Below are 144,179 nucleotides of genomic sequence, written 5' to 3'. Positions count from 1 at the left end.
TTAATGTAAGATCGGAGAGCGGCCTCCATGATGAGGGCGCGGAGGTGGCTATGTTAATTTGAGAGATTAGCATGTTAATGGAAGATCGCAGAGCCGCGGACGTGGCTATGTTGGTGTGGAAAAATAAATTTCAACACATTACAAAGTTAGATGTTGACAAGATTGTTATTAATCTGAGTAATAGTCCAATGTCCGATGGCCTAAAATCGGTTTTGGCTAAAGGGTTGAACTTTGCAGTCACCCCTAAACACATCCCAGTGGAAGATATCATTGCCCATGTCGATGTCGCCCTTAAGGGTTTGGGACACATCGCTGCAGACGAAGAAAAATCGGAAATCGCTGCAATCCTCAACAACGCCAAGACACCAATCAGCAACATCAGTAAGGGTAAACGTTTTGAGCAATCTCAATAAAAAAAGGGATGACATCGTCATCCTCTCAGCTGACAAGGGCAATGCAACAGTCATCATGGACAAAACCACATAAAATAACAAAATTCAGGACCTTCTCAATGATGGTAGCAACACAAACATTTAAAGAAATCCCACCAACAGCCTCGTTACAAAAACCAACAGCATCATCACTTATTCGGCTTCATTAATTGAACAAACCAAACGGTTTTCCTTAAAACCCTCTGCTGCTAGACTTCCCAGATTGTATGGCTTACCAAATATCCATAAAGAAGGTACACCCCTTCATCCCATCGTCTCCACCATTGGCTCACCCACCTGCAAACTGGCCGGCTTCTGTCTGAGACCTTGCAGCCATGCACTGGTAAGACCAGTTTTTATTTTCTCCGTGGCTTCGGCTCTCCGATTTTACATTAACATGTTTAAAAAATATATTCACACCAACATCGCTACCTCCACGCCCTCGTCATGGAGGCCGCTCTCCAATCTCACATTAACATGCCAATTTCTCACATTAACATCACTAGCCCCGCCCACTTCGTTTATGACCCTTGGGCTACACCCATTTTAAACCTTTAAAACAGTCTGCCTCAGCAGCTTTCCCCCTCTTTTTTTCTTCCTGATGACGATCGCTTGTGTTGTGATTTTTATTAATTTGAACCTATCTACGTGACTTTACCGAAAGACCCAAGGAATACGCATTGTACATGTTTACAAAAGATTTGAAATCCACATCTGAGTCATGCTATAGTTGATCAGTTCCATTTTTATACATGGCGCAAATGTGTCACTTCCAGCTGTGTGGTATGTTTATGATGAGTCAAAGCAATGCTTGACAAATAGTCCATTATTAAACCTAATTTAAAGGAAAAGGGAGCAAATGAAAAGCCCGTGGCTGTAACCTTTGGATATTTAAATTAATTTTAAGTGACATCAGAGTACGGTGTTATTCCTCTTTTAATTTGCCCATTGAGGTAAACAGCCATTCATCTTCTCTAGATATAATCTGGCAAGAACACATGATGAATGCCAACGTTCATGGTTTCAGCGCGTTCAAACTGTCGCATCGTCACGAACACAGCACTTTACTTCCTCTGTCAACTGCCATGGTGCTCCCGCAATAGCCTCAAGTTACAGCGACGGGATAAGTGCAGTAATTGCTTAAAAATATATATTTCTTGGTAAAATTAATAGTTATTAATACTTTCACCAAACGCAAATAATGTATCACAAGGTTCCTCGTTTTTCTTAGGCAACGTTGTACGCACACGCGAGGCATTTACCCCACGCGAGGGCACTTTCGCGCATTCATGCTCAGCCGCATGCTACCCCTCTAAAGCTCTGAATAAGCTGACGGTGTCGTCATTGACTGTGCTGGCTTTGGTGTTGAGACGAGAGGCAGTGCAGCGGGGTGAGTACGCTCTGCTATGAACCTGCCGAACCGAGTTCGATTCCAGCTCACAGACTATCTGAACGGGTACTTAGGCTTCCCCAACATTGACTCTGCTTGAAATGAGTAGTAGCTGGTGCGGTGCGGTGTGTGTGTGTGTAAAAATGAGCATTGTGGAGAAAAAGGCAGCCGAGTGTAGGCCTGCCCACCTGCCTCTTCGTGTGCCGTGCGGGCCTTAATAGGTGCTCGTTAACAGCACTTGCCTGGTAACAGGCTAAAGGGTGGAACTGTCTTTTGCTGGTATGATTGAGTGATAACATGACATGATGGATGACAGCCATGATGGCTGAATAGTGTACTGGCCAGTTTACAAAAATATTGTAATTTGACTAATCATTTCTAAATAAAATGTATCCATCATGGGTATATTTTTGCATTCATTTGATACCTACCACGTTATCATTAGACGTAATTATAATGTATCTATCATGCATTAATATTGCTTGTATATTGCAATTTGGGACCAATTCTGGGAAAGCATCAACAAAAAAAGCACCAAAATAATCTGTTCCAAAGACCTGAGCAAGGCTGAGCTTGGTTAGCACTCGTGCTGAATGTTCACCAGGGATTGACAGGCGCGGTAGGTGTGGCGCTGTGAGGTGGCCAGGAGATGGCAGTGCTGGGTGTTACACCCCCCCCGCCCCCGCCCCCGTATATTTGGGAGCGTTCCTTAATTGTGCTGTAGTTTCCTCCCACGTGACAAAACACTCGTCACTGGATTCTAGATTTGAAGCTTTCGTGACTGCAATGATTCATACTCTTAGTTCTTTCGGTAAAGTCACGTAGGTAAAAAATGAAATTCAAATTAATAAAAAAAAATCACGACGTTTTGGAGGCAACACAAGCTTCCGTCTTCATGTGAGACCGTCACTTGATACAGATATTTTGCTGTGACGGTCTCACCTGAAGACGGAAGCTTGTGTTCCCTCCGAAACGTCGTGATTTTATTTTTTTTATTTTTTTATTAATTTGAATTTCATTTTTTACCTACGTGACTTTACCGAAAGAACTACTCGTCACTGGAATTGATCAGGCATCCCAATGTCAAGCATGCCCCTGCTGAAACGGGGTCTTGAGTCTGGGTTGAGGCTTTCTTGGGCAAATAATCGGCATATCTGTATGGTAAAGTCACGTAGGTAAAACAATTAAAATTAAAATTAATAAAAGTAAAATAAAAATAAAATAAAAAAATCACCACGTTTTGATTTTATTATATTATTTTATTTTACTTTTATTAATTTAAATTAAACAAAATTTACCTATGTGAATTTACCGAAAAAACCTAAGAATATGAATCATTGCAGTCACGAAAGCTTCAAATCTAGAAATATCTGTATGGGTAAATAGACATAATATGCATACGTATATACACCGCAAATACAATGTTTTCTGAAATACATTTAAAGACATGTTTAATTAATTTTAAGCTTCAACATTATGATGAAATGCATGCATAAATGGCAGTCGCTATATAATTACATGAAAATAAATTCCCAATAACCAAAATACACGCAGTAATATTTACACCGTATATTGCTGACTATGATAGACATTGGCGCTTAATCCACAATACAATTGATGCATGCTGCGGGATTATGGCAGAGACATTTTTTTTTGCTCACCAGATGGTTTCATTTATCATGCAATTGCCCTTAAAGTTACATGATCCGAACTAGCACAGGCAGCATTAAGGCAGCTGGTTGTTTGCTTGTTAAGTTATGCACCTGTATCAATTAAATGTGAATAAATTAAAGGGATTAGAAATGTGTTTTGTTGTGCAGGTCACCATGAGATGGACTTGTCAATCTGCATGCTACCTTTGACCCATCGGGTCATTTCAATAACTTCCCCAACCCTAATTGCATGCATTTTAAGTCGTCGTTAACGAGATATCTTTTACGAAAGTAGCCCGCCTTCTCCCCCCACCCCCATAAATGACTGCATTTAATTCAGCATTTCCTTCAATTATCTTCGGTGTTAGTCGCGTGTTGTTTACGTGCCACATTAACCTTGACGGTGGTGGTCATTTGCATGGCAGCCGACTTCGATCCAATGTCGTTAACTGAAGGGGAACACGAAATAGCAAATAAGTAGTGAACAGGGTTTTTTTTCGAGGTAGGAAAGCACTGTTTTAAAAATGCAAAGGTAAAATGTGACAGTTGAAGTTTCATATTAAATGTGAGTGATTTATCAACTTTTTTTTAATAAACTGTTTATACAAATATGCAATAAATAATTCCAGTAAGGTTCAAGTTCAAGAATATAAATACTAGTGTAAAAATACAATTCACGTCATCACCACATACTTCAAATTCTGACCCTGATCAATTGTGAAGAATGAGAGCAGTCAAAATGTATTTTTGAAATAATTTGATAATCAATAATCATTTATCATGATTACAGTCACCCTATCTCCCAAACTTTGTCAAAAATGACTTGATGTACCCTTTGTAATGCCCTTACTGTTTTCTCCCCTGTTGATGCTTTTGGTTTCACAAATTCAGCCAACATTATCGGAGAGAAAAATTGAATTGATCTTCAGAGTGGATATGTCAAGAACTGTTTGCACAAAGATAATCAAAGTCTAACATTAGCTAGACTGCATAGCTGTTATGATAAAAAATGTGGTGACATGAACACTGGAATAGATGTTTATTTTCAGTTTAAAATATTTACAAAAAAAAACTATTCACATATCTTAAATAGAGACATTTCAAGTTGCTTCAAATATTTCTAAGTCAATTAATTTCATTAACAAAAAAACTAAGGGTTTTTGTCGAGAATATATATATTTAAATTCCCAGTCCAATTAATTTAAAGAGAATCATAATACAGCACTAATTTACAGATCTCTATCGATCCACTGCTGGATGAAGGCCTCCCCATGTCGTGTTATTTGTGGCGGTTGCTTGAACAACATACTACGCACTGGTCAGTGTGGATTGGTGAAGGCAGGAGCCACTGATGTTAGGCGTGGCCACAAATCGAACTCAGGTCAATGAGGTGCATAGTGCAGTGCACTAACCAATGTGCGACTACTTCTCCCAGTCAAATTAATATGGTTATTGCTACCTCCAAAAATATTCAAATCTACCACAAGCCTCACTGACGGCTGCAAGGAATGAGTTTAAAATCCTCCTCCTCCACGGAAACTTTAAACTTGCTTGTATTGTAAAAGTATAATCTCACGTTCTATTTATTTTAAGGATTTTCTTTCCCTGAATGTTCCATTGCATTACCTTGCTTCGACCTTCTGAGCCTCGGGCTATTCCCGTGAAAAGTAAGATGCCTTAAGATCCCCAGATTTCTCAAACCGATTTCAAAACCAACGGCACCGTGGGTGGATCAAGAATTTCACTTTTTTCGGGAACACTTTTTTTGGGAACACGACCGCACCGCCACCTTTCATCCCTAAACCCTCCTCCTCTATTCTCTCAAAAGCCAACATGCCCATCGGGGGCTCTGACTTTGAACAAGCAAGTCAATCCCCTGATGGGCATACACAGTACCTGCCAGAATTTTGCAATCGAAATGGGGGGTGGGGGGAGGAGAGGCCTGTTAAGGCGGGTGGCGGGGGTAACACCCCCTTTGAAAAAAAAATATATAAAAAGCATCTCCGCACTCAACAATGTTGCTCTGGCACCTGCACTCCAGGCTCTGGGACGGGCCCCTTTTTTCTCCGGCCCCCGCGACGAGTGGCACAGGTGTCCAGCGGTAATTGCGGGGCACGGCGTCGCCGCCTTTCAGAGAGCGCCATTGTCGACGCCTCGCTCAGCGCACGCACACACAATATATACATGGAAGGCGTCCGTCATGAGGAGCAGACGTTGCACATTCGGACGGTGACTTGCGAGCAAGCCCCCTTTACAAAAACCCCCTCTCTCCCCCCATCGGTCTGTTGCATCGCGATTCGTTGCACGGTGACTCGCGCACAACGACACCACCGGCCGTGATGAGCCCACTGACCTCGCTAAACCAACGGGGGTGTTCTTACATTTCAGCAAAAATCTGCAGCTGCAGGGGAGGGGGGGGGGGTGCAGCAGGGGGGGGGGCACATCACTATGGAGGTGGGGGGGCTCCAAACAACACACGGGGATAAATTAACCAATGGGGAGTTTCTTTACGGGGGTTATTTTTTGTGCGTGTGTTTGTGTAATTGCCGAAGCAATTAACAACAAATGATTTAACTACAGCGCCTATCGCGGCTGGTGGAAGCAGTTTTGAGGTTGGTCTGTGGGCCCAATCAGCCGGTCCCTGCTGGGAGCCTAAAAACCTTGAGATTGCCCACGCGTTCCCCAAATAACGTAAACTAATGTTGGGCTGAGGTTTTCCACCAGATTGTATTTTACTAAACGCTTCCACGTTATGCGTGCGAAATTCCCTGTGTGTGTGTGTGTGCGTGCGCGCAGTGCAGTAATTGCAATCCTAACGAAAAAGTACGCTTCCCAGGTGTAATTTGCGCTGAAAACGTACAATCAGCATTGTAAACAAACAAAAAAGGACAAAATAAGGATGGCAGACCTTCTCTGAATTGCCACAAAAATGAAGCTGGTTGGGTTCCGACGACGACGACAACAACGACGACGACTACAACGACAACGACGACGACAACGACGACGACAACAACGACGACGACGACAACGACTACGACGACGACGACGACAAAAACGACGACGACGACAAAAACGACGACGACGACAACGACGACGACGACGACGACGACAACGACGACGACAACGACTACGACGACGACGACGACAAAAACGACGACGACGACAAAAACGACGACGACGACAAAAACGACGACGACGACAACGACGACGTGTCGCTTTGGCAGCCGTCTCGGCACTCGTTCGACGCCAACGCAGGGACCTCCCCGGGGTTGGGTGGTAGCGCGCTTATCGAGCGCGCGTTTATCCGAACAAGCGCCCGTCGTCTCGCGTCGAGGTCACGTCGGCTGCTCGAGACTGCTGGAGGCTTGCGATGTCGCCACGCTTGCCATTCCCCCCGTCGTGATGAATATGAGCGAGCCCGCTTTCATGGCTGGGACCGCGTTTCGTGCGGAAAGAAGCATTGCCTGTAAGCGCGTCGGACGGAGCTCACCGGGATCTCGGTCGGAGCAAGCCCTTGATTTGATTCTCTCTCTCACCTGAAGACGGTCGCTTGTTGTTGCCATCGAAACGTCGTGATCTAGTATTTTTTTCTACCTACGTGACTTTACCGAAAGAACCAAAGAGTAGAGATAATGAATGTCACGCCTCGGGTACGCGCTCCTTAGAAGGCTGCATGCAGCCGCTAGGACGTGCACACACACACACAAAACAACGTTGCAGAGAGACGCATATGGGTGCAAGTTCGGGACATTGTCTGCAACGGCACTTGATGGTTACAGTCGAGAGTGCGGGCACACGCGCCGATTCCTATTGCTTGCGGCGGAGCGCTCGGAGGCAGCGTTGGGAGGCAGACATTGTCGGTCCTCACAGTGATCGATGGAGATCTTTGTAGGGAATGCTTGCTCATTCGCTCCCGCTGTGATGCTCTGCTGGAATGGGAACCCCCCCCCCCCTCCTTGATCGCGCTGTATAACTCCATCGCTTGTGACGAATGCGCTACCAGGAGTCATCATTGCAATAATGACACGGAGTGTTGGATCATTTGTTTTTTTCGAGCGCTCCACCCTGAGCATATAAAAGTTTAGGTTTGTTTTTATAATTATTTACCGTAGCTCTAATAACGCCCGTGCGTGGGGTCCTAACGGCTACTCCGCGTGCGTGTTTTTCATTGACTCAAAAATAATGATATGGTCATTATGATGGCTATGTTATGATGCCAAAAAATGTTTTAACCAGGCTGTAAAATGGAATTTGACTGCAGCATATAATCCGTGTGTATGGCTTACCCAGCCACGGATAAATCATTGGCGAGTTATATCGTAACTAGTCCTGGGCATCTCCCCTGGGTCACCTCAGCCGTAAATTAAGTTAATATGTTGTGCTGTGTCTATAGATCAGCACTTGGGGAAACAAAAGTGGCCGAGAGCATGCTACTGGCCACACCACGTGCCATGCCGTAAGCAGCACGTGGGCCGGCAGGCCGTTAGAGGCTAAAATTGTGTGTGTGGTGGGGGGGGGTCTTTGTCTATGGGGAAGTGGGATGGATACATTCATTAAATGTTTGCTTCTTTTTTTCACCTGTGCTGCCTCGTGTGTGTCCTTCTGGCTGAGTCTCTCAATGGTGACCGGGTCTCGATAACCCCTTTTTTGGACACCGCCCCTCACCGGCCCCCACCGCATAGACGATGTTTGACACGTCGATGTTTGACGCATCGATGTTTGACGCATCGATGACGGCAAACAAATATATTTACCTGCTTAATTATTTACTTATTCTCTCTATTAGCGTTCGCACGGGGTGGGGGCCGCCCCCCCCCCCTACCTCTACAACCGTCCATGGCCATCACGGGTGGAGCCGTGGCATCGCAACCGCTGCTGCTGCCGCCGCGGTCTGCAGAGGATGGAATGCGGCAAGGGATGTGCTCATCCGAGTGTGCGGCCGAATAAACAAACGGGGCATTGACGCAGAACATCTGCTTCGCTCGCCACCTGTCCCGTCTCCCCCCCCCCCCCCAGCCTCTACGCGGCGCATTACTGCACTGGTCAGTGGGGTTGCCCAGCAGGTCTGCCCGCATTGGCTGTCCATGCTGGGAGGGGGGGGAACTGTCTTGCGACGCTTGGAGAGCGGGTGATAAGCCATGTCACTATGCAGTGTTCACCCTTCACGAGCTCCCCGCCCGGTGTAAAGCAGTGCACTGGGATTACGCTCTGACAAGGCCAACGCGATCGCAGCCAGGGTCTTAGCTCTCATTCCAAACAGCTTAGTGCTGTCTTGTGGTGTGCCAAGGCGCTGGGGCGAACGTGGACACGCCACGTTTTCTCTCCGCTTCCAGGGCCTCGTGTTTGATTAAATCGCGTGCACCCTTTTTTTTGTCGGCGGGGGTGGGAATTTACCCTCCAGGAAAACAACGTGTGTCTCTGGCAGATTCTGGACCGCCTGCCGGCAATATTCGTGGTCAATCGGGGCCCTCGACTTAAATTTTAGTTGTTACCAACAAACAACAACAAGAAGGCGTGTTTGTTTGTGCTCCAACACCCAAGAATAAACCGACCAATTTGGCAGCAATTTAGTGAAAAGCAGATGGAAGGTATGAGTACATGTGATTGGATCTTTTATTGGGGTGGGCAGTGCGTAGTTTATATATATATATAAAGTTAGTGTGTGTGTAGGGTGCCTCCCGGTCTTGTCGCATTTTAATAATGAACCGAGTCACGGTTGGACTATTTGGACAAAAGTACAGCGGAGCAAGAAGTCTCCGGAGGGAATAGAGCACAGGTCTTAGACCTTATCCATGAAAAACAGATGGGGAAACAACTAAAATGAGACTGGATTACCAGCAATCGATGGACATTCCAAATGAAGCCTGTTGTTTTACCTCCTGCTTGCTCCCCTCGTGCCCCAGCCTTCTGGCCTTGACCCGGTTAGCAAAACAGGGGCTTGCTCGGGAAAACAAAGAGAGTGACAGGGAGGTCTGTAGTCTACAAAGCCATATCTCCCTTCTGTATACTTACCGTGAGCCAACAGTGTGAGGTCAGTTCATGTACCAGCATACAGCTTCTGAAGGGGCCCAGATATTGTAGAAGCTTAGCCATTGCATGCCCCTGACCAGAATAATTAAGTGCACATATCAGCTTACCTCTATTTTAAAGGAGAAACCGGCAATTTAAAATGTATTTATGCATCTCATGTGGCTTCTAATTTTTCAAATTATATTTATTATTGTATACTTAGAGTAGACCAGGAAGAAAAATGGATAGTAATTTGTGAGCCTAATTACCTTACAAAGTATTCATGTTCTCTGGCCTCGAAGAAAATTAGCGCTATCTGACCACGAGCGTGCACATTTTAAAATGCAGGATTAATTACCGAAGATCACAGTTATAAGTTTGTTTAAATTATGGTATACATAGCGAGGAAACTTGCTTTTAAATTAAACCTTTTAGGATAATGGCACCAGTGCTCGCAAAGCCACGCAGGGTAGGACGCTGTGGGTGTCTATTTGTCGCCTTGGCTCGGTGCATTGGAAGAGTCGTGTGTGGTTTGGGCACCTGTCACCTCGCTGGCTCCGATTGTTGTTCGACAAAGGTATGGGGTGCAGAAACGTACCAGGGCTTCACGTCTTGCTAGCTTCACCAAGAATATTCCGCCCCCCCCCCTTCACTGGCTATACATACAAACGTGGAATCTACAGATATCAGAGCTCCAATGAACAGAATGTGACAAAGATGTAATGAATAAATACAGAAATATAAATTCGTCATGATCATTTATTGCCCATTCTCTGTCCACTTCTGAATGAATGCCCCATCCCCCCCCCATGCCTTCAGCCGTGGGGGTTATTTGATTGGTAGTGACCGGCTCAGATAGTACCGTTTAAGATATTACTCACCACGTCGTTTTTTTTTTTACCGTGGATGGAAATCACACTCAGGGTTACCTGGTTTACAGAGACTGTTTGACCCAACTTGAGACCCAGAATATTTTCTAGTTCTATATTGATATTTACAGATAAATGACATTCAATATGTTTTGTTTTATGTAAAGTCCTATTTATTAATGTGGGGTTCTATTAGTTAATTTAGGGCCCTGTTGTATTAATGTAGGGATCTATTTAAAAAAGCTTTACATTTTGGGATCGTTCCACCTCCTCATTGAGAAGTTTCGTCACTTTTCTCTTTCGGCCGTTTTCAACTCTCACCACATTTCACGTGTCGTCCACCTGCCTTTCCTCTTTCGTCCGATTTCATCCCCAAACCTTCCACGACGTTCGCGCCACACGCCGTCTTTTTGGTTCAGTCTTTGATTTAGATGTCGTTCAGTGAGCATCTCTTATATCTGTGTTTATTCATATATTATTAATACTTGTCTTATTTCTGTGATTATACTGTAAACACTTCATAGTTATTTTTGTGATAACAGTATAATACTACAGTGTTTCTAGTTATTTTCGTGATTATAAAACACGTGTACAGTATTCATACTGCGCTTATTTTTTGTGATTACTGTAAAATACATGAGGTTCTCAATTTTGCAAGAAAAGCTTGGCATAGTCAAACTTAATGAGCAAGACTAAATAAAGGCTCTGCTGTGACATTCGTCCATGCTCTGGATCCTAACCAGAGACGAAAGTGCGAGGTTTTCCTATGTTCATGTATGTTAAACGTCTCTCGCACCGTACGTAGCCAACCGTGATGATTGGAGGTGTAGGGTAAGGACAAAACACTAAACGCAAAAAGTCGATTAAATAGTGCATAGCTTCAGTGGCTTGATGATGAAGTGGTGATGATGGTGAGGTGGTGATGGTTATGATAATGATATTCGCGATGATGATCAAGTGGTTATTATCATCATCATTATCATTACTTTAGAAGCTGTCAAATCATCACGTGATGATTTTGTGGCCATTTCTTAGGCCGGTAGATAAACAGTTTTAGGGTTATTCGGGGTTACGCAGTCCGGCCAGCATCTCACAACTTTTGAATATGTGCGCGTGCGAATGCGTACCCTCAATCGAGTAAATAGACCGCAATTTGTTCCCCCGCTGCTTTGAGAGATGTCCCGATGAGGTGTAACGTGTCTCTATTGGCGGAGGTGCACGCGCGCGGCCATGCGTCTTGTCGTGCGAGCCCATCTTTGTTCTCGGCGCTGGCAAATCGACGCCGCCGCCGCCGTGATACACGGCTGTAATGCATCCGACAGATAGGGTCTCGGACACTCTTAGCAAAAAAAAAAATCCCTTTTTCTGCTCGTAATTAAGCACATCGGAAAGCTCTCCCCGACTAATGGATGTTTATGAGAGGAAGGGAGAAGAGCCTTTCCACGGGTGATGTTAATGCTCTCATAGCTAACCTTGGATGTGGGATCACTGGTGTGCATGAAAATGAGGACATTTCAGCTGCTTGGTAACAAAGGTCTTCTGTAACATCACCGATTGCTGCTCTCCGTAATCGAGTGGCGTTGCTCTTGGTCCATTGATCGCGTTCAGCATTATCCCGCGGTTGTAAAATATATATTTGATGTAAAATATATTTAGCTTTTTTGTGCAATCGTCACATGTATTGTGTGTCATTTAGGAAGAACTGCAACGAATATTGACTTTTGAAATGAAACGGTAATCCTGGATTTTATTCCATTCCATTTCTCAGTGGCATTCATATATATATTTAATATTTAAAATACATCTTTCAAAGTTAATATTTTCAATTAATTGTCCATCATTTAATCCCTTTAATAAAAAAAAATGGGGATAAAATGGCAGTGAACAATTATGCAAGAGGTTTTAAAAAACCTTTGTCACTCAAACAGAGAGGGCATTCAGCAGCATAGCTGGGGCCGCCTTGCATCTCAACTCCAAACTACAATTGTACATTAGGCGACTAAAAAAATTGCCATTTTCCACAACAGCGCCTCTGCTTTAAATTTGCATAATGGGGGGGGGGGGGGGGTAGGGGACACGTGAATATATTTCCACCGAGCTCAGGGGCTGTCATTTCGAGCTGCCCGCATTGCTCCGGCTCTGATCAGCGGTGTTAATTGAGGGTCAGCGTGAGGACAATGCCGTCCCGTCAATCTCCTCGCCTCTGCCCATCAAGGCCGGGCGACGCCTGGCCACCACGGCTGACAGCCGCGATGGGCAGGCGCTGTCGAGTGGCCATTAAACCCCGACGCCCCGAAAATTGAATATCGCACTGAACTAAATGGAAAGGTAATGATAGCATGCTGCACGTAATTAGATGCAACGTGGGAGAGAATGGGTGGGGGTGGGGTGTGGGGGGAGACTGCCTTTATTTAAAACAATGCAGAATCCTCAAAGATGCCGGAGAAATGGTGGAAATGATTTGCGCGCGCGTGCAAATCATTTCGTGTGACTCTATTGTTTTTAAATTCTCCGGCATCAAAGGAAGGATGTATTTCATAATGCCGAAACTCCCTGCTTACTTTATAATGGAAATTCATTGGTATTCTATTTATTGTGTGAAATCAGTATGCAGTTACATGGGGCATAATAACTATCCATGTGGGGGACTCTCTGATGTCATTTAGGTTTTTTGCTTGTACATGGTATACGTTGTTATAAATTGGGCTTCTCAGCAATTTAAAATATATATACATTTCGAACACGTAAAAACTACATCCCAAAAAGTTCATTTTTTTATGAAGCGCACTGCTGTGAGGGTTATTTACAGATGTGTCTCTCCATTAGACAAATGCGCGCTTACTCCCAAATGCTCTGCTTGGTCATGTGTATTTATATGCAAAAAAAATGCATTTCGAAAGTTACAGGTGGTTTACACCCTCAAGCGGTTCTCCGTGATGAAAACTCAACGATCTTGTCTGCTGCGAAACCACCCCGCGAAATCCGAGCATGAAATATTCAACAGCCACCTTTTACGGCTAGCACGTCTGCTGGGAGAGAGCAGGTACAGGAGGGTGGGGGGGTGGTGGTGTACGTGAGAGAACGAGTTCTCTACGGCTGTGAGCGAAGACGGCAGTGCGGATTTTTTTTGTATCTCTTTTCTCTCTCTCTCTCTCTCCTCCTGCAGTCAGGCCTCATTAGTTACGACAGTGACGGCGCGTCACAACGGCAAACAGCTGCTTATGTCATTTCATGTCACGGCCAAAATGTGGTCGCCTGTGGAGTGTTGCTCAACGGAACGGCGCTTTCTCATTACCACGGTCGGCATGCGGTCAGTAGCCCAAGGCGCGGGTGAGCTGCAGAACAGCCAACATCTGCACTTTGCTAATCAGCAACGCTTTGCATTCTGGACAAAGCTAAAACTGCAACAACAACAACAAAAAGTATAAACGCGTTCGATACACACGGCAACGACTTGTTGTGCTCTTGAAATGTAATCGATGAGACTCATTTCGCCTGCTTTTCTCCGTCGTCGTGTTAGGCTTTCGAAAGGAGACATCTCATTAAAACAAAAACAAAAAGAGGCTTTGTTCGCTGTCTTTTTGCCGACGAGTTGAAATATTTTGTACGCAGTGCGTTAACGTTGAAACAATTAACATTTTCAAATATATATAAGAAAGTTATTGTGAAGATTGCCACCCATTGCAAAGTGGATCCGTTTTTTTTTTATAAACACAGTTTGGTAGGCGTTCAACGCTTGTTTGGCGCATGGTATTAACATTTAAATCATTGGCAAATATCCGGTTACACATTGCAGGGAACATGAGAATTGTACCAACAAAGTATTTGATATAAATATCTTCTGCAATTCAATCCAACACGGCAATTCGTTTTCTTTGCCTATTAAGCCCTGACGGCAATTAAGCAGTGATGGGCGGTAATCCGATTTCTGGCAATGCTGCCGGATCTCATTTTGTCCTTGGATGCATCACGGGCAAACTGCATTTGCTAAAGCCTCACGGTGGAACACCTTGAACATTTGCTGACAGATATGGCTAATTGGGAAAACATTAGTCTCATAGCGGAGTTCTTATATCATATTTATCCATCCCACAGTAATTATACAAAGGATCCTTGCTGATGTGGACGGATCGACGATTACATATGTTGCCTTTGTAAAACTATCTATCCAGTTTAATACCTAGGCATCATTGTTGGCAGCCATGAACTTCGCACTGCTGGATGAAGACCTCCCCAAGCTGACACTTGTCACGGCCTTGCAAGGCTACGATCCGCCTAGCTCCCGCACACGAGATGATCTCAACACTTCATCTCTGCAGTAGAAGTCCTCTTCCGTGTGTGTTCCTTCCTTTAGCCGCAATCCTGTCAACCCCCCCTCGGCCACCGTGTCACTGAGTGGCGTGTTCTGCCCAAGCTCACGTTTCCCAGCAGTCTTTAACGTGCGTGCGTTCTCTAATCCATGCGCTCCTCTCCCTGTCTTTCAATTTAATTCCAAGGGCGCGCCTCTCAACGCTTCTTTGCGCACTTTTTAGCTTTTTTTGTTTGTTCGACGTCGCACGTCATGGTGCAGGTGTCTGATCCACGTGGCATAGCAGGTAATGCACACCGCTACGATTGTTCTTCTGTGGACACAGTGGTGTGTTTTTCTTCATTATTAAGTCTCATTTTCGCCAAAAGGATTCCAAACTGCTTCCATCCAACCAGTTTATTTAATAAATTTCCACCTTCAGTAACTGCCCTTGGTATATATATAGACCCTGGCGTGCCTTCCAGCTGTGCCCCCCCATCATCCCCGACAGACATCTTCGACTGTTCATCAACTTACATCAACAGACCCGTTTGCCACGTTTAAGAAGTTGCCCGGAAAAATGCACGCATGGAGTCTAATACACATGCCTCGACTGGCAACCACAAGGTGTCTCTCTTTCGACAGCTTTCATAATCACTTCACTTTGACAAATATAGCTTCACAGGAATAAATTGGAGTTTAGATAAATATAAATGGGATTAAGTGCCAAAACAAATCTGCTTGCTAGTTGTTTTGTGCAACTATCAAGCAACCTCTTCATATTGAAACACTGATGCTTGTTTATAGAGCAGCGGTGCACATACACAGCTAATGGATAAAAGTAAAATAAAATAAAAATCACGACGTTTCGGAGGCAACACAAGCTTCCGTCTTCAGGTGGAACCGTCACAGCCACGACAGCTGTATCAAGTAAATGAGTGGTAGCTCTTGTAATCTCTCATTTACTTGATACAGCTGTCGTGGCTGTGACGGTTCCACCTGAAGATGGAAGCTTGTGTTGCCTCCGAAACGTCGTGATTTTTATTTTATTTTACTTTTATTAATTTTAATATTTTACCTACGTGACTTTGCCGAAAAAAAAAACCTAAGAATATGAATCCTTGCAGGCACGAAAGCTTCAAATCTAGAATTCAAATCTAAAACAGCTAATGGATTCGTCAATAAAACCGTAGCCTCAAATAGAAAAAAAATATATAGACGCCGTTTTGAACAATGGTCCTTCTTCACAGCACATGACGATTGTAGCGCTTCATATTATACGCACGATCCCACAATCTCTGCAGTAATTGCCAAGTTGGGTCAGTGGGCAGACTTGAGGTGGACATATACCTTGAGCACGACTGATATCACATTTGTTTAAAAAATCTGCTCAGTAAAAGTGAAGTAATATGTGGTAACCTTTGCAATGGTCATCCAAATATCATCGTCAGTTTGTTTTTTAGACATTGGAAGAAGAACAAAAACACACGCACACAAATACATCTAATCTTTGTCACCTAGACAACATCAAAAAGTGAAATGTCCTGTCTGAGCCCATGGACGTGCCAGCCTTGTTGCTTCAGCATCGGGTTGCTGATACTTTCAAATGCCTCTGCTGAATTACTGGGACCGAGAGGGCAAATTCAGAGATTGCCAAATATTGCATGACTTTTCAAACGGACTTCATTAGTGACTCCTGGCACTGTCTTCAATGCTCGTGATATAAATAAATTGTAGCGGCACCATCAGCAGCATACCGTATCAGTTAAGTTCGCTTGTTTGAAAATACATTTCCACTGACAATTTTACCAGAAATACTCATGAATGCATTATTAGACGCGTAAAAGTTGGTTATGTAACTCGCACAGAAACAATGTAATGTTTATAAAACCTTTAATTAACGTATTCTTGTTGCTTCCCATTATAGTGCAATGTAAATTGTGCATATGTGTAGAAAAATCGCTTCTGTTTACAATAAAGAAAGCAAAATATACATTTAGCATATCTTTTGATGTCATTTAATTGTGGTAAACAATACAGTTTTTTTTGTACATGTGTATGACAGGACACAAAATCATCAGCCTTGATCGGCCTTCCCAATTCTCCACTCCACCTGTCTGGCACCTGTTCATACGTGAGCTGATTTGTATCGCTCCACCTCCTTCAGGGGGAGAGGGTGGAGGGGGCAACGTTTATTTGAACGCATTCCGTTCCTTGGCTGCCGCTCCATTGATTATAATTCGCGTGCCGACGGCAAAATAATCGCCTCTAAATCGACCTGTCCTGCCGAAGCTCACTTATATTTAAAATTCCTGTCTGAACGAGATCACAAACACCTGCAGATGTTCTCGAATGAGTGTTCCTCTTTCTCTCTCTCTCAATGCGAAGTCCATGTAAGGGGCCATCCATTGAGTAGGTAAGCAAAAATATGTCAAAACTTCTAGATTTGAAGCTTTCGTGACTGCAATACAGTAAATTTAGCTGGGACGGTCCCACCTGATGACGGAGACTTGTGTTGCCTCCGAAACGTCGTGATTTATAATTTTATTTCTATTATTATTTCTATGATTTTTATTTGTATTATTTATTTTTACCTACGTGACTTTACCGAAAAAACCTAAGAGTATGTCAAAACTTGACCCCTCCCTGTACGCACGCATACTTTTTACCCCCCCACCCCACCTGCGTACATACGCTTGACGCACCCCCCCCCCCCGAATCCCATAAAACGGCCGATATTTAATCCCCGCAGAAACGATCAAGGATTAATAATATTAATTCAGACTCTGTCTACTTGACAGACCTGTTCTGCACCTGAAGACGGCTGCTTGCGTTGTGGCCGAAACGTCGTGAAAATTATTTTATTATGTTTTATTTTTATTATTTTATTATTTTCCTTCTACGTGACTTTACCGAAAAAAACAAGAAGATGAATATTAACGTGTTTTAGCAAACAGATCGTCCATCGCCGGCTGCATTAAAGAATTAAGTTGCGTACATTGGCCACTTATTTTGCTGAGCTGCGTGATAGCTACAGTCAGGGGCACGGTGGTGGCACACGAGTGACGCCTCTCCCACAGTCCCACTTCTCCCGGCAGGACTTGTTGTCTGACAGCTGGAGAAACTGAACTGTGGCTCATTTGAAGGCCAATGTAGACAAATTATTATCCAGGCTTCACCCTCCCCCCCGTTTCCTATGCGTACATTGTCAGTAGACCCCCCAAATGCAAGCGTACGCATTTGGGTTAACCCCCCTCCCTCCCCCCTCCATGCGTACGTACTCAACGGATGGCCCCGAAGTTGAACGACTTTTACTGTTTCGATGCGAGGAGTGCCTCCTCCTCTGCATTGCCTCAGTAGCCAATCAGCGCTGCAGCTTCCAGCGCGCTGGGGGCGTGGTCTTGGTCAGGGATTGGCTGCTCGACGCTTTGGACAGCGATCTTGTTTTGAAGCTTTCGTGACTGCAGGAATCCATACTCTTTGGTTCTTTCGGTAAAGTTAAGTAAATAGAAAATTAATCGATCACGATATTTCGATCGCAACACAAGCAATTGTCATCAGGTACTGTACACATATTTTTTTTATCTACGTGACTTTACCGAAAGAACCAAAGAGTTTGGACAGCGATTTTGACGGACGGATATTGGGTCGGGCTGAACGATTAATCGATTTCAAATCGAAATCGCAATTTGTAACAATGCGACTAGCAAATCGCAAAGGCTGCAATTTTTTTGCGATTTGAAAAGTCCGATTACCTTCTCATTGGAATTGTTTTATTATTATAACTTTATTTATTTAACTTGACAATTGTTCTATGTTTGATTGTTCTATTTCAGTTAAACATTTTGCTAAATAAATGTTGGAAGCAATTAATATATTTTAAGTTCTCATCCTTGCATTAAAATATATAAAGCAGTTCATATTTTGATGGTATCATGTGATAATGCTCCATCACATGTTTTAATTCTATTACACAGTGAATATTGAACTGACGCTTGACTTACATTTTTCTATCGCAAATAAAATCGCAATCGCAATATCTGTCAGAAAACTCGCAATTAGATATTTCCCCCAAATCGTTCGGCCCTAATATTATTGAGGGGGTGGGTGGTTAAAGGAGCGCTGCGTCTCAACGCTGTTTACATCCCACAAAGACAAAGACCCCCCCCCCCCCCCGTGTAGCCTTAATAGACTGTTGGGGCAAGTGCAGTTAGCGACTAGCACCTATGAAGGCCGGAACGGCACGCGAGGGGGGGGGGCAGCAACCACGCCGGCCCGCCTTTGTCTCCCCAGTGGCGATGTTTACACACCGCACCAGGTACTCATTTGAGGCTGAGTCGACCTAGGGGAGGCCCAGGCACCGGTTCAGATAATCGTCACTGGTGTTGGCCTGTGAGCGGAAATCGAACCCGGTTCGCAAGGCTCGTAGCGCAGCGCGCTGACCGCTACACCACCGCTCCCCATCACACAAAGACACTCACACACTCTCTCGCCTTGCTCCACCTTCCCGAAAACACGAACTCACCCCCCGGGCCAACCACCCACCCCACCCACTGTGGGCCCCGGCGTAGTGGCCGGCGGTGCGGGCTGACGGCTCTCTGCTGCCGTACTTCGCCGCGAACAATGCAGAGAGGTGGGGGGGGGGGGGAGCAGGAGGTGGAGGGGCTGGATCGGCCACTGAACGGCATGGAGGAAAGACTTCCTCTGTCCTAGCTTGCGAACAAGTTACGGTTCATTTTCTTGGTTCTTTCGGTAAAGTCACGTAGAAGGGAAATAATAAAAATAAAACAAGCAGCCGTCCTCAGGTGAATAATTCTTCACCTGAGGACGGCTGATTGCGTTGTAGCCAAAACGTCGTGAGAATTATTTTATTATGTTTTATTTTTATTATTTTATTATTTCCCTTCTACGTGACTTTACCGAAAGAATCAAGAAGATGAATCCCTGCAGTCACGAAAGTTTTAATCGAAATTTAAGTTACGGTTTTTTCCTTCCATGTAAGTCCGCGCTGCGGCACAGCTGTTGTGCAGCGCTGAGCCCGTCTTTGATACCAATTGAAAGCGGAGCCGTGCGATTGGCTAAGGGCAGAGGGAGTCAGCCGAGAGCAATCGGTGAGCTCTGGGGGAGAGGATTGAGAGAGCGCGGTGGTCGTGGCTAAACTCGAGTCCGCCTTGTGAACGAGTTGCCGCAGAGCGATGCGTGTTGTGTTGATGACTTCATGAAATAGGTAACTTCAGAAACGACCTCATCCGAGACTCCTTTGGCAGACGCATTTCTCAGTTATTGTGTGTTTGTAAGTGGTGTTCTCTGTTTTTAATAGCACTGAATTCACAACAACAAAAACAATCTTCTTGATGCTAGATTTGAAGCTTTCGTGACTGCAAGGAATCATATTCTTAGGTTTTTTCGGTAATGTCACGTAGGTGACTTTTTTTAATGTTTTACCTACGTGACTTTACCGAAAAAACCTAAGAATATAATCTTCTTGAAAGTACTGTCGTACTTTAAGCTTTCTAGAAACTCCTTACCCGTTCGTCCACCTCTTTGTCATTTAGATTCTGGTCCACCGTCAATGACTGCCCGAGGTACACATGTAATTCCGTCGCTGTGTTTTATAATTCGATATCTATTTACTTTGAATTACAGAAGCCAGTTGACCAATGCTCACCTCCGTTCACAGTTGTGAACATATACGGAGAGAATATGCCATCACGCTACGGTGGTGGGATCCGTTCACGGGCGCGGTGTTCGTTTTACCATCTTTGCTTGTGATGTGATGATTGGCTAAGTGGCTGTGAGTGACATTGCATCGTCTCACAGTTGAGAGAATTTCTGCTGCTCCATAAAGTTAAGAGTCCGACATATTTGAGAGTGAACGCAGGCGTGATGTATTATTATTATTATACGGCACGGACGCTTAAGTAACACGGTTATATATATATCCATGTAACCACACAAATGCTCATGATATAAAAAAAATCAAATAAAGCCCCGTAACTCTCAGATGCATATTTTGTACACAGAAACACGACGCATGCATAGATCCTTGCACACAGACGTAGCGCCCCGATCGCGCGCGTGGACGAACTGTCAGGAACGCGTTCACAGGTTGCGTATCTTAATTGAAGGGGGACGGATGATACGTGACCCAGCGCAGAGCGGATTTGTCATGGTCTGGGACTCTCAGAATGTGCCCCGCGCTCCCCCCCCCCCCCAACTCTTAAGCAGAACTATTTTTTTTATCCTTAGCATATAAAACTTGCAGGACTATTAAAAATGTACATGCTGTATCTTTTCCCTGTGGCCATGTTTTTATCAGTGTAAGGTAAGAGGGTAATGGGAATGCTAAGGAGCCATTTACCGACTGAATCACTTTATGGTTAACCTCTGCTGCCCTGTTCATTCGTATTCAACTAATCAGCCATTATGAGCCTGTTTGTTACATGCAGCTTGCCCTGCAGCATTTCCAATGAAGTCACCAACGCATGGGCTTTGCTGTGCAAATTTCAATTGTTAAGCACGCCCCAATGGCAGCTGCAGTCGTAGCGGGGACGCTGCAGCGGTGCAGTGCTGAGCAAACGCCACTTCGTTCTCCCGGCGCGGCACTTATAACGACGGGTATACTCTTCGGTTCTTTCGGTAAAGTCACGTAGGTATAAAATAAAATAAATCACGACGTTTCGGGCGCAACATGCTTTCCCACCTGATGACGGACGCTTGTGTTGCGCCCGAAACGTCGTGATTTATTTTATTTACAACCCACGTGACTTTTACCGAAAGAACCAAAGAGTATGGATTCCTGCAGTCACGAAAGCTTCAAATCTAGATATAATGGGGATACTTTCTTAATTTCCCTCCGACTTACCCCAACCAACCACCACTATTATTGTCCACCCATCGGTACACATGGGCTGCACCACGGTTGACGTTGATCAGCACGTGGTGAACTAAAGCGTGGGTGGGCACCTCCCGCACCTCTTCTTAAGACGTCTGGGCAGCGTGGAAGAGTAGGCCAAACACTGCCTCAAAGGGGCTCTCCATAGAGCGCCTGCTTTGAGAGTCGCTAGTGTTGTTCTGTGAAATTGTGTCTGTCCTCACCGGAACTGATGTTGCATTCATCAGCGTGTACGAGGCTTGTGACTGCAGTGACTTTAACTTGTATGCATTGGGTAACACGCCGTTCCATCAGCCAGCCCTCTGATGTAAATTGTAGCCTGAACCAGATGTTACAAATCTGGCAAAATCAGTTAATTAATAAACAGTTCGTGCATTTTCTTCCAAGCGGTGGATATAGCCTAGAGAGTGAGTGACAATCAGTGATGGTGTAACGATAACACGTTATACATCACTCTGAGGGTGCACACAATAGGAAGAGTATTGGGTTATGGGTGGCAAATGGTCATGACATTGGCACTTCATTAGCCGAGAGGCAGGGCACGCGTCTCAAGTTTCAGATATGTGGGTACGGCAATGCATCATTAGCCAATACCTGACGATCAATTAGTTTCCGTTGCTGTGTGGACCTCCGTAAGGGCCTTTTTCTCATCGTCCTCAATTCATTATGTTCGTGTTAAAATTAATTCCACCACAACTAATTGCCTAAGTTTGCGAATTGTGTGTGAATTTAAATGGAAGGCAACACCTTTGGTCCGTGGTGATAGATTATTTCTGGTTTAAATGACCACTTCCATGAAAATGCCACTAGTTTATAAGACAATCAACAGTGATTGGCATATTTATTATCTGTCCACTGTCATAAGAATGTGGAATTGTCACCACTGTGCTCAGGGACACCAATGCAAATTAACACTATTCACTCTGAATCTAAAGTCACTCTTACTTCTAAAACGTGTTTTTGAAACACGGATTTCCATGTAACATTAATATTTCTGTTCATAATAAAATGCGAAACGTCTCATAACTTAACTATTCATTCCTTACTATTTCGAATTGTTTCATAGCGGCCAAGGAGTCTTGAAAATGACAAAATTCACATCCTGTAAAGCATATGAATATGAAGTGTATAATACGTGACCCGCAAAAAAAAAACAAATAAGCCGGCAAATAAATAAGTGAGGCATTTCGTTAGTATCTCTGCATTAATTATCTATCCAGCAGTGCATCATATGTTCCCCGCTCCTGGCAGCCGCTCACTCCGCTGTGTTCTCTGACTCGCCCGCTGCTGGTGCATGTCCTGACTGCAGCTCAGCACGGACCCGAAATCCTAAATAATGCATCGCCTTCATCAGCCATGCTCTTTTAGCCAATGCAGGGGGAAGATGTTGTGTGGTGAGAAGTGTGCTGTTCGCCAACACTGGTGGCCTGGGACTTGATAATAGGAAATTCATCCGCATCACGGAGGGATTTGCCAAGCCTCCTGCAGGTTAATAAACTCAGTTTAGATGTTCTCAGACCATAACCACACAACACCCTTAAGAAGAGGTAATATTATCCTACGGGGCTGAGTGTGATACTGTACACATTTTATGTAATGAATGATGAAAGTAATTCCAAGCCCGCTGCTTAGAACCCCCTCCCTCTGCCCCCCGCCCCCCCCCCCCAATGCTTTTTATGCTGTGATGAAATTCTAGAGATCCGCATAATGAGGCTGGAGGATTGTAAAGAAAGGGATATAGTTTGATGCCCTGTGGGCTGGTTCAGCTGTGAGGTCTGGTTTCAGTGTGTGCCATGCATGCATCACTTAATAGGCGGTCAGGACCCATCCCGTAATCCTCCATGACAGAAATTAGGCCTTAGCAAACATTAGCTCCATTTCTGAGTCACTGAGTAGACAGCTTCCTCCCCGGATCTTGCCGTTGCAGCCAGCTTTTAAAATTGGATATGAATTATGGATAGGAAATGTCACATATCAGAAAGATCAACATTTGGGGAGCTTCAAAGGGCGGGAGTTCAAATGTGAACCTATCGATTCCTGTACGGTATTCTGTCCGAAGTATGCGGCGGTGGGTCGATCAGGTGCCAGCGTGGATCCATTCAGAGGCGCGGATGGTGGAGAGGTCTTCTTTGGGTCAGCCACAGAGGTTAGTCTAATAGCTGAGGATGTGGCAGAAAGTGGAGATGATAATGTGATGTGTGGGAGCCAGGGAGTCTCTCTGTAATGTGATAAACGTGGCATTTTGTGTCGCAGCCTTGGCCCTGTGGCCACATTGGCACGAAGCTGGTACCAAAAAAAATGTGAAATTGTCATCGCGTGTTGTGAATACTGTCACGCAACTTTGCCTGGGGGTTTTTTTTGTTTAGTTTCTAATGCAGCACTTAACTTTTGCTTAATATTTTATGCATTGACCTCTTCAATTATACTTCTTGCACCAAGTGCGTATCTGACATTTTATTGAATATTACAGGTTCACGGGGGTGGGGGGAAATGTAGATTTAACTGTTAATCTCCTGAAAAACATGCTTAGTCCATTGCAGGAAGTGTCAGGGGTCGACATTCTTGCAAAGATTTCGCAAATCTCTAAATATTTCCCGCATGCAAGCATACCAACTTCTCAGCGAGCAAATCCCCACCACCACCACCCACCCACCCACCCACTCGCCCACTCACCCCATCCCAGCACCCACCCATCCACAATCCAACCTTACCACTTCTCCCACTAAGCAAAAAAAAAAATCAGCAACGGTAGCTGGATGGGCCAGTCAGAAAGGCTGGATTAAGGTTGAGAAATTATATTGGCTCGGGCTGGTGCAGATTTGTCTGATGTGCTTCCAGCCTCTCATTAGATAGCTTTCTTCGCGGAGCGCGGGGTCAGTGCGTATTAATATGGATTGCCGTTTGCATTACTTCCGTGCGAGTGGGTGCGCTGGGCTAGCTCCCCTACGCCCCCCCCCCCCCGTTCCATTTGCCGCTGCTCGGCGCGCATTTGGCCCAGGCCGCCACTGATTCGGGCTGACAGGCCGGCAGCCCTCCCTGCCTGTGCTGGGGCCGGCCAGTCTGCCGCGCCCTGCGAACGCTTCCACCACCACCACCACCCCCTCCTCCTCCTCCTCCTCGACGCAGGAACGGGTTGGTGGCAGATGCCAAAGATTAGGCCCTTTAGACTGCCGTCTAATCAGCCATGAACTAAACATAACCCATTTGTTCATATTGTTAAAAATCAAGTCGTGTAAACATTCATTACAGTCTCGGGGTTTGTTTTTTTCGCTTGCCGCTTTAAAAAAAAATTGGTTGTACGTGTCTGCGTCTTAATTTTTGGTTTGTTACGTTACATTTTGTACAGTGATGCATTCCTCGATATGCAATTACCGCATGGGATTCGTTCATTAATTGTGAAATTACAGTGTAAATTAATTGGTTTTACAGTTTGGTTATTTAGTACAATTAGGCTCGCGGTCTAGAAGCCACGTTACACGGAGTACTTTGTTTGGGTCTCAAATCTTCTGCAATTGCATCTGCGGGGTTGGAGCTGCATGTTCCATCGAAACCCCACAGAGTGATCCAAATATATATTTTTTCTAAATATCCACATTCCAGGTGATAATACACCCATACATTTACCTTGATGTGTCACGCGCGATGCGTCGTCGGAGTTTTGCGAGTGTTTCTCACGCTTCATAAAACGAGTTCATTCGTAGCTTTTGATATTTTAAAAATATATATATACTGTATTTATATTTAGCAGTTTAAAGTCACTGTAACTTATTTCTTCGAAACGATAACTTTTACAGCAATACATATTGAGTTTCTCGGAAATAATTGTCAACTTGCATTCGAGTCTTTAAGTAAATCATAAATTAAATGTTAGACACATTTGTTTGCGTAATGTCGCTCAGAAATAATGAATGTGCAAACACCATTGGAAACTCAATGTCTAATAATTAAAATATGTTCACACGGAATTAAATAAATATTTAGACAAGTACTAGCCATGAAGTGTGTTAATGGAAACGAATGCGATTCAATTATTTCGTATTCGTATTCTTTATTTATTTACGCATTGATTACCGGATACTAATTTGATGCTACAATGTTGTAGTTCACATAATTAAGCACTGATGACTTTTAATAAACGTTCACTGAAAAATACAGCTTTTGAAGCAATAGCGTACCAATATACAAATTACAATCTACGATTATAATACGCATTTATATACAAAACACCAAAGATAAACAAAGATCTCCCATATAGCCTTAACAGACTGTAGGGGCAAGTGCTGTTAGCGAGCACCTTTGAAGGCCAGAACGGTACACGAGTAGGGTGGGTGGCCAGCACCACGCCCGACCGCCTTTGTTTCCCTAGCGGCGATGTTTACACACCGCACCAGGTACTAATTTGAAGCCGAGTCGACCTAGGGGAGGCCCAGGACCGGTTCAGATAATCGTCACTGGGTGTTTGCCGTGAGCGGGAATCGAACCCGGGTCGCCAGGTTCGTAGCGCAGCGCGCTGACCGCTACACTACCGCTCCCTATAATACGCATTTATAAAGATAAAGATCCCCCGTATAGCCTTAAGAGACTATAGGCATTTATATACACACACACACACGTGTGATTGTCGCGGTTGCTTCGACCGAAATCGTCCACGGCGCTACAACAACGAGTCCTAAGGAACATTGTCGCTTGTGTAATCCCGAGGAATGGATATTGACCATATGCCATTTGCGAATTCCTTTTTCACAAAGTTCATCCACCCGTGATTAATTTTCCTCAACACGCGGAGGGTCTCCACACTCGTATGTCGTTAAATTATTTATTTGCTTCGCTAATAATCCCATATTAAAGGAGGCATAAAGGTGGGCTTTAGACCATGTAAACAGTATGCATATACACTGTATATAATACAGTTAATGAAATGTATTGGGGATGAGGCCTTCATCCAGCAGTGGATACATCATTGCTGATTATGATGTTTATGGCAATTCATTTCGGAGGGATACGTGTTTTTACAATGGACATGATGGGAATGTCCATTCCTTTATGTGAAATAAACGTGTTCAGTTGTGTTATTTGCAGTAAAAGGTAAGCTCCTAACGACGTCTCAACGCAAAACAAACCTGTAAATATCTTCTTGGTTATTTCGGTAAAGTCACGTAGAACGGCTGCTTGCGTTGTGACCGAAACGTCGTGAGAATTATTTTATTATGTTTTATTTTTATTATTGTATTATTTCCCTTCTACGTGACTTTACCGAAAGAACCAAGAAGATGAATCCCTGTAGACACGAAAGCTTTAAATTGAAATTTAAAGCTGTCAATAATTTATTTGATTGGAAATATATTTCCTTGAGTTTGAAAATGCAAGCCCAGAAAGCCATCATTAAGCTTTCGGCATGTCAGCTGACGTGTGTAAGTTAATTTACACCGATTAACAAAGTTGTATTTACAATTGTTTAACTAGGTTGTTGTGACCAGACTTTTGCTTTGCTCACAATTTTATTGTGCCTTCCCTTTTCCGCTTTGTGTGTTTTTTTTGCACGTTCTTTATTTCCATTCGTTATTAGAACGACTTCGTCATCAGCTAATTTTGAAAAGCCTGACATTTTTGTTCCCTCTGCTTATGCGTGTCTCTTTATTTTCCCCATCCAATTTTCTGAAGATATATATGTATATGTTTTTTTTAATCACTGCGAATAATCTTGGCAATAGCGTGTCTCACTGTCTGACTCGTGTAATCTCCAAACGTTGTGCTTTTTTCATCTTCTTATTTGATCTATTTTTGTTGTGTATCCATCGATCTCCAACGAGTCTATCTGTGATAAACCATTGTGAAGTACACGGTTAATCCAGTGATAACCATGATCACGGTGACTCATTACACTATAAAATCAAAACGTATAACCTACACAGTCACGTATAACCTACACAGTTATTTTCTTTTTGCCCAAAAAGCACAATTTGAGCCTTCAAATTAGCACGATATTAAACTGGCTCAGTACGGCCGCGAACAATGACAGGATTCTTGCTTCAGCCCCAATTGAATAAATGAACCGCCGGTGCATTCTTACCGGGCTTAAGATCTGCAACTTGCATTCACGTTGAATGTGCCCTGCACTTACATACTTGCAAAAAAAAAAACTATTTGGCAAACAAAAAAGTAAATTCTGACATCTCATCACGGCTTCTTTGATTGCAAACTCTTATTTCGTGCTGACATTTCTAATTAGACCCTGCCCATGGGCCGGGATATGAGATGGGCAGCTGCCTTTAATTGCTTGTGGCAACGCGGTCCTATTTCTGCATTGGGTTATAGCACATTTAACAGATTGTCCCACTGTCTGAAACTTTGGAGACCTTGTAAAAAAAAAAAAATCTTAATTGTGGCCAGACCAATGTATGCACTACTGCTGGAAATATCCGTGACATTACAATTATCGTTACGCTTGAAATACGCACTTGCAGGTATGTCACTCGTTCCAAAAGAGATCTTGGAAAATGCACGTGAGCGTATTGTGACAGACAACAAAGGAGCCTGAATGTCACTTTTTTTCAAAGTCATTTCAAATTGCGATAAAAAAAAATGTTTAATGTCACAACCTTAATGTTACAAGTTTAAATATATCTGTTAATAATGAGATATTTTTTTTTCTAGTCACGGTCACGCAGTAAATGATCATACAACGGTCATATATAGTTATAGATTTGTTTTTTTTACGTGTCATGATTGGTTGTGAAGCAGCATTATGAAAAACGCATTGTGCCATATCAGAAAGTTAACATTTTGCGTTAATTTATCGCTCACTTTCACGGAAACGATATAAGGGGGGAAGGGGGGGGGGTGTATTGGGGGGGGGGGGGCAAGCCTCGGTGCTTTGTGACATTTATCTCACACGTCTCAGCGTAGAGCGTGTACCATGCACGAGTTGAAACAAAGGTGAACGGCATAAAAACCGCGCACTGTCTCGGAAGCAAAAGTGCATTGAAGTGTCCCGGTCACTCTTCACGTGACATCATTTTCAGAAAGCCAGGCACAGAAATGAAACGCGAGCGGCCACGGACGTGAGCAGACGGATCACCGCGTGACCCGACATCTAACTTTCTCCTTTTGTTATGCTGCATAGGGATCACTTGACAGCTAATGAAGCATTAAATAGGCAAGACGTGAGGACGCAGGGCGTCACGTGGCATGTCGGTGAGTGGTTGGAGATGACACTGATGACGAGAATGATGTCGAGGAGGTTGATGATGATGATGAGGATGACGACGATGATGATGAATTCAGGTGTATTGAAACAATACGTACATCTCGTCCGTAACTTATCACATGTAGATAAAGAATTCGCTGTGTTCATATACATGCCTTCGTCTGATAATGTCAGATATTCCAAAAGTTATTCATTCGAATTTTTCACGCAAAGATGTATCCTGTCGTGTACTAGTTTACATATTATTTTGCTTAAACGTGGTCTTTTTCTTTTCTCAAACATATTTAGAACTATTATGATTCTAAGTATTATATTATTGGTTCTTTCGGTAAACTCACATAGAAGGGAAGTAAAATAATAATAGAAATATAAATATATATATTTATATTTATATTATTTTATTATTTTCCTTCTACGTGACTTTACCGAAAGAACCAAGAATATGAATCCCTGCAGTCACGAAAGCTTTAAATCAAAATCTAAGTTGAACTTCTTTCGTACCGTACCTACCCAACCGCGCCAATCGGAGGTGCACGATCTAACCTGATAATGCACACTTAGGCACAAGTTACTGTGCAATGATATTGCAGACGTATAATGTCGGAATGCAAAAAACTAATGACAATGAAATAATAGCAATAATATCCTCAATGTGATTGACATTTTATAAATGCTACTCAATTTCGTTCGGACGATCTTTGACGACCGTGTACAATACACGAAATGCCGCATACCTGTCAAAAAGGTGTGCTCTTGCAAGCGTTAGTGCCACGTCAACTCACATCCACGGTGACACGGACCTCTTTAGTTGGAATAGACTCGATCTGACCGCGTAGTAGCATCGAATGAACAGAACTAGACGATAAACATCACCGGAGAGGCATAATATAACATTGTATATTATTCATGATCATTTTCACCCAAATTACTCGAGAAATTCAACCATTTGTTGGCGTATCAGCCGAAAACATTCGTGACGCCTTCCGTCAGCGGTCCGAGACGAAAGCTTAAAACGGAACCACAGTGAGCACGGACAAGCTGAAAACTCTGCGCTCGATGATGTCTCGCCGAGATAACCCCGTTGCGCTGCGCTATTTCCGGCGTTCTCCGCAGGTGTGCGTCCCGGCTCTTTTCAAGGTGGCAATCTCAAACAGCAAAAAATGACGCGCGTCAAAGCGTCCACACAAATAATAACCACGTTTGCGCTATTTATTCTCCGGCTGTAGCTCACGCAGAAACGCGCCTCGAAGTGTTACTCTGTGTGTGTGTGCGTGCGTGCGTGGGTGCGTGCGTGGGTGGAGAGCTTCAACAAACGTGAACGCAGAGTCAAGTGCGAAATAACCACGATCGCGATGCGAACGCTTCCCATCGGCTTTAGCGTCACACTCCACGGGAGGCGAATTACTTGGTTCACCGACGGCGACTATGATGATGACGACGACGACAGGGGGAGCGTCTTAATTGCGTGTAAAGCGTTGAGCGAGAGAACTAGGGAGTACTGTAGAATGTGTACGTGGCCGTGCCCTGTAAGTGAAACTCATGGACCTCCTGTCCATCGTGACGTTGGCGAACGTATAACACGTAGGACTCGGTTACATCTCTGCCACGTTTGAAGCAATCCTGGCACTTTCGGGACACATTTCATCAGCCGCTCGAACACGATCATCGACTCTACTACCTGTGTTGTACACGAGCTCTTATGTGAGTGGTGGAGAGAACGACTTTTTTTTTATATCATCGGCATCATTATGAACGCGCTTTGTTTAGTCCAAGGAAAGCCGCGCTGAGTCTCGTGACTCGTTACGGGAGGGTCTTGCCAAGAGTCTCAGGCCCGTGGCGCCGGAACGCAAATGGCTTACTCTCTCGCATGCCGTCACGGGATCTTTAACGTCCACCGTGAAAGCAGACGGCGCGGAGTTATTGCTCACAGTATTAACTAGGGCGGCCGCTCGATTTGAAACCGCGAATCTCTGCAACAAGCAGCGAACTCGCTCGGCAGTGTCACCCAATTGCACAATGCTACTTTGACTCATAGAGCAGCATCGACGCGACATTTCCGCGATTACTGTTGACGAAGGGATTGATGTTGCAAAGGGGACGCCATGCAAGAGTTGAGAACAAAGTTGCCCAAGTTATCAATCGTGAGCGCTGGTGTGGCCGCACTTCTGCTGGGCAACGGAAAGCGGCTGTCGCCTCGCGACTAACGGGGCCAGGCCAAAGCGTCGACGAGCAGAGTGTCTCCCCGACTGATGATGAACACCACGAGAGAGTATGAACACCACGAGTGATGATGAACACCACGGGTGATGAAGACCACAGGAGATGATGAACACCACGAGTGATGATGAACACCACGAGTGATGAACATCACGGGTGATGATGAACACCACGAGCTATGATGAACACCACGAGGGATGATGAACACCACGGGTGATGAACATCAAGGGAGATGATGAACACCACGAGTGGTGAACATCACGGGTGATGATGAACACCACGGGTGATGATGAACACCACGAGTGATGAACATCACGGGTGATGATGAACACCACAAGTGATGAACATCACGGGTGATGATGAACACCACGGGTGATGAACATCACGGGAGATGATGAACACCACGAGGGATGATGAACACCACGAGGGATGAACATCATGGGTGATGATGAACACCACGAGTGATGAACATCACGGGTGATGATGAACATCACGGGTGATGATGAACACCACGAGTGATGATGAACACCACGGGTGATGAACATCACGGGTGATGATGAACACCACGAGGGATGATGAACACCACGAGTGATGAACATCACGGGTGATGATGAACAACACGGGTGATGATGAACACCACGAGTGATGATGAACACCACGAGTGATGATGAACAACACGAGTGATGATGAACACCACGAGTGATGATGAACACCACGAGTGATGATGAACAACACGAGTTATGATGAACACCACGAGTGATGATGAACACCACGAGTGATGATGAACACCACGAGTGATGATGAGCATCACGAGTGATGATGAACACACGAGTGATGATGAACACATGAGTGATGATGAACACCACGAGTGATGATGAACACCACGAGTGATGATGAACACACGAGTGATGATGAACACCACGAGTGATGATGAACACACGAGTGATGATGAACACACGAGTGATGATGAACACCACGAGTTATGATGAACACCACGAGTGATGATGAACACACGAGTGATGATGAACACCACGAGTGATGATGAACACCACGGGTGATGATGAACAACACGGGTGATGATGAACAACACGAGTGATGATGAACAACACGGGTGATGATGAACACCACGGGTGATGATGAACAACACGAGAGATGATGAACACCACGGGTGATGATGAACAACACGAGAGATGATGAACAACACGGGTGATGATGAACAACACGAGAGATGATGAACACCACGGGTGATGATGAACAACACGGGTGATGATGAACAACACGAGAGATGATGAACACCACGAGTGATGATGAACAACACGGGTGATGATGAACAACACGAGAGATGATGAACAACACGAGAGATGATGAACAACACGAGTGATGATGAACAACACGAGAGATGATGAACAACACGGGTGATGATGAACAACACGAGAGATGATGAACACCACGAGTGATGATGAACAACACGAGTGATGATGAACAACACGAGAGATGATGAACAATACGAGTGATGATGAACATCACGAGTGATGATGAACAACACGAGTGATGATGAACAACACGAGTGATGATGAACAACACGAGAGATGATGAACAACACGAGTGATGATGAACAACACGAGTGATGATGAACAACACGAGTGATGATGAACAACACGGGTGATGATGAACAACACGAGTGATGATGAACACCACGGGTGATGATGAACAACACGGGTGATGATGAACAACACGAGAGATGATGAACACCACGAGTGATGATGAACAACACGAGTGATGATGAACAACACGGGTGATGATGAACATCACGGGTGATGATGAACAACACGTGATGATGAACAACACGAGTGATGATGAACAACACGAGTGATGATGAACAACACGAGTGATGATGAACAACACGAGTGATGATGAACAACACGAGTGATGATGAACACCACGAGGGATGATGAACACCACGTGATGATGAACAACACGAGTGATGATGAACAACACGAGTGATGATGAACAACACGAGTGATGATGAACAACACGAGTGATGATGAACAACACGAGTGATGATGAACACCACGAGGGATGATGAACACCACGTGTGATGATGAACACGAGTGATGATGAACAACACGAGTGATGATGAACAACACGAGAGATGATGAACAACACGAGTGATGATGAACAACACGAGTGATGACGAACACCACGAGTGATGATGAACAACACGAGTGATGATGAACAACACGAGTGATGATGAACAACACGAGTGATGATGAACAACACGAGTGATGATGAACAACACGAGTGATGATGAACAACACGAGTGATGATGAACAACACGAGTGATGATGAACAACACGAGTGATGATGAACAACACGAGTGATGACGAACACCACGAGAGATGATGAACAACACGTGAGATGATGAACACCACGAGGGATGATGAACACCACGAGTGATGATGAACACCACGAGGGATGATGAATACCACGGGAGATGATGAACACCACGAGGGATGATGAACACCACGAGGGATGATGAACAACACGTGAGATGATGAACACCACGAGGGATGATGAACACCACGAGAGATGATGAACAACACGTGAGATGATGAACACTACGAGGGATGATGAACACCACGAGGGATGATGAACACCACGAGGGATGATGAACACCACGAGTGATGATGAACAACACGAGTGATGACGAACAACACGAGTGATGATGAACACCACGTGAGATGATGAACAACACGTGAGATGATGAACACCACGAGTGATGATGAACAACACGAGAGATGATGAACAACACGAGAGATGATGAACAACACGTGAGATGATGAACACTACGAGGGATGATGAACAACACGAGAGATGATGAACAACACGAGAGATGATGAACAACACGTGAGATGATGAACACCACGAGTGATGATGAACAACACGAGAGATGATGAACAACACGAGAGATGATGAACACCACGAGTGATGATGAACACCACGAGTGATGATGAACAACACGAGAGATGATGAACAACACGTGAGATGATGAACACTACGAGGGATGATGAACACCACGAGTGATGATGAACACCACGAGTGATGATGAACAACACGAGTGATGATGAACAACACGAGTGATGTTGAACAACACGAGTGATGATGAACAACACGAGTGATGATGAACAACACGAGAGATGATGAACACCACGAGTGATGATGAACACCACGAGAGATGATGAACAACACGTGAGATGATGAACACTACGAGGGATGATGAACACCACGAGGGATGATGAACACCACGAGTGATGATGAACAACACGAGTGATGATGAACACCACGAGTGATGATGAACAACACGGGTGATGATGAACACCACGGGTGATGATGAACAACATAGGTGATGATGAACAACACGAGTGATGATGAACAACACGGGTGATGATGAACACCACGGGTGATGATGAACAACACGGGTGATGATGAACAACACGAGAGATGATGAACACCACGAGTGATGATGAACAACACGAGAGATGATGAACAACGCGAGAGATGATGAACAACACGAGTGATGATGAACATCACGAGTGATGATGAACACCACGGGAGATGATGAACAACACGAGAGATGATGAACAACACGAGTGATGATGAACAACACGAGTGATGATGAACAACACGAGTGATGATGAACAACACGAGAGATGATGAACAACACGAGAGATGATGAACAACGCGAGAGATGATGAACAACACGAGTGATGATGAACAACACGAGTGATGATGAACAACACGAGTGATGATGAACAACACGAGAGATGATGATCAACACGAGTAATGATGAACAACACGAGTGATGATGAACACCACGAGAGATGATGAACAACACGAGTGATGATGAACAACACGAGAGATGATGATCAACACGGGTGATGATGAACAACACGGGTGATGATGAACAACACGAGAGATGATGAACAACACGAGTGATGATGAACAACACGAGTGATGATGAACAACACGAGAGATGATGATCAACACGGGTGATGATGAACAACACGGGTGATGATGAACAACACGAGAGATGATGAACAACACGAGTGATGATGAACAACACGAGTGATGATGAACAACACGAGAGATGATGAACAACGCGAGAGATGATGAACAACACGAGTGATGATGAACATCACGAGTGATGATGAACAACACGAGTGATGATGAACACCACGAGTGATGATGAACAACACTAGAGATGATGAACACCACGAGTGATGATGAACAACACGAGTGATGATGAACAACACGAGTGATGATGAACAACACTAGAGATGATGAACACCACGAGTGATGATGAACAACACGAGTGATGATGAACAACACGAGTGATGATGAACAACACGAGTGATGATGAACAACACTAGAGATGATGAACACCACGAGTGATGATGAACAACACGAGTGATGATGAACAACACTAGAGATGATGAACAACACGAGTGATGATGAACAACACGAGTGATGATGAACAACACGAGAGATGATGAACAACACGAGTGATGATGAACAACACGAGAGATGATGAACAACACGAGTGATGATGAACAACACGAGTGATGATGAACAACACGAGTGATGATGAACAACACGAGTGATGATGAACAACACGAGTGATGACGAACAACACGAGTGATGATGAACAACACGAGAGATGATGAACAACACGAGTGATGATGAACAACACGAGTGATGATGAACAACACGAGTGATGATGAACAACACGAGTGATGATGAACAACACGAGAGATGATGAACAACACGAGTGATGATGAACAACACGAGAGATGATGAACAACACGAGTGATGATGAACAACACGAGTGATGATGAACAACACGAGTGATGATGAACAACACGAGTGATGACGAACAACACGAGTGATGACGAACAACACGAGTGATGATGAACAACACGAGTGATGATGAACACCACGAGGGATGATGAACAACACGTGAGATGATGAACACCACGTGTGATGATGAACACGAGTGATGATGAACAACACGAGTGATGATGAACAACACTAGTGATGATGAACACCACGAGGGATGATGAACAACACGTGAGATGATGAACAACACGAGTGATGATGAACACGAGTGATGATGAACACCACGAGGGATGATGAACAACACGTGAGATGATGAACACCACGAGGGATGATGAATACCACGGAAGATGATGAACACCACGAGGGATGATGAACACCATGAGGGATGATGAACACCACGAGGGATGATGAACACCACGGGTGATGATGAACATCACGGGTGATGATGAACAACACGAGTGATGATGAACAACACGAGTGATGATGAACACCACGAGTGATGATGAACACCACGAGTGATGATGAACAACACGAGTCATGATGAACACCACGAGAGATGATGAACACCACGAGGGATGATGAATCGAGTGATGATGAACACCACGAGTGATGATGAACACCACGAGGGATGATGAACACCACGAGCGTACGGCAGTAACTTTCTTCGCTGGCGAGACCCGAGCCACCCCCCACCGGTAAAACAAACACAAACACGTTTCACATCCCTGTGGTACAGGACCCTGCGAGGGGTCACTGATGCGAGGTGACCCACGCGCATGCGCACCGGGAATCGAACTCTCAGACAAACTTTTGAGTCGAACGCAACTTTTCTTTTATTCATTCAGCTGAGCGCCAACCGGTCGGGTGCCGTATGCCGAGCTTCTTTCACACCGTACGTAACCAATTGTGCTGATCGGAGGTGCGAGTTACATAGGTTTGCATGTTGAACATCTTTCGCACCGTACGTAACCAACCGTGCGAATCGGAGGTTCCAACTAAATATACACCAACATTCGCCAATAAGAATCACTAACAAAACCCCCCCAAAAATCCGACCATGTTTTTTGCCCCCCCCCACCGCACCCCCCGGATGAGAAGGGCATCTTTAAATCGCGCACACGACTCGTGTTTTACAAGTGGCGCTGCTACACGCGTGGCACTTTATTTTGTTTTTTTGTTGCACGCCGCTGCCATCGCGCATCGTCGGAGACACCTCGCGCGAGTTCGCCCCCCAGACGGTGTCACGGCGGCACGCACTTGGGGCCGGGGTTCATCTCGCGAGCCGCTTGCGCGACAGAGGCGGTTCTACTCGTCGTGTTCGTCGCGATGCCCATCTCAAAGTTGAACGCCGTCAACGTGGCGGCGGCCTGCGCGCTGCGTCGTGCGGAGGCGTGTTCCTGATTTATTTACTCTCAGCTCTCTCGCTCGCTCTCTCTCTCTCTTTCTCTGCCTTAGGTAACCCAAAGGGATCATAGGTGAGCAACATGAGCTTTCTGGCCTGAGGATAACGTGGCTACGTCTCGGGATCGTGAAGGCCACTGCTTCTGAGCTCAAATTTCGACTCGAAATGTATTCAGCGCATATATTGTGTCAAAGCCACCCGCTATGCGATATGCACGCCTGTGTGACAGGTGTGACTGTGCGCGTGTAGTCAAAGTTAAGCGTTCATGTTGTACGATGCTGTGGAGGAGCCGTGTTGAGATCATCATCGGCGTGTTTTGTCTTCTGACGTTGCGATGAAAACTGTTCTCAGGTTGGGATGAAGATGGGACGACAATAGCGTCCAGACCTTTTTTTTTGGTTTCCAAAAATATTCATTTTGGAGGTGGCCCGTGACACGTTGTCTGCGAACGATAATGAAGCAGAGCGGAGCAAAGAAAATAAAACAAAAAACCCGTAAATTACACAGAAGAGTTAAATCCTTTTTTATATGACTACATGAACTTACTCGCAGGAGATTAACATTTAATTTGTTTCGCTCTTGTATGTGCTCAAAATGTTTAATCGCGCGCATATATGTAATAGTGTAGCCGTCTTTGATATTGCCGGCTTACCTATATATAGTACAGTACTTGAAAAATATGCATTGCCTTCGTTATGATCGTGGGCACAAAACATTTGGCATCTGTTCATATCAACGGATAAACTGCCTAATTGGTTTTGCGGGAAGCGCCGTGCCCTTTCGGTTGCATGGAACTGTGGGCCAAGTGAAGTGGAAACTGAGCTTTAGTTTTTCGTGCCTAAGGCTGTCTCGAAAACTGTCGACAATGACTCCACCATCCACACCAGCCCATCCATCCCACACCTCCCCTCCCCATCCCCTCCCTCCATCTTCTCCCTCCATCTCCTCCCTCCACTCCCTCTCGGGCATTCTCTCTCTCTCTCTCTCAGTCGAATCACACACATACACACACACACACGTGTACGTGTAACATCGTGTACAAAATTTAGGATGAATTTCCACGTGTCTGTGAAAATGTAATACACAGGCGGACATGGACGCGCAAGCAGGCCTCGAAATAGTCATACGAGTTCATACATTCGTATGCATGTGTGTTTGTACCTGTGGATGCATGTATGAGTTTGCACTTACACGTACTCTGTGTATACACTGTATGCAAAACAACAATAGTGTATTGTGAAATAGGTGCATTAAAGGTTACGCAAAGCAATACATATGTCGGCTATGTAGTACTGTAAAATAACGCGTATTATATATTTAAATGTACGATTTAAAAAAAATACTATATGCGCATTTGGAGATCATTAAAGGACGTTTGTCTGCGTTCAAAACAACATTTTGCCAACATTGAATCATCTCAACCACGCCACTGGGATTGCGATAGACTTTTAGACCATTTAACATCGGATAAATTCACATTCATATTATGTTTTTTTTTCTTTTTATTTACCACCACCGCCGATGTTTGTCAAATGTTCCGCGTACAAGGGAGGCTGCCGTCTTCATGAGCTCACAGTGCAAGTTGCAAGATGCAGACAACGGCCCTCTCTCGATCGATTGTTGCGATTTTTTTAGTTCATCATGCTCGGCAATTACTTGTTGTCATTCGCATTGTACCTTGACATGAGGATTACTGCTTCGAGTACACACCATGCATAATTCATCACTGGTGCAGAGCGCCGAAAAGTGCATTGCGAAGGATATGGAGCCAGACAATCAATGTCTCTCGGTGCAGCTGATCGTTGCCCCTGTCAAACATATATGCATATATATTTACACACACACACACAATGTATACTGTTCAATATTTCCATTGTATCGTCTTCTTCACAATATGCTGCTTTAGTGATGCATATATGTATATATAGACACATACATATATGTATACAGTACGTAAATATGCAAGAGGCAGCGCATGTGTACATTACATTTTAAACGCAGAGAGGAAGTTTAATATGATGCAGTAGTAGAATCCGTTTGCGTGCGTTAGCTCAATGTGGGGAGCGGTCGTGTAGCGGCTAGCGCTACACTGCGCTACAACACCGGGGATCCGAGTTCGATTCCCGCTCACAGCGAAACACCAGTGACGATTATTTGAATTGGTCCTGGGCCTCCCCTAGGTCGACTCAGCCTCAAATGAGTTCCTGGTGCGATGCGTACACTTTGCAAACCGGGAAGACAAATGCGGCCGGGCGTGGTGTTACCCCCCCCCCCCCCCGCCGCCCTCGTGTTCTGTGCCGGCCTTCATAGGTGTTCGCTACCAGCACTTGCCCCAACAGTCTATTACGGGGGGGGGTGAAGGGGGGTCTTTGCTCAATATGAACCGGGAGCGATGCAATGCAGCAACGGCAGCACCAAGGACAGCGCTCTTGGCGAAAATCACGGAGTGTGTGGCCGTTAACGCAGTGGGGCTTGATGCGCGTCTTTAAACTCCGATGTTGTCCGCTGCAGTGCATGCGTGTGCGGCGATAGACTTTCGCTTGCTTTGCGTACGTTGAACTTGAGCTTCTTTCGCAGCCGCGCTGATCGGCAGGTGCGAGGGATGGACGACGAACTCGACGCATAAAAGCGGTTCGAAAGAAATTAGTTTTTTCAATGGAGATTTTAAAGTGCATAGCTCCGGTGGGTTCCTAATGTCGGAAGGAAGAGAGCGTTCCAGACGGCTGCAGAAGCGCATCTGAAAGCGCGCGATGCAGTGACCGTAAAAAAAAAAATCAGTGCACGAGTACTGTATTTGTTACAAAAAAATAAAACCCAAAGAGCTAATTATTACATTAAACGTAGAAATTTTTAAAGGGTCTAGCATGCAAGTGACGAAGTATATAACGCAGTTGCGAACAAACAGCAGAGTCTGTGCAAACTTGTGTACAACATGAAACAAGTGTCAATAGCGAGTGCCTGACAGTATAACAACACGTGCACATTATCAGCGCAATTTAGTTGTTTTTCACATTATCTAATCGAGTCACGTGAAGTGTGGCATCTTAATTAAATCGCTAAATAACATGGATCCAGAAATACGAATCGTATGCGTGCGCTGTAAACGCCGCACCCGTTTCTGCAGAGATTCATTATTTCCACGAACGTCTCGTTCCCTCGTCTTCGTGTTGCTACGGTGTGGTTAAGAGATTAATTTACGAACAACGCAGCGGGTGATGTGTTCGCAGAGCCCTTGAATTGTTTCGCGACAAGTTTTAAAAATAACAGGAATTTCGCGAGTGTCTGGAACGATCGTTCTCAAAATAACAACAACTACACGCTCAACAACACCTCATCGCCATAAATAATTGACCGTCTTAGGAAGCATTCAACTGATAATGAAGTATTTGTATATATGTATATGTGTGTGTGTGTGTGTATATATATGTGTGTAGGAGGAGGCTCGTGAAGGACGCTGCTACTGGGCAGTCCGAGGCAGTCGCCCTCCAGCAACAACGGAGGGCAGAGGAGCGACGCTCACAACAACGAGCGGAGCGCCGGGCGGATAAAATACAACAAGTTGGCACAGTTGGGGGGTACAGCTGGTGTGCATCTACCGGTCATCTCAGTCAGCCAACCCATGGCACCTGCTGGGTCTGTCCCGAGACCTCCTCCTGTCAGCAGCGAGCCTTCGACACTTCACGTGGCAGCCTCAAAGTGCACCTGGCCTGGCACAGGCGCCGTGGTGAAGTCACCATCACTTCATGGCGAATGGCGGCTATTGGTATTATATATATATATACATATACATGTGTGTGTGTGTGGCGGCTGGGCGTAGTGTTGGCCAGCCACCCCCTCGTGTGCCGTTCCGGTCTGCATAGGTGCTCGCTAACAGTACTTTGCTCCAACAGTGTGTTAATGTATACTGGGAGATATTTGCCTTTGTTCACCAGTAAGTCTATCTGAACGTAGGCTTACCTGTATAGCTATGCTATGTAATTGATATATACACGTGCAGTATATATGTGTCGTTAAACTCGTGCTACAGGAATAGCCGTTGAAATGTCAACACATTCGTTGGTATAACGCGGCGTAAATAATAATAATAGCGTTACACAATCCTCCACTTTCGTAAGTTATATTGGCGCATTGCGTCGCTGTGATGTGTCATCTCTGTTATATCAAAATATAGACGGTACCACAATATCTATAACGACGCATTATCATCATCATCATTATGTACATCTCAGGTAGAGAGAAATTCAATTCTGCGCGCGGGGCTATTGCAGATTCACTTCCCACGTTGCGTTTTCGAGTCGATCCCGCGTAGTTTTTCAAAAGTTGCAGAAAAGTCGGCACGCCCGCTACTCGAGTTGCTCTCCCAGAAGTTTCACGCCTTCCGAGCTCAGCGTCCCAGCGACGCCGACGTTTCGCGTTCGCGCGCAGCCTGAAAAGTTGAACGCGAGCGCTTTGCGATTTAGCTCGGAATCGGTCCGGGGGGGGGCGGCGGCGTGGGGTGGGGGGTTGCCCGCTTTCAATTGGCCTTGGTGTCACACTCGCAGCGCGACGGGCGAATTACTTGGGCTCGTTGCGACGAGGACCGTGATCGCGTGGCGCGTTACACGAGGCTCAAAGCAACAGAGAACTTCTCTGTTTAGGAGAGAGAGAGAGAAACAAAAATCTCGACAAGCTATATTCGTCGACGTTTCAGGCAATGGTCCTCCTTCACAGCACGCGAACTTGTTGCATGTTCATCCCGCCCCGAAGGGTGCAGGCAATCGTGAGTTTTCGTCGTCTAAATGTACAATGTAGCTTTATACAATGTTTAGTCACGGGCATGGGATATATTACATTTGTGCAAAACGTCAGCATTGTAAATCGTTACAGATTGCGTCGCGATCGTCTAGCAGTGGAGCAGCGGTTAGCGCACAGCGCTACGAAACCCGGGCGACCCGAGTTCGATTCCCGTTCACGGTCACCAACAACCGGTCCTGGGGCCTCCCCTAGGTCGACTCAGCCTCAAACGAATACTTGGCGAGATGTGTAAACGTCGCCACTGAGAGACAAAGACGGCCGGGCGCTCGTGTGCCGTGCCGGCTTGTGTATGTGGCTGGCTAACAGCACTTGCCCCAACAGTCTGTGAATGCATACACTGAGGGGGGGGGGGGAGCGTCTTTGTATTTGTATAATGTCTTTCTGTAATCACGTTCATAACGGAATATCGATTATTCACAGGCAACAATATCGACAGCACTTTGCCTTTTCAAAGCCACGAATAAACTCGCACAAGTCTCCTTTACGAGTGATTCATTTACATTACGAATACGTTTGGACGGATCGAAAATGTAAAAATCGTTGTTCGGCTGTTTATACTCGGAGTGTATCTTGTCCCTAAAACTTTTTTCGTTTACGACTCCGTGTATATTAATACACAAAGCACACGTGTCCATATAGATGAGCTCGCGGTATAAACCGTACACCTGTTTAACACAACCCCACGTACCGTGAACTATGGCGCGCACAACACAGCGTGGAAGCGTTCAGAAATGTCCCCACACTCACGCTCCGCGTAATGATTGTAGTACATGCGTGCACGTACAGTGTGTGTGTGAGTCGTAGTGGGGGGGGAGATAGTAGTGACGGGGCGGGTGGCGAGGGGTTTTACGAATCAAATCCACTCTCAGCACGGCAATCTTCTTCCGAAAAGCCACTACCCAAAGCGCGCCACCTACCGTTAAGTGGACGTTAAAGACTCGATTGGAGACATTCGAGAACGATCCACGTTTTGAATTCGTCTGTTTCGTGTATCCGGGCCGTGAATCGAACTCATCTTGGATGAATTCGATGAGCTCCGCAGTTCTTCTTCACGGATGCCCAGCGCAGAAAGTTACAGCCACGAACGACACGAACCATGGGAATTGTTTAACCCTGCACTGCAGCCACGCTCGGGCAAATCGACGGAGTCGTTGGTGTATCGGCGATACGTGTAGGGTGTATATAGACACCGTAGGTGTGAGCGAGAAGAGACATACACACAGAGTAACTCGTATTGAACTTTGTAGCCAAATATCGTAATCGCGATCGTAAATGCATCCCCCACAGAGCCTATTCCATACGGACTGTTGGGGCAAGTGCTCTTCAGCGAGTAGCAGCAGTGCCGATGAACGTCGGCACGGCACACGAAGGGGTTGGTGGCCAAGCACCACGCCCGACCGCCTTTGTCTCCCCAATGCTGTTGTCCACGCAAAAATGCTGGCGTAAAATGTTGCATTTACGCACACACACGAAGACAAAAGATCCCCCGTATAGCCTCAACAGACTCTTGGGGCAAGTGCTGTTAGCGAGCACCTATTGAGGCCAGAACAGGGACACAAGGGGGCGGGTGGCCAGCACCACGCGCGGCCGCCTTTGTCTCCCCAGTGGCGATGTTTACACATCGCACCATGTACTCATTTGAGGCTGAGTCGACACACACACACACACAGACAGACAAACACTCACGCAGCGATAATTGACTCGAGAGAATAAAGTACTGAACAAATTCGCACCTTTATATGTTCTAGTAAATGTCGAACTCCATATTTATCCGTATGGAGACACCAACGGTCGGACGTATTGTGCAAATACGCGTGGGTATCGTAGATACCGTGGGACTGTTACCTAAAAATACTAAATGTGTTCGAAACACTAGTAATTATAATCGGATACGTGTGCATTCGAACTAAGTGTCGTATTAACGATTCCGCACACGGAGTCTTTCCTTTGTATCTGTGTTGGATAATGTAGAGGCGCAGGCAATTAATTTGCTGAACTAACAACGGATCTTGCAATGTGGGGGACGCGGCACAATAACAGTATCGTATTCCTAAAATGCAAACACACTGCAATTAAGCATCGCCGCCACATACATATACATACAAAATACGCACTCTAATATTAAGCTTTATTAACTAAAGCACGAAAGTTTTTTTTTAAATTCTCAATAATGTCACTTTTAAAGTGTCACAGCCATCTGTGGCCCCCATCTGTGCGCTACGTGCTTGCAGTGCGAGGTATTTGTTCCAATAACAGCAACAATAATAACAACAACAATAACAAATAATAAATGTACGCGACTCGGGAACATCTGCGTGTCGGTAGTTTACGCGTGAATACATTACCTGTGTCGAGACCGTGCTGCGTTATCGCGTTAAATCGTGCTCATGTGCCACACTCCACGCACGCCCTCACATTGATTGATTCTCGGACTGGATTCCAACCGACTGCCCGAATGTTGCCCTGTTGGTGCATGTCTCCCACGTGGCCACAACGAAGACAAATATCTCCCCCCGCCCGTGTGGTCTTGAGAGCCTCGGAGGGGAGGCAAGTGCTGTTAGCGAGCACCTATTGAAGGCCGGCACGGCACGTGCACGCGTGGGTGGCCAATGCGGACTATAAACAAAGACAAAGATCCCCCATTTAGCCTTAACAGACTGTAGGGGCAAGTGCTGCTAGCGAGCACCTATGAAGGCCGGCACGGCACACGAGGGGGTGGGTGACCAACACCACGCCCGGCCGCCTTTGTCTCTCTAGTGACAGTGTTTACACATCGCACCAGGTACTCATTTGAGGCTGAATCAATACGGACTACACACACAATGCACTATACATAAATACATGAAACTGATGTTAACGTGTGTAGCATTATCAGGGAACGATTGACATCTTTAATTGTGTTTGTATGCATGCAATACATACGTGGATATCATCACATTCATTGCTTCGTATAGTATATAGGCTCATTTGCAACTAAATTCGCCTCGGACATATGTATGTATCTATTTAAATATAATATATGTGTATCTATGTAGGCACTGGAGAAGTCATTTGCTGCGTTGACAAAAATTTCGCGTGCACGAGCCCTTTACTGAATACATCTGCGTTTATATATATCTATATATATGCGAATTAAGGTTTAAATCACATTGCATATCGGACTACATTTCTCTGATGCAAGGCGCATATATGTAAATACTAAAACCGGCGATACTTATCCCGTATGTAAATGTAGATTAATTAACGTGTGAATTGCGTCAATCCATCTCGTCATGTGCATTTTGTTCAAATATTTTTTTTAATTGAAAAAAAAAACCTGACGTTTTAATATTTGTAAATATACTATTCAGTAACAAAAAAAAAGTACACAGATCACGGATAAATAAATCGCAGGTATTGTTCGCACCCAACTCACAAGCAAACGGTTAACGCATATCGCTGCAAGTTTCGTGCGATATTGGGTGCGTAACGTACACCGCCTTAACGCGTGGCTATTTCAACAACAAAGTTCGACTATTGACGTCTAACGTTTCTAACCGCAACGAGGGTGCGAACGAATTTGAATGCAACGAAAGCTCGGGATCTACTCCGGTCGTCTTTATTGAAATGCGAGTAAACTTTAAACGCTCGCACAAACCACAGGGACGTCACTTCCAATTAAGGGCGGCCCCGCGCCTGATTAAAGGCGGCGTCACGAACCCCCGTTCGATGCCTGGTCCCTCTCAATTCCCCTTCTCTGCACTCCCCCCCCCTCGCCACATCCACAACTCTTTGAACAATACAGGACATTACATTGTACACGCGATGTGCTCGTGGATTTGTTATTATTTCCATGCAAAAAAAAAACGAGGATCCGTGTGTGTGTGGGGAGCGGTGGTGCAGTGGTTAGCGCGCTGCGCTACGAGGCCGACCATCAGTGTTTGAGTCCCACTCATGGCCACCAGAGAACACCGTCGATGATATATCTAAAGCGCTCATGGCCCTCCTCCCCTAGGGCGAGTCAGCCTCAAGCGATTACCTGGTGCGGTGTGTGAACATCGCCGCTGGGGAGACAAAGGCGGCCGGGCGTGGCGCTGGCGACTCCACACCCACGTGCGCCGTACCGGCCTTCTTAGGTGCTCGCAAGCAGCACTTGCCCCAACAGTCTATTAAGGCTATACGGGGGATCTTTGCATTTGTCCTGTGGTGATATTGAAATACATTTGTATTAATATATTTAAATGTATTACAACAAAAAACATATTACGTTTTAAATGACCGGGCCTGTTCCTACAGTCCCTGTGCAACTCATTTCCCCCGTTATGTGTTTTGATTCAATAGATGCTTTCAAAACGAGAAACAATAACAATAATAATGGCTAGCAATAATAATAATAATGTCGTGATTCCGATTGCATTGCCGTGGCCACGTGTGCGTGACGGAGGTTCATGGGATGCCGCGATGTCAAAGGCCCCGGTGATGAGCGGGAGGACAGCAACCGTCGCTAAAGAAAATAAAAAAGAGGGGGCGGTTTGTAACAAACAAACAAACAGCAGCCCCCCCCCCCCAAATAAAAAAATGATGAACGGTGAAATGAGACAACGACGAAGGATGCCGCGAAATTTAATTTCGAAACGCATTGTTAATACTACAATGAGACCGTCGGTCATCAGGGCCACGAGAGCACGTGATACATTTCAACAATCGTATCTCAGTGTTGCATGCGACGCACATTTTGTCTTGGGTGTTACAGCACGTTGTACCGTTAAAATAAACGCGCATCATTATTTGCCCCTTTTATTTAATTTCATGTATTTATCCTGCCAGTAGGGTATTTCTTTTTTTTAGCATTCGGATTTTCTAACACATTTTGTCGGCGTTCCAAAATAGTGCTTGTTTTTCATAAACCACGCAATTATGACATTAACAATATGTAATAATACTACTACACGGTAGATTGATTAACCGAGCAAATAGAATATTTATGGTCGTTGTGCATGTCATCATTTAACATCCCGTATTAACATTGCGAAATCCATCCGTAGGCGCGCACACACACACATCACGTTTAACAAAGCGTCCTGACAATCACGTCAATAAAGAAACATTCCGTTACCAATGACTTATTCCTATAAATGCGATATGTATCGTTCACTCGTTTGTGCCACGGGTGTTGAAGGGAAACGGAATGGAGTCTGTTGGGATCGCAGTTGTCCACAGGACCGAATGTGTTAAAATGTACGTGTTGAACTTCTTTCGCACCGTACGTAGCCAACCGCGCTCATCGGATGTGCGGGGCAGGGACAACAAACTGGACACACGCAAAAAAATCAGCTGTCAAGAAATGAGTTGTCAATCTAGATGATGATTTAAACGTGCAGCGCTCTCCTGCGGCTTCCGAATATCGGAAGGAAGAGCGTTCCAGACGGCCGCAGCAGCACACGTGTGTATATTACGGAGCAGAGATTGATGCCTTGTATGTCGCCCTGCTGCTGCCCACGTACGCGCGACCATCGCTTGCAAGCGTATCCCTTACGCGAACCTTCCGTCGGAGATACGAGCACGTGTGCGTATACACACAATTGACAAACGCACAATCGTCCGTTTTAATCATGCAACAAAGCGCGTCACAGTAGCGCTCTTATTATTATTATTATATATAAAAAAAATCGTATAATAGTTGGAGCACCCCTTCGATACAATACATAAAACATCACCGCCCGTTGTGTACAACGGAGCGGTTCGCAGCCACACTGCGCCGTGCCTTCTATCGACCACGCTATTATACATCGCTACCGTCCCTGTCATTTGTTATAAATAAGAGTTCAACAGCCCGTGGCGGAGGTAGCTCGCGTTAATAGGCCCATTTGCGATTCACGTGTATATATATATACCATATATATCGTCCCACCCCTTACACATAGTGCGCTCTCAAAGCCTGCGCCCATAATTGACGCTCCGCTCAAATGTGCAAAGCAGCCCAAATGATGTGGAAATTAAGTCGCGCGAGGCAGCGAATTCTCTCGCGAAGCTGAAATCTCCGAGAATGCAAATGATGATGATAATAATACTAAAGGCAATAGCAAATTGAGAAACGTAGCGTACATCTCTCTCTCTTTCTCCCTATCTACATCCGTGCACAAGGCCCACGGTGGTTTGCGTGGAGATGACGACGCCTCTGCAGAATAAGTCGTCGCGGGGGGAGACAATGTAAACACGACGGGAATGATGAAGGTTTGGGGAGGAAAGGAGGTGGTTGTTGTGAAGGTTGGTTGGTTGGTGGTGGTGGCAGCGGCGGGAGATTGAGGGGGGGGGGCTGATGAGGCGTTGAGGGCAAGGGATGGGGGTGTGCATGGCGGGTTAGGAGGAGGAGTGGTGGTGGTGGTGGTGATGATGATGATGACGATGCGCTGTCTGGCTTGGCGAGGGTACATGAGTTCGCCTTAGCGAACAACTCGAGGCGACGGCTCTAGACCGCGTTGTAATCCATCGTCCAGGAGACATATATACATCCACACACATTAAACAAAGTTGTATTCTTCATTGGTTTGGTTTGTAACGATATCTTGTCGTGTCCACGGCGCTTCGCCACGCAGACTAACGCAGACACGTGTGTGTGTGTGTGTCTGTGCGTCGTGTGTGATTACCGCGATGGGCCGGCATCAGTGGCGGGTATTGGTACCGCTTCAGGGCCTTCCCCTAGGTCCACTCAGCCTTAAATTAGTACTTTGGTGCAGGGTGCAAAATCACGAGTACTGGGGAGACAAAGGCGGCCTGGCGTGATGCTCGCCACCCAACCCCCCTCGTATGCCGTGCCGGCCTTTATGAGGTGCCCGCTAACAGCACTTGCCCCAACAGTCTTGTGCAAGACTATACGGGGAATATTTGTATTTGTTTAGCACATCTAGTTTGCACTCTCACGTAAAAACAACAAATATATTCAAATCCGTGCTTGATTGTCATTGTATTCGCGATAAAACAAATGTTAGGCATCCCGCCCCCGTGATACCGTTGCATTAAAACGCACACGCATACACACACCACGCACAGCGGTACACGCGGAGTGTGTCTGCCTGTGTGTAGTATACCCATTGTACATAACACGTTCAACGAATGCATGCCGGATCGTTCGGTATGCTTACGTTGGGAGCTATTCCCGTGTTTAATATCAAGGCGATGGCGTCAAACGCCTCACCATATACATACGCGTGCACGGAACTTGCAATGCAGCCGCAGTTGGATGTCATGCGTGCCATGGGCCGTGGACAATACCGAGGCGTATTGACGCCCAAGACGCGCGCTACAGTGTCGCACACCGACAAACGCCGTTACGGATTCCTCCGCGTGGCGCAGCAAAAGCCACGTGCGCGAGACCCTTGTCCGTGACACGAGTCCGTCGGACGAATTCATCTTCGTTCGGCTTAGACACCGGGCTTGGGTTTAGTTTCGGGTTTTTTTTTTCCGCGCAGGTAAGCAGACTCTCGATATGAAACACGGAGCGTAGCAGCTGCGCGTGCTTCTCACGTTTCACGTTTCTTCTTCATCTTAAAAAAAACCCAAAAACGAGAAACGCACGCGCACACGCGCGCGCACACACAAAAGACTTACTCCTTGGCAGTGGGCGACGCGGAGGGCTTTGGGCAACCCACTCTGCGGTGCTTTTATTCCGTCCTGCGGTGTAACCGGCCATGGAGGGAATTCTACGAGGAAATACACAATTATTGTGTCTGCTCAGTGACGCCCTAAGTGTAACTGCACGAACGCGTGCAGCACGCGGGCGTGTTGGTTATGTGGGGGGAGTGGTAGTGCAGCGGTTAGCGCGTGCGCTGCGAAACCGGCGACCCGAGTTCGATTCCCGCTCGCGGCCAACAGCGGTTGACGATTAAGCTGACACTGGTCGTGGGCCTCCCCTAGCTAGACTCAACCTCAAATGAGCACCTGGTGTTGTGTGTAAACATCACCACTGGGGAGACAAAGGCGGCCGGGCGTGGTTGTTGGTTATGCATTCCCTCGTGTGCCTTGCCGGCCTTGATAGGTGCGCGCTAACAGCACTTTGCCCTAAGAGTCTGTTAAAAACTAAATGAGGAATCTTTGTCTTTGCTTTGTGTGTAGTTGGTAGGGTCAGCGGTGTGGTTAGTGCACTCGCTACGATCCTTCCGACCCGAGTGAGATTTACGGGCCCTCACCGTCAACATTCCCGGCGAATATTTAAACCGGTCCCGGGACACCCCTAGGTCGGCTCAGCCTTAAGTGAGTACCCTGGTGTCAACATCAGCAACTGGGAGAGCAGAGGCGACCGGGCGTGGCACTGGGACACTCCACCGCCCACCCAGAACTTACACGCCGTGCAGGCCTCAATAGGTGCTCGCTAGCAGCACTTGTCCCGACAACCGACATGCCTGTACGGGGGATCTTTGTCTTTGTGTGTAGTTAGCGTGCGTTGGGTGGCAATATTGTTGTCAAGGTCTCGTTCAAATACACGCTCAGACATTCCTTGCACAATATTGTTGTGTTTTTTTTGGTATATCCACTGATAATACTATATAGTATTGTATTATTATCGAACATTATATATAACGCTTCTTGCATAAAGGTGAAGCCATGGAGGAGGTTTAATATTGGGCAGTTAAATCTGTCTTTCAAGGCTTTATTTTCACTCTCTCTCTCGAGTATAAATATATAACACGACTGCCGTTATATTTACCATATTGTACCATTACATTCAAAATGTCGAGTAATTATACAACTGTCACGATTCATCGTTGCATTATAATCCCATGTATACCACCTTCATCGAGAATAACCCGGCTATTTTTTGTAGTTCCCGTTTCTCGTAAGCCTTCAAACATACGAATACGCCTTGATTTAGCTGGTATATAACCTAAAGTAGTAGATAATCTGACGTCCAATTCATTGCAGGCACATTCCCCCGCCTGGATCTCAGTGGTGTGTGTACAGCTGTGTGACTTGGCGCTCTGTAAGGAGCGAAAGTTATTTAGACCAAAGGTAAAAGGCTCTTCCCATTGCTTCCCGTCTTTATTTTTAGTGAAGAGGCGGCTTCCACTCCATTTGGGAACATTTATTTAACCATAACCACGTTGTAGCAATAGTACAGCATGAGTGCAAAAAAACAATCTCTAATGTAACGAATGCAAGCCCTGCAATTATTACACGTGCAATAACAGTATTATCTTGTATTATCAAACGTAATCGCGTGTGATAACACTCGTACATGTTTTAGCGCAATAGCACTCACAATACATTTAACGATGCAATCAAAACTCACGATTTAACTTTGTTTGCCGTAAACGTTACGAATTTTGATGATGTATAGACTGGCCGGAACGCGAGCTTTGGCGAAATCAGCTCACCGCGTGGCTTACTTAACGACCACTTCACAGCAGGTGGCGCGGTTTGATAAATACCCCCGGAAATCGCCCATCGGAGTCTCCTTGCTGCTGGTGGTGGTTGGGGAATCGAACCGTGACGACTGAGGACCGTTGAGATGCTCATCGATCTGCTGGCCTCAATTCCATCATCAACAGAGTCAAAAAATTGACTCTGCCTGTGCAGAGCGGTGGTGTAGCGGTTAGCGCGCTGCGGTACGAACCCCGGGGGGCCGAGTTATATTCCCGCTCACGGCCAACATCAGTGACGATTATCTGAACTGGTCCCGGGCCTCCCATAGGTCGACTCCGCCTCAAATGAATACCTGGTGCAGTGGTGCATAAACATCGCTACTGGGGAGACAAAGGCGGCCGACCGTGATGCTGGCCACCCACCCCCTCGTATGCCGTGGCGGCCTTCATAGGTGCTCGCTAACAGCACTTGCCCCGATAGTCTGTTAAGTCTATGGGGGGGGGATCTTTGTATTTGCCTTTGTCACCTAATACATTGTTTTCTACGATGTATAAATATCCTGTGTACATATGTAAAGGCGCGACCCTGCAATCGCTTGCTTACGCCACGTGCTGCCGGACGTGCCTCCACTGAAGCGAACTCGAGCAGCGCATTCATTCGGTCTGCTTGTCCACGTGGACCGGGCGTGTTGCAAAGGTGGGTATACCCACACTGCACGAGGGAGAGCCCCTCGAGAGGGTACGTGGCCTACGTGCGTAGGCAGCCGTGCTAATCGGAGCTGCGGGGGATAGGAAATCAAACTAAACACAAAAAGCAGTTCGACAGAAAAAAAAATTGTATCTGAAAAAAATGATTTTTCAAACTACGCTGGACCGACATTTTGGACGAGGGCGTGAGGAGTGTCCACACTTTACCCAGACCCACACACGCAATCTGCCGAGCGACAGACGATATTACTGCGTGGGCAGGGTTGGGTGGGTGGGGTGTATTACTTCTATTCATATTCTTTTTAAATGTTTTACCAGGTGAGGCCCATTGAGCGATATTGCTCTCTTTCAGAAGCGACCTGGCCACAAATGATAGCTCAACGTGGTGGCTTGTCACGTGGAAATTTACATCAGCCAAATACTCTTAAGGGCATGCTTCTAAATGTGGAGGGGGGACCCGGAGGAATATCCACGCGACTACGGGGAGAAAATACAAACTCCAAATATACAGTCGTCAAGGTCGCCATCGAACTCACGTCCTACGACATACCAGGCGATAACTGCCGGGCCAAGAGACCCAATCGAGTCGGCGCGACTCACGGATTGCATGTCCAGTGCGCTAACCATTAGACTCTGGCAGCCCCTTCATAATAAATGCCCAACTCAATTGTGATAATGAAAAAATTGTCAACGTAAAAAGTGATTCTCTGCTCAAACGAGCATCGAGGCCATGCCCGTCTTCTGTTGATCGCCCCAAAGCAGTGGTAAAACATTCCACATTTCTGTGGCAGGGGGCCCGTATATCAACAGGTCAACCGCTTCTACCGGAAAATCTGCGAAACTACTGGACATCCGTGAAAAAGTGCTTTATAGTTCATTGGATTCCTCCAGTAAAAACAAAAAATAGAGATTCTGATTCAGACGTTTGGCTTCCGCACAAAATGCCACTCATATAACTTGTTTCGTATCAACCCCGGCGGGCTGTGAAGAAACTTGGTGAACTCCCGGCCACCGTTTGAACTCGCAACCTTCCCAATTGTGAACGGCGCCCACACTGCCGCCGCAATCACCACGTTGCAACGTGCGCGCGCGTGTGGCAACACTGGACCATCAACAAGGTGGGGGAGGCAAAGCCACTTAAGTCGAATACGTGGGACGTGGCACACAACGTCCAAGAAATCACCCCCCACCCACCCACCACCACCGCCGGATAAGTGATCGAGTCGCTTCCAGCCAGCGTCTGGAGCTACCGAGCCATATCTCTGTCTCGTGTGTTGTACGGGGATGTTGGTTTATTATCACCACTGTGTTCAATTCCTTCGCCTTTAAACAACAGGTATATGCAGCGGCGTGGTGGCTCGAGGCTTGGTCGAACGCAGGGCTCGCAGTGAAGGGGGGTGGTGGGGGGGGGGGAACCCCGGCTGTCATCCGCAATGCGTGCGTAAAATACTGCGACGTGTGATTTGTTGTTGTTTGTCAATCAACAACAAGAATCATCGGCGACATCATCATCACCGCCACCGCCAGGCACGCCGATGCGAGATGCACGCCGAGTGATAAGGATGCCGGGCAGCGAGCGGACTTCGCACCGCGTGAAATCGAGTGTGCTGAGCGCCACCTGCCAGTACGTTGGGGAAACGCGGACTCTTGCTGCAAATGTTCAGAGGTGGCACACACACACACACCTGCCTGCAAGGTGCGTCAGTCTACCTTTGTTTGCGCTCTTACAGCGCAAACAACACAATCCACGGACCCTCTCTGTGCGAGTTCCAGTGGCCTGAGGAATTAATCATTGGCGTGCCTTACACGTCGTTGTTTTGTTTGTATCTCTACGCAAGTGCAGCTTTAAATAGCGTAAGTTATAGACCCCCCCCCTACTCCACCCCCCCCCCCATTCTTTCCGCCTCCCACTAACACGCATGGTGCAGCAAGCGGCACAGCGTGGCAGGCAATTAGCACGTATACTATATGAGCACACACACACACACGTGTGTGAGCATGTTTGAGCACGTGGATTTGGTGTGGTGCAGGGGAAGGGTATATAACGTGTGAATCCAACATTCCATTAATGCGCGCATATTTACCTTTCAGTGTGGAGCAGCGGGCTTCCCAATGTCATTCCATTAATAATTAAGCAATAAAACCATAATGTGTATTTCTAGGTTTAACAATGCCATTTTCTCGTAATGGATGTTTGCTTTACCTAATTGCGTTTCGCCGTCTCGACTGCAGCGAGCGGTGAACGAACGGTGTCTAAACAAACCCACGGAGCGAGATAACATCTAGGACTAACTCCGTAGCGCTCACCACGACCCCCCCCCCTCTCTTCTCCACGATCGTTTACAAAGTTATAAAAAATGATGGTGGACAATTAGATTCACTTAAAGTCTCTCTCTTCCACCCCCTGCCGCAATAAACGGCGTTGTAATAATTATTGAGCAGGTTTACATCAACGGACGGCTCTTCCATTCATGTGTCACCCATGCCGCCCTGGGTGTGGGTGACATTGCGTGCAAGCAGGACGCCAACGGTGGCAAAAGTTTGAGCACGGATTTATTCATCGCGGGGAAAACAAATAAAAAATTTAATGGGTCAGTTGGGGTGCGATGCAATACTGGAAGTAGTAGTAGTAATAATGATATTTTTTGTAATATTAAAGTCTACATCGATCCATTATTCTCCGCTTCTAATTTAGAATTGGATTGAACTTCGTCTTTGGAGGCAGTCATTGCCGTGTGCGCGATTACATGACCCTCTTTTCGCGCGTGATTTGATGGATTTAATTTCTTTCTTTTTTTAATCTACATGAGGGTCAAGGGGAAAGGACTTTGCCCACCTTATTAAATAAATTGTGCTGATGGAGACGAAAACAAAAATCAAACAATTTATCAAGTCCAAGGCGAGACGGCTTCGAGCGTGGGATGGGCGGACGCACGTCGGGATGAAACCGGGCCTTTATGATCCGTGCCTTTCAAGAGGCTGTCAATCAGAGACAGACCACGTTTATAACAAGAGATGCGAACGGGTGGAACATTAAACGCATGCAATAATATGTTCGGCACTTCAATGACCAAACGTTGTTTATTGCACTCGTCATTTATAGCTTCATTTCTTTTAAAAAATACAATCAGAAACGTGTGCATCGTGTATCAATAATAAAACAAATTCTCAATTTTAAATTTGAAAATATAAAATGCAGTTATACGGCATTTTATATTTAAACAAAGACTCGTGTATTATAAAAAAAAACATTCGGGCCGCTTATCTTGCGACGCCGAGATGCTCTGACGTGCCTATAATTGCGCCTCTGTAAATTAAATGCGTATCGCTGATAAGGCCAGAAAATAAAGTTCACAATATTACAGAAAACCTAATTTAAACCCGGCGCCACCGTATATCAACTAACATTTGCTCGCGTTTAAACGGAAACTCATTTAAGTGCCTATAGTCTGCACGACATTAGTGCCTGTCATGGCTTCGCCACAATACAGCTGCTGTCACATTGAGCAACAACACACACTACACTACATACTACACACCCACCCGAGCGATATTCATCCGCGCACGAGACTATTTATTTTTCTTGCTCTCTAGAGTACAGGTGTAACGAAGGGGAGGAGGGGGTGGCAGTGGTGGTGGAAGAAGCAGATGAAATTAAAAAAAAGGTGTTTGCGACTGTATTATTATTATTATGCATTACGTTAGCGACATGAACTGCTAAAGAATCACACCAACTTGTCTTGGGGCGTGATGCGTCACTTGATGAACAGGTCCACAGTGGGCAACCATTCGTTCTTTATTTACCACGACGGATGCCGCTGATGTGCGCTACACCTTTTGGGTGTCGTGGGAGCAGCCATAAATATTACGCGATGTATTTGATTAAAAAAAGGCTTCGAAATTTCCGACTTGTTTTTTTTTCGTTGCCCTCCCTCTCTCTCTCTCTCTCTCCTCGTTCGCTCGCTCGCCGGCTCGCTCTCTAAATACATGAATTGGCCGGTGCCATTGACGACGAAGACCTTTAACCTTGGGGTTTCGTCATAAATACCGGGGTTAAAACTGTCCTGCGCGCGTGAATGTGTGCGCGCGTGTGTTAATGATAAATCTGCGCGCACGGTATTAACGTACGCGTGCGTGTAAAGTGTACACGTTTTTTTTTTATAAATAGCCGTGCATGTGTGATGTGCACTCGCAATAAAGCTTGCAAAGGATGCCAATTCAATCAACATTTCTTAACCACTTTTTTGTTTATAAATACACACATATATGTATAAATGTAGAAACGCGTTCGTGGCACCCGTTGAAAATAACGCTGACAACGGCGTGATTGTTATCGTGTCGTTGTTGTCGTTGTTTGGTTCTTCGCGAACGTTTAACACAATGGGGACATGGGGGGTAAAAATGAATTAAAAGGGGGTACGGGAGGGAGACTTTGAATCACGATGCTGTAACGCGTTTGGCACATCCTCGCCGCTCCGGGAGTAGGACCGCGGCTCTCAGCGCGGGAGCCCCACTTTGGTGGGGGTGGTGGGAGGGAGGGAGGCTGTGCATCAGATCAGCAACATCAAACATCTGGCTTGAGATAGGGGCTAACGATTAGAATGTAGCGCGAGTTAATGAGCTGGGTTTGTCACGAGTGATCGGGGAGGGAGCGTGCCTCAGGATAATGCGCATCGCCCTGTCTCCTCTCTTGCATGCAAACGTGCTGGTAGGTGGTGCTGGTGGGTGGTGGTGGTGGTAGGTGGTGCTGGTAGTTGGTGGTTAGTGGTTGGTGGTGGTGATGACCGCTTGCCATTGCCTGCATGCATCACCAATGTAGGGGTACACGGACAAGTTTGGCAACGATGCCCAACATTGAATTGGAAATTGAATAACCTGCAGTGCCAGCGAGGGGCTTGAATGAGTGTGGGCACACAAAGACAAAGCTCCCACGTATAGACTCAACGTACTGTTGGGGCAAGTGCTGTTGGCGAGCACCTATGAAGACCGGAACGGCGCACGAGGGGGTGGGTGGCCTGCACCACGCCTTTGTCTCCCCAGTGACGATGCTTACTACACACCGCACCAAGTACTCATTGCAGGCTGAGTCGACATAGGGGAGACCCAGAACCGATTTAGATAATCGTCACTGGTGTTGGCCGTGAGCGGGAATCGAACTCGGGTCGCCGAGTTCGTAGCGCAGCGTAGCGCTAACCGCTACACTACCGCTCCCCACATATAAAGACAAGCACACACGTTGCATTCGTGTGTGCTTGTTGTAGACGTGAATGTGTCTATATGCGTGTGCGTGCGTAAGCGTATGTGGTGTATGCAATATATATGTTTTTTGTGTCGTTTAAAACAACGCGAAAGCCAATTCGTGTTGTGATTAAAGACATGTTGTGTGATTCTGTGTTGGCAGTCACGCGTAACAACAAATAAAACACATGCAAGACACCAGTCGAAATAACACTGTGGTCTTTAGATGGAATATATAACAGGCAACGTTTCGAGCAATGACCCTTCTTCATAGAACGTTGCTGGTCGATGTCCCTCTTAATAACGACGATATAATGCACGTATTTATTCATTCAGGAAAAGTCTCAACGAGTCTCGAGGCGTTGTCATCAAGAACATCCTGCTTTGAGACGTGAGGCTAATTTTCGTGTTATTTAATGGTGTTCTGAGTAAAAACAAATATATAGTGAATATGTATCCAGACACGCGCATATATTGAACTTCATCGGGCGTAACGCTGTGTCGCGATAATGTATCACTTGGTGGTCTAGATTTTTGTTTTATTATTGACTTCATGTTTATTATATTCAAACCATCCAAGGTGGCGTATAAGATATCGTCCGTCAATCACAATCGCTGAAACTTTCACGTTAAACGTGAACAATCAAAAGAATAAGACGCGATTGCGTTTGATAGCGTCCCCATTTACGATGTTCAAATGTTAATTCGATTTCACAAAATGTATGCGCGCGTGCAGCAGTGTCTCGATTATTGTACATACATTTGTAGGCAAGCGATGAGTCCAATATAGCATTTTACAAAAATAATTACTAACTTACACATTTACCAGTGATTAATGATACTGAATTATATCGGTATTGTGTTAATTGCATTGATGGAAGAACAATCTCGTACAAACGTGTCTTAATGCATTTAATGCCTTCCGGTAAATGCATTATTCGCATAATTACATTACAATTCACTAAACGTACACATTAAAAAAAAAACGTATATATATTACGTAGAGAATATCACGGGATAGATATGCACTCGTGTTACAAAATATAGGCGCGGAATATTTCGGAATGGTAATTAAGAAAACGTGCGTCTGTGTCCACCTATACTGCACATTTGTAATCATTGAAAACACGTGCTGCACTTTGACTATCGCAGCCGGATATGTTTGTTTGTGCAAATCTACGGTTCAACACAATTTCACGGTGCGATCATCACTCACACTTGTGTCATATGTTCCGCATAAAAATGCGTCTCGTATCTATAGTATATATATTTTCGTTTTCATAGCACAGTGTCAATACAAAAGCATTCGTTCGCAATCGTAACAAACAAAAATGAACCACCCATCGTACATGATTTGTATTCATATAATAGTTGTGCGTGTGCATACCCATGTCCATCTACACAACAAAGACAAAAATCCCGCGTATAGTCCGAGGAGACTGTTGGGGCAAGTGCTGTTAGCGAGCACCTATGAAGGCCGGTACAGCACACGAGAGGGTGGGTGGCCAACACCACGCCCGGCCGCATTTGTCTCCCCGTTGGCGATGTGGTTTACACATCGCACCAAGTACTCATTTGAGGCTGAGTCGACCTAGGTGAGGCCCAGAACCGGTTCAGATAATCGTCACCGGTGTTGGCCGTGAGCGGGAATCGAACTCGGGCCGCCGGGTTCGTAGCGCGGCGCGCTGACCGCTACACTACCTGCTCCCCACGTCCATCTACACACACGCGTACAACATGCGTAACACACGTACAACATACGTAACATGCGCGCATGCATCACCGTTGCATATCAGTGTAATTGTATTAACCGTACCCCGCTGTTGTGTCGCAAAACGTATTTAGTGTCAATAAATCCGTCGCGGGAAATCTGTACGCGGACCCGTCGATTGAATGCGAGCTATTATTGTTGTTGTTATTTATTTATTAGGAAACGCCAATGCGAAATTGAGAGATGTGATTAAGCGATAGGCTTGTGTTAGCTACAAGCAAATCGGGGGGTGAGGGGGTGTGAAAGGGGGGGGGGGGGGGGGGGGGGGTCAGGGGGGGGGGGGTCGGGGGGGGGGTCTGAGCGCAATTACGACGTGAACCACACGGAGCTTCGTAAGAGAGAGAGAGAGCTCGAAAGAAAACATATATACACACACACAACAACAACAACAACTATATTGCCAGCGCAAATAAATCATAAGTAAATAAAAGAAACAACTCCGCATGCGTGTTGGGTTGTTTTCTTGTTTTAGTACATACATGCCTACACATCGCGTTTACAAACACTGCAGCAGCAGCAGCAGTAGCAAGCAAGCAAGCGGCAAGCGCCGAGAATGCATTCACTTGCAGTTTTTACGCACATGCTCGTTGATACCGGGGGATGCACCACCACCACCAACCCCCCCGTGTGAAATTGCAAATCTCCCAGATGAAGCCGCCGCATTGCCGGGTTTGGACAGGAAGACAAACTGTGCCAAGAGCAGGGCATTGACAGGAGGAGGCATCCGCAAGTAAAAACTCTTCCCCCACCACCAGCACCACAAAGCCATTCACTTCCACGGTCGCCCCTTCGCTTTACCCACATCCCTGGCTCTATCCCTTACCGGGTGTGTGTGTGTGGGGTGGGTTTTTTATTATATTGAGAGAGAGAGAGGCAAGCATAGGGCAAACGTGGAAAATCCAAGAGGCACGCTTTCAAGATGACAAATCACTTTGTCATGCTACTTACGGACAGTTTTTTTCTCTCTCTCCCGTTTCCTCCTGGCCAGCGGAGGCGAGTTGTTCTTCGTACTCTCGTGGACGATGCCGCGAATCTGAAATCTTCGCCGGTGAATTTGTCCGGCACGAAATTAAAAACGAAAAGCCCGTCTTGCTTGTAAACCCTCGGTGCTTCGTCTGCAGGACAAAGTGCCGGTGCAGAGTTTGCAACTTTTTTGATCGCGTCGAGTCCCTTAGAAGATCGCTACTCCCCTCGTACAGAGAGGGGATCGCGGACAGATTGAGACATATCGGCTCCGCGAAAGAAAAGGGGGGGGGGGGGGCTCCGTTTGATCCAAACTGTTGACAAGGAGCCGGGTTCGCCGTGACTGGCATGCCTGAGCAGCTGAAGCGAGCGACGGGTTTCCCCGGCTTTTGATGAGACAAAAGCCGCTCAAGTGATGGCTGAGAAGAGCCTACAGGAGGCTGAGAGGCGCAGCGCTCTGTCCCCCCGTGAAACACAAAGAAAACACTTTCACCACGTCGTGTGCATGCAGTGCGTATGCGTGCGAGCGTGTGGTTTTTGCGGTCGTGGTAGTGTTCGGCGCGCTGGCGCTACCACCCGAGTTCGATTCCCGCTCGCGGCTCGATCGTCGGTGAGGATTTATCTGAATCGGGCCTTGGATCCCCTTCGAGGTCGAGTCAGCCCCAACTGAGTCCCTGGTGCGGTGTCTAAACATCGACACTAGGGAGACAAAGGCGTCCGAGCAGGGTTGCTTCACCACCACACCAACTCGTGTGCTGTTCGGGCTTTCGGAGGTGTTCGCTAGAAGCACTTGTCCCAACACTCGTTTAAGGCTATATGGGGGCGGTTGTCTTTGTTTTGCTCCCCTCGCCGCCACTCATAACACTCGCATTTGTATATCGTTCAATTAAATCGCCCATGTGCAGCGCACGTGAAAAATAGAGAGGCGATAAAATAAAACCCCCAACGCGGCGTGAATTGATGAATAAACGTCCCCCCACCACCACCACCACCACCCCCGCCCGCTGCACATCGAGAGTCCAGACAGCGCGTGCACGATATACGAGGGGGCGGCCGAGACGCGAAAACGATAGCACAGAAGCGCATCTCTGTTAGCTGTCAATTTGCATTCCACCCTCGGCGATGCTAATGAAGTCAATGGACCGCTGATGGTGGGTGGGGTGGGGTAGGGGGCTGGGTGTGTGGGTTATGATTTCATCCAGCGACATCGGATCAATGGCTGACCCTAAAGGTGAGCGGTCGGTGGCTCCGTAACCGCGCGCCGCGACGGTGACGCCGCGCAGGCGATCGCGTGTTCGTGGAAGGGCCTCTGGCAAGGTGGCGGTGCTGCGGGCAAGGGACGTGCAGAGTCTAGAGGCCACACAACGATGGCCTTTGGCGAACGAGCGAGAGAGCGAGAGAGCGCGTGGGAGGCTGAGAAACACAGGCGAACACGCGTAGGGTTCAACGCAGCACACACCCGCGTGTATCACTCGCGCGAATGCGTGTCTCTGTGTGTGTGTGTGTTTTGTGTCAGCGTGGTGAAGTATGGTCAAATAACTCCATCCCCCGCCCGCGCCCCAATCCCCGACATCCAACAACAACAATCCGCACGGCGCGGAAAGGACCGCGCAGCAGTAGATTGGCACAAGGGACGCTCGTGACTGTTTGTTCCGTGCCGGCCTTCAACATATGTGCTCGCTAACAGCACTTGCCCGAACAGTTCTGCTAAGGCTACAGGGGGAACCTTGGAACCTTTGTCTTTTGAGTGTGTGTGTGTGTGCGTGTGAGAAAGTAAGTGTGTGTTCAGCAATGACACGGGAGAAATTGAGAATTAGCTTGGAAGACGCCCCTGATTTGCCATGGAACGAGCCGAGGACGAAGGCGATTAATGTGCTCACCAACATTGACGGAATGCGGCGAATCCTGGTGGGAAAACAGAGGAGTCACGTAATGATCCTTTTTGTGTGTGTGTGCCATATTTCTTAATGCCATTGCTTGGGCTGTGGGACTGTACGCCTGAGGATTCCGAGACTACACACCTTGAAGATCAAGTGTTCTCTCTCTCTCTCTCTGAAACCTCCAGTTACCCAATCGATTTAAGAATGCGTTAACTATAACACCAAGGTGTCAAATATGCAGCGCGCATACGCGTATGTCCGTACCAACGTTGCTTTATTCGCGACAGTGTGTTGCGTCGGATCATCGCGTTAACGAATCAAGAGACGCGTGCGTGTGTATTCATGCATTCGTACGAATCCGGCGACTTGAGTTCAATTCCCGCTCGCGCACAACCAATAACAGTGGCGAATATCAGAACCAGTTCTGGGCATCTCCTAGGTCGACTCAGCCTTAAACGCGTACCTGGCGCTCTGTATAAACATCAGCATTGGGGAGGCAAAGGAGGTGGGGGCGCGGGTTTTGGTCACTCACCCCCCTCTTGTGCCATGCCGGCCTTCATAGGTGCTCGCTAACAACATTTGCCCCAACAGTCTGTTAAAAACTATAAGGGGGGATCTTTGTCTGTTTCATCCATTGCTCGCGAACAGCACTTGCCACAACGGTCTGCTAAAGGCGATACGGGGTTACATTTTGTGTTCGTATTTTTTGTCATACATATACATTCGCACACAAACACACACATTGCGTGCACGTATCAATTTATTGGTGAGCATATCCCGCATGGACACATATCCACGCATTCACGACAGGGGAGGATGAGCGGTAGGGAGGGGGGGGTCAAATATGGTTTTGGGATAGCTTGCCCTGTACGCACCAACAACGCAAAGTGTGTTTCAGTATACAATGCAGTCTCCTCCCATAACTGTGTATTATAATATAACACGGTCAGCCTGGAAAGATGGGAAGTGTCAAATTATACTAAAAACGTTTACGTGTACTGTGTGTGTGTCTGCGTGCGTGTGTGCACGTGTGTGTGTGTCTGCGTGTGTGCACGTGTTTGTATCTGCGTGCGTGTGTGCACGTGTGTGTGTCTGCGTGCATGTGTGCACGTGTGTGTGTGTGTCTGCGTGCGTTTGCACGTGTGTGTGTCTGCATGCATGTGTGCACGTGTGTGTGTCTGCGTGTGTGCACGTGTGTGTGTCTGCGTGTGTGCACGTGTGTGTGTCTGCGTGTGTGCACGTGTGTGTGTCTGCGTGTGTGCACGTGTGTGTGTCTGCGTGTGTGTGTGTGGGAGCAGTGGCGCAAGTGGTTAGCGCCCTGCGTTGCGAATCCAGCCGCCCAAGTTCGATTCCCGCTCGCGGCCAACACCAGTGACGATTATCTCAAGCGGTCCTGGGCCTCCCTTAGGTCGACTCAGCCTCAAAACGAGTACTGTACCTGCTGCGGTGTGTCAACGTCGCCACTAGGGAGACAAAGGCGGCCGGGCGTGGTGTTTACACACCGACCCTCGTGAAGTGGTCGCTCACAGCACTTGCCTCAAAGGTCTGTGAAGGCTATGACGGGGGGAATCTTTGTCTTTGTGCGTACGTGTGTGTGTGTGACAGAGGGGATGTTGTGTTTATATGTGCATGACAAATCAAGTTTCAACACAGTGGGGGGCGGTAGTGTAGCGGTTAAGGCGCTGCGCTTTGAACCTGGCGACCCGAGTTCGATCCCCGCTCACGGCCAACACCGGTGACGATTATCTGAACCGGTCCTGGGCCTCCCTTAGGTCGATCCACTCTCAAATGAGTAGTGCATTTTGCGGTGCGTAAAAAAACATCGCCACTGGGGAGACAAAGGCGGCTGGGCGTGGTGTTTCCTTTCCGGCCTTCATAGGTGCTGGCTCGCGAACAGCACACTTGCCCCAAGCAGCCTGTGAAGGCTACACGGGGGGATCTTTCTCTTGTGTTTATGCGTGTGACGACAAATCATGTTTCAGCACACAGAGGGGGCGGCTGCACGTGGCGGCGTGGGATGGAGTGGGGCTCGTGGCCGTGCCGACGCGGGCCGGGAGAGGCACGGGGAATCACGTGCTCGCTACTTTCCACAGCCTCGCATTCCAGCAGTCTCGAAGGGCAGCCGTGAGTTCGCACGGGCGCTTTATAAATCTGGATAAATACCGCGGGTGGCCATTAGCGCGCGCGTGTGTGTGTGTTAATGTTTATGCTCGTTTGTTTGATCCGCGTTTCTTACGGCCGGGTGTAAGGTCTGCTACCAAAGGGCGACTGTGCCTCTGCGGTAACAAGACACACTTGAGATCATTTGCAGATTTCTGGACATGGATGAAATATCTACGTCCCAAGGCATCGTAATAAAAAATATAAAAGCTCGCGACAAGATTTTAATCAATCGTGGAATCTGTTATTATTATAGAATGCGCTTAAGATGATGTGCATCTATTGTTTTATATACTTATTTCACCATTGGTATATGCATATACGTACACTTGTGAGTTGAGGAGAGGACAATAACATGCATGTTTTTTTTTGAGATTGTGCATTATAATTATTATAATGCCGAATTGTAAAGTGAATAAGTATTATAATACCGTGGACGTACGAAAATAAATGATTGGTGGGGGGGGATGTCGTAGTATAAAAACGCGGATTCATCATCGCAGATGCCAGTGTGTTAATCTATGGCTCGATCGTTTTCCTTTTGAAACCAATGAATGGTTTAAACTTTGAAGTGTGCTTGTTATACGACTCCTGCGAGGATAAAACGAAACTGAAGTCCGCTAACAATCTATGAAGTCCTAAAAATAGGTCAATTGAGCACGTACTCCCAGGCGTTTCCAGAAGCAGACGAAAAAAAATTCTTCCAAAGAATAAACAAAGCCGGATATTTTTTTTTCTTTTCCTTCTTCTTCACGAGAAGCAGTAAAATATCTTGCGTGGCTGTCGCGAAAATTTCAAGTCTTGACGCGTGCAGGGATGTGCTATGTTTAGCGACAAACCAGCCCCCTGATCGAGTCCCACAGTTTGAAGGGCACGGAGGCTGCATCTCTTCACACGCGAATGTAAACCAAAACAAAATTTGCGTATATACATGTCAGTCCGGCTAAATAAAATCGTATACGTTCACATTTGGCCGTTTAATATACATTTATGTATTTTTAAAATAGCAACATTTCTTGGTAGGATCAAGAGTGCGTTATGAATTGCGTGGCTGTGAGTTAAAAGAAAAGAAATCACACGAAACTAAATCAGAGTGCACGGGTTTAAGTGCGTGTGCTCGTGTGAATAAAGCGGCGTGTACGATGTGCGCGCGTGGGTTTACGTGGTGTACAACTTGAGTGTGTGCGTGTATATATACACGTACATATTTTATCTTTGCAACGGTCTAGCGGGAGAGGGGTTTGCGACGAGAAATGGTGACCGGTGCGATGACTGATACGTGACAAGAGCGTGTGTGTACGTTGAAGCCTCTCGTGCACCTGACTCTGATTCAACGGCGCAGCAATCTTAACAAGACCACTCCGTTGACCGCTGTAGCGTTGCTGAACATTATATATTACAGACCCATAAGAGAGACAAGAGAGAGAGATGCGTGTGTGTGGATGGGACGTTGTCAGCGGAGGGGGGGTGGGTGGGGATGAAGGGGAGGGTGGGCAGAGACACACACACACAAATGAAAAGGGTGCCAGACCGTAAGTACAGGTTTGTAATTTACGCACCGCAAGTGAAAGTTGGAACTGCCGCGGAGTGTGTTAAGCCTGCCGATTAGAGAGCAAGCCAGTCGCGAGTTTCTCCGATCGGCCTCCGATTCGGGGACGTCTGCAATGTAATTACAGGCCCTTCCCGGCCGCAGTCGGATGCCATTAGGTTCAATAGACTGCGGCCGGATAATTAAGTATCGTCGCAGTGGGGTGGTGGTGGTGCCGGGGATAGAAGCCCCCAAAATCACAACTAAACTAAAAGGTTTTTTTTTCCACGAACGCATGAATGATCGCGGGACACAAGGTGTTTTCTGTCTCTCTCTCTCGTAGCTTCACACTGTTCTACATGCCCTCAAACCAAATCAACACCAGACCATCTATTACCGCGAAAGTTGCGCACAACTTATAGTAAATTGCTTCATGCTGTTTACACAATTGGACGTAATTAGTTAATATACCTCCCAAGTGACTGTGTATTTTATTTCAGCTTCGCCGTGCCCTTTAGAAACGTTGATTGCTTCAATTCCCTGCCAACACGTTAACTAAATTGATTTACATTGAGTTAAAACCTTCAGAGAGAGAGAGAGAAAAAACACATCTCTCACTTGGGCGCGAATGTGAAAAGGACCACAAAGGTACGAGCCATTCAAAATGAAAGTGAAAATAATCGCGAATCGTGAAAATATTTACAAAACCCACCACCACCACCCCCTACCGCCACCAGCGACATTGACACACAGTCACCAGCATGCATCACCATCATCATCATCATATTCGGTGATGTGATCGTCACACGCTGATACACTTTTACTCGACTATATGCATGCACGGCGGTGCAAGCTTCGTTATCTCTTGAGCAGCGTTGGCGCTAACATCATACGGACGTGCATCACAGCAGCGCGGCATAGATCACGTACAGACGACATCATCATAACACGCAAATGCATGGTGGTGGGACCGCCAGTGTCGGGAACATCGGACAGCCCCCTAACCTACATACAGTGTTATGCCAAAGCGTGCTAACAGGAGCCACGCGCCATTCAGGAGGATTAAGTATCATTTTGTTTTGCCTGCGTGCAATCCTCAGCTTTACCGAAAGGATAAAGGCTTCGTGGAGGTTTAATTTTGCTCCGGCACCCCCCCCCCGACACACACCCCGCTCACACCACCCACCCCCCTTACACTGCCTTTCTCGTTCCCCTTTCGCCCTGTTAATGACTCACGCCCGCCGATGTTTCGTGCGGCAAAGGCTGTAAGCGTGGCAAGGCAGAGGCCAGGGCACGGGCAGAGCAAACGAGAGAGCTTGCTGATGCTGCTGCTGATGCTGGTGGTGGTCAGGCGACCACACAAACCTTGCAGGCAGACAGCAGCAGCAGCAGCCATGTTAGAGCGTCGCAGGCATTGCAAAGCGCTCCCTTTTTTGTTGTCGTTGCTCTGCACCGCCTGGGCATTGCACGCTTGATCCGCCGTTTCACAGCCTCTCCTCTCTCGCTCTCAACTTCGCAATCCGTTCCCTTTCTCCCCCCCCCTCTCTCCTCCTTCTGCTCCCCCAGCACCACCACCACCACCCGCTCTCTCTTTTCCTTCTTTGTTTCTTTTTTTTTATTCTGCCAGCCGGTAAAGCGTTCAAGCCTCGGCTCGAGTGCTCCAGTAACACTTAACAGCCAAATAGATCCTTGTAACGCGCGCATGCATGCTTGCCATGCATGGATCGACTAAAAAAAAAGTATAGAACGCACGTTGGCAGGGAAGCGGTGCTGGCTATGGGTGCGTGCTGTGTGCGTGGCACATAGGCTGCAGTGCAGTGTTACAATACATACAAGCACCCCGTACGGGTGTGAATTAAAAGAAACAACCGAACCTGAACACACACACATAGTACTGCATACACCATTTTGCACGACCACCCCCACTGACACCTTGGTGGTGCACGGCGCTCCAGCGGCGGTGTGGAGAGCAGCGTTCTGACACCACGACACGCGTCAGTGGTACACACACACACACAACAGACAAAGATCCCCCCTGTAGCCTTCACAGACTGTAGGGGCAAGTGCTGTTAGCGAGGACCTTCGAAGGCCGTGCGGCACGGCACGCGAGAGGGTGGGTGGTCAACACTACGCCCGGCCGCCTTTGTCTCCCCAGTGGCGAATGTTTACAGCAGGTACTCATTTGAGGCCGAGTCGACCTAGGGGATGCCCAGGAACGGTTCAGACAATCGTCACCGGTGTTGGTCGTGTGCGGGAATCGAACTCGGTTCGCCAGGTTCGTAATGCAGCGCGCTAAGCACGACACTACCGCTCCCCGTGGTATTTATATATATATACACACGGACACACACAAGGCGCTCTCGAATTGGACGTCGACACAGAATCGGTTCGGTGATACCGAAGAGTGTAGCGAGCAAGTCACAGACGCCGCGGGCACGCTGTTGTGTTGCGCGTGTGTAGTGTGTGTATATATACATACACAACGGCGTGTTGCTTTGCGCTGCAGAATGATTGTGTGGTGCTGCTGTTGTTGTGTTACTGGGGGTCGAAACGTGGTGGAAGCATGCGGGGGGGGGGGTCAGGAGAGACGCGCTTAATGTTTGGATGCTTTTAGCTTTGACAAGACAGCACGCGCTGATCACACGGATAGCAGGGATGCTATGGAAGTCGGACGGTTGTTATCGCCCGTGCCGTTTAGAGATCCATTTACCACCATCACCATCACCACCACGCATTATGCACGTTGTACCACTGCTCGGACACCCGTGCATATTATATGACTGAGTGCTTCCGGGGGGTTGAAGATGCATGCATAAGCTTGCTGCAAACCGTTATCAATTGCTGTTGTGATAATGTAATGCAGCTATACGGTGTCGTTTGTTCAGTATATTGTGTGCTGTATATGCAAAAATATATTTGTAAAAAAAAAAACCATAAGGCCAATGTTTTCCGAGAATGTATTTTATTTTAATTATTTAAAAAGTTAACAAGGAAAATACATTGTATACATATACGACTTATGCGTTATAATGTCTGAACATCGCAAAAAATATGCAATGTGTACACTTTTATATTAGGGAGCTGGGAGAGAAATTCAAACACACAAGAGCGATGGCTAAAGATTTTGCGTTTTGTTTTTTTAAATTATTTACTGCGATTCCAGAGACAGAGCGAAAGAGAGGAAATGAACAAAGGGATATGTACAACGCATTGTTAAGAATAAAACAAAACAAAAATGTCTTAAATATTCCGAATAATTCCGAAATGGCATAAATATGCAGTTTTTTTTTGTCAGCGGACAGATAGGTAATGTCTATCAGTCAATCTGATATCTATTTATGAAGGCAACATTAACAAAAATAAACTCAAAAAAGTCCTGCGATTGACATTAAAGCTACTATAAGAGCTCAGAGTGACAAAGGATGTGCATTCCGATCAGAAGAGTAGAGTTGGACGCGATGTCATTTTTACTGCACAGCGCTTTGGGTTTGAATTACTAGCTGATGTATTTAAATATAAACTATTAAAACGATTTTTATTGTTTATTTGTCTGCAAAATAACTCATTGTGTAAGTACTATAAGCTGCCTTGGGTCCCAGTGCAATTGTACAAAGTGAATGCTAAGTCAGGCAAGAGCCAAATTGCCCAAAGGTGCACACACTTTTTATTTTGCTTTATACCAATGGTTTATGTACATAACAAATAAAAGCACTGCTAATACAATTTACAATTGTAAACTTAACATACGTATTGAATGAGACTTGTCCATTACCAAGGTTACTGACTGGCTGAATGCTTTTCGAAAGATGCACACATATCTTTATTATTATTTTAAAAATTCAAGTGAATTCATAAGCAGTTGATGCATGCGTCATCGTCATCATGATTATCGTCAACATCATAATTTCATATTATTAATCACTGTCCGCTTTTGATTTCACATTGAGACCCTCGTATCGAGTAGTGGAACAAGAGCAGTCTTGAGAGAAAAATACAATTCATGAAATTGGTCTGCACATTAAAAAAAAACATCGTATATTCTTGTAATTAACGCTGTTTTGACATCAACCTTTGAATGATCATCATCAACTGTTTGTTTTTCTCTCTCATAATTGTTGTTATTATACTATATGCGTCAAGTCTTGTAGGTACACAATGTATCACGGTTTTATAAACCAATACTCTGGCCAACGCAACGTGCATGATTTTTTTTTCCTTCTTCTTCTCCTCTTGTTTAACTATACAAAAAACCAGAAGCATTCTACAGAGTGGGGAATAAGGAGACTTCATAAACACACCAACATGCGTGCCTTAGACACCTTTGCCTATGCAATGCAGGTCTCCCGAACGACCTACACGTAACACACGCGGGCTCCTTGCCCAGACCAGGGGTTTTGCACTGGTCACACCAACCGGCACTCGGGCCCGTTTTAACTTTCATTTAAAAGTATCAAGTACATTCCATTCACATACGACAATGGAGGTATAGAGAGAGCATACTTGTATTTATTTATATGATGCGCTTTCAGCGGGATCTTGAAGTCCAAAAAAAATCTGTCCTCATTTCAATATTTAATCGAATTTACTTATTTCATTTTTTCTCTCAACTTGTCTAAAACACACCTTACAAGATACACCTTACTGTATACGAAAATGGTTATATCAAAATTATTAGTATGGAATCACGAGAAAAAACTGGTTTGCAACCAGAAAATACAAAACAGCTATGGATACATAGACACAGGACAATTTACAATAATTTGGAAAATGTTAATTTCCTTTTTGTCGTTTTTAATCTTTACATCGACATCCTTCCATTGCTTGAAAAAAATATGTCCATTTTTTTTTACAAAAAAAATTAAACAATAATAATAACTAAGAGCTTGCCATGTTGCACTACACATAAAACTTCTAAAGAAATACGCCGGCATCATTTTGTACAAGATATTTTTTTTTTACAGTCAAACGCTCCGGCCTGCTCACTTCACAGACTTCATCCGCTTTTGCTTTTTTTTCCTTCCTTCTCCTCCTCTCTCCTCTGGGCACCAGGACGAAAAGTCTGTTTCCCCCCCCCCGTTCCCACGGTCCACGCGCAAGCGAGTGTTCTCTATTGGATAGGCATGTAGGGCCAGTTGAAACTGCTTCCAGACAGTAACATGTCCCGGATGAGAGTCTCGATCGGGGTTTTACCTACCAAACGTACGAAGAAGAGCTGTTCGATTACCGAAGAGGAAACGGTGCGAAGCGAGGGCAGACGCAGCAATAATTTCCCGAACCGGGTCGGCTGGTTCGGGTACTGACTTCTCACGTACTCTTCCAACGCACATTGCGATTTCTCTTGTAGACTTTCTATGTGAGCAGCGTCCGACAAGCCACACGCATCTTTGGAGGGGAAATGAGACAAAGAAAGCAGCAAACCCTGTAAATTAAAAAAGACGCCTCCGTGCTCATGGTTCAGCAATATGCACACCCGAAAAAAGCCACGTCTGTTATCGTTACGTTGTTTATACGTTAATGCCGCCCGTGCCATGCATTGTATCGTAACGCGTACTAATGATGATCATCATATATCGTGCACACTTTCAAAGGGGTTATTATTCTCAGAGGGTAAACATTGCGAGGGCGTGGGGGTCTACCGTGTAACTCAAACAGCACGCATGGATCGCTGGGCGTATCGAACAATGATGTTTAATCCACAGCCCTTTTGTCAATGAAGAAGGCCTTCCCCTGCGCTGTATGTCGACCCCGTGGAGGTTAGTTAACCGTACTTCACCACGCTAGTTGCATGACACGGAGGGGGCACAGGACCCGGTTCAGAGATATTACGCGCCCACTGATGCGAATCGTGGCGGGGGGATCGAACTCAGGTGGCCGCGTTCAGAGCGCAGTGCGCGCACTATATGCCCCACCGCTCCCCCAACATAACAACTCGATGTATCAAACGACGTTAGCAAGGCCTGCGGCTGGCAACCCCTTTAACACGATACCCGCATACACGACGACACACAACGCACATTTCTGTCGGTATCATTCACGAAGCATTCCACGCGAACACGTCTCGTGGCCTAAAGCACAGGGCCACTGTACGTAACAGGTACAAAGCACGTGTTCTCTTTCTCACACACTTGCATTACACAGCAGCGTTGCGCATCTGCTGCTACTGCTGCCCCAGTGTTGACGAGGGCGGTGATATACACGACACGTGTTCACGTGGACGAGAGGAAGAAAAAAAAATCCCAATTTCGTGAATTAATAATACACGGAACAGCAGCAGCAGCAGCAGCATAAAAGCGTGTGCCCATTTCATGCGGTGAAAACTGTGAAGAAAGCACGCGGTCTTCACGTGGGCCAAACGTTCTGACCCCCCCATTTAAATGCGTACACGTGCACAGCTCCATGTCCAGATTACACCACACTGTACGTGGATTTCCACTGAATATTTTATACATGCAAATTAGTTATCGGTGCTTAAGCTGTCAAGGGGTTGTGTACCTGCAAATTAAGTGCCATCGAGAGCTACGTGCCGTGTACATTGTAATGGCAACACACACACAAAACGCTCCTGTAAAATGTTTAGCGGTCGAATTTGCCTGTTTGCGCGCGCGTGTGTATGTGTGTGCATACGAACGCGTATACTTAGCACGGCCGTAGCCATATTTCGCAAATAATTGTATAATGTCGCAAATTATCGTTTCGTGGCGTCTCTTAAGCCCAAACACTTTCCTTTAATTGCATGCAGTGGTAGAATTTATCCCGATATTACGATGAATGTATATTACGTGGTGTCGAACCGCACAATTAGCAACGTGTTTAATAAGTGTTACCAAAAAAAGTATATGCGTGCACTTAAAAATGCGGTTCTCCACTTAAAAGTAATATCGTCAGCTTTTTTCCCCTACCCAAAGCTGCGAAATGTGTTCCATTAATTGCCATAACTCAAAGTTGTATGCAGGCCAAAGTCTGCACGCGTATATTACAAATGTAATGGAGCATACGCTTAAATTTGTGTTTCTTTATCAAAGTGAAACCACATATAGACTATTTAGAAAAAAATACTGCTTGCGAGTAAAAAATAATCACAATCACTACGATCAAAATCACCGCAAAACTGTAATGCAATGAAATTTAAATGTGAAATTGCTGAATGAAGATTTAACCGCAAAACACAAGGTGCCGGTGACACATGCACGCCGGCACCATCTAATAAACACACCCATAAACAAACAAACACGGACCACCGCCACACACACACACACATCTCTCTCAATCCACGCCGTGTCATCTCTCAAGAAAGACTCACCCGTGGTGAACAGCACGATCGCCTTGATGCAGCTGTACTCGGCCGAGTCAACGTGCAGCGCCTTGAGCTTCTCTACCTGCTCCTGGAAGATGCGGATGTGGTCCATGAAGGCCACCACGCGATCAGCGGACATGGGCGACGCGTGGAGACCAGCGGCGGCGAGCAGCGGGGCCACGTGGAGCGGCATGGCGCATTGAGCCGCGTTCAGCACAAACAGCTCGCTCCACACGAGCCGTAACAGCGCGACCTGGTCTGTGATCTGCAGGTCGGGGAAGAACGGGATGTTCCTCGCCCACTCCACGGCGCTGAAGAGGAGACGCGCCGCCAGCTCGCAGATGTTCTCAATGCCCATGATGTTGTTGGGCTGCATGCACTGGCTTCCGTAGCGTGACGTGGGGTAAGGCTCGGCGCGCAGCAACAGCGAGATGTACCCCGACAGGTACGAGTGGCCGTTCAGAGGGTCGCCGTTAACCAGGGCGTACTGTGCTGGATTCGGATGCTGTGAAGGAGGCAGTCTTCCCCTCTGCACGGCTGCAATGGGAGACAGAGAAGACCGTTGCATTGCAGACCCGAGACCCGCACGATCTACGGGGCAGTCACATCGACAGTGTGGGGTCAAGCACAGAGAATGGTGGAGGAGGGGGGGGGGATGAGCAGGGAGGGAGGGAAGGGGGTTACAATATTTACTGTACTGTATACGTGGCGGCAAAACTGAAAAGGGGGGCTTGCAATTGACTAAAGCAAACGCACGCGTATATATATGTGCACGAGCAAGTGGACGTACGCACAAACACACACACGTGTGCGCGGACACACACGACACACCGCGCAGACGCACGCACACGAAGACGCGCGCGAGCCCCGACGACGAGCATTCAATAGCCACGACACGCACACGCGACACGCACACACACCACACAAACACACACACACACCACGCACACACCACGCACACACCACACACACAACACACACACCACACACACACCACACACACACCACAGGCACACACCACAGGCACACACGCATGACACGCACACACACGACACGCACACACACACACGACACGCACACACGACACGCACACACACACGATACGTACACACACGACACGCACACCCACACGACATGCACACACATACGACACGTACACACATCATAGGCACACACACACCACACGCACACACACGGCACACGCACACACGACACACATTTAGAATTATCTCACGCATAGCGTTTAATTGCGGTGGGGGCGGGGGGGGCATTTCATAAACGCATTGACAATACGTGATGGCAGCTCTTCTATTTACAGTCCGAACGCATCATGCGAATGCACGATGCACACCATAACACGCACGCACACACGCACAGGCGCGCATGCACGCAGACCCGTAAATAATAGAGAGACTGTATGGTGAGCGCGTGTGTGTGCGTGCGTGTGCGAGTTTGATGTTCGCGCGTGTTCTGTACCTTCGCGTCGCATGCCGACTTTGAGACATTTCTTGAGTCGGCAGTACTGGCACTGATTGCGGTGGTGCTGGTCGATGGGACAATTCCGATTGGCGCGGCACGTGTAGGTCAGGTTCCGGCGAACGCTGCGCTTGAAGAAACTTTTACATCCCTCACACGTGAACTGTCCGTAGTGCTTGCCGCTCGATTTGTCGCCGCACACGACGCACTCCACGTTCGGCTGCTGCTGCTGCTGCTGCTTGTCACCCTGCGTGCTGCCCTGGCCCGGAGTCGTGGGGGGCCCGCCCGACTGACTCGGCGTCTGCGGCGTCTGCGGCCCCGCGGGAGCCAGCGGGGCTTGTCCCGCCTGGCCGGGCACGTTCGGGGGGCTGGTCAGGTCGCCCTGTGGGTCTCGCCACGGCCCGACTACCATTGCCATCGCTTGTGGAGAGGTAGGGGAGCGGAGAGCGTCTGCCCAAATCGGGAGGAAGGTTGTGGGTCGTCGCGGCGATGGTGATGACGACGGCGGCGGTAGTCGTGGTGGTCGTATCGTTCACGACGGCGGTAGAGGCGGAGACGAGGAGGAGGAGAAAGGAGGAAGAGTCGTCGGAGCAAGCGGAGGCGATGAGATGCGATGGGAGGGCGGGCGGGCGGGAGGGTGCAGGGCGGGAGGAGTTCAGGATACGCGGGTGTCGGAAGGCCAGGTCCAGGGCAGAGCGCAGTCAGCCATTCAGGAAAGCAATATATATTATTATTAATATAAAATACCGAACGAAAGGTTAAAGATTACAAAGCTTCGCGCATCTGTATTAAGAGTAACAACAACAAAAAAATTCCGAATAAGACTACGACAATAGACGACCCTAGCGCTCGGAGAGAGAGCGAGAGAGCAAAGTCACAGTGGCCGCAAATGAGAAATCGGATTTGTTCTGACTTCCTTTCCGCCGCACGCAAAACAATTTAAAGGCGAAACACTCTCACGGATTCGAGGCGGGCTCGCGAGGTTTCGAGACACCTCCGAGAGAGCGCAGGAGTGAGAGAGAGACGCGCAACAACAACCAAAAAAAAATAAAAAGACACAAGCCACTTGGTGTCCCGAAGTTTGCCCACCACCTTATACAATAGGCGGACCCCCCGAAAAAAAAAAACCTCCCCTAATAAAATATTCAGAGAGTGCGCGCCGTTTGAAGAAGGAGCTGGGTGCTTGGCGGAGTGCGCCTCTGAAAGAAGGCGAAGCGCGGATGTCAGTATATAGTGAACTTTGACACGAGGAGCGAAACTGACACGTTACCGTGGCGACCGCTTCCATATAAGGCTCGCCGTGTCAGAGCGTGCGGGGAGAGGGCCCTCTGGCAGCTGATAATCAAAGGCGAATGGTCAGAGACTGGGGCCCGGGGGGTGGGTGGGTGGGTGGGCGGGTGTGGAGGGGTGGGTGGGTGTGGGTGGTTGTGTCGTGGGGGAGAGAGAGAGAGAATGTGTGCGTGTTGGGGCGGTTGAGGTTGGTGGGTTGGAGGTTGGGGTGGTTGGGCGGTGGGTGGAGAGAGAGAGGGGAGAGCGAGAGCGGTGTTTGTGTGTGGGTTGTAGTATGGGTGGGTGGAGTGGGGTTGGGGAGGTTATGGGATGGATGGTGGTGGTGGTGGGGGGGGTGCTTTAAGGGGGTTGGTGGGCGGGAGGGGGAGGACGGGGTGGGTGGGGGTAAGCTCATGGGGAGAGGCAGGCAGACCGGCCCCTGTGGGGTAGAGCCGGGGCTAGTGGCAGGGTAACTCGCGTGCGGTCGCGACCGTGCTCGTCGAAGGGGCTCTTCGGAATCGCCGACCAACCATCATCACCACCCCCCCCCCGCCTTTCCGATTCGGCTTCGCCCTGCCTCCCTTTAGAGAGCTTTCGTTCACGTTTTCCTCCACGTTTCGCATTGCGTTCACGAATCACCGCGCTCTCGTTACGGCTGTTTGTCGGCGGAATAGACGGTGCCATGTGGGTGGTTGAATGTGCTTTGTGGCTCGTCCTAGCACTCGGGAAGATTTGGATTATTGCGGGTAAAAGATAATCCTCATTGCAAGCCAAACAGTACTTGCTTAATATTTGCCATATGACTGGGTCATGCTCGGATGTCGTACCGTTTCTTAGTGGTCATTTGGTGATCCAAACCGGCATTAGTCTCTTAAAACGACGCGAACATTGTAGAATTGAAAACAATGGGACAATGCAGACGAGGCCTGGTGTAGGTGCAAGAGAGCGGTCCTGTGCCGTGAATCAGCCGACGTATGGAGAATAATTATATATATTTTCAAAAATCCACACTTTTACATTGCTACTGACACGTACCAGTGGGGCGGCGAGATAGGTTACGTTACAAACACACGCACGTGATGTACTCGCAAGGTAAAACTATTTCCACGCGTACACACGCACACACACACTGACCCAATATTGTTTTTGTATTTAGTTTGTTGTCCTTCCCCCGCACCTCCCGATGAGCACGGTGGGCTACGTACGGTGCGAAAGAAGTTCAACATACATACGTACATTCACGTGTTACTTCACAAAGCTATGCTTAAGCCGTTACCCAGATTTAGTTTTGGGGGATTGCATTTAAAAGTATTTTCATCAAGATTGTTTGGGCAAGCAAAGAAAAAGCAATGTTCCAGAATCAATTAACCTCGCGGATGAAATTGCCGAGAAGCAAAGCGCTTAATTGAATCGTAGACTGGGCTGTGTGCATAGTGTCACCTTTACCTGGTGCACACGTGTGCACGACTATATCTCATCAATAATTCACATCCGAGAAAGAAGGGCGCAATTATAGCTTTTAAAAACACAACAACTTTAAAGCAGCTCAATGTCAACGTTTGACTCGCGGCGGTGCGAAGAGATCGCTACTACGTGTTACTTCGTTATAATTGCTTTAAGTAAAAAAAATAGTTCAAATAAATACAACGGGGAAAAATGGAGAGCTGTCTCCACCAGACGTGCACTTGACTATCGCGCGTGTCACAGCGAGATCTTGCAAAAGCGAAAACATTTCGCTGCGTGAATCGCACCGGTTTGTATCCGCGAACGATCTGCAGTAACGACGATTTCTGCCTTCGCTGTGTGGGTAGGAGCGGTGGTGCTTTCGCTTCTCTTCATCACTGTGGCTGTGTAGGTTTTTTTTCCCTCCCTCTCTCCTCCCCCCCCCACCCAACCTCTTGCCCGTGCTGTGAAGAAGGAGCAGTATCTTACTGCCATCTAGCGTGTAATATCGCATTTAACACGGCCGCGTTGCGCGTTTTCCCATAACGCGCACCGGGAGGAGTTGTTGAGAGCCAACTTGGAGCAAAGAGTAAGCAAAGTCTCTCTTGTGTGTTCTTTTAAAAAATTGCGGCGTTTCTCGAATGACAGTGTCGAGTTAAGCGATATTTTGCGATAGCTTGTTCAATTGTTACTCATTCATTGAGTCACGATGTCATGACGAGACGTTTGCAAGCTGATTTTAGCAGGTTGTTGTTGGTGTTATTCCGTTCAAAGACGTTACGAGAACATTAGAGTATTTTACAATACGCGTGGATGTTTGCGTAGCCAATGATGTGCAGTAGACACAACTGCCGCTTTGTTCACCGTGTCTTCTGGTATGCTTATAATTGTTCATACTTAAAATAATTGCATAGTAAAGGATTCAATAGGGGATATTCGCCTCTGTGACTATTCCCTGGCATATAGCTTTAGAGCGTTTCAAATGGGAGTTTGTATTTTGAATGTACATCACCCCAATGTCAGCCCCCCCCCTCCCATTTATTTGTACAATTACGCTTCTGCGATTCGAAAACAATTGCCGTTAAACTTAATTACATTTTTAACGTGCACGCGAATAGAAAACGATTTACACTGTTGTAAAATGTGCAATGCGCCCAATGTTTTGAGAATTGCGAAATCTCTTTAACTGACATCTCAGGTACACACACACACGCATAAATATACCTATACAATAAAATATGGGCAGATCAAACTTAAACCATCCGTGATGCCATAGTCAATCACTTAGCATACACACACAAGTCAGCACGTATGTATTCTCGCTTTGTGACGAAATGACAGCTCAATTTAACAACAAGCAAACGTGCGACCATTCTCTCCTTTTCTCTAGTTCTCTCTACAGAACTTAAGTTTGACAATTTGCCCGTCTATTTCATAGCTCAAGTCTGTGCCGTAGTGTTTTTGGACGGGGAGTCCAAAAAACAGTCTCTCTCTCTCTCTCCAAAAAAGTGAATAGATATTTTATATTCGCCTCGTCCTTGACCCGTCGGCTGTATTTTATCACTGCACGCTTCAGCCCGTAGACACAACCCGAGCGAGATAGCGCGCACAACGTGCACACGGTCTGTGCGCTGCGAACCACGCAACGCACGTCTAAGACTCCGCGCTTGAAGAATGATGGACGTAAAAGACGAAGCAAACAATACATAGGTGAACGGTGTAGGGGCCTCCCAAACAAATATTTTTTTCCGGAGGAAACATCTCAAAGCGTTTGGGAGGCCAAGGCAAAGATAAAAAGGAGCCCGTCGAAAACCTCGCTATTACGTTCGTGCGTGGCCATACAGGTTTTTTTTAGTTGTTGGTACATTTCCGCGGAGTACGATGACACGCGGAGAGCGAGCGAGAGAGACATCGGAGTCAATGTGTTGAGTTCAAGGACTCACACGGCACACGTGACAGATCCACCGCCACACGAACGTAGTAAGCACATTACGGTTAGAATCTTTCGCTCTCACTCCTCTCGTTGTATATCAGATGTCTATCAGAGCGGTGACCAAAAATATAAATACATGGGCAGCCACGCGGTTTTTGTTGTTTGTTCGTCAATAAGTATATGACTAAATCACGTCACTTCGGAGGTATTAAAAAGGTATGATACATTACAGTACTTCGCCGTGTATAATCGGAGGTCAACTGCGACGCGTGCTTGTGCTATCATTCGATCGTGGCGGCTGTCACACGGCGCTGTTTTTTGTTTGTTAGTTGTTGCAACAATAATGCCCCGCGCCTGCGGTAGACACGGACGCGCAGTCACCCAGCGCACAAAAGGTGGGCCGCGCTATTCACGAATCTCAAGATTAGTAAGCGCGTCGCAATTTTGGGTTTACATATACGCCATCGTCGGACTGTGAAGATTCGAGTTGTAGCCTCCGCAGGCGCGCGCGAACACGCGCTCACTAATCAAGAGAGGAGGCAGTTGAAGTTACGTCGAGATCACTTTGACTATACAGAGCTCGCACGCACGCACGCAAAGTCGCGTTCGCAACGCCGCGTATTAACATCACGTATCAATCACGTAAAAGGCATCGTTTGTTATCGCGTAAAGCGCGCGCGCGCGCACACACACACAGACACAACAGCAGCAAGAGCCACAGGCAGAGTGCATCACTTCCCGCGTTCCACTTACCATAAAAATGCGGTAACGAGTCTAAAGACATGCATGCGTAGAAAACAACACGCCGTGGAGTGAATGCGCGCAAGGCTAAATATGTTTTAACTCCACGCGAGTCTGCAGGCTGTGGCGATCACAACGTGGAAACCTTCCCTGCCCAGGCACTGCCCAAGCCGGTTTCTATTCGCCTCCACCCTCTTCCCTCAATTCCCCTCCCCCCGCCCCCCTGCCCCCCCCTCTCCCTCCCTCAGCCCCCCCGGTTCGCCCTCCCCTCTCTCCCTCCCTCCCTCCCCCAGTCACCCCCCTGTTCACCCCCCCCTCTCTCTCTCAGCCGGCCCCCCCCCTCTCTCCCCTCCCTCCACAATTCAGTGCCCCAGGGGCCAAAGGTCCCTAACCCCGGTCGGGCTCCGTCTCTCCGCTTGGCTGCAGCTGCAGCCTTTCCCATTTACATAACAACTTCACTTGCCGTGCGTCCGCGGGCAGGCCGCGTCTCCGAATTCGCCTCGCAATTAGTCCGCAGACTTGAATTCGGCCATGGAAATTGCCACGTTTCTTCGTACTAATAAACACTCCCCCCCACCGCCCGCCCGCCCACAAACTCATAATCCGTTACATTAACATTGGCTGAGGTTATAGAATCAATAACCTTTTAAAAAAAAAGAAATATAACAGTTATTACCGCGCTCTGTCGCTTAAATGTTTATTACCGTTCCATAACTCTCAATTCGCACCTGAAATAAATAATGAAGTGTCCAATTTGTGTCACGTTTAGCTACCTACCTCCCCCAGTAAGACAGCTTCAAGAAGTCGTCTGCCGTATGGGTGCGGCAGACGTCACCACGGCTGTATATGATTTCAGGTCTGGTGGGTGAATAACCAAAAAAATCTGACGACTAACTCGAACACCCAATCCCCGACACTCGCGATTTCATTCCCAGAATGGTGTCAACAACACGGGGGCAATGCACGTGCTTTATGTGTCGTCGTCGTCGTCATCCTCTCGGTTGTCTTCAAACAATTTGATTTTGTGTGCTTGGTCTTCCTCGGATTTAGAGGTGTACTGGGGTGAGACGTTAAAATTATTTTCATTGAATTCTTGAATTTTGACAGGCTTGAGGTTATGAATAAATACGTCCGATTTTATTTTTAAATTAAAGGTATATAATATACACATATTTCGCGTTGAATATAAGCGGCATGTTCAAGTTAGCCGACAAACAACATGCTTATAAAAGTGTGGTGCGGGGGAATTCAATCATAACACTGCATAACCGTTCCTTAGAACGTTTTAAGTTTAATTAGAACTACAGTCTATATATTAGAAAAACAAGTACGGTGGTATATTCACCGATGCTGGTATAGGCTTTCGCACTGCCCTGCTCCGCTAATAACCCAGACGGCGACATCATAGGCGTCAATTCCAACAACGCGTTGATCTTCCACTGTACCCTCGATGCGATTTAAAGTTACGGCCCAAATGTTACATTTCGCTGTGTATTTGTTTTACGTCGTACGTGTACGCATGTCGCTTTATTGCGAGTGTACACACCACACGCGTGGACTACAACTTGCCGAATGTGATTACAGGATACGGTTAACAATATATTGTAGGTATAGATTAATTAGCCTACTCTGGGGTATATAAACAAGAGTCGATAAATGTTTAATTTGTATTGATAACTTCCTTTGCGATGCGCTTTTTCGTCGTCATATATTCGCGTTCTTATCAACTACATCGAGGTTATCACGACAGCGCATCGCCGCTATCTGTTATGAATGTTTGCATTTAAATATTCGTATATTAAGCGCGACTTTGTTAGTGCCTTGATACAAATAACTAAATCGTTTAAACCCCGACCGCATTTACGTACTGTATGGGCTTTACATCTTTGTTAACGTGATCAGGTTGGAGTAGTGGCGTGGTGGTTGGCAGACTTGCGCTTTGAACCCGACTTACCTGAGTTCGATCCCTGACCACGGCTGACATCAATTTGCGCGTGATATCTGAAACGTTCCACCCCCCCCCCGTCTCCACAACATCCTCCTACTCTTTCACCTACCTGCGCTGATACCAGCGTAGTGAAGTATGGTCTAACGCCAACCCCCCACCCACGATCTGTACCTAACAACGGTAGCAAAGAGGTCTTAATTCGGAAATAGATTTAAATGACGCTGTAAATATTTAGATTTTTTTTTAAATTAAACGTAACCATATGTGTGTATACAAATTATTTCCCATATATATGCACAATTTAGCCTGTTGAAGATAATCACATAAATGCACAATTACATTAATCCTATTACGCATCAGATTTCCATCTTATACCGACATAAACAATTAAATTATGTTGCTAGATATCAACTACGGTGCACGAGAGTGATGTTAACAGCCACACATTCAGTTCCGTCCCGGAAAAATCTGATTCACTCCAATGTATAGTTCTTCATTTTGAATCTCCAACTCATTCATTTAAACAAAAACGTAGAAAAACAACGTTTGTTTCCACGCTCATTTTTTTCCCCTTGAACGGTCGATGATCTGCCGTTGACTTAGACTCTTAGGGGGACTTTGCATCTTTTGAAATAAACAACATCATGGCACGACACGACCCCTAAGTATATCGCCGCTCGTAATTAAATGCCGGGGCGGAAAACAGCATCGCCTTTCTTTTCTTCCGTTAAGCTTCTGTCATTACGAGGCACCGTGTTTTGCCCGCTGTGCCTTTTCTCTGTTTTTATTCGCCCCCCGTTCCACTACCTTCGCGCGTGTGTGTGTTTTTATGGCTACAAAGTGGAGAGAGACGGAGGTGGTGGGGGGGAGAGAGAGAATGGAGGCAATTCCTTTTGTGCAAACATTTACCAAACTCACTTTGGCCGGGGACTTGTCTTTTTCCCTCCTACTCAATCAAAAAGTCTAATTATTTTATTGCCCCCCCCGCCGCCACCACCACCTCATCCCTCCCTGCCCTCCCGCCCCCCTTATTCTCAAAAGTGCCGCGAAGGCGATTAGAGGCGACGTGGTCACGACGAGGGCGAGGTTTGGGGGTAGAGACCACGGCTTTGCACGGTCGGAACCCGCTATAAAAACGACGGGCAGGCTGGCCAGGAAAAGTTGGCGGGCGGGCCCGACAAGGGATGGTGGTGTGGTAGTTGGCGTAGCTGGCTGGCTGGCTGGAGGGGTAGGAGGCGTGCAGGTGGACGGGAGGACGGGGGTGGGGAGGTGAGGAAAAAATATCCACCTTTGGTTTGGCGCTCCGCTTGGGAAACGAAAATCTGCACGGCCGCTGCTTTGCTCAGGGCGCCTACGCAGGTTCACGATCCGTGATTGTGCGATGAACGGTCGGGGGTGGTCTTTTAGTTGTTGGTATTGTTTAAGAATGCCGAGTGATTAATGTGTCGATAAACTAAATATGTATATTCGCTGTAACGCTGGTGAGAATATTAGTAGTGTAATAAAGTAAGGGTTAGCTCTTTGTCAATCCACTGCTGGATGATGAAGGCCTCCTCGCGCTGTTTGACCCATGCTTCATCAGCACGCCTCTGGTCAATGCGGGTAGGTGGGGGAGGGAGAGGAGGTTATGTGCTGGGGGGGTTGAGGGGGGGGGGGGAGATCGGTTCAGGTTTCCATCACCACTGATGTCATCCGTGACAGGGAATCAAACTCAGGTCGCTGGGCTCGTCGCAATGTGCGCTAATTACTGCTCTACCGCTTTCCCATTTATATGAAGTATATATGCGTATGCAATACTGGATTATACGTGCATCGTATATCTACATGCACGCGTGCTCTGATATACACAGTGATGTAAACGCTAACATGTGTACATCAGTACGTCTGTACTTATATCTATATATATATACGTTAGATTATATTCGTATACATCCGCGCAAACGCGCACGCAAGGATTACATTTGCAAATGATATACGTCAAACGTTTGTAAGGTTCCGAAGCATTTGATTGAATGACCGCATACCAATTTAGTGATGCGATGTTAAACGCGTTGCTTGTCGGCGAATGTAACAAGGCGACGTTCAGATTGTGGTCGAATGCGCGAGTCAAGAAAATAGCAAGATCAGGTAAGACGCTACATCGACAATAGACGTGGGCTTGCTGCCGTCCACAACCTCGCCTGCACGTCGCAACCGCAAGCCGGCTCGTGAAATCCAGTGGGCGCATTGCACTGGTCCCTGTCATCCTGCGCATTGCCTCGAGCCCGTGCAGTCGTCGTGCACTCGACGACGAGGTTCGTCATCGTCAGTTTCTCGTCGTGCGATCTTTACAATCCGGAGAGCCACTTGCTCCAAACGCCGTCACTGGGTGTTGGAAGGCGGCGTGGAGGCGCGGCGGCGATGGGGTTTATTTATCTTGCACGCGCGGCGACTCTTCCGTCTCTAATCGCTCCGGAGAGCGATACAAAGTGGGGAGAGCGGAGGGCGGCGAGGGGGGGGGGCGCTCGTTTTTTTTTTAGTTGCGCTGTCAAGAGTCCTTGAGAGCGTCCGTCCACCAAACAGCAACCTTTCACTCACAACGTATCCGTCTTGGCGCGCGGGTCCGAGAAGGAACGGATCGTGACAAGCGCTGACCCCTCCCGTGCCCAAACTCACCACCACCCACCCCCACGACCCGCTCCGAACACAGCAGCAGCTCCCCCCCCCCCCCCCGTTGCCTCCGCCCCCCGCTGCCTCCCCCCCCGTGCCCCCGCCCCCCGCTGCCCCCGCCCCCCCTGCTGCCCCCGACCTTTAATCTTCCCCCTCCTCCACCGCGCCCTTCCCCGGACGTACCGTACCGTACCCTCTCCCCGTGCAAAGGTTAACCGTCCTGCCCGCGAAACAAAAAAAGTGGCCCCTATATAGCATGCAGGGCACTCGTTTGGCACGAAGCAGCTTTGAAACGGGTTTCGCTTTTTTTTCTCTTCGGGAGCAAGTGCCAATTAGGCCACGGGCGCGGAGGTAAATACCGCGCCGGATTCGGTCATTGCACTTTTTATATCTATCGGTAGGCAGCGCGTAGCAGGTGTATTGCTGCTTCGTATCTTTGCCCCCCCCCATTGTTAAAACAATGTTAATTTTGAGCCCTGTGTTCGTAAAACTGCTTCACATGGCCGTGTCGGTCATGAGGGTTTTGTTCTACGAACCGAGATCACTTGCCTCGGTAGTCAGTGGCTGGGAATCGAACTCAAGTTACCCCGGGGGGCTCTGTAGCCAACGCTTTTCCACTTTGCCCGCATGTGCGCATTGATAATTATGACAACGCGCATAGACTGCATGTTTTATTTCCGCTGGCCTCGCAAAAACGACTCACACTTTGCACGCAACAAGTCAGACACCTGTTAATGACATCGCATTGTCGTGTGTGATGTCTTCAACACTTGCGCGGTGCAGCGAATTCCGACTTTTATTTAGCTTTTTTTTTGCACGACTCTCCTGCGTGTGGATTAGAGTGCACACTCACTCACACACAGTCCGTCCAGGTATAGCATTGTCACATACATTGGTGTACAATTCACCCTATCATAGAAACGCTATTATGGTGCTCCTACAGCGAGTTCACTTTTATTCAGATACATCATTCTGCGAGTTTGTTCGCAAAGGGTGAAAGGGCGATAACATTCGCTCTTGCGTAGTTTGCCGCACGTGTTTACGTTGAACTTCTTTCGCACCGCACGTAGCCAACCGTGCTGGTCGGAGGTGCGGGTGGTTAGGGAAGACAACGAACTCAACACAAAAAGCAGCTCCCAAGAAATGAGTTTGCCGGCTTGATGATCGTATCGCAGAGTTATCATGGGAGATGGCGAAGGCTTAGGTGGGGGGGGGGGCTTCCTCCAGCAGTGGATTGATCATGGCTGCTCTGCTCCTGCTGCTGATAGTTCTACAGGATGCCCCCCTCCCCTCCCTTGGCACCGGTTCGCGCATTGTTATTATGAACCTGGCAACCACTGAGGTCCATTCCCGACCACGGCTAAGACCAGTGGCGCGGGATATAGGAACCTTGGCAGCGTTCGCTTCACCAACTCGCAGCGACCAGCGTGATGAAGTATAGTCAAACAACTCTAATGATACCCCCCCCCCCTTCATCCAGCAGTGGATTTTATAAAGGACTGCACATTTCCGTGATGGAATTCTACAAACATATTATCCACGCGAGGAGCTACACTTACTTCTTTTCGTCGGTTGTAACTCCAGCGCCTCTGAAACAAAGTTGGGCACGAACCCGCACATTCTTCACGTGCAATATATCAACTGGAAACAATTATCCGCAAGTTGCTCACGTGTGACCATTTTTCTGTTTTTTAAATGCGCCGACGACCAAACAATCTGCATCAACCAATTAGTAGCGACTCTTTACAAAAAAAGACAAAGATCCCCTGTATAGCCTCAACAGACTGTTGGGGCAAGTGCTGTTAGCGAGCACCTATGAAGGGCTTGACGGCACACGAGGGGGGTGGTGGCCAGCACCACGCCCGACCGCCTTTGTCTCCCTAGTGGCGATGTTTTTTTACACAACGCACCAGGTATTCATTTGCGGCTGAGTCGACCTAAGGTAGACCCAAAACCGACCGGTTCAGATAATCGTCACCGGTGTTGGTCGTGAGCGGGAATCGAACTCGGGACGCCGGGTTCGTAGCGCAGCGTAGCGCTAACCGCTACACCACCGCTCTCCGCATAGGCACACACACACACACGCGCGTGCACACATTCGCCCAGCAAAGTCCCGACTCGTTTATTCCACACAACTAGTTTCAGTGGATTTTATTTGCGTGTTCAAAGAAGACGCCTACTAATAAAGGTGCACGACTGTTCATGTTTTTGTTTATTCGGTGAACCCGGAGGTGTCGTTTGCGCCCACGTGACGGCAACGATGCTGCGTCATCGTTGCGCATCTTCTGATACCTATAAACATTTCAATCTGTAGCCTTCCTTTGGCACGCTTCGTATTGCTCACTCTATCACATTTTCCGGGGGGGGGGGAGGAGGGAATACAACAGCCTGCGTTTCATCACCGGTGCTACGACGGCGAGCTCCGTTGCGGCAGATGTTTAATGTTATGCTCATACACCGGTTATTCATATGCATACTTTGGGCTGGGCACGTATGGTGTGTGCGGTTGCTTTTCCTTTCGTGCCCTCCTGCATGGCGTTGTCCAAAAAAGAATGGAATTAAATAAAAATCAACTCTCTCCCCACACCGCCCCCCCAACTGCTTCGGAGCACACGGCCGGCACCGCGCGCGGGCGCGTGTTGGTGCGACTGCGACGGGGGGCTGGTTGGTTTGGGGGGGGGGCAGATACGGAACGCGGAAACAACCACCGCGCGAAGGAAGGGAACGGACGGAGGAGTGGGTGCCTGGCTGGGTGGGTGGAGGGGGGCAGCCAGAGAAATAAAAGTAAAAGCTTTGTACGCAGCAATATTTTCCAACCGCTCGGCCGGGTGCGAATTATCATCACTTTTTTTCTATTACGTGGCTTTACCGAAAGACCCAAAGAATAGAAGATGCAAAAAAAGACAACAAAAACAACAAACGAGTGGGGGGGGGGGTGTCTGGTGGAATTTTTTTTTGTACTAAAGACTGCCGCTGAATTATTAAGGCTGCACGTTAGTTTTGCGGGGAGGAGGAGGAGGCGGGGGGGGGCGAGTCAGGCGCTGCGCTGATAACCGCGCCGCGAGGATGCGATGAATGCTCCAAGGAGCCGCCAAAGAGGAACGCGTTAATAGCTTCACACGGCCTAATGCAGCGACATCGCGGGCATTTCATTTGTTCCTCCGCGCGCAGCCTCTGGGGCGCACGGATAACTTTAAAGAGAGGAGGGGAGCGTAGAGAGAGAGAGAGAGGCCGGGGGGGGGGGGTGTAGGGGGTGGTGAGGGGAGGGGGGTATAACCCCCGCGAGAGTTACCATCCGAGACCAGTAAATTAAAGACGCCACGGACATTCCCTTGTCCCGCTGCTCAATAAAGTGACGAGGTAGTTACGCTCTCCTGTATAGCGTGGGGGTTTGGAGGGGGGAGCTGGTGGGGGGGGGGGGGTAGAGTTGGGGGGGGAAGGGCAATTTCCAGAGCTCGCGGAAAAACAAAAAAAAAACCCGTTTCTTAATTCTTAGTAGCGGTGTAGCCGTGCTCCACGCGGAGTACACCCACACCACCTCGTCGCGCGTTCGACCGATAAGGAAAGGAGAGAGAGAGAGAGGAGTGGGGGGAGAGCGGGGCGAGGACACCGTTAAGCGTGGGCCGTGGGTGACTTTGACGGGCAGGCAGACATCGGGGATAGCAGGGGGTCGAGCAAGATGCCGGAGCGCGCCGTGAATCTTGAAGGCAACCCCCGCGTGTCCCGTTGTCCATCTCGCGGGCCGTGGCGTGAAACACCCGAGCGGGCTTTTATGAACGCGCAACACATCGAGGCCATCCGGCCAGCCAGCCATGCAAGTCAGCCGGCAGCGCATTCTCTCTCTGTCGGGCTAAAACGCAACGAGAGCACAGGACACACAGCAACGCAAGCCGCTTACGTTTCTGTAATGCACGCTCTCTCTCGCTCGCTCTCTCTCTCTCGCCGGGGGCGATAGCAGCGTTTCAAAAGAAAATGATTGGGTGGTAATTTGAATGATGGCAATTGAAATCTCAGCGTGTTGCAGCGATCCGAACCAACACAAGTCGGAATGTGACCGGGAGAATTAACACCTGTGTCATTGCCAAGTCGCTTGTCGTGAGTGCCTGCAGATGCATATTTTATTTGGCGAGAAGAATTCGTTTCAAGTTTAATTTCATAGTCACGGCATTACTGTAAGTTTTGAATACACTTGAAGGTAGTCTTTTTTTATTACAATATTTTAACTTGACCCATGGAGTAGATACATCTCGTAATAGAGGTGTGATCCAAAGATTATAGCTCTGCTCGAGTTGTGTTTTATTTCAGAAACGTTACGTTATACCGACCCATTGTTTAGTATATGCTCGTATCATGAAAATGTTACATTTTATAACGTGTGTTATTTACATTCATGTTATGGGATTCCTTGCGGATGATAATGTTGTGGGGTGAGCTAGATATTTCCGTGATTATGATATTATGAAATATATTTACGTGAAATAAAACGTGAGAGAATTGCTCACAAAGCATTGATGTTATTTTTTATTTTTCGACTTAAAGCTTTCGTGATGTTATTGTTTCGTGGCAATGACGACAATTCCATTGGTGAATATTCGGTTCACTGTGAATGTGTAAACAGGCCGGACAGTGGTTGACAATTATTAACAACTTAATCAGCGGAGCAACACATATGAACATACACGGCACATGTGCTCCCGCTAGTGTGTTAGCATGAACCGGTTACTCACTCATACTTCAGTTTTAACTAATTGTCTCCCAGATGTGTGTGTGTGCGCTTAGATGGACGGATGAATAATAAATATAGACAATTCGTGGTGACAAAAGCCGTGTCAGGCCAGTCTGCTTAATGTCGAGTGGTACACGTTTACGACAGTGCATCAACAAGCAAACACCTGGTGTTGTGGCTGGGTCTGTTTGCTTTGTTTGCAATGGCTTTCGTCGTGTTTACGTGCGCGCGCGTGTGTGTGTATGCGCGTGCGTGCGTGCGTGCGCGCGCGCGTGTGTGTGTATGCGCGTGCGTGCGTGCGTGCGCGCGCGCGTGTGTGTGTATGCGCGTGCGTGCGTGCGCGCGCGTGTGTAATCCACACACATTCCGTGGACGACATGCGCCCTTTCAGATTCCCATTTAGCACACGAGGCAAGTGCTATTTCCCAAAACGCACAAAAAATTCAGTATCTTCCAAATGACAACTTACGTAAATGTTAAGCGGTAGAATGGGTTAAGAACAAAAATGGGGGGGGGGGGGGAGGGAGGGGGCTAAGGAGCTTCAGTGCCAACGGACACCAGGTCTTTGTTTGTGACCACTGGAATCTCGCGCCAAGCTGCCCAGCCAGCCAAACAGCCACTCATTGTCCATGGCAAACAGAGCTTCTCTCACTGGAAAAAAGGCTGGAGGTCATTCCGCAGAGGCCGGGGTCAGGGGTGAGCATGTTTATTTCAGCGGCATTTGAAGCCGCTGGCAGCGGGGATTGCCACGCGGTGAGACCAGCGCAGACGCAGGAGGCGGCCACGCAGAAATGTTAAAGAGGGCCTCAAAAAAAAAGAAAGGTTCTGCAATTACAAACCTCAGGGCTGCGCGATTATTTAGCAAGCGCTCGCAGGTCTGTTTCACCTCGGCCCCAACTTGACGGTGTCAGTGCGATAGGTGAAACCGTGGCCAACTGCATTTGCAATCTACGAAGTATAGGGTGTGTCGGGTGTGTGTGTGTGTATATATTGAACAACGACGACGATACACGGACACAAATGCACAACAGAGAATTTCATTATTTTTGTTTCCGAAAATAATAATGCAGAGAAGCCTGCACAGCGTGCATTAGCAGGGTGAATGTAATCAAATAAATTATAAAGGCTAAACACACATTAACTTTTCTTTATAAAGCGAACTCTTACATTTGTGTTAAATATTAGCTATGCGGTTAATTAAAGGCAACATCCCTCCGTTTCCATGGAAAATCTTTGCCGCGACGTTTTCCTTCCCATCTCGTTTTCGTGCTGCGAACTCCGTGTGATTGGATTCACCCTCACATTTCCCAACTTGTTAATTTGTACAACCAATTTAATACTCGGGCAAAAGTCAGAATGGGTGCTGAACCTAAAGCAACAACATTTGTGTTGTTTATTTATTGCAATTTGTTTATTCATGAAATGCTTGTACACGTTGCAAAGTGTAAAACAATTACGGGCACGATGCACGGAACCAAATTAATTCTGGGTGCGCTATGGTACCGCGTACGTGAGACGTAGACTCCACGTGTGTTGGACGAGTGGTGCATGGTTATTGCTGCTCGTTAGTTAGGGAAGAACACACATTTTATCACGGCGTTATCACACGCAGCTGACAGCTGTATAAATTGCCCTGACATAGTGATGCATGTAGCGTTATTGAAAACTCATATTTTTTTGCTATATATACATTATATAGGAATAATTTACACTTTTTAACTAGTTTTGGCCATAGTTTTACATTTCACTAATTAGCATCTGAGAAAAAAATTCTATAACGATGGTTGTTAAAAAAAATGAGGATTTTTTTCGCGTTAATTACGTTTTTGCAAGTTTTTTTTTCACGAATAACCCTTTATGTATTCCTAAATAGGAGCATGCAGGTTTTCTAGATATGAATGTAGTTAATGTAATAAAATGTCATGTTTGTGTTTTTTTGGTTCAATGTTTACTTTATACTAAGTTCATCCGGTTGCTCGTATGATGAGCCAATGCATTATCGCATGACTTGCCTGCTCCAACCAACATTGCTCAGTGCACATCTTCTTGCCATACGCTGTCAAGTTAATTGTTGCATTAAGTGGCGATGCATTGCTCAAAGTACACCTCGGGTTTTCTGCCGGGCTTCAACCTGGCAAATTAACATAGGGTTGATTTAATGTTCTTTTCAAGGCTTTTCAGAGGGCACTCCAGAACAATGCTGGCAGATCACGTAATGGAAATGCATTGCTTTTAACACACTCGCTGACGCTACGTTACAATGCGGTCAAGTTAATACAGTATTACTACTGCTTGCAACTTTATAAGCAAGATTTGCACCTTTTACCTAAGTGCATTTACTTGTGTACCACAAGGCTGTATGTCTAATGTAAGTATATACGTAAATACTTAAGTAGCCACAGGGGGTGGGGGTAACACTGTGTGTTGGGTGCATTGTGTCACCAACGTGTTCCATGGGGATTGTGTATATATATCAGGCATTGCATACTTTAAAATGTGGAATGACAGGCCACGTGTAAAGACCACTGTGTTTATTTGAAGTGTCACTTTAACTATTGTACGTATGTTGAACTTATATCACGAGTGTAGTTCACGCTCCGCACACGTAAATCTAGATGCGGTGTCATGAAACATTTTATGAACACATTTACATAAACAGTTTTAAATTTCATTATTGGCTCTGATATAACTATGTATCACAAAATAGTCCACCGGGGAGACAAAGGCGGCCGGACGTGTTGCTGGCCACCCATCCCTCGTGTGCTGTGCCGGCCATCATAGGTGCTCGCTAACAGCACTTACCGCAACAGTCAGTCAAAAGGCTATACCGGAGGGACCTTTGTATTTGTACGTACGTATGTGTGCATGCAAAATAGGGTTAAGTTTGTCTTAACATTTCTAACTGACGTATGTAAAGACAGACACACGGAACAACAAAAGGCCCAGAAAAATCCCAAATGGATTTTTTAAAGTAAAAGATCAACTAAGTGTAGGTTAGGCATCAAGTCAGGAATTTAATTAACTTTGTTGGTGAGTAATTAATAGTGTGGGGAGAGAGAGAGAGAGGGGGAGGTGGTGATGGACAGCTGTATCAAGGGTGTGCCTCCCACCCCCTGATGAAGGGGGTTTCTCTATCTCGACGGAGGGTCTTCCCTTTGTTTCATGCCTAAGTCGTGGGTCGCATTGCCACTCCCTGTTGTCATCTCGACAGCGCCGCGCCATTTGTGCCTCGCGGATAAATAAAAAAAGAAGAGAGAGGGAGAGAGAGGTGCGCACCAAAACTCGTGCTGAGACGCGCCAGCGCACAAGTGGTGGTGGTGGGGGGGGGGAAATAACAATGCCAGAACTGTTTTCACTTTTAAGCCAATGATGTAATAGTATTAAAGCAACAGTCAAGGTGTCGGCATATAATTAGCGTTGTTTAATTGAGTACATTGTCTGTTTTGCATGCATTTGAAAGCAATCTCAAGTTTTAATGGTTTCTTTAAATAATTCTGAAAGTATTTGACGCGGTTATTTATTTATTTAGTGCCTCTATTCCACACTCCTCTCCCAATTAATATAATTCGCGATAAGTAGAAAAATCCAATTAGGAAAGCTTCGCTTTGCCCAAAAATTGGCGAAGTAAAATTACGGTATTATTGAAAAGTATGCTTTTCAAAAACTACCAAAATATTGCGTTCTAAATGTTGAAACACACACGCCAAATTGACTTGTTGTGTTCTTTGTTGTTTGATAAATACATATCAACACGCGGAATTGTGTAAAAACAACATTGCCTTCATGCAGTCTTGGTGGAGTTGAGGGCCCCTTTAGGACATGATCGAGTTCAATGTGTCCTTTTGAAAGGGAAGATGGCAAAAGTTTCAAGCAGCATCTCGTCTCTCGAGCACAAATTACATTGCCAAGGACACAAGGCAACTCCCGCTTCCACGTTAGCGGACATCATTTCACCGCGGAGCACCTCGTCAGACACTACAAGCTCCAGTTAGGTCCTTATAAAACACTCATGGTTAAATCCTGACGAATTGGAGAACGTTAAGAACATCCCAATAGGAGCCCATCCCCACGGAGACAAGGCCACGAAAGGCCCTTTTGTTGTCAAATGTATTGCAAACTGAAAAGCTATGGCTATGGTAGCACTGCAGTGCATATATCCAAAAACCCTCCTACAATAGGTCAGCTTACAATATAAAAAGGTGCTAATGAAAGATGCCACCGATGGTACTTATTTTCCCTCCCTCTTCATAATGCTGCCTTTTATTTAGGTGACTTTCATTAGCCGTGTTTGCTCTATGGAACAATACTCGCATGCGAGGCAGAACGTGCACTTTCAAAACAAGAATGACAATAAAAACAAACAACAAAAAGAAATATCACCACATTATTGTGTCACTGGATGCAAAAAATAGGTTAATATTTGATGAGAAAATCCATGGTGCATAGAGTGAGAGGATTGCCAAAAGGCGTCAGTGTGGGCTGCTTAGAGTATCAAGCTACTCTGCACGTGTGTGAGTCAAGTGTGAAACAATGCCAATTCAATATCCTGCTGGAGCTGGACTTTACATTGAGCTTGCGTAGTTATTGAAATTCTTCATTATAAATGAATGTGCTTTCTCAAAAAAATCAACATCGCACAATTTTAACATTAAAAATTTTGCATTTGTGTTATTATTATTCTTGTGCTTGACATGTTGACTTCGGGCATAAAAATAAATGCTGAAAGTATTGACCATCTCGGACTTACTGTTGACAGTGATTATAACAACCAATGGAAACTAGCTACGGGAAATGGTTGATGGACTTAATAAATGCAGACACTGTCTTTCCGACAGACCTGTTCTTCACCTGATGACGGCTGCTTGCGTTGTGGCCGAAACGTCGTGAGAATGATTTTATTATGTTTTATTTTTATTGTTTTATTATTTCCCTTCTACGTGACTTTACCGAAAGAACCAAGAAGATGAATCCCTGCAGTCACGAAAGAAGCTTTAAAACGAAATTTAAGGCTGCAAATTTGCGTTCAATGTAATTATGAACAAAGCAAACGTTACGCACAACACGTTCACTCTCCGTTGGAGGGACACATTTACAAAGACGCATCAAAGTATGTAACACTATCGGCGATTATTCAAGGCAGTCCAAGATCAAAATTATAAAATAAAGGGGTGAGTGACAGCAGGATATAGAAAAGCAACGCGCGCACATGTAGCTAAAGAAAGACATTTTCGATCAGTGGATGCTACCTGCCATGACAAAGGGGTCAGAAGCGTGGACTCTTGCCAAAGGACATGGAATAAATGCCGAAAAGTACAAAGGGAAGCATGGAGAAATCATATGCCGTGGATTACACCGAGGGACAGAATGAGGAACGCGTGGATTACGGAACGAACAAGTGGGAGAGAGGTCGTGTTGACTGCGGTTGTCTGGGAGAACGTCGCTCGAAGGGGACCAGAGCAGAGGAATGAGATTTGCGACGGAACAGCAGCCAGCAGAGGGGCGATGGTCGAGAGGACGACCACCGCTGAGATGGCGAGATGAGATCACCCCGGGAGGAGGGGGCGAGGAGGGTGGGGGTTTTTCGCAAGATCTTGACAGATCATATTCAAATCTAGAATTCTTGACAGATCGGTATGACGAGCAGTGAGGCCTTCGTCCAGAAGCGGATAGAAAATGGCTGCCGATGATAAACCAATATCTGACTAGGCTCAATCAGTTTGGATTTGTTCGTGCGAGATTGCATCATTTCACCACAGTCCATGTTGTAAATGCAAAAAACAACACCAAATTGACTATTTCTAACTCAACTGCTTTTCTTGTTTTAGTAGACATTACTATTTTTTTTCTTCATTTCAGATCCCTCTATACCACTTCTGTTGTGGTCAGAAAGTGTGAATCTGTCAACGTTTTCCAATATCTCATCATTTAAATTTACCTGACCGTGCAGCAACTGTCCAGTTTTCACAAAAGCAGTTTTCTTTTGTATTCCCGTGGATGTTGAAGCCTATAATATAGGTTTTTTTCCCCCCTCCACTGCAAGGACAGAATGTGCTGTTTTTATAATTGCAAAAGACTTTCATTTAAGCTCGCGCTGTCCACAAAAATCGATATTGTCAGTTGAGGCCTACTTTCCAGTCAACTCACTTTCTGCCGAGTGTGCTGCAATTTTTTTTTATTTTCCGGAGGTCGCTGCCACCTCCAAATGGGGATAAACAAAGGCAAGCCACACGTGTTGGCTGTGCATCGTTTCTCCCCCCAAAACTCACTGCCAGTTACTTCAGTGTAAACAAAGCCAATGTATACTTGGCCAGGGGGTTCAAATAAATGTTGTTTTTTGTGTGACTTGGGAATATAAAAGTTAACTAATAATAATAATATGCAAAAAATAGTAAACTTATATTTATGCTTGGTCGTGTACACAGGCAGCATTGTGGGAGAGAATGAAAAAAACAACAACAACGACGACGCGTTTGCAACATTTCACGTTATTTTATCAATGGGCTAATTGAATTCCCTTTAACAGTCATTGTTCGATACTTCACTTTGGACAGCTCTCACAATGGCCGGGCATCGACGATCTCGCTTCGCCAACGTGCAATGACGCTGCTTTGATTGCGCGCGTCGCTCCGTCACAAGCGCAAGGAATGCGGTGGCGTTGGGGGCGCGGTCTTAGCGGTGTGGCCCAGGAAAGCTGGGGGCCTGGCACTAATCCAGTGCTTCCATTTGCTTGGTAGGTTGAGCTGCCACCCCCAACTCCCCCCCCCCCGTGCGATTCCGTGTGAGGAGCTCTTCGTTATCCCGTTCCGACTTCTTCCAACTCCACCGACCTTGCCGGCCAGGGGAAGAGAGGCGGAATGGTCCCAGCTGACAACCGTGATTGATAAACTCAGACGTTCCGACGACGGGTTTCCTGTAGCACATCAAGACACTTCACTGCACGGGGCGGGCTGGCGGTTGAGTGGTTGCGTGCGACGAGAGAAGGAATCGGGAATCAAAAATCACTCATTCAAGTTCACGTGTGTCATGCACGTTCCCTCTCGATCTGTCGTGGCGTTTTTTTTTATTGTCACTGGAAACACTTTTAATTGAGAGTAGTACCACTTAGTAATGTGTTACACGGAGTTGATCCCTTTAAATTGGCTCTCTTCTTTAATCATTCTTCTTTAATCACGTTATAATTCGCTCTCGCATTGGTGTGGTATCCTGCAGAGCATCCTTTTAACGAGTTCCTCTGTGCTACTGAATGTTCCAGCAGTGTCTACATCACGGGGTGAATATTTACTGTTAGCGCCAGTGTGTAGCCAATACCATCTCTTCCTTCCATAAAAGCCAAAAAATGTTCTGTACGAGTACCGTAGATTCCCGTTATGCAGGTGCTCTACAGAGAACGTTTCAAGCTCCGTTCTGATATTGACGCCACTGCCGCGTATCACCCTCCCATTGTTATCCTTGTTATAACAATAATTTTAAAAGCACAATTTCTCACGCTTCGATGCCCATTCCAATTGCTGTATCTCAACAGAAACAACATTCCGCGGAAGAAAAAAAACCCACGTGCGTAGCCTTTGCCGCAGTCGGCTCAGTGTGAAAACTGCAGCGCCCAGTGACTTTCCTCTTTGCGAGAATTCTCTCAGCTCCGAGGGACGAGAGGTCGGAGGCGGTCTGTTTTTTCCCCTTCCACGCTGCACAGATGGCATGCAGCCTGCAGGTTTTTTTTTGGTTAGCGGTACATGACGAAGCGTCCCTTGGGGGGTGGGGGGGATGCCTTATATTTATTGCGCAGTTTAGCGCCACCACCGCCAGCCAGCGAACAACCGCCGTGCGCGTTTGTGCCTGATTGTGAATTTCTGGCCCAATAAAATGTTCACCAATCTGCATGCCACCGTACAGTACCAGCAGCCATCTGCGTCGTAAGTGGCCAAAGGTCTCTTGGAAGCTCAGTGAGGTTGAGCGTCCGTCGTCGACTGGCCGGTCGCGGTGTGCGTTGTGTTGTGTATATGCTCGAGGTTAGGCTCTGAGCCTTAAGCCACAGCAGTAGGTAGAGCAATTACAGCGTGTGCAAGGCACTGGATCCCCAGACACCATTGTACAACCACGCACAGGAAGCTAGCGCTGCTAAAAGCTGACTCGGCTGCTAAAAAGTTTCACCACCACCACCACCACCCACCCCCGCGCGCGTGAGGAAAAGGTCTCCACGGTCTCTCTGCTCAGCTTGCGTCTTTGAAGTGCTCTCGTGTTTCGGCTCGGGGGAGCCACCGTGTGGGGTGGACGGAAGGGACAGCCGAGGCGGCCCTGTTTGTGCTTTCAAGCGCTGAGATACGCGTACAGCATGGGGAAATGTTTGCAAACACGGATTACGGTGGCCCAGCCTGCATTAAAAGGCCACCCTGAGGTTTTTGTTTTGTTGGCGTGCATCCAACTGCGCGAACCTGCGTTCTTTGCCTTCCACCCGGCAATATTGGCGCTTTCGAGATGTTTACGGCTCGATTTCTAAGAGGGCATTCATTCCATAACCGTATTTTTTGGTCTCTGTTATGTGTTTCTGTTGTTGTTCTTCTTCTTCTATGTGTACTACATATGTTTGCTACGTACGTTACATTCCTTGTTTAGATTGCATGTTGGTTTGTCTTTGAAGACTGCAAATAATGTGCTCAGTAATTGCATAAGGATGTGCATGCTTAAATAAAACTCCGTGCTTGTGTTGGCTCAGCGTATAAATCTATACTGGGATTGCTGATGCAGCTTGCAGTCTGAACTCATATGAACTAAATTAAGGAATTTTCCAAGGAAGGACAAAGAAAGTATCATTTTTAAAGCTTACTTTTAGTGTCATTTTGGTGTCATTCCATACAAAAATGTAAGATAAAAAAACTAGCCAATGCCGATTTTAAATGACGAGAAATAAGTATACGCTGGTCGTCGTAAAATATTAATCCGAAAAAAATCACGTCTTAAATTACTTAAAGTAAATCATTAATTTTAATGGCAATACAAATATAGTGTATTTTTTTGGGTTCAAAGCAGCTACATCATCTTTTTTTGGAAAGAAGAAAAGAAAAGGTTACCGCAAAAAAATAAAACGTGAGAAAACATTGTTAAACCATAAACATCTTTGTTATACCACGCAGTAAATAAGATGAGCATGAAAGAAATGGGCTGGCTGAGACAGTGAGGGCATTGTCTGGGCAAGAGCGGCTCTGCCAAACACACTCTGGGGGCAGAGAGAACGCCATGCCGATGTTGTGGTTAGCAGAAATAACACAGCTGTCCAGAAAGCCAGAGAGAGCACCCTCCCAGAGGTGCCCCATGCCGGGAAAAAGGAAATATGAAAAGGGGTATAACAAAAAGAGAGAGAGGGGGGGGAGAGAGAAAAGACGGAGGAGGAAACGGAGCGCTATGTTTATTACAGCCCGCGTCTAGTGATTTATGGCCACGTTTTTTTCCGCGATTTCCTGGTCTTATCAGCCAGAACATGAACTGAATTGCAAATGTTGTCGTGACACATTTAGAATGCGCAGAGCAGACAGGTTCGCTGATACTCTTGCCATGGAAGCCTATAAATTGATCACCCTTCGATGTGAGTTGTTAGTCCATGCGTACTCCTTGGAAGCTGTGTTTTGTTCGCGGTAAAATGCTGCTTTGGGAGACAAGCTGAAAAATCACGAACAAAGCCAGGCGTGACTTCACTTAATTTAAATCTCACTCCTTTTGTTAAACTCATGAAATCCACCTTTTAAAGAAAGTGGCGGTCTATTCATTTTTGGAACGTGTGCATTGCTCTGCTTTATGACCACGTTACCAGATGTCATTTATATCACACTGAAGAATAACAGGAGCATGGTATTAAGCTATTTCATCGGTACCATTGTAAGAATTGTTATTTCTATTTTTTTTTTATCAAGCTTTTCTCCTACTTGATAGACACCGCGTAATAATCAAATATACTGCTATTTACAGTTTCAAAAAAATATGCACATGTAAAAGAGTGAAGATAAGCACATGACATGTACAAAGTTCTGGGAAAACGGTGGAATGCAAACTTTGAGTCTGACTCACTGGTGGGATGAAGCCTGTAAAAAAATATGCAGAATATATAAAGATAATACATTTATAATACAGCCTTTACGTACGCTCTGTTTTTAAACACACCCACATTTTTTGAACGATCTCGCAGTATGAAATGTGTAAATTAATAAATGTAATTGAAGATAGTGTTTAAAAATACCACACATTGGAGAAAGAAAATGATCACAGGACCTACCCAGGACAAATCACAACCCACAGTCATTTTATGTGTGTATGCACATACAGTATATGGGAAATTATGAAAAAGGTAGGAGAATATGACATCCACACTGCATCAGGTACTCATCTGCAGCTCAATCAACCTATGGAAGGCCTCGAACAAGTTTTGATATCACTTACCACTGATGTTAGTCGTGTACTGCAATCAAACTCAAGTGAATGCATGTACGCTGAACTTCTTTCGCACCGTACGTAACCGACCGTGCTAATGGGAGGTGCGAGGGAAGCACAACAAACTAACTCATGGGTTCGTAGTGCCGTCTGCTAACTATTGCACCACTGCCCCCCAACTTTTGTACACGCGAAAAACAGACAAATGTCCCCCCCTTTAGAACGTTTAACAGACTTTTGTCGCGACTGCTGTCAGCGAACACCTTACGGTGTGACCAGCAACCCACCCGGATGCCTTTGTATCCCCAATGCTGGCGTTTATACACCGCGCCAGGTACTCATTGGAGAGATCCGGGACGAGTTAGGACGCCCGTCACTGGTTGCACGGTGAGTAACGCAGTGTGCTAACTACGATATTACTGCTTCAAGGTGCATGCAAAGACAACATTCCCCTGTATCGTCTAACTGTTGGGGAAAGTGTTGTTAGCCAAAGCCAAAGAGACAAAGATCCCCCTATAACCTTAACAGACTGTTGGGGCAAGTGCTGTTAGCAAGCACCTATGAAGGCTGGCACGGCACACGAAGGGGTGGGTGGCCAGCACCACGCCCGGCCGCCTTTGTCCCCTTAGTGGCAATGTTTTTTACACATCGCACGAGGAACTCAATTAAGGCTAAGCCGGCTTAATGGAGGCCTAGGACCGGTACAGATACTCGTCACTGGTGTTGGCCTTGAACAATAATCGAACTCGGGTCGCCAGATTAGTAGCGCAGCGCGCTTACTGCTAAACTACCACTCCCCACCTATGTTAGTGTACAAAGAACAAACAAGGATCCCCCGTACATCCTGGGACTGTAGGAACAAGTGCTGTTAGCGAGTACCTATGAAGGCCAGAACGGTCCACGAGGGCTTTGTCTCCCTAGTGGCAATATTTACACACCGCACCAGGTACTCATTTGAGGCTGAGTGGACCTAGGGGAGGCCCAGGACCGGTTCAGATAATCGTCACTGGGTGTTGGCCGTGAGCGGGAATCGAACTCGTGTCGCCAGGTTCCTAGCGCAGCGCGCTAACCGCTACACTACCGCTCCCCACACACGCGTGTGTACTAGTGTACACACACGCGTGCACACACACCTGCCCACATGGCTTCATTCCATAGGGGAGGTACTCCCTCCAGGAATGCACGAGTGCACCCTCGCATGCGCAGGTGCCATCATGATTGCAGTATTACGACGATTCCGTAAGCAAACAAGCATCGCTAATTATGAGGCACACGAAGGCGATGATAGCTGTGAATGCACGTGCACATACCTCCATGTACACGTATTCTGTAATGCCCGACAGGGTCACCTTCGAAATGGAATGGTCAGTGTGCTTCTAAGCCACGATGTGGTCAGGACATTAAAACAACTTTTCATTTCTGTAAAAAAAAATGGTATTACGTTAACATTCTTGAACTTAGCATACTATGCACTACTGTAGCCAACGTGCATTTCACTTCGGTTTTGTGGATTCCACATCTGGTTTATGCACAAATCTACCATTAGTCCGCAAAGTTGAGGCCCTGTAGGTAATGCTATTGAAGTCAGGGCCAACACTGCATTCTCTTTCACTTGAAATAGGAATGTATTTTTTGAGTTTTAGTTCGTCTGCCTTGAAAATACAAATGTTCTCAGCACATATCTCCAAAGGGCATCTGTAAAAAAACTATATAAAAGCAGACATCATTTGAAATAGAGATGCATAGAATATGTGAGTTGCCTGTAAAATAATCAATCAGAACTCATGCTCAGGCATCTATTTCTCCCAGTGAAGCATATCTTGCGGGTATAATGGTATGTTTTGCCTTTTTGCTCTGAAAGAAGTTCAACTTACATGCATACATGTGTAAACGATGCTCTGAAGTTTAATAGTGTAATGCAGACACGTTTTATATAACAGCTACCCTTTACAATGTGCCGACCCATCGGAATTACCATTGTCAACATGCACTGCATAGATTTTTTTTTAATATTGATGGCAATGAGAAAATGTTAAACAATAATGTTTGAGCAATTAAGTACGGGACAAAGCACCCTACAGAAAATAAGGGCTCATCTAATTTTACTTTAAAAAAAGGTTAGCAGTCATAAACAAATGATTGTAAATGCATATTTTATTAAATGAGCACGAGTAAGGTCGATTGACGTGTACGTTTAGAATATAAATGCCCTCTCCAACATCATTGTAGCTGTGCCTGCTCTTGAATGTGTTTGTTTTTGTAATCCCGATCTCACTTGAAAGAGAAACGTGTCGTCTCCATGGGGTGAAGCAGTAGCACATTGGTTGGCACACTCCACTAATAACCCCGTGACCTGAGTTTGAAGTCCTGGCCATTGCTAACATGAGCGGCCAATGATACCTAAATATGTTCCAAACAACTTATTTCACCAACCCACACTGCTGAGTTCGTCAAGGAGCATGAACCATCACGCAAACTCCAGTCATCCTCGCAGCAGATTTTGGCTAACTATCGAACAAACGCGGCTACTGCATCGCGCGCTTTCAGATGCGCTTCTGCGGCCGTCTGGAACGCTCTTCCTTCCGATATTAGGAAGCCAACTAGAGCTATGCACTTTTAAATCAACTAGATTGAACATTCATTTATTTTAAACTGCTTTTTATGTTTAGTTTGTTGTCCTTCCCCCCGCACCTCTGACTCTGATTAGCATGGTTGGCTACGTGAGGTGCAAAATATGTTAAACATACACAGTGATGAAGTATGGCAAAAGAGACCCATGTGACCGACACAGCGTGGAGGGACCTTCAACCACGAGGCAATTGACGAAGCACTGTAAATTCTTTAAGAAAAAATATACATGATTTAGTTGCAACAGGCTTTTGCCCGGTTATAAAGAATACAATAATGAAACACGTAAACATTTTTGTTACAGTTAAAAATATTCATTTCCAAAAAACGTTATTTCTATACAAAATGCATGGATCCTGTAATTAATTTGAAGACTTTCTGTAGCTGAACACAATACTAAACGGAGAGTTTCCAAGGACACGACATTGTTGTAAATTCTGAATTTATGACGGCCCTCAAGCTTATGTGCACAGTGTTCCCAAAGGTAATTCCTATGCTGCACAGGAATTGGACAGTGACTCGATCAAGCCAGAATATGTTCAATTCACAACAACTTCTAAGGTGCTGACGTGTATTTTCATTTGTTTAAAATGCGTGCAAATAGCTTGAAGAATTCACATTAGGGATTCGTTGCAAGTTGCATCAATAATAACGGTTGATATTCCAGAAACATTTTTCCAGTACCCAAAAAAACTTGATGTTGGTTCCAGATGTTTCCATCGTGGAAATTCACCTCATAGAAATTCCTCATTGTTAATGTATAGATACTATGAATATATCTCTCTGCATTGAAGGATACATCTCTTCTTCTCCTTCACTCCCCCCCCCCCCCACATATTTTTGTTCCGCTTTAAAATGCAACAATATATTCCATTTGATGTCTAATATGCCAGGAGTTACCAAACAGAATGTACATATGTATGTTGAACCTTTTTCGCACAGTACGTTGCCAACCGTGCTAATCGGAGGTGCGGGGGAAGTCGTTCTATAACATACCAAACTGTGAACAAACTACACCAAATGATGAGAGGCTTTAGTTTTCCACCACACCAACGACATTAACTTCAGCAAAATCTAGAATGCAAGCAGTGTTCGTGACAACCCAAGAAAACACAACGCCTCTTGGTGATTAGATGTATCGAAGGTAATGTCTTACCTGATGTACTCTTTTGTTATTGCTTTTGGAGTTTATGAACTTGGGGAGCTGTTCTGAATTGAAAAAAAACCTGTGTGGCTCCAAAATGTGACCCACAAGGCATGCTGTGCCTTTGCTTTCATGGCATCCAAGTTTTGGGAAATGATTCTATTCTGAGGTTTTGTGTAATGTATATGGGATCGATATAGATTTAAATTCCTCTCGACGAAACAGTCCATCATGCAAACAAGTTTGTTATTTTGTGTTTGCACCTGAACCCAAATGCTAAATATTACATGCATCAGTGACTAAATTATATTTAGTGAACTAAGTTACATTTGGGGTGGAGTGGTGGTGAATTGCTTAGCACACTACTGCGCTTTGCACCCAGCACCACGAATTTGAATTACAGCCGTGACTAACACCACACGTCGAGTGATATCTGAAACAGGCCCGGCCCTTTCCTTTACAAAATTCGCACAGAGCTGTGTGGTGAAGTATGCTGAAGTATGGTCAAACTATCCCAAGACCTTCATCCAGCAGTTTGTACGTTATTGTTATAAATTCTTATTTTTTTTATGTATTGCCTATCGGCGATGCCTCGTTAATTTATGTTTGAAGGATTTGTATACTTTGTGTTGCTTTGTCGGCCAGGCCTTCCCTGGAATCGTGATCTATGATCTCACGAGGCTCCAAGCCTTGTATAGATAAAGGGATATACATACAACTCTTGTACATTTGTAAGGATTCCAACTGATAACTGATGCATGGCTTGTTTACACAAATACTACACCCGTAGTGAATATGCGGCCTTCTCAAAGCTGTTGCCACCTACCACAGACATGAAGACATTCATCATGGCAAGCACATTTTCTGTCTCGCTGACATCGACTGGACCAAGCACAATTAAATGCGACACTGATCACCACCCACGACTTGCAAGGCGGCAACGTCAGTACGTGCCTACTGGCGGTGACTTGTACAACAAAAATGCAGTGATTTCTGTTGTTGTTTTATTTGATATAGCGTTTTTTTTTTTACCAAAGCACTCGCATACGTCCGCAGTCTTTATTGCAGCGTGTGTCTAAAGTGCAAAGATGAGCTAACTGCACCTCGCGTAAGGCAAGGGAGTTAACAAGTTTGAGATTGACATAGTTGTACATGCCAAATACACAATGAAACTTCAATTTATTCACACTAATTATAGGGAGAGCCTTTGAAACTAATCAGAAGCCCATTATAACATTGTGAATAATCTGCATACTACTTAATAATTGGTGAAAATAGGATTTTTTTTTCTCTCTCCGCTCTAAAAATTGTGCCTCCAAGGGTCAAAGAATCATTTTTAGCAGCGCAGTAATAACACAGTCGGGCTAATTGGCACCGAAGGCTTCCCAACTTATCGACTTTTCAGAGTCGCAGAGATTATTAGCTAGCATGTAATGAAAGTCTCGGTCGCTTTGACAAAATGGGAACGTGTGTGTCACATCAAGAGTCCCTGTGTATCTCAGTGGTGTTATCACCGCATGTATTTATCATGTATACATGGGTTTTGGTGTCCTGTGAAAATTTAATGAGCCTATAGATTCATCTTCGTGGAATTTCACTTGTGTTTATAATCACTTATAAATTGCCTTACGCACCACCACGAGTTGGGGTGTTCGTACGTGCTGAGGAACGTCTTTAACAAAGCCAATTGATAATTAATTTAAACAATCATGTTTAGTTGTGCGATTGCTGCCGTGCCGTGTAATGTTCAGCAATCCAGAGGACGCCAGTTCGATTCCATTTCCGGGTGCAGCAGTTGAAACAATGGGCATGTTTTTATTATTATTTAAATCTGCTTATATTTGTTTATCGAGCAGTATAAATGGGTGCACCGCAGTTAAGTAAATCGGCAGGTGTTGCGTGTTGTGGGGTAAAGTGTGGGTAACTCCCACCTCTGCCCAGACGTCTGGCCAGCATGAAAGAGTAGGCCAAATACACCCTTTGGGGGGACTGTCTCGAGCTCCCGCAAGTGAGGCCCTTCCAGCAGAGGTGGCACGGACATCTGTGAAAAACACCTTTATAGCTCATCGGATTCCTCCAGTATAAATAATATTCTGATTCTGAAGTTATTTCAAGGCAGTGCATTCACCCTCCGCCTACCATGTTTACAAACAAAATGGTTCCCCCAGGTATTACAGAATCGGATGACTTTTTAAAGAAAGTTCTGCCAACATTAATGACCAACTGTCGTCATCGTCACCACCACCGTCGTCGTTAAAGAAAGCCACGCTGACCTCATCTTCGCTTGGCCACAAAGCAAAGGCAGAGACGGAGCCGCGAATGGCAGGCGGGTGTTTTATGGGCCACGCGAGGAACACAAACGACGCCAGGTCTCCTGTTTGGCGGACGCCAGAGTTCGCAGGATTTTCAAGGAATAGCAAAATAAACACATTGCGAGGGGTCCAAGCAACACGCAACCGGCGGTGTTTGTGTGGTGGTGCTTGAGGCGAAGCCTCCGGTGCATCAGCCAGTCATCTCGGTCATCTCGGTCAGTCGACCTGTGGCACCTGGGTCTGCCCCGTGGCCTCCTGCCAGCGGGCGTTCGACACTTCACGTGGTAGCCTCAAGGTGCACTTGGCCTGGCACAAGCGTCGTGGTGACGTCACCGCCACTTAGTGGCGAATGGCGGTTGTTATTTTTTTGTTAACACGCAAGGGCACGTCTCGGTGCGTGGTGATGTCGGTCGGATTTTGCCACGTGCCGGTGAGTGACCGGGCATCCGTGTGTTGGAAGATGGTGCGATTGATGGTGTCGTTTTTGGGATAAGTGTGGACGAGTTTCGCAGTTGCCACCGGGCGGTGGAGCATCAGGCAGTGATCAAGGAGTTTTTCTTTTGTGTCCGGCGTTAATTTATTGGGGAAAAAAAATGTCACGACCTGAGTGCAGGAAAAACATAGGCGACTGCTGCCACAACAGGCGTAGTCTTTTCATGTTTCGGAAGAACTCTGGAGAGGTCAAATGTCACGGGCCAGTAGCCCTCAAGTCAGGAAGAGGTGGTGTCTGGGCAGAGCTGGCATTTTTCACGAGTTGGAGCCAGGTAGTGATTCAATTATACGCAGGTGTTTGTTTGTTGCCTTAAGTGGTGTTTTGATGGTGTCCGCCCACACCTCGTATGATGCAATATAAACTGGTTTGGGACCAGCGTTAAACCTCAAGTTTAATGGGGGGTTTTGTGGTCACGACTAACGTGTAATAAGTAATAGTAATTCTGTGTTTTCAAAGTTGTGATGTCTATGTCTCTGATGTGTAATTCAGATTGTACCACGTGTTGTCCGGAATGATGCCTGACATTTCAATCCATGTGCTGGGAGTTTCTTCAATGCAGTTCCTGGAGAAGCTCCCAGCACTGTGGAGGCAAAACGTCGGACATTGTGCCAAACAATACACGGCACAACCTCCAAAACGCATCAGAGAGCGAAATGTTTTATTTATTTGTTCATCGGTGCTTTGAAAGAGTGGGCTATCATTCGTACACTGTCCCTGGCTACCTATAGCGAATACATGGAAGCACAGCCATCAAGGAAGAGCAACTCAGAGCACCTTGCATGATAAACTTGATACATTATTGGCTGTCATGTAAATATTCAAGAATGTGTGGCTACAAGTAAAACATCTTCCTGTTAGAGGTAGGCCAGAAGCAACGTTTGTGGCAAGTTGTCCTGGTGGCGTACAATTTTGGCTTTAGTTCTGATGGTTTTGTGACCCAGCTGCATGAGATAATTCCCAAATGTAAAACACATGATAGCAACAGAATGTCACACAATTACTGAATCAAATTCAAAGACTTACAGCTAAAAAATGCACTCTGTAGCATGGAGTATGCACTAATATCTCCAGAAGACTGAATTTGATTTTAGTTGAATTCAGTTATTTTACTGAAAGTATTTTAAGGGTTTAGAGCATTGCTACTTTTTATTTACCAAAGGCTAGTTCAATATATATCTTAAAACATGGATAGCATTGGAATCTAACGAATCGAAGCTATCTCCGATAGACACCAGATTCCCATCGCAAGCGTCATCATTAAACGTCTAGCTATGATCTGAATTGATGTTCTCTGTCCTTTCTCTTTATCTTTTTGTTGAATTACATTGCCTATTTAAATATCTCAATATAGTAAAAAGGACCAATACAATGTCACCATAATCGTTAGACCTGGACAAACTATGCAGCAATTCAAATCGGCTATAGGTAAACAAAAAAACACGTCTTCTTGGTTCTTTCGGTAAAGCTTTAAATCGAAAAAAACACGTGTACACGTATACTGCTGCAAGGTAGATTATTACATCGCACATTTGTGAGAGGTGGCGGTGGCTTTGGGAGACCTTCATCCAGCAGTGGATTGACCATGGCTAATGATGTTGATTACAAACACATTACACAGTGCATATACAATGCAATTGGATTAATACTTCACAGGACTGTGAGAAATGGTGGCATGGTAAGGCCTTCATAAAGCAGTGGATTGACTGTGGCTCCTGGTGCTGATGACAAAAAGACATGAAACATAATGAGTATCTTCTTGGTTCTTTCGGTAAAGTCACGTGACCGAAACGTCGTGAGAATTATTTTATTATGTTTTATTTTTATTATTTTATTACTTCACTTCTACGTGACTTTACCGAAAGAACCAAGAAGATGAATCCCTGCAGTCACGAAAGCTTTAAATCGAAATATAATGAGCATAATCGAATTGTTGCATCGCAGGAGAGTGAGATATGGCTATGACTTGGTGTGTCCTTCATCCAGCAGTGAATTGATCATGGCTGATGGTGGTAACAATGGTGATGATGATGATGATGGCGATGACAGGTATATATATATCTCAAGTAAGCAAGGCTGTAAAGCCGGCAGCACTTCATTTCCAGGTTGGAAGTCTTCTGATTTTGAGGCAGAGCTCATCCTCAAACGAGCAGGGGACCTGGCCTCTGATCCTTCCATTTGAGCGCTTCCTGCACCACGTGCTGGCTGTGACTTCCAAGCGTCAAAAGAGCCCCTAACAGGATGCGGGGCTGCATTGTTCAGCTGCATCCTCTTGTTCGCCTCCGACACGGGCCACGCCCGCACTGTTGTGCCTGGCAGAGGCCCTCGCTAATTGCTGCCCTGTCCTCATTTCCTGATGATGGACAAAACATGGCGGCTTTGGGAGACAGCAGAGGAAGGAGCCTTCGGTAGAAAGGAGGCGGTGGGGAAGGTTTATTATATTGTGCTTGTAAAAAAAAAATATATAAAAATTTCAAGGCATGCAATGACGATTGTTTTGACTGAAAATGAAATCTGGAGCCTGCTATGATGAATTGATACAACAATGCATGTTTTGTCCTTTGTTTAAGATCGGGTAGGGGCTTCCTTATATTATTCAAGATTTGTGTTTAAAAAATTGACCATGTAAGGCTTCGCATTGCGTGTTGACTTAGATAATTATAGAAGCATTTTTTCCCACCCACCATTGACTCATATCTGTTAACAATGCTCAACATAGTTTTTCGTTATTAATAACAAAAAAAGCCCTCTGAGCAATATATTATTTTTTAAGGTCACGTATGCATAATATACCATGGTCATTTGTAATTTTTTTCTTAGGCATAAAAGTTTTGGCAGTCAAAAATAGTCAAGGGAATTGTACAAGGCATTACTCTGGATTTTCATCCAAATACATGGTTGCACTCACAATTTTGCACATTTCCCACAACCATTGAAGTTCATGGCTAGAGAGCCAGGGAGGCATTGAATGGCTTATGAACACGAATCAGAGTTCACAGGGGCTTGACCTGCCGGCGACTTGTGGTCTTGACCTCATTAGACACACATGGTCTCCGATGGCCTCATGGTGATAATGATGATGGTGATGATGTTCGCGTTGATAAGCACAAACATAATGACAAATTTTTTAAAGATTATTTCTTTGCAAACATCGTTAAGTATAATTAGAGTCTCGACTTACTATGAGGAAAAAAAAACATCGCTTGTGTTTTTACGAGTTATCTGTCGTAATTAGTCAAGATTTTGCAGCTGCTTTGCCGCTGGAGTTTAGGTATATGTGCAGCGTGCACAGTAGACATAAATTGTGATAGATCCTGGCGCATTTATTTTGAATGTAGAGCATTGGGGCTATGGCTTGATGAATTAGCGTACTTGAGTGCGCACACATTTTAGAAAGATCACTGGTGGCATGAGAAATGCCTGTTGTTAAACAGAGGCTCAGCACAGCAGCGTGATGAATGAGGTTACAGCGTGTGTGATGGATACTCCACTCAGGACAGAGCAATGTCCTGATCTCTATGTCTACATCAGTGGCTATTGTGCATTACATCTCACTGGGCCTGATATGTGCACCTCGTGGGAAATGAGCAATCTGCACCTAAATGAATAAAAACAATTAATTTGTCTGCACTCTTATTAATATGCATAATTTATTTCCGCGGCCAGTGTTAATCAATGACATTACTGGGGCACCGTTTTTACTGCAGGTGAACATTGTTAATTTCGCGATGTGCTATACGGTAATTATTTATAATCTCCTCTGACACGGGCATAAACTACGAAAAACACATTTTCAAATATCCTTAATGTGTACCAAGAGCATTTTAAACAATAAGGAATACATATTAATTTTATATAACAGATAATTTAGATAATTGCCTTTCCATAAATAAAATGTACAAGGGGTAGCGCGAAAGTATTAACAATGGAAACTAAATTATGCACACCCTCACATTTGTAAATGTACCATTAAATGTAAAATTATATTTTTTATGTAATTGAACGTTTTTGCATCTTAATATGTCTAGTAAATAATTATTCTAATCATGGTCCCTATATAAAAAATAACATACCAAGGCCTAAACCAAAATAAAACAACACCACGGCTAACCACTGCATTTATTTTGACTTGGGAAACGGTGCAGCCGTCTAAGCAGAAATTGGCCATTTCTCTCGCGTTTACCTCATTTTAGATCGTAGAGTTTTGTTGTTGTTAACCCAACGAAGAGATAAAATGGAGACACTGTCATTGGCAATCTCGGAAACGTTCACGACAACTAGTTGTAAACGACACTCGCGCACCTGATGTCACCGTGCCGCGCACGCCATCACACCGTCTCTCACCTGCACCGTAGGCCGCTCCAACATCGTCAGGTGCACGCAGCGCCATTGTCTCAGCCGCTCCCCGACCCTGATCCCTCTTTTTACAATTCCGCCTAGAGCGGCGTGCGGATTTAAATCAGTGACGGGCAACTCTCCTTTTTATATGTCTGTCACTGGAGCAAGTTACCAATTTGTAAGTTTAGGAAGTTCTGAGACTAGGTCTTGTGGTTACGTGGAGGCTGTCCATGTACATACGGTGGACTAAATGGACATTTTGATCTGTCAGAATCTTGATTTTGACCGCAGGAGGAATCCGATGAGCTATGAAGCTCTTTTTAACACATGCCCAGTATGGGCGGGGTCATCAAGTTAGAGCACCAAACTACACAAAACAACGATGGAAGTGCATCATGGAGAAAATTGTAAGCCAGTCACTAACTATGAATAATTAATAACGCATTTATTCAATAATTCTGATTTATCAAGCTTGGGCAAGGCAGTAAAAATAACAAAAACAGTCCCGCACCACACCAAGGCAACACAGAGTCCCTCAATAAAATGGCACATTGAGATTGAGCTGTTGATGCACAGGTAAGGATCAAAGTTACACATCAAATTTGCAAATGGGATTGCATCCAGCACTTTCCACGCTGCAGCATCACGTTCACTGCCCTTTCTCCCCTACGGAAGGATCGTAAGCATAGGAATACGACGGAACCGTTCTCAAAAAGTGCCACACGTGTTTGATAGGGCATACCATCGTGTACTGCCCCATTTGGACCACTGTGTACGTCATATATTTCAGCTCTAAAGTTGGACGAGTAAGTTATTTTTTTTTTGCTGAATAGGCAAACATGTGAACAGACTAATGTAAGTCGTCGTGTCTCCTGTCCAACCTCTACGGGTCTTTCACAAAATATTCTGCGCAGGCCACCGCTTTTGGTGTTGGCATTGCCATTGTGTGGTGCTGCAGGGCATCTCAGGAGATGATCCATGGTTTGCTGACAAACACATCGGTCGGTGTTGTAGAAGCCCCCCCCACCCCACCCCCGCATGATTTCATGAGAGAGTTGCTTCTGCCGAAACCAACTTTCAGTCTGTTTAGGCTCCGCCATGTGAACCATTTGGAATTGGACCCAGATGCGAGCTCCTCACTGCGGCTGATTCCAAATTGCAATAACGAAGCAGCCATCCACGGAGTAGACAGACCGGGAACATCACGGCGCTGTACTTTAGCGTGGCTGAATGTTGGGGTGGTGACTTGGACTCACACCCAGGGTGTTGGTCACATTGCCTCAGTGTTCTCACACAAGGTGCAGCCTCAGAGCCACCCAGTCACCTCTCGTACATTTCCGCAGGCCACGCAGAGGTCAGTGGTTTGAGGAAGTGTTGCATTGTAAAACAAAAAAGCTCCACAGAATTCTATGATATTTCACAACGTACTGTATGAATGTTTGTGTACATACCTATCCCATGGACGCACGCATTCACCAGTTTGTACCTGCGCGTGGGTGCACGTGAAAGTGTGCGTGTCCAGCGGTTAGTGCGCTGCGCTACGAGCCTGGCGACCCGAGTTCGATTCCCGCTCACGGCCAACACCAGTGACGATATATGAATCGTACCTGGGCCTCCCCTTGGTCGACTCAGCCCCAAATAAGTACCTGGTGCGATGTGTGAACGTCGCGACTGGGGAGAAAGTGACGGCCAGGCGTGGTTTCTGTCCACCCACCCCCTCGTGTGCCGTGGTGGCCTTCATAGGTGCTCGCTAACAGCACTTGCCCCAACGGTCTGTTGTCTTTGTGTGGCCACATGTCGGCAAGCGTACGCTCGTGCCTATGGTACGAGCGTACGCTTGTAGGTGAGGTATGGGCAGGTGCATGCACGTGGCAGTGTGCTCAGCCAGCTGGTGCGTGGCAATGTCTGTCTCACACTTGTTGGTGTGCACGGATGAGCGCACATTTATGTCTCAATCCTCCCTCCACTCCCTAAAACCTTGTCACCACTCTTCCCAGCCCACTCTGTGCCATGAGGGATTGAGCCGGCATGCACGGACTCCATACAAGGGGGGGAAATGGCGTTTCTCATGAGGGGAGGGGGGGGGGAACCCTTGGATAACATCGGTGTCCCATGATACTCCACAAAGTTTAACCCTCCAGTGTGAGGACAACTTGACATCACCGAGTTGAGCCGAGGGAAACCCAATGAGGTCACTGGGTTAAGTGTGGGTGAGGCCAGGCTAAGGTCTTTTAGTTGCGACTGGGGTATGGTTCGGACGAAACTCGACGTTGAGACTAGTATTAGCATAGGCCTAAATCCTGAGAATAATAGCAGAGATCTTGAATGGGGTTGAGGTTGAGATAAGGGTCGGCTAAGGCCTGAGGGCTTTATTTCAGAGCTGCAGTACGCATGCTAAGTCAATGTTTCCCTGCTCAAATGAGCATTGGGGCAGCACTCAACTCCATTAGTAGCCCTGAGCCACCGGTGGACATTCCGTATCCCCATGGCAGAGCCAGTCTACCCAGAGGATGACCACTTTTTTTTACTTCCTTGCGCACGCATGCATGCATTTATCATTTGCAAATGGATATTTATGAGACAAAAACGTATGCTTACAAGTGTACAGACGCCGTTGCAGTGTAATGGCAAGCAGTGGACTTTCAATCCAAATGTCGCTCGTTCGACGGGCACATTTATTTGCCTCTGTCCACCCGGTGGTATAAATGAGTTAACACCGCAGTCGACTGGAATGTCGCATGCGGTGGGGCAAAGGGTGGGTACTCGGGCCTCTCCGAAGACGTCTGGCCGTCGTGAAAAGTGCGGGCCGAAACACCCTCGAGTGATGGTGAGAGCCTCTCAACGGCAGTAGTGGGAAGCAGGTCATTGCAGCCTCCACCTTTACCTTTGACAAGATGCTTTACTTCGTTACACGCATTTGCGTTCGCTTGCAATTTAGTTTTAACGTTTTCGCAAGTTTATTTACAAGTGCCTCAGGTTTTTTTGTTGTTTAAACATATCCCCCCCCCCCCCCGAAAAAAATAAACAGTGAGGAAAATATATTCTCTATCAACGCAATTGTCATCGAAGCAACGGGAATGTAAAAGGATACATATTTGATATGTTTTGTTTGAAAACAACACACAGAGAAACGATACGCATTTATAAAACAACAGTCGCCCCCCGCCATACGCGGCTTTAATAGAGCAACGGATCAGTGTATGTACATTGAACTTATTTCGCATCAGTTTATCACGTAGGCTTTCGCGACCAATATCATCCATAATATAGGTGTTTGGGTTAGATCGCGTAAATATATAAATGTGTCGTTAAAACCCGCCACCACCCGACACAGCCAATTAGTAAGGTTTGTAACGTAAACAGAACGTGCCAATTCGTCACTAGTACAGCACACCGGTGTGTTGGAGAGCCAAGCCACAACATTTACAATCAGAGTACGACGTTTCGCCAGTAATTACAACTGAAGTTATTTCGCATCGTACGTAGCCAACCGTGCTAGTCGAAGGTGTAACCATGATTCATTAGGGTCCTTGTCCATTTTCGAACGACACATCCAAACACCAGGTGAAGACGTATTGGCTTTTTAGTTGATACACTCAACGTGTTGTTCCAACTGGTCGGGTCCGAGCAATGTTTTCCCATTTTCTTCTTTTTTGTTCACGCTAACACTTCAGTCTGCCAACAGCTGCAAACTCTTTAAACATGTTTCAAATTTGCGAGCTGAGTTCACTGTTTCTGGCAACCGCACGTGTAGAGTAGGACAGCCCAGGCGAACACCTGGATCTTTTTTTTTTGCTGCTGCTGTTGTTGCTGCTGCTGCTATGTGTTGTCATAAGGGAGTGTGGCAATTAAAAGTAATTGTTGCCTGATGCAGGCAACACAATACGGGGCCTGTGCCGCAGAGGGATCGCCGCTCTGCACGAGCCAGCGAACGTGTCTTTGGATTCACCAAGCTAATGTGTAGTTTCTAACAATGTAATAAACAACGCTGGTCAAATCAGACGTGTTCTTTGAAAATTTTAAGACGGTTTTCCTTCTCCGCCCCCGCGTAGCGGCAGTATCCCGGCACCTACGCAATTGAGAAAGTTAAGGGGGAAATGATGGAGAGATGAAACAGAAAGTTTGGTGGTTATTCTTTTTTTTTTTCTCCAGGAAGGAGCAAAAAGACATCTTCTTCTTTTCTCGAGCTTGTTAGTAGCTCGAGAGAGCTTAAAGTTTATGCTGACTTAGTGCAATTCATCCTGAGGGTATAGGTGAAAACGTATGACGGATGCTAGCATTTCAACTTTATTGCTTAAACAAAATAAAAAGAAACCCGAAGAAGCAAAGACCAGCCGACAGCACTTGGCAATAATTGTTAGCTGATTATCAGCGTGCAATCAGGCACGAGAACTGTGAGCAACACTTGATTCGCCGCCTGTTTAGCATACGAGAGAGGGGATATTGGCTATTATAATGCCAACACATTGGACCTATCAAGGAAATGATAAGAACTGTAAAGTATTCTGTTTGGTCTCTTTTCTAAGGGAGTGTGAACTGAATACATACATCGGTACAGAATATATGGTAATGTGTGTTTCCTACCCACCATTGCAAGTCGAACATTACCAAAACCGTTCAGAATCATAATAAAATGGCTAACAGATTTTCAGTTGTATGCCTTCTGGTGTCATCTGGTCCAACACCATTGGAGACTAGGCTCTAAGGAAAGCTGTCTCGGCTGTGGACCAATCAACTTCAAGGACAGTGCATATTATTATCATCATTAGAGTTGTTTCTTTTTGTTTGCATTTTGACTACTTGTGTTGTGGTTATTGCAAACATGATGCCTTGTATAAAGGTGTCAGTTTTGTACCAGTTTAAAGGGTAAAAACCTACCACTAGATAAAAATCCTTACCGACACAAACACGTCGTTGTGTGACATAATCTACTTTGCATTTTAACTGAGACGTGGCCGCAGACAAACGATTCGCTGGAATTGTCGCGGAGTGTTTTTTTGCGAGATCTGTGTAGTTGGGCGGCCATTAGTGAAAGGTCCGTGCAGAGGAAGGAATGTCAGAGAGGATGTTCCAACGAGTCTGAATAAACACTGCGCAGAATTCCCGCTAACAAACAGCCCAGGCGGGTTATCGGATTTCTCTCCTGTGACTCTCCCATGTCCAGTAACAGATGCAAACAAAACACGAGGCCATTTGTGCTAGATTTTACGAACGAAGAATGGTCGGTCGCACACATTGTGTAGCCTTATGTTACGTTTTGTGCGTTTGTGCCGCAGGCAATTGCAGAGCGCCCAACTCCAACCGACATTTTGAACTGTCGTCTTATATTCTGATTGCTCTGCTGATTGCCAAGATGATAAGCGTTCTGCCAAAGCACAAACTGGGGTTTCGTTGCGTTTCTAAGAATCATTTGGAATATCGTGCAAATTCGGTACTAGAAAGCGCATCATTTGTCGAATTTTAGATTGACTATTTGAGAAAGGCCCTCTTTATATGTTAATGCTATGGCATAAAATACGCCAGTTCGTCGATCGGCAGGTCAGGTGTGGTGAGGTCAAGTGTCCGTGCCCCCAACTCTTCCAAGATGTCTGGCTAGGATAGAAGAGTAGGCCAAATGCCCCCTAGAGCGGCTCTCTAAAGCTCCTGCTAGTGGATGCCCTTCTGCCAGCATTGGCGTGAGCATACAATTTGCAGGGCTGCACCTTTATCCTTAGCGACAGCACATTGATATCCTGCTTCTTGACTGATGTGAGTCCGCTTGTAGTGTTCGTGTATGTGAATGTACGTGTGTGCGCGCCCGTGCGAGTGTACGTGCGGGGAGCGTGACACTGCTCGAACACACCTGGAAACCCGAGTTTGATTCCCAGCTGTAGATACCGTCAGTGTGGCACATGGTATTTGAACTTGTCCTGGGCCTCCTCTAGGTTGACTCAGGCTTAAATGAGCACTTGGTTGAGCTTCAGCACCTGCACGATGCCTGCTTTAGGAGGTGCTTGCTCACAGCGTTTGCCTCGGCACTCTATAAGGTGATACAGTTGACCTTTGCACTTGTGAGCATGGGTATGTATGTGGGGAGTGGTGGTGCAGCGGTTAGCGCGTTGTGCTACGAACCTGGCGACCCGAGTTCCATTCCCGCTCAAGGCCAACACCGGTAACGATTATCTGAACCGGTCCTGGGCCTCCCCTGGGTCGACTCAGCCTCAAATTTGAACCTGGTGCGGTGCGTAAAAACATCGCCACTGGGGAGACAAAGGCGGTCGGGCGTGGTGCTGGCCACCCCACCTCCTCATGTCGTGCCGGCCTTCATAGGTGCTCGCTAACAGCACTTGCAGCGAGAATCTATTCAGGCTACATGGGGGATCTTTGTCTTTGTGTACGTGTCTATGCACGTGCAGGACAAGAGGCCCCGCCTTACGCAGCTCGGTGATTATTGTAATGCATAAAAAATATATTTAATCACAAAAATACTTAAACTTCAGCTCTGTACAACCTCCATCCTGGATCCCAAGGCCTAAATCCAGCCCCACTAGGTCACTTTGCAAATACCAGCAGTAAGCATTTGCTCTCTCGGCACGCATTGCAATAGTTGGCGACGATTACTCGGCTAGGGTGGCTGTGGCCAGATTAGGCCCGCGGTCAGGAGATTAGTGCACTGTTCTGTACAATTTAACTTGTAAGCTGGATAAACACCCGACAGTCCATCTGCAAGGCATTAAGACTGAGTTCTGTGTACATTGAGGCAATGACATGGGGGCTGTTTGTGTTGTTTTAGTTTTGGCTGAATTTTACAATTAATTCTCTCAGCCACGGGCATTTTTGTAACAGCTCACTAATGCTGTGCGACGTTTTTTTTTACTTATGAAATTAACTTTGAAACATTTTATTTGACTACACTCGCCAGTAAGTGCACAACACATGGGAGCAAATCATTGTTGAACCGAGCTGCTTGCCAACGGAAGATTGCGAGTTTAAATCCTCGTTGGGAGTTGGTTCAGCCCACCATTCTAATTGGGGGGTCGATAAAATAGTACCACTTTGTGGAATAAGTAAACAATGGATGTCATGTGGATAGACTTTCCCTCAACATAATAATGTGGCATTTCCACCACTGGGACTGTCAGCAGGCGGTGAGCACCCGTCGGTGCTCATTTGAGGTAAAATCACTTCGACTTAAAAAAAAAATCCCACATTTTTAAGCTTAACACTGAGGAAAGACAGTCAGATATTGCATTGAAATATTGTTCGTCAAATTTACAGTACAACGCAATACAATGTCCAGTCCAATTACCTGTTGAGCACTTCTTGGAGAAAGGGGAGAAAACACATTTAAAGAACCAATTGGCTAATTAGGACAATTTCCAGAGTTTGCCGATATATCCTGGTCAAATCCCTTAAGCAAATGAGAAACAAAAACAAATTGTGATGATAAAAAATCGTGGATATTTTTTCCCATTTTGCCATAACATTACAGGTTACTATTTGTGTCTGCCAAATGATAATATGGCACCATTAAAAATAACTTAAGTCATGCATAATTCCTTGTAGCACAGTGCAGGCTAGGTAACACAGCAGCTTGGCATACAGGGGTCGGATATTGAGGCAAGGATGCTTTAAGGGAACATATGACTTCAGAGTTATTAACAGTGACATGAACCTTCTGTTAAATATTATATATTAAATACAGTATTACAGTTAAGCAGTACTTTTGGTACAATCAAATGATTGAAACATCAGGTATGAAATCTCCAACGAATGTTCATGCACCAGTTCCCCAGATTTATATGCCCTAGCTTCAGGTGACATCTCTTGGCCAGGGGCCAAACTGAGTCATGAGATCTGTAGCCAGTGTGCTGCAATGGTGGGAATACACAGCTGTTTACTATTGTTATAACCAGTTCGCCTTCCCTGTCCCCGGGGCAGCTGACACCAGCTGCTCGTCTCGTCGTGTATCGATGACATTGCGGTTCCGGTACCTTCCGTGTGACTTGTATAAAGTTCTGATGACGCAATATAATCTTCTTGGTTCTTTCGGTAAAGTCACGTAGAAGGGAAATAATAAAAATAATTAAAATAAAACATAATAAAATAATTCTCACGACGTTTCGGCCACAACGCAAGCAGTCGTCCTCGGGTGAAGAACAGGTCTGTCGGAAAGACAGCATCATTCAGAAACGTCGTGAGAATTATTTTATTATGTTTTATTTTTATTATTTTATTATTTCCCTTCTACGTGACTTTACCGAAAGAACCAAGAAGATGAATCCCTGCAGTCACGAAAGCTTTAAATAGAGACGCAATATAAATTACGAATTGCCACGAGGCTAAATGTAATGGGACGGATTTTCATAATTTAGGGCCCTTTGTCAAGCCACTGCTAGATTCCGGCTTTCATATGGGGTGGAGGAGTTCCCATACTTCACCACACTGCTCAGTGTGGGTCAGTGAAGGTCGGGGGCAGCCAAGGTGGTCAAGATATCGCTCGCTGCTACGAACCGTACCACCACTCCAGCCGGTTGCCTTGAATAATTATCAATAAATTGACGAATTTTGACTTGAAACTTTTGTGACTGCAGGAATTCATATTCTTGGTTCTTTCGGTAAAGTAATTTTTTTTCTATCTACGTGACTTTACCGAAAGAAAATTGACAAATGTAATGATGTGCGAGCGGAATTTAAAAGATATTGTAATTTGGTCGATCAACTTGACCCCTTGAACACAATTTATAAAACTAAAAATAAATATAACATGGGGGGATGATGCCCACAATTGGAATATTACAACATTAAAATTCATTGTGCAGTATCACCTTAGCGCGAGTAAAGTTTGACGTTGATTGAACATCGTCCGCGACTGCATTAACGATGGCTAAATGACGTTGATGAATGCTACTTTTCACAGAAATACTTTCACACAAGAAGGATGGTATCGGCACGAGCACTTAAAATATAAACTCATTTTAGTGTAAACGGCAACAATCATCGGCATTATAATCAACCATTTTCTATCCACTGTTTGACGAATTCCCCTCCCCCCCCCTCGACACAACACTGTCGACCATACATCACAGTACCTTGATGCCACAATGCATCTCACTCCTGCGCATCAACTGACCCTATTGCTCGATCTCCTTGGTGGTTGTCCTCTTGGGCATGTTTACTCCTTTTGGTTGCCGTTCTACAACCAGCCTTGTCAAATGGTGACCGTCGATTCGAGTGATGGGTCTAAGTCCAAGCCCACTTCTTGAAATCAATTGTCTCTGCTTTGCATTTGTCCCCTGTTCCATGCGCTCCTCTTTCTGTCTCTTTGTGTAATCCTGTAACCGTATTTATATTTTTACCCCTGTTTTTGATTTGTGCCTAAGGACTATTGTTTATCTTGTTGCAGTGTCCTAGCAGGGGATGTTGTTGGTTTTGGTCTTTTTGTTCGTTTGCACGTTCCCAACATGCAATGTTCCGTAACTGCCACCATTGCTGAAAGTCTCGGGCTCTGGTTATCCTTGTAACAGTGCTGCTGAGCTCAATAGGCATTACCAGCTGAGATCAAGTCTGAGTTTTAATTCAATTTCTCTTTGTATCTTTGGCACATTTTTCATATTTTATTCCACTTATTTTGACATTGTCAACGTTTCAGACCCAATATGCACTGATTGAAAACGTTTTATTTAGGTGCACCAGTATGCTGCTTTTCATAGTCAAATAAAATTTTACAGAAGTATTCCATCATGATCTTGTGTGTTTGTTTATTTTATATATTTGATCCTAATGTGCTTTTATTTATTTATTATTTGCCCAGGTATTTCGCTCTATTTTAATGCAGTGTCCCTCCAACAATTAGTTTTACTTTGTTGAGCAAACATGCTGTTTAACATACTTTTAGTTTTTTCGGTAAAGTCACGTAGGTAAAAAATTAAATTAAAATGAATAAAAATTAAATAATAAAAATCAAGTCGTTTCGGAGGCAACACAAGTCTCCCTCATCGTCGTGATTTTTATTATTTTATTTTTATACATTTTTATTTTATTTTTTACCTACGTAACTTTACCGAAAAAACTAAGAGTATGAATCCTTGCAGTCACGAAAGCTTCAATTCTAGAATATGCTGTTTAACAACATTGTATATAATGATTTGAAAAACCCCAATCGACAAATACACATCACATCATAAAATACTGTAAAATGTAGCACTATGCCAGCTACACATCGGACACTACCGTTTAACACTGGTTGAAGGGGTAAATGTAATGACACACTACCTACAGTTTACTGCGTTTTTCAAGGTTGTGGAGAGAGCTCTTGAAGACAATGGGAATCTGTCAACTCGATTTGGAGCCCGGACCCAGCATTCTGGGCCATGAATGTGGATTTCTCAACGTGACCTCGGTGGCCAATGTGATCTAAAAGATACAGCGAGTTGGTCTTAGGGAACATTGTGTGGAATTCTGTCAAAGGACATTCATTGCATGGACACACATAACTCATGCCAGCAACATCATGTGCGTCGTATATAAAAGGTTTAAAAAATAATGTGCAACTACAGATTCGCACAAAGACGAAGTTTGTATTCGAGCTGGCTGAATTTGAGTGAATGTTCTGCACCCAGTGCACTTGTGCCATGGCATGTGCCCTTAAGCCCTGACACGGATTCTTAGAATTGTCCAATACAATCTCTTATAAGCAACATTTTTTTTAAATCAAGGCAGACGGTTGTGGCATTTAATAATCCTCTATTATCCAAGATACTGTTACCTTTTTTGTAGTTGTAAAATGAAAAGCAAATATATTGTTCTGCCCCTTTACCATTTCTTGCCTCTGCAGAACCTTAAAGAGCGACTGCTGTGGTCTGCTCGGAATTTTCTCAACAAGTATTCTTGCCGATATCACTCGGAGATAAGTATAACTGTTTTATTCCACTGTCAATCAGAGGTGCTAAAGGATTCACTTCATTTGTGGCAAATTAAAAAAGCGACCTATACATTGAACACTAACACATTCCCAAAACATAATTAAACGTCACCGAAAATATGCAGAATGTGTCTTCCATGACATTTAATTGGATTGTTTTACTTCCCATGTGCAGGCAATGTCTTTAAAATAATCCACGAGTGAAAACCCTCCCCCACACCCTGACGAACTCGATCAATTAAAAAGATTTGGGAAAGGTATATTACATTAAATAAATACGCAAATAAATTGTGTTAATGCTCTAATGTTTTATGATTGTCACATGCGCTTTAACGTACATTAAGTTAAGAAATTTGTTAAAGGGAAACCATTTTTCTATTTTTTTAGTTCAATAAATTAACACTACCCGCTTGTCGTCCGACCATATCAAAGCTGACAGGTATTAAAGGATGCATGTTCTGCAAAGTGCCATGTGGGTTAAACCAGAATTAATTATTTCCCACAAGATGTATTACATGTCGCTCTTAAGGAAATAAGGAAGCACCAGTACACGATTGCCAAAAAAGTCAAATGAATGGGCCTTTGAACTCGAGGCAGGCGCAGCAGTTTATACAATTGTGCTTAGGAAATGGAGCTCATGCTACATCACTCTTACAAATAAACAGCGCCAGTTGTTGGCTAATGGGGCTAAAAACGCACTCCAATTATAGAAACGTATGGGTACAATGCACCAACAGTGGTGATGCCACTGATTGCCAAGACTGCTTGAACATAATGTTTGTTTGTTTTCTTTATTTAGTATTTATTGTTGTAATATTCGTGCTAAGAGTTTCCTAATGGCCTAGAATGAACCACACACACACACACATATACGTCCAATAAATCTGGATGCATCTCTGTTACGCTTTTTGTTACTTCCTACTTTTTTTGTTTGCAGACGTCAATCGAAGTTTTGTGATGCTAAATCGCACGTTGTTGCAGATTAAACATGCTCGCATAAAATGCTTAAAACAAGACAGAAGTATTGGCTGCCGAAGCATAAAGTAACCCGTAAGGTCTTTGGAAGTAACACAAGCTTTTTTTTTGTGGTCAGAGACAAAGCCAGTATAAAAGGGGCTCATAGTCAGCCACCGGTGGCCTTCACTCAGCTTTTAGCAAACAGGCAGAGGCACTGGCTTTGCGGGGAGGGATATCATATTACCGCCAGCTGCAAATCACAAGGTGGGCATTTGCCACAAACACACATGGGTGGTCAACAAATATATCCCTGATGCCGAGGCAGTTTTCGTCTCCCATTATCTCACAACAATGTCACGTAGGACAATCTGTAAATGCGTCCTGGTGTATTGCTTGATTGTAGAGGAGACTTTTACAACGTGGTGTGTGTTTTTTTAGAAATCAAGATACATCGTATTCAACCAAATTCTGTTTCACACCACTCAGGTCTCACACCAACTGCCAATGGACAGCCTCCATCATCATGAGTGGCAAGGGAAAGAGATTGGTGCACATGCTTCCACTCTGGCCAGATGGTTTGAAGAGGATGCGAGACCTACCATTTACCCCACCACAAGCAGTCTGGCATTAACAGATGAAGAAACCTGGCCTCGGTCTCAATAGCCTTGATCTGGAGGTCTGGATTCCGTTTGCCAATGCATACACAAATGCCCTTCCTGTGTTAGCGTGCTCACAGTACTTTATGAGCAACTTAAACTGACCTTAAGAAGATGGATACGTTCATTTTTAGCAACAGCACCTTTAAGATGCTTTGCCAAAGGGAGTGGCCTCGCTTTGCTTCAGCTGGTTAATCTGGTAATAACTCGAACCAGGTCAGGTAATCAGATAATTGTCGGTAATACTAGACCCATGCTGGAGATAATGGTCACTCCCTCGAGAATATTTTAGGAACGCTTTCCAGAGACTGTGTTTGCAATCAGACAATATCCTGCAGAAATAAGCCTCTAATTGTCATTAACGCGACTGAAAGAGAAAAACAACCCGCCAACAGTGTCCGTTTAATAGTTTCACAAAGAGACACCTGCGGTGTGTGTTTTCGGAAGTTTTGTTAGCATACCTAGCATCTTTATTATTATTCTTGGTTCTTTTGGTAAAGTCACGTAGAAGGGAATTTTATTTTATTTTACTTTTATTTGAATTTATTTTTTATTTGCATTTATTTATTTTAGTATGTTTATTTTTATTATTTCCCTTCTACGTGACTTTACCGAAAGAGCCAAGAATATGAATCCCTGCAGTCACGAAAGCTTTAAATCGAAATTTATACCTCGCATCCTCAAGCGTGCTTATCATTCAATTATTTCCAGCAGAAAGAAGGAGAAATTGAATTGACAGTTCTCAGAATACCGAATATCGGTCAAAACAACTGTTATTGTTCTAGATTTGAAGCTTTCGTGACTGCAAGGATTCATATTCTTAGGTTTTTTCGGTAAAGTCACGTAGGTAAAACATTAAAATTAATAAAAGTAAAATAAAATAAAATATCACGACGTTTCGGAGGCAACACAAGCTTCCGTCTTTAGGTGGAACCGTCACAGCCTCATTTACTTGATACAGCTGTCGTGGCTGTGACGGTTCCACCTGAAGACGGAAGCTTGTGTTGCCTCCGAAACGTCGTGATTTTTATTTTATTTTACTTTTATTAATTTTAATGTTTTACCTACGTGACTTTACCGAAAAAACCTAAGAATATGTTATTGTTCTATTGTAAGTTAGACCCCTCTTTATTATTTTGATAATTCACTACAATATTTATATCACACGGAGCATTGTTAACGGTCCTAAATTATGATAACAAATGTGTCAATAGCACTGCTCTCGAAGGGAAAAAAATGTATGTTAGGCGACATTCCGAAGCCGTCACCCTCCTTCGTGGACAAAATGTATCATAGGTGATGTTTTGGGTAATGGCCCTTTTACCTCTTAGGGCAGCGGTATTGACAAATGTGTTGAATTTGTGTTAATTGTGCGTGTGCACCACTGCCAATGCACTATCACAATTTTTCGATTTAAAGCTTTCGTGACTGCAGGGATTCATCTTCTTGGTTCTTTCGGTAAAGTCACGTAGAATGGAAATAATAGAGTCTGAATGACAGACCTGTTCTCCACCTGAGGACGGCTACTTGCGTTGTAGCCGAAACGTCGTGAGAATTATTTTATAATGTTTTATTTTTATTATTTTATTATTTCCATTCTACGTGACTTTACCGAAAGAACCAAGAAGATATCACAATTTTGTTGTTGTCATATTATAAATGTTTTTGTATTTCATATTTCTTTTCACTATAGGTTAGTTTCTGAGAATAGGTTTACCCTTTTTTCTGGCAACAAAACAGGTGTTAACATGTTAAACACCAAACTGAAACCTTTTAAAAGGAATCATGTTTGCATTAACCACAATACTTGCGGTCAGAATGCAAACAAAAAACGTACTCTGATAATGTATGCATTGTTTTTGAAACTGATTGGTCCACACCAGAGACAGCTTTCTTTGGAGCCTCGTCTCAAAAGGTGTTAGACCAGAGGACGCCAAAAGGCGTACACAGCACAAAGACAAGCAGGGGGAAAACCTATTCTCATAATTTGGTACTGGCAAAGGAGGTCCCATGATGAGGTTAGCTTCTGTTAACAATAAACTATCCAATACATAATATCACGTGTGCATTTGGAATGCATGTACCGTTGCGTATGAATCATGCATCTTGTCGGATTGTCAAATTAAGTTGTGAAGGCGATGGAGTTATCCTGACTGATGAATTGCTCGACATGAACCACATTTAGGGTCACCAACGCAGCCGTGTGACTCGTGCAACATGTCCTGTATCATGTTTACACCAATCATGCGGTACAATGACACAGTTTACTGGCATTGATTGCCACACAGCATCACTGCTCCGTGATAAACGAGAACTGTTTTCTCAACAACACCGAATCCTTTCTAAAAGCAGTGGAAGTGCATTTTGTGCATTCAAATTTATATACACTTTGGATTTATACCGTACGTAGCTGGTGCCGGTGGTGTTTTATGGGATTATGCCAACCATTCACTTGCACGTCGTCACTGCGTATGTCTTTCTACTGCAGTGATACAGCAACAGGCTTGTCTATCCGTCGGTATATGCTTAGCATTAAGTTCCGTAACTGTTTTCTCTTCCAGCAGCTAATACATAGCGAATGCATCTCCACTTTTTCCACGTAAAAAAAAAACATTGCAACATAACCATGACAATACAAGGTCACGTGTCCGCCTCACTCGGGACCGAGGTGTAGGCGGGAACTGTGAAAAGTGCCTAAATCACGGCCCCTTTACTCATCTTCATGCAAAAATGAGTTGATAGCACAAGCGAATTGGACCCACAAATTATGGGCTTTGCGGATAAGATCGTTGCCAAAAACACAAGAGTTTTGCGATGTTAAATATCATTTTGTTGAGGAGCATTGCTCCAAATTAAGGTTGCGTTGTATCTGTGCAGAATTTGCGCGTTCGAGTTTTTTTGCGACGAGGGTGGCGATTTCATCATTCCCAGGCATGAAACCTGTCCCGGGATTCAGGGTGTCCAGAAATAGACACGTATTCCTGCATAATTGGTTCCAAGGCTCGCTGTTCCTGGAATGCCTGTACACCTTGGACATTCTGAAGCCATATTATTTGGGTCTTTCGGTAAAGTCACGTAGATAGAACAATAAAATAGTGAAAATAAAAATTAAAGTGAATTATGTATTATTATTTTGTATTAACTTCATTGTTATTTGTATTATTTTATTGTTCTATCTACGTGACTTTCCCGAAAGACCCAAAGAATATGAATTCTTGCAGTCACGAAAGCTTTAAGTCAAGATTCTGAAGCCAGTCACCTGTCATCCTGTGCCTGATGGCAACGGCAGCTCAAGCAGCAGTGGGAGGCGTGCACACGGAAACTATTTCCTCCAAGACTCCCAGTGCACGTCCGGCTGTTCAGCAATCTCTTCTTTACCTTTGTGTGCGTGTGTCTGTGTTTTTTTTTAAGAAACATTAGCACGTCATTTGTCTTCAATTCTTTCGACTTGCAATGAAGAATCGCCTTATAATTCCTACCCATGCATGTTTTTTTTTTCGTCGTGAAAGTTTCAGCCATAACGCGGCCGGTCCCGTTTGGTATTTTATCCAGGATGTGCTGCGAGTTTTAATGCGTCTCCCATTCAAAATACCCCTTTCATTGTTTGACACATTTTTTTTTTTAATTGAGGCTGTCTTAAAAGTGTGCAGAAGTAAACAAAGAAAATAAATGCGTTTCAAAAAAAGTCCATAAAAAAAATAAAAATCCTGGCAGTGGGCTGGTTTTCCCCACTCAATTATAATGAATAAAAATGTGCGAATTTGTGATTATTTTTCCCCAATTGTCAAACCTCTAAATATAAGTGGCGTGGGAATAGATTGTGCGATGCTCTTTCTTGAAGAGAAAATTGCTACATTTTAAAATAAAAACTAGTCTCGGAATGTTTTTGTTACAATCTGCTTGCCACTTTTTTTTATTGATGCCAAATATATATTGTCCTGTAGTGGAGGTGAGATGTTGTGAAAATTGGCAATAAATGTGATAACCGTAGCCGAATAACGCAAGACCACCCACAATTCTTTGCAAGCACCTTTAACTTTCCTCTTACAATTATTTACTGCCAGCTCATCCGAACGAAAAAACAAAACATACCTCCTCACCTCTTCGCACAGAAGTAAACAATGTTGCTCAACAACTCTGTTTAACGTACATACGCAATTGACACCTCCGTCCGATGCGTTTTCAAGTACGTTGATGCCTTTTGATACGTGTAGAAAAAAATACCACCCCCAGTGCTTTTGTAACAAGAGGCGCTGAGATCGCTGTGTTTGACCAACAAAACACACGAGGGACTTGCATGTCGAATATGCCCTTGTATTGTCTGTCCCGTCTCTTCAGTGTCCGCTTAATCACGTGACGCTTACCCTCGGGTTTCAATGCGAGTTCACAGCTCAAACTGCAGTCACAGAACCGGACACCTGACACAAGATTCTCCCCTCATTGTGTCTGTAAAATTGACACAATGTCAGTTATTGTGAACTATATTGGATTTTAACGAGTTGGCTCACTTGATAATGGCACGGTTGAAAGGAATGCTTTTAAGTGGCCATTCCCACCTCGACACTGGGATAATATTAGCAGATGTATTGCACAGCTCCGCCTGTAGTAAAATGCACTTCTGGCAAACGAATGGTGCTTTGACTGCCATAAATGTGGAAGTCATTCTGGATTTATTTTAATGAGCTGGCTCAAGTCACTACTTTGTGTAAGAGTTGTTAGCTCTTATCCAACGACCCAAAACTCTGAACTCATCGATTCAGTTCGTAAGCATCACGATTTACAATTTATTAAGAGCTTATATGCTGTCATGTAACGTTACCTCTGCATTTCCCCTATGTAAACGGTAAATAATTAGTTTTACTTATTTTCTCCACCACGATGCTAATTATTCTTTAGAGTTAACACTTAATAATGGTAATTCTTCAAAAAATGTAATAGTGACTGGAAAGAACAATTCATAAACAAACTGCATGGACACAACGGTAAATATATGTTCATATCAGATTCACAATGCTGTGAATCTGAAATGACCAGTAAACTATCTGTGACTTGCCAACTAAAATAAATGAATAAATAGGCTGACTATTCTGGGAGTTCATTTGGAAAGGCCTGGCCCCTGTGCAGGATCGCGAGCCGATGTAAGGAGGCAATCACTCCCGAAGGGGGTCGGTATTTCCTATCCCACTAACTAGCAAGGCACAGGCACATGCTCGGTATGTATGAATGTACCATATTGATTTGTCCAAAAGATGTTTGTCATTCCGCAAATATATCGCGACGACGAAAAGTAGTACAAGGGAAATCGATACACCGTAGGTTTGTCTGCAAACTTTACCTTTTTGAAAATGTAAGTATTTTTTTTTCTTTAAAGAGGGCGTGAAATAAGCTGAACAGGTGGGAAAATGTCTTCAAAGAGACACCTGTCTCTGGATGGCTAAATGAGAATGTTTCTCGAGAATTACCATCACAAAAATACCTTTTGATTGATTGAAAGATGTTACCTCTTTGGTTCTTTCGGTAAAGTCACGTAGAAAATAAAATCAAATAATAATAGAAGACGACGTTTCGGTTGTAACACAAGCAGCCATCATCAGGTAAGAATGAATGATACACATGCATGTGTGTCTGCCTATGTTGTTTCCGTGTCTGTGTTTTATCATTCATTCTTAGCTGATGATGGCTGCTTGTGTTGCAACCGAAACGTCATTTTCTATTACTATTGTATTTTATTTTCCACGTCGTTGGGTATAGATCAATATGAAGAGCCAGTGAAGACTGAAGGCCAGCTAGCTAGACCTGGAACTCCCCTGACTCGCTGTCCTTGTGAGGGCCGAGCAGGGCAAGCCGTGGCGACCTCAGACCAGCGAAGTCTGATGTCCTTGTAAGGGCCAGACTCGTGTGGCTGAGGGTCGGAACCTGCGCCGAAGCTGGGCCAGGCTAGCTAGCCTACATTTTGGGAAGGTCTGGGATAGAGAGAAGTAGGGAGTTAACGGGGAGCGTTAGCTGGGGAACACTTCCTCGAATAGGCCGGGTGAAGAGGCCGATACCTCTTCGAGTCTTCTTGGTTCTTTCGGTAAAGTCACGTAGAAGGGAAGCTTATATATAAGCTCCTAGCTTGGCAGTGTCTCATTCTTCACCTGAAGACGGCTGCTTGCGTTGTAGCCGAAACGTCGTGAGAATTATTTTATTTTATTATGTTTTATTTTTTATTATTTTATTACTTCCCTTCTACGTGACTTAACGGAAAGAACCAAGAAGATGAATCCCTGCAGTCACGAAAGATTTAAATCGAAACCTCTTCGAGTGTTAGAGTCGTTACTCTGCTGTACTGAATTAAATTGTTATAAATACGCGTTGCCTCCATCAACTTCTCCTGCGTCACATACGCAGTCACGAAGGCTTCGAATCTAGTTTGAAAGATGTTTGTTTTCAGCATCATCATGGAAGATGTTTAAGTGTCATTCAACTTTCAATGTGTGAGCGACTGTCTACATGACCGTGATGGAGATACGGAGGCCAAAGACACTGCCAAAGCTAGTTTAAGGATATGTTTGAAATGAAATAAGTAAATGTGCGGCCCTGGAATTTCTTCCTAACAGCACTGCCGGTGGAAGGGTTTCCATTCGAGAGAGCTCTCGAGAGGGATCTCTAGAGGGTATATTTGGTCTACTATCCCACACAGGCCAAATATCAGGGAAGACGTGGGAGTAGTCCCACATTTACCCTACCACTACACGTGACCTGCCAATTAACTAATTGTGCTCTACCCATTTATACTGCTGGGTGGATATGGGGGGAGATTCTAATAAACTTGCACCATTGTTTCAACTGCTGCATAAAGAGATTGAACCAGTGACCTCCGTAGAGCTAAGCATTACACCACAGCAGCATTGAAATGGTTTCATATTAATTAGTTGAATACCAATGACTATTCAACCAATACAGCTAACACATTGTCTGCAATAGGTTGATGTGAACGTGTTGGCACTTTTATTATTATTATTGTTACCAATATTGGCAGGATCACAGCATTTGTATTGTTTTTCATTGTACTCATCGTTCCCAAGATATCGACTAATATTGTGTATGGATGTTTATGAAAGACAAAACCAAATATTTTAACCGTTGTCGTCGATCCAAGAAAGCCTCACTGAAATCTTAACATTGTTTTTCAGGAGGGATGTTTGGCCAATTGAATGAGAAATTGCTCTCGCGAGGAATGTTGGTGGTGTATTTGCAAATCATCCTTTATCTTTTAACCCATAAACACGTGGGTCAGGAAAATTACCTCGTGGCGAAAAGCATTTGTCAAACCGCATTACCTAAAAGTACACCTGGTGGCACCTCCGATTTCCCGCACCTCCCATGAGCACGGTTTGCTACGTACGATGCGAAAGAAGTGCATAGCTTGAGGCAAGCGCCGTGGTAATGTCACCGCAATTGAAGTAGATAGATTCTCTCTTAAAGACGAAAGGGGCCAGATGCCATGTTCTCACAACCGCTGAAATCTGCGCAAGCTCCATTCTCACACGGGGGCCATGTTCCCATGGCAGCCGTATCAGGTTGACCCAACCCCAAGCGACCTCGTCATTCGGACTCTTGGGCATGGTTATCTTACCATGCCACAAGCTTGGAGCTGGGCATCCAGAACTCTCCGTGACGCCATGGGGTCAACGCGTAAGAGACAAGCAAACTCAACTAAAACACTATTTCATTTTATTTTACCAGGTAAGGTCCACTGACCAATTTAGTTCTTTTTTTCAGAAGCGACCTGGCCACAAATGATAGCTCAAGGAGGTGGCGTATCATGTGGAAATGTATAGCAGCCAAATACTCTTAGCGCACATAGAACATGCAAACTACAAATATACATCAGGCGTCAGGGTCGGGATTGAACCCACGACCTCCTGCATACCAGGCGAGGTAGTTAACATCTCAGCACCGTGGCGGGCCCACACGGTGACGTCACTCCCTAGTTGAACTCTGCCTGCCGTGTTTGTGTTGAAATTACACGGTGGAAAATGACAAAAATAAATAGATTTTAACTTGCAGTTATCTAATCTAACGCACGATTGCATTAAACTTTGTTTCAAACAAACTCTATTTACAGATTGCTTCCGGACTCCCGCCCTGTGTTCACAGGGAGTAGAGAGAGAGGGAGGGTGGAGGTGGCGGAGATACGAGCAGTGTAGGGGGCTGGGCTGATGGATCCCAATGGCTCAAAGAATGTCGGGACACAAGCCTGGGCCCATGCTGCTAATCCTGGACCAGAAAAGGGCCAATCCCTGGGCGAGCAAAGCCAGCTTTCCAGTGTTTGCATACACGAGGCAAAAAGAGGTGAAAATCACAAGAACCAATTGACATGCACGTGAACAGCAGGATCCGTGGAGCAGGTGTGTATTCATCTTCTTGGTTCTTTCGGTAAAGTCACGTAGAAGGGAAGTAATAAAATAATAAAAAAATTATAATAAAAATAAAAATAAAGCATAATAAAATAATATAACAAAATTATATAGTATAATTATATAATAAAATAATATTGTAAAATAATAAAATACTAAAATAATATTATAATGATAAAGGTGTGTATTATAGCCTGTTGGGCCTTGCACAGATTGCACAATACCAACGAGGACCTCGGTTCTGGCTCTAGCTAGAGGTTTGTGATCCAGGTATGTCGTCTGTTCTCATCGCCACAGCTTTCCCAGTTCCAGCTCATTAGCGACTTGACAAAACCCGTTGTGTCGGCTCAGATTTGGAACTGGTTGGAGTGGGGGGGGTGAGCGGAGCGGAGGGGGAGGTGGGGTGCTAAATGGGCCCAGAGTTAGCCACGCGTGACCTGCCGCTGCAGGCGAGCATGGATACTCACAGGTGGAAACTGGGGATTCTGTTTCAGCAATGACTGACGCAGGTGCCGACATTCCAATAACAGACAGCGGCAGCAGCCTCTCCGGCAGGCACAGCAGAAAGTTCGTATTGCCTTCGAAAGTGCTGATGGCCAGCAAATTGCCTGTACGTATAATAACATCGCATGTGATTATTATGACTGCGCCTGCCGACTTCACACACATATATATATTCATCTCCTGGCACAACAAAGCATACCAAATTTAAAGCCATGGACATTAAATATAATGAAGGAGACGATATGAAATAAAGTTGCACATAGAGAGGACTCATATTCTTAGGTTTTTTCGGTAAAGTCACGTAGGTAAAACATCAAAATTAATAAGGGATTACATCTTGAATCATTGCCTCACTTGATGCATCTAATCCGGCTGTGACGGTCCCACCTGATGACGGAGACTTGTGTTGCCTCCGAAACGTCGTGATTTTTATTATTATTTTTATTATTATTTTTATTTTATTTTATTTTTATTAATTTTATTTTTATTATTTTTGATGTTTTACCTACGTGACTTTACCGAAAAAACCTAAGAATGTGAATCCTTGCATTCACGAAAGCTTCAAATCTAGAATATAGAGGACTGATTAACACATACTTTTTTTAATTACAATACAATACCTTGGGGCATTTTCTTCCATGTGTACCTGTACACAGCTTGCACAACTAATGACGATATACCCAAATGCTAAAGTGCATTCATTTGCTGGTCCTCACCGACACTTTACAGTGTTTCTTGAGCAACCAGGCCCAAGACAGAGCACGATACATACACGTGACATTGATAGATTTGACCTTTCTATCATTGGCCAACAATATGCTTATCCAAATCTCTTTCTTAAGACGATGCTTTACATATGACTTTTGACATTTCTGCCGAATGTGCCCCAGAGCTCAACACTTCGACAATGTCAAGTGAACCAAAAATCAACAGTGGCCTGAAGTTAAGGGGAAAAAAACATCTTGACCATTTACCTTTCATAAATACAACCGGCTGGCACGTTTACGAAACCCAACCACAATGCATTGTTAAACAGTAATGCACAAACAGAAATGCTTAGAGGTTTAGTCTTTATAATGTGATGCCCTTTGGAGCACTATTTGCAGTTATGATTTCGAAGTAAAGCACACGAATGCAATGTGTGGCTGACCTAGATTTTTTTGGGAGGGGGGAGGGGGCATGAGGCATAATTAACTGTTTGATGATGGACAAAAAGCGAAAATTGTGTTTAATTTTAAAAAAGTACATCTAATCTAGTTCACAGAATTTACTTGTTTTTGTATTCCTTGTACTTTTTTTTCAATAGTGCATACGATCACATCCAAACCGGTTTAGTGGGAACAATTCAGGACGTCAGTCACGAGGGAATATGATCTGCCAAAACACGCTGCAGAAATCCCCACCCCACCACGCCCCACCTGACCCTCACTCCCACCCACTCAGCTGCCTTACTCTGACAGCGCTGCCAATACTCCCAGAAACCTCCCCGTCGTCTTCGCCGTGCCGCTAATGCACTACCTGCCCACAGTCTCAGCAGCACCGCCACTGGCATCACGCCATCGGCTAGAATTCTTGTTTCTCAGAAAACGCTACACACACACACAAAATGCCACTGTGCATGACTGCTGACAAAAGGCCGCTAAATTCGCAAATGAACATTTTGCTCTCAAGTTTCCTAACTTTTGGGGATTTTGTCGCAGGTGCCGGTAATGTAACTCAACAAAGTCATGGAAGCCAAAAAGTGACGAAATTATAAAAAATAACCCACACCTATACTTTGGTGGTGGCTTTTTTCTTTCGTTGAACTCCTTTCCTTGTGAGTTGATGTCATGTGTTTCAGAGAGATTCAAAGTGCAAAACTGTGAACGTGACGGCATACTTAGGGCAAGGGTTTGAATTACTTAAATAGGGGAATCAAATTTAATCTTGGGAATGAAAAAAAAGTAAACATTTAGTGCAGCAAATTTCAAACAGGGCAGGTCTATATATATATATATTTTTAAACATTAGCACTTTTCATAACTTTAAACCCTGACAGAGCAGCTATAAATACTGGACAATGCTTGAATATGGATTAAGGATGTTGGCAGGATTAAAGATCTTGGCATTTCCTGTTGAAATCCTTGATGCCAAAAGAAGCTGGTAAATGTAAAGCCCGGCTTCTTCATGAGATTGATTTTATGTGTGTGTGTGTTTTTATGCTGCACACCTGCTCTCTGACATTTAACCCTCAATAATCCCGTGCGGGGTGGAGTGGCAGTGGTTAGCGCGCTGTGGTATGAACCCAGCGATCTCAGTCCAAGTCCCAGCAACGGTTAGCATCGGAGGCGGTGGGAAATTTGAAGCAGTCCAGGATCTAGCCCCCCTCTAGCCGCCCCCCCCCTTATCCTTTGAACCTTCAGCAATCCACAGCAGCATTTGAATCAGAGGGCAGTGCAATAAAACAGCTTGTTGTATTGTACGTTTATGCTCGCCTATCTATGCTCATTGCCATCACCAAGCCAACACGGTGTGGTGAAATATGGTCAATCAACTATCCCTTAGAATTGGCACAACGCGACAAATAATTTGATGATTGTTTAACTTTTATTATATCACACTCCTGTCATTCTTCGAACAAAACATGCATTGAGGGTTTTATGTAATACCAAAATAATGAATCAGATATACCCTTCATTAGCTCATGATTATTATTATCATCATCTTATCCATTGTCGCTGTCATCAGCAATATGCATTAAAAAAACAAAACATTGTTATCAATTTTATTACAATAACCAGAGATGCGTTTACATTGGCGTTATGTAAAACTAAATTGTAAAGTTATTAAATTAAACATGACCATGAAAGGGATGGGTTTATCGAGGCACATATATTCCTTGTGCACATATGAACGAGCTCACTAAGGCTATTGCCAATAGAACAGTATTGTGGGAGATGATCTGATATTGGAGTGATTAATCACTGGGGAAGATACATGCTTAGCCCCAGTTTTAAAATAACCATAATCATTCATTCTCAATCCACTGTTGGAGGAATGCCTCCACATTGACGTAAATTGCTTAAAGCCTGTAGTCCATCACTCACATTCACACAGACTTAAATTTTAAATAAGCTACACCATAATTGAATGGCATATATATTCGGCTGCATGTAACAAATAACCGTGATGCTTTATAGAGACTGATGTTGTTCACGGAATCTCCTATCCTGTCTCGTTTTGTACCGTCTCATACATTTTGTTTTATTTCTACTCTGTCTTCATCAACGCCATCTTAGTAATTGTGCCTATCTCAATTAAACTGTCTAATTTTCATCGTATATATAATTTGTAGGGTCTACTCTACTGCCTGCCTAGTTCATACTGTAAATGTATACTGTGTATCCAATTCGTACTGTCTGTCTTGCTTGGTTGATATTTGGCAAACAAAATGTCCCTGTTTGACCGGCACAGTCCCCGATGCTCGAACGGCTGTCCTGTAGTCACGAAGCTCTTGTAAAAATGTGTTTGGATTTTGTCCTGGATACGTATCTGGATTAATGTATGACTCATAATATGGGTGAGAGGTTGGACTACCTGAGTAATGGGTGTCTCTATGTATACTCTTAGTTCTTTCGGTAAAGTCACGTAGGTAAAACATGAAATTAAAATGATTTTTATTTTATTTTATTTTTATTTTTATTTTATTAATTTTAATTAAATTTTTTACCTACGTGACTTTACCGAAAGAACTAAGAGTATGAATCCTTGCAGTCACGAAAGCTTCAAATCTAGAATTGTCTCTATGTATGTTGAACTTCGTTCGCACCTTACGTAGCCAATCGTGCTAGTCGGAGGTGCAGGGGGGAACAGCAAACTAAGCACAGGGCGTGTGGTCAGTAGGTTGAGGTCAACATGTGGCAGGTGGGCAACATGGAAGACTTTGCTGATTTTTCCTGGATTTTTCTGTTGCGCGTAGTCAACTTTAAGATGTTCTTTGTTCATGTTTTTGTTTGTTGCCGTTGCACCCGAGTCAAGAGCCGCATGGCTCACAGGGCTATACCTAATAAATGAAATTAAACTGAATAAACGGTGTGAGTAGGGCTAGTGATTGAGTGGGTGTGTCTATGTAACATTGGGTGGGGCTGACAGAGGAAAGGGGCTTCCGGTTCACTATACGTTCCAGTTGAGACTCCCAGAAATTGTGTCGTCAGTCTTGTTTGCACTATCTCATTTGCATCGTCTGCCTTGGATTGTTTGACGCGCGTTTTGTCTGTCTCCTGTGTCTTGTCCGTCCTGTCTGTACCGTGTGGGTTGCTGTTGTCAAGTCCGCTTGCATAAACTCTGTTTCATTTTGCACTCTGAATTGCGCTATTTGCCTCGCTTGTTCTGCCTGTCCTAAGTTTACTGTGTGTCTTGTTTTTTCACAGCGGATTTCGGCCAGCCATCGAACAAAGATGGTCACCGCATCGCGCACTTTCAGATGCCCATCTGCGGCCGTCTGGAACGCTGTTCCTTCCAATATTAGGAAGTCACTGGAGCTATGCACTTTTAAACCATCTAGATTGAAAACTCATTTTTCGAACTGCTTTATTATGTTTAGTTTGTTGTCTTTCCCCTGCACCTCTGATTAGCACAGTTGGCTACGTTCAGTGCGAAAGAAGTTCAACATACATACATACATTGGTTAGCACTGCTTGTCTTGTTTCCATTGCCTGTCTCATATGTATCGTCTCACTTGTACTGTCTGTCACATTTACATTTCCCCCCCCACAATTTTACTCCAACCTCAGCTTCCTGCCTGCCATCTCCCTCCTCAACTTCTGCTCCCACGTGACATCATCTTGGATTGATTGTAACTTATTCCAGGTAAACGTTGCCAAAAAACTAAGGTATTCGTCATCGGCAAAAAGCCCTCTCTCAGGAAAGACTCCAGTTTGAGTGTTTACCTCCTAAGCTCTGACATTAAAGTGTGGTTGCCACTGATCCCGAGCTCTCATGCATTTCTGTCGTATCTCATCTCCACAATTCTCTGGCCTCATTCAATATTTCATCTACAAATTCCAGACGATCCAAGAAGCTGCTGCCAGACTCTTCACCTGTACCCGTAAACGAGACTACATCACCCCCCATTCTCCACCCTCTACTCTGGTTAAGTCCAATCTTGGATCCACTTAAAAACTGTCCTCACCATCTTTATGATCCTCCATGGACCCAGCCCTGTCGAGCCCTCCTCCCTCGTCTCACTGCGCCGCAACCCACGCTCTCTGCTCCCGCATCCAATAGTTTCCGTCAAAAAACCTCAGTCAACCTTTGCACAGTGAGAAATTGTTCATTCTCCTTTGTTGCCACCCATAGTCTGGAACTTCCTACTCCCAGAACATCTGCGCTGGGCCCCCTGTTCCATTCCAGCCTCAAGACCTTCCTCTTTGTGCCGCTGTCGTACCACTGTACCGCCTTTCTCTGTGCAATAAACATCCCCACTGTTTCTGTACAGCGTCCTGCGATGCGGTCTCATTTAGACGTCGCTATGTAAGTCCGCATTGTGTTGCGTTGTAAGTGTCCTTTGCCGGGCGGGGGAGGGGGGGCTCAGCCTTACATTCACTTTCGCTGTTGAGTTAAACTGCAATGTTCATGATTAACATGTCACCTGAACGGACTTTAACACATGCGATGGCGTTCCACTTAGCGCACCTTTCTCTGCTAATGACAAGGTATTAGCATGCTTTAATTACTGCAGTTACGTTAAAGAAAGAGCATGCCAGTCAAAATGCCACTGGAACCATGTGTTCTACATCAATGTGCTCTTTAGTTATACCTTGCACACGAGGTTAGGAGTTTTGTACCCTTCACGAGCAACTGGATGGCTATAAAAGAAGAAACATTGAGTACATGCCTAGTGAGTTCTCAGGGAGACAGACGACGTAACAACACTTGAAGGGGTAACGGCCCCTTCACCCGTACTCAATGGGAAACACCCCTAGCACTATTCCCTGACGGTCCTATTCCCTGTCCTCCGCTATGAGTGCTAGGGGAGGCTATCTAATCCGGCCCTGGTCAAGCACGGATCCCGGCACCCAGCTAACCCGGCCTTGCTCTTACAAGAGCAGCGGTCCTGGAGCTCTTGGGGCCACGCCACTGGCTTGCCCTGCTCGGCCCTGACAAGGACAGCGAGCCAGGGGAGTCCCAGGGCCTATTCTGCCGGTCATCAGTCTTCACTGGTAAGCTTCTAACACACTGGCCCCGAGCCCTCTGGCTCCCCGCCTTTTATAGCAATCCTCTCCGAGGGGTGGGGCTATGGGGGATCACAGCGCCCCCATGGCCCCCCAGGGTTAACCGATGCGGACGTGGATGTAGACACCCGTGTGTGGATGCAGACACCCTTGTGTTTCTGTCCGCCTTTCTCCCCGTAAAAACCCCTACACATGAAACAAATTAGGGAACAGCATACAATATATTGGGCCGAGGGCAGCAGTGCAGTGGTTAGCACGCAATGCATTGACCTCGGCTACTACAGTTTTAATCCTGGTCATGGCTAAAATCAGGTGCCAATCAAAGCTGAAGTGGCCATGGGACCAAATTTCCCCAACCCACACTAACCAGTGTGACGAAGTATGGTCATGAAATCCCCATAGCCGACAGAGTGTGTGGAGGCCTTCATCCTGCAGTGGATTGACAGAGGCCTGTTGATGATAAATTTGCTGTATCTGCTAGACATATCAGGATTTTCATCAACTAAAGATATTTAATCCAGGCATTCCATTGTGCAACCAGGTATCAATTATTTAAAATGTCTGTAAATTATGCACAAATAATTATTGCTATCCCTTTTGGATAATAGAGCAAACACGACAAAAATATACAAACACAATTTGTATTCAAATTGTGACAATTCATAGAATTGCTTGGGGGATGGGGGTCGTGAGGGTGGGGGTTTGGATGAAGAGGTGAATTGATATCTGCACGTACTTAACGAGATTTTAATTGTCAATAGATTGCACACCTGGGTAATGGAATGCAGTTTTACCTGCTCCAAGTGATACAGGATCAAGTGCAGCCACTAATGTCAATGACAATAAACCAAATGCAAAAACAAAGAAGCCGCTTCAAGGATATTTCTAGATTTGAGGCTTTCGTGACTGCAAGGATTCATATTCTTAGGTGTTTTCGGTAAAGTCACGTAGGTAAAAAAAGTAAATTAATAAAAGTAAAAAATAAAAAATAAAATAAAAATCACGACGTTTCGGAGGCAACACAAGCTTCCGTCTTCAGCTATCGTGCTGTGACGGTTGCCTCCGAAACGACGTGATTTTTATTTTATTTCTTATTTTACTTTTGTTAACTTAAATTTTTTACCTACGTGACTTTACCGAAAACGCCTAAGAATATGAAGGATATTTGCTAAAGAAAAATGCCACCATAATAACACCCCCAAGCCATCTATGAAAACGGAGTGAATTCAACATTAAACTCACCTGACAAATGATTCACATAATCACAAGCTATCGCTATCGGAAGGTGAATTTTACATCGGCCACATCAGCAAATTAGTCTATCCAATGCTGAAGAAATGGATTACGTTGGAGTCTATGTTTGTCGTATAGGTAAGCGAAGCAGTTGGACAGAGTCCAAATAGTTGTTTCCAAGTGAAGGGTTTGCTCACAGCACTTGCACATGATAATGCCGTGGGGGAGGGGAGGGGGGTAACAGTAAATACTAGTTCTTACATTCCAAGTTCATGGCAATGCAACTTTGAAGGAAGTCAACAGTCGGACGGCCGCCGAGGGACTGACTTTTTTTTCCTGCACCAAGAAACGTGGCATTTACATTTGGCTCGCCATGAAGGCATCGACCACGAAGTACTTCCGCGTGCTCCTTGGAGCCGGAAGACACTTCCGTCGTGTCGATGCCCACGCAGCAATGTGAGACCACCAAAAAAAGTAAAAATTAAAGCAAGCAACGCGAGACATTCGTTTTCCTCGTTGCACTGACGCCACACGTCGGTTCGGTTGAATATCCACTTCGTAAGAAACTAATGTCTTTGTACGTGTGTAAGGGATGTCAGCGGGTAGGAACGGAGTTGGACAGTGGGTTAAGGGTCATGGAGAGGATTCTCGCCAAAAGGAGGAGGGGGGGGGGGTGCCGTGGAGCGGGAACAGTGGAAGAGTGGAGGAGCAGGTGAGGCGGTACAGGAGGGGGGGGGAGGTACAGGAGCAGGTGAGGAGGTACAGGAGGGGGGTGCATCGGGGCATTCTGGCGGAGAACGGATTGGGAAGAGGGCTATGGGCCAGTGTGGACTGGGGGGAAATAAAGGGCGGATCGCCCCTCCCCCTCCTCCCCACCACCAGCCTCGCGTCGACTCTACTTTACATCTGTATACTCTACTTTACACTTGTGCTCGCACGCCGAACAGCTGCCACAGGTACTGTGGAGCGTGCGCGTGACAACGCCGCTCCATTAGGGCGATAACCTGCCGCAGGTGATCAACATTCCAGCTGCACCTGTTCCACGCGCGGAGCCTTAAAACGGTGCCAATTTTAGCGTCACCTTTGCTCTCTGACTTTCACTTTAATGAATCGGCGGTGGCGGCGTTCTCTCCGCACCCGCCGGCGCTGGAGGCGAGAGCCGCGTGGCACCTTTCTGTCGCAAGAGGTTGCCGCTTTTGCGAACGCGCATGCCGGTTGTTGTCTGCCGAAGGTGGTGAAAAGATCGTTGCGGGCAGAACGGGCGTGCAAAACGCGTCCGCAACGTTAGACTCGGTTGTATCGCCGTTGGCAAATATTCCCCCAGCGTGTGTTATGCTCGAGGTCGATTGGCCCCAATTGTTGGTTCAAGTTCGCGACCCAATTGTTGGTCCGCGAAGTGTCAGATTTTAAGGAGGAACGGCAGCTTGCCGTGTGAAGCAGCTGTTTGTGTCATACTTGCATTGTCGAGTTCGAGATGATTTAAGCAGATACTGAAAAAAAAATGCACGTTTTGTGAGTGACCGCAAATAATTTAGTCCCCACTTTTCATTTGTTTGTTTGTTAAATGATCATTCTCCCCCAAGTAATTGCACTATACACTCTTGGTGTAGCTGGTAGATTTAATAACACGTCGCTAGACATGCATATACATATACGGCGTGGTGGGCGTAAAGTGTAAGTACTCGTACATCTTCAAAGACATGCTGCCAGAATGGAAGAGTAGGCCAAATGCCCTCTAGAGGGCCTCTGTAGAGGGTCCTCTAGTGGAGGCACTTTCCACCAGCAGTGGTGTGAGTGAGCAATTGCAGGGCTTCGCCTTTCCTTTTTACTATATGAAGCAACATCTGGGTAGAGTGATTCATATTTAATTAGCATTTTCAACTTTCACACACGCCTCGCTTAGCCTTGAGCAATTGAATCACTAGCCTCACAGTGGCAATGTGGAACAGAGCAAATTTTAGTTTAATATACGTGATGATATTTGCAAAGTTATTGCAACAAATTATTAATTGAAAAGAGAAAGTGCTTTTGTGTGCCTTTAAAATTATCTAATAAAGAATATTGCTTCAAATATTTTCCTGACTCGCTTTACAATAAACCTTTTTTTCCGCCCCTTTCATTTAAACGACCTTGTGTGGGCTAGATGAACTTTATACCACAGCGAAAATGGCTATGATGTCTGGAAGGGATTATTCACGAGGATTAGGGTCAAAAGATCAAGCACAGTGGATTACTCAGCCGTTATTTTTCAGAGTAAACCTGCCATCATTTTAGAGAAGGCCACGCGGAGTATAAAAGAACAACTCCTAACACTCGAAACATATTTGTATGATTTTCCACGGTTAAATTATATTTTATAAAAGCAATTATTATTGTTTATGACCCTGTGGTTGAGCGTGCAAGGTTGTGGTGCTAGCACTTATACATATGAATGCACTCCATGCCAAGGAGCGTATTTAGTAAAAGTTACACGAGAAGGCCTAATAAAGTTGTTTGTAACCGTTTCTTCGGGACTTTATATGACCTCTGGGACTAAATTAAATCAATGCAACTTACTGAAGACCCACCTGCACATGAGACTGTACACACAGTTTCTTTTTACAAAAAAAAACAACCCAGGGCCAGAGGAGCTATGCTTTCCATATGGCACGGCCCAGGCCGATTACAAAGCGAACCCATTTTCAGCCGGCAGTTACTTCCATGACCGGTGGGTCCAACGCTCGCTGTTTGCAGGTTTAATGTTCTATACAATGACTGATGCACGCACCCTACAGGTAACCATAACATTTAACATTAATGCTATTATAAATCTAAAATAACATGTGGTGAAAAGTGCATTCCACCGAGCATATGTTTTTGACATCGGAACAGAGTCTACTGCATGCCGGCATGTGCGCGATCTGGTGAGATTCTCATCCAGCAAAGTGTGCTGCAATGACATTGTAACGGCGGTACAGACCTGCTCTCCACCTGAGGACGGCTGCTTGCGTTGTGGCCGAAACGTCGTGAGAATTATTTTATTATGTTTTATTTGTATTATTTTATTATTTCGATTCTACGTGACTTTACCGAAAGAACCAAGAAGAGGTACTCAAGTAGTCGTGTTTTTTTTATATTAGACATGCAGGAGTCAATACTTTTGTGTTCATTAAGAAATAATACGTGTGTGTGTTTTGCATGTGTTTATAAAACCCAGGTACAAGCTGGTAAGGGGGGATTCTCTGTCTCGCGAATGGATGTCGACTGTACAAAGACATGTGCACACACGCACACACACGCACACACGCGCGCGCGCGCGCATGTACAAATTGATGCACATGTTACGTTCGTGCACTTACACCCCCACGTGCACACATTCTACTCAACATTTTTTACATCATCTTTAGACATGGTCAATCCACTGCTGGATGAGGGTTTCCACATGCCATTGCAATCCATCACCGTCCGTTGCTGCTCCCATCTATCTTACTGATGCACGTGAACTGATCTGAATGGCCATAACTATTCATAGATTGCCTAACCCACGTTTCTTGACCATGTGTCATAACAGGTAGGACATTATGGATTTAAAAAAATGAACCCGTAAAAACAAAGTTTTTCACTATAAATCCTTTATATGCGTGGCGGCTAGAGTCCTCTCGTCCTCTGGCTTGAGATGGCTGCCACCTATGGGTCAGATGATTGCCTGCCACCATTAAGCAATTGGTAATTAAATATAATTTATTTTTTCCTAAAAAGTGTAAAATTTCGGTAAAAATTAAAATAAATTGTCACGCACAACGAGTCTGTGTGTAAAATGTCAGCTCAATTGGATCACGGGAAGTGGGTTAAAAAACGACCGAAAGATTTGCACGGTCGTAAGCGCGCAAGCAAGCAAGCAAGTGAACTTAATATAAAGGATTTTAAAAACGTTCTTCCTTTATTCACAATGATTTGTTACTTTTCATGATCAAGATCAGCTTTACAATGGCACTCCAACCCACTCTTGTCCACACCCGTTGTCATTTTGGTCCACCTTCAACAGCTGACCTAGGTCTGCATATTCTGCTGTATTGTCCACTTTTATAAAAGTACTTTTTTCAAAGTAGTTTAAGGCCAATAAAGCAAGGCACTCGTACTGGTAGACTGCTTGATACATTTGGTCGAGGTTAGTTGAGAGGTTTTGTAGTTGTAACTGAAAACATGTTAAATGCCCTCTGACAGATGAATAGACTGTTGGACAATCACTATTTCCAGGGCAAGGTAATAATCAGCATTTAAAACACACAAATCATCCGTCCGTGTGCTTTTCTATCAACCCCCTAAAATAATTTCCAGAATTTCAACTAAGTAAAATTATTTGCAATGTGCGACATTTTTGGGGGAATGTATTGACAGTTGTACACAAATAGTGTCACTGGCTGTCTGTCACACAACTGGTTGCAAGATTTGCGATGAGGTTGAATTTAAGAAATACGATGTTGAATCTCATTTGAATTTTAGTTTGTTTTATTAAATACGTGTTTTTTAGTGGACGTGCCTCATGTAATTTCAACCTTTGCATTTGATAATCAAAATTTGCTTTTTAAAATAAAAAAAAAACGTACTGTTTAGTATATGTGTGTGAAGGGGTTAATAATTTCAAATGTGTTTATCAACCTTGGCGATAACCCATGATAGGCCAACACTACGGATTTTTACGCACCAGTAACAATTAGAAATTACAGTTTGGAGTTGAAAAAGTGACAAGCCATGGTTGGAGCTCCAATTGATATAATGCGGATTAAAACGAGCTTAAGCTTATTCTGCTGGGAGTACATTTAACATCCCTCGTATCAACATCCATACAATCTCAAACGAAATTAAGCTTATTTCACAGAGTAGGGGGGA

The 144,179-nt window shown here is 45.5% G+C and overlaps 1 protein-coding gene and 1 long non-coding RNA gene across 4 annotated transcripts; one reads left to right on the top strand and one right to left on the bottom strand.

Annotated features, from left to right (window-relative positions):
- Window positions 1–68,581: 68,581 nt before the first annotated feature.
- Window positions 68,582–79,964, bottom strand: LOC144722036 (nuclear receptor subfamily 2 group F member 1-B-like). Of its 2 annotated transcripts, none has more exons than XM_078600107.1 (4): window positions 79,805–79,964; window positions 74,407–74,856; window positions 72,937–73,521; window positions 68,582–71,018 (listed from the first exon to the last, which is right to left on the bottom strand). In XM_078600107.1, exons 1-4 carry the CDS (start codon window positions 79,833–79,835, stop codon window positions 70,744–70,746), a joined length of 1,341 nt encoding a protein of 446 aa, XP_078456233.1. In that variant the 5' UTR covers window positions 79,836–79,964; the 3' UTR covers window positions 68,582–70,743. The 2 variants fall into 2 exon arrangements, with proteins under 2 accessions (XP_078456233.1, XP_078456234.1); XM_078600108.1 differs by having other exon boundaries at window positions 72,937–73,467; window positions 79,805–79,963.
- Window positions 77,609–137,338, top strand: LOC144722037 (uncharacterized). 2 transcript variants are annotated; one of them, XR_013586010.1, is made up of 5 exons: window positions 77,609–77,707; window positions 121,260–122,979; window positions 131,102–131,352; window positions 131,856–131,971; window positions 136,275–137,338. It is a non-coding gene; the product is annotated as an uncharacterized LOC144722037 (long non-coding RNA). The 2 variants fall into 2 exon arrangements; XR_013586009.1 differs by having other exon boundaries at window positions 131,070–131,352.
- Window positions 137,339–144,179: the final 6,841 nt, after the last annotated feature.

This window comes from Lampetra planeri, chromosome 13 (assembly GCF_965212315.1).
Source record: "Lampetra planeri chromosome 13, kcLamPlan1.2.h2, whole genome shotgun sequence".
Classification (NCBI taxonomy): domain Eukaryota; kingdom Metazoa; phylum Chordata; class Hyperoartia; order Petromyzontiformes; family Petromyzontidae; genus Lampetra; species Lampetra planeri.
This window is presented reverse-complemented; position numbering and strand designations above follow the sequence as displayed.

Coding starts and splice junctions, on each gene's coding strand:
- LOC144722036 (XM_078600107.1), bottom strand. CDS start 79,835: ATGTCTTTAGACTCGTTACCGCATTTTTATG. Junction 73,522..74,406: donor AGTCGGCATGCGACGCGAAG/GTACAGAACACG, acceptor ACTGCCCCGTAG/ATCGTGCGGGTCTCGGGTCT. Junction 71,019..72,936: donor GATCGTGCTGTTCACCACGG/GTGAGTCTTTCT, acceptor TCCCCTCCAAAG/ATGCGTGTGGCTTGTCGGAC.